Raw genomic sequence first — 127725 nt, forward strand, 5'->3', positions numbered from 1 at the left:
AACAAACACCCGACTCACTCAACACATTTTGGTCTGCATTTTCCGTCACTTTTCCGCTCGTAATCTCACTAATAGACTAAATATTACGAAAATATATATATATACAGGGTCATCCAAAAAGAATAATATATTTTTCTATATATATACAGTCACCAAAAATTATCTATACCAAATTGTGTTGAGAATATATGACACATTGGACGAAGGATTTTGACAACCTTAACGAGACAACGGGAGTCATAGTGTTCATTCTGAAATTCATCGATCACCCCAAGTAGAGATAGTTTAGTTGAGTGATTCACCATTGAAAAAGTAGTGTCTTATGATACCTGGTGATTGAAGGTGAGTACAGGTGTCTTAATTAGCTCATTGGTTACCTGTTGATATACAGTAAGGTCACTTATTAGAATATTTTTTATAGTTTGTGAGAAAATATAAATCACTAGAAATGCAAGTTAAAATATATTCCATTTGGGACATTTTAGGAGAGACAAATTTGCTGACGAACTTGTGTTGACTGAATATTGATATGCAAAGTTGACAGCATATGAAATGAACAGTGATTTATGTGAAATATTTCTCTTATAGTCAAATAAAACTTTTATAAATATATATTTTTTGTATTAGTCAACTATCATGATGACGCAGTATAAGTTGTGACCTTCACCTCATAATACCATCACAACTACAACCATCACACCTACAACCATCACACCTACAACCATCAAACACAACCATCACACTACAACCATCACACCTACAACCATCACACCACAACCACCAAAACCATCACTACAACCATCACAACTATAACCATCACACCTACAACCATCACAACTACAACCATCACAACTAAACCATCACACCTACAACCATCACAACTACAACCATCACAACTACAACCATCACAACTACAACCATCACAACTACAACCATCACAACTATAACCATCACACCTACAACCATCACAACAAACCATCACAATCACAACCATCCAATCACAACCATCACACTACAACCATCACACCTACAACCATCACACAACACAACCATCACACCCACAACCATCACACCTACAACCATACTATCAACACAACCATCACAACTACAACCATCACAACTACAACCATCACACCTACAACCATCACCACAACCATCACAACTACAACCATCACAACCACAACCATCACAACTACAAACCATCACAACAACCATCACACCTACAACCATCACAACTCACCATCACCTACAACCATCACACCTACAACCATCACAACTCACAACCATCACACCTACAACCATCACACCTACAACCATCACACCTACAACCATCCACCTACAACCATCACAACTACAACCATCACACCTACAACCATCACACCTACAACCATCACAACTACCAACCATCACACTACAACCATCCACAACTACAACCATCACAACTACAACCATCACACCTACAACCATCACAACTACAACCATCACCTACAACCATCACCTACAACCATCACAACTACAACCATCACACCTACAACCATCACCCTACAACCATCACAACTACAACCATCCACCTACAACCATCACAACTACACATCATCACAACTACAACCATCACAACTATAACCATCACACCTACAACCATCACCAGCTATAACCATCACACCTACAACCATCACAACCACAACCATCACAACTACAACCATCACACCACAACCATCACAACTACAACCATCACAACTACAACCATCACACCTACAACCATCCACAACTACACCATCACACCTACAACCATCACAACTACAACCATCACAACTACAACCATCACCTACAACCATCACAACCATCACACCACAACCATCACAACTACAACCATCACAACTACAACCATCACAACTACAACCATCACACCTACAACCATCACAACTACAACCATCACAACTACAGCCATCGCTTCTAGCCATCACAACTACAACCATCACAGCTTCACAACCATCACACCTACAACCATCTGGCTTCCAACCATCACAACTACAACCATCACCCAATCACAACTAAACATTATTATGTCCAAACTATATCTTATAAGTTAAAAATAATTTCAGTGTGTTAATTTTGGGGTTTCAATATCCAGTTATTGACAAAGGTAATAAACGTGTTGGTAGTGCCTCCAGAAGCTTATAATCCCGGGTTGTGATGAAGTGAGAGTGTCCATAACCGCAAATCATTAATTACGTCATTATTAACTCCACCAGGTGTCAACAGTGAAAGTTAAGCCGTCATTAAACGAATATTTCACTCGACAAATAATTCTCTCCGGTGACGTCATAATGCGTAGTCGATGTCAACACGACGGCAACCAATCATCGGACCTTCCTCCCTCCCTCCCCATCCCCCATCCCCCCCCCCCCATCCCCCACCCCCCATCCCTCCCCCATCCCCCCTCCCACCCACTCTACACCTGGTTGGCGGAGTTGTCGGTTAGGCATTATCTTAGTCAACAATAAACACTGAGGATGTTATGAAGACGAACAATTACCACTATACATTATACCCTATTCAATGACGTCATAATAAAAGTGATGTCATCTCTGCAACAGCTAATCACCGAACGCAGCTGGATCGACGCCCCGCCCCCTACCGCTGAGTTGCCGATTAGGTGTTATCTTTTGACTGTGGTGGGGGGAGGGAGTGTCCATGCCTTTATCACCTCGGCTTCCCCTTGTTATTTTAGGGTAATTTTGAGTTGCTTGTAATAACGAACAAAGCTCAAGCAATATGCATATGAATAGGGTTGTTATGCCCACACACACACGTTCTCTCTCTTCTCTCCCTCTCTCCCCCTTCTCTCATTAATCATTCTCCCTCTCACCTCCCCTCGCTCACGCCCACACCGCTACCCTGCTCCTCTCACACGCCTACATCACTCCCTCTCTCGTACCACTCCCTCGTCCCTCTCACACCCACTCAGAGTAGTCCCCAAGACCATTATAGGCCAGTATCCCCCGTTCATGGCTGGAGGGAAAGTTAAAACCTATCTTCATTAAGCTGAGTTAGAACCGTCATTTAATCGGTCTTTGTGGATTAACTCTCGATGTGGATTAATTTTGTCGATGTGGATTAATTTTATTGATGTGGATTATGCGGATTTTAATGCACCGATGTGGATTTGCAGTTCGTGTGTCATATCTCAACATCCTATCAGCGTGTTCGTGTGTCAGATATCAACATCCTATCAGCGTGTTCGTGTGTCAGATATCAACATCAGATTCCCGTGTCGAATCCGCTTCCAATGTTACTCTCTGAACCGGTCTACCGAGGCGTCACACAATACATCTAATCACGAGTCCATTAAGTCCATTTGTGGCTTCCTATTGCTTTCTACTCCTCAAGGAGTCCATTATTGAGTCCATGTAAGTCGCTCGAGTCCACTTAAAGACCACAACAGAGTCCAATCTCGATGACTCAATTTGTATACCATTTTTTTATGAGTCCAAGTTCACCATATCACCCAAGAGTCCAAGGCTGAGTAGCTTTAGAGTCCCTTCCTGCCTTCCTGCCTTCTTCGGACTCAACTGAGCGCGTTCTGGAGCTCAATTCAGGGCTCAAACTTGTGTAAATTGTATCTCGTTCCGCCACAGTGTCGCTAAAAGCTGTCTTAATGATGGTTTTACTTGTCTGGTGTGAGAGAGAGAGAGAGAGTGTAGGGTGTAGGGCTGTATGTTGAATGTGTTATTATAAATGTGGTGTGGAGTGTTGTTTCTATAGGCTGTCTCCCTCAAGTGTATGTGGTGGCTAGCAGTGTTGTATGTGTAGTGTATGTGTAGTGTATGTTGTATGTGTAGTGTATGTTGTGTGTGTAGTGTTGTGTAGTGTATGTTGTATGTGTAGTGTATGTTGTATGTTTGGGCCAGGTGTCTTTTTCATGGGATAGTTGCTTGCTGAATGTGTGAATGTTTGTGGGTTATTGAATATGTTGCGAGGTGAATATGTAGATTTTCTAGTTGAATGTGTAGGTTTAGGTGAATGTGTAGCTATTTGTAGTTGAATACCAGATATTTCTAGGTGAATATGTAGACGTTCTTAGGTGAATGTGTAGGTGGTGCTAGATGAATGTGTAGATATTTGTAGTTGAATGTACATAATTTCAGGGGATATTTAGGTATTTCTAGGTAAATGTTCAGTTTCTAAGTGAATGTGTAGATGTTGCTGGGTGAATATGTACCTCCTCCACATTCAACTCGTAGTGCATGAGGAGAGCGTCAGCTGTTGCAATCATTGACGCGGACTTGTTGCATCTCAATAAACCTGATGCAATGGGCTGCTTGTGACAAGATAGAGCTATGCAACATGTAATAGACCTTCCTCCACCGTGTCTTAATGTGAGGTCAGGGATGTACTCCAATGTACTCAGTGTACTCAAATATACTCACCATAATGTACTCTAGCAATGTGCTTATCTAATTCTGTACTAGTGGGTATTTGGGTGTACTATTCTTATATGTACTCTTGGTAAGTACTCTCATATACCACTATGTACTAAAATGTACTCATTATGTATTACCATGTACTAAAGTGTTCTTTGTCAGTACTACCACATAACACCACATACTATTTTTTGCTATGAGTACACCTACGTCGCACCAATGTCCTCCCATGTACTAAACCACGTCCTCCCATGTACTAAACCACGTCCTCCCATGTACTAAACCACGTCCTACCCATGTACTAAACCACGTCCTCCCATGTACTAAACCACGTCCTCCCATGTACTAAACCACGTCCTCCCATGTACTAAACCACGTCCTCCCATGTACTAAACCACGTCCTCCCATGTACTAAACCACGTCCTACCCATGTACTAAACCACGTCCTCCCCCACAGATGCACGCTGGGCTGGTGAGCGTGAGTGACGGCAAGTCTAAGCCTCAACCCATGAAGCTGATCCTCACCTCAGACTCACTCGTCCTCCAGCGGGAACAACTCGTCATCAGCACTAAGACTCTCGAGGCTAACGGTCCAGATGCCAGGGTGAGTACCAAGGTAATAAAGACTCTAATATGAGTCCAATATGGCTAAGTGATGGAGTCCAATTTGGAATGATAGTCTAGGGTGAATATCGAGTCTAATAAAGGTCTAATATGTTAAGGATATAGTCAATATATATTTGTTGATTGTTTAGTATGAATGATAGACTCAGGGTTAGTACCAATAAGAGTCCAATAGGGCCGAGTATTAGAGTCCAATATGGCTGAGTGATGGTCTAATATGGCCAAGTGAAAGAGTCCAGGGTGAATAACGAGTCCAATAGGAGTCCAATATGGCTGTTAGGATTGAGTCGTTGCTACCAGGGACCGGCCGGATATAATATACTGCACGTGGGCATATCCGGCTTTGGAGACCCGGCTGGACCAAGTCAACAGGCTGGACTGACAGTCTAGTTAATTGGTTCTATTCACCGCCTTCCTGAACATATACAGTCTATGCTTATTGCGGCTTCATGTTCACCCCCCTCCCTTCCCTCTCCTCCCTCTCTCCAATCTCTCTCACCTTTCTCTCTCTCTCTCCAGGCCCTCTCCTACCTCTCCCCCTCCTCCTCTCCACCACTCTCCACATCTCCCTCAGCCCCTCTCTATCAGGCCCTCTCCCTCTCTCTCTCTCTCCACCTCTTCCCTTCCTCTCTCTTCAGACCCTTTCCTACATCACTCACCCATCTTCACCTTTCCCTCTCTCCCTCTTCCAGTCTCCCTCTCCTCTCCACAATCTCCCCTCTCTCCCCCACTCTCCCTCCCCTCTCTCCCCCCACTCTCCCTCCCCTCTCCCCCACTCTCCCTCCCTCTCTCCCCACTCTCCCTCCCTTTCTCCCCCCACTTCAAATTGCGTGCAGTGCGGTGAATCGTTCGTTAGGCCAAAGGGTTAAAACTAATGTTGGTTTATATGTGGACGAAATAAACTTTGGTAACTTGGTTTAAATTCTCAAAGGTTTATTTTTTTGTTTTTATTGATTACATTTTCATATATTTTTCATTTTTACATTTTCAAATTATTTTTATACATATATTTGTATATATTTCTATTTTCCCTAGACACAGTGAAACGTCCATAATAAGGGAGGGTAGCCCGTTATATATGAAACCTTTTAACTGACAATAGGAGAGGGATTAACTGATTATATATACAGTATATATAGTTAAGTTAATCCGTTAAATCGAAATCCGGTATATGGAGATTTCACTATTTCTGAATGTTATAATAAGTATCAATTTTAACCCGGGACAAAATTGCTCATATGTGACACCTTACACCTCTCATACCTGTACAATAACTCAGGTATTAATTACAGGTAACATTAACTTTACTTCATTACACAACTCACATAAACCAGGTGTAATTTTTGATAGATTTATATTACCTGTTCTAAATTTGGTTACCTGTTAATTACTTCCAGCCAGCTCCAAATTGGGTTAAGAGTGTTGTGTGTGTGTGTGTGTGTGTGTGTGTGTGTGTGTGTGTGTGTGTGTGTGTGTGTGTGTGTGTGTGTGTGTGTGTGTGTGTGTGTGTGTGTGTGTGTGTGTGTGTGTGTGTGTGTGTGTTCCAGTATAAGAGCTTAAATAACTACCTTTTTTTGTTAGAGGAAAACTCTACGGAAATGAAAAAGATACAATTTTTTTTGGGTAATTTTGTGAGATCAAATAAATGAATTTAATCCGGCTCTTCCTCACAGCTTTTGTTAATCTTTGATACGAGGATTAAAGGTTTTTTAACATGGATAAACAAAGTCATTATGTTTATATATATGTGTGTGTGTGTATGTATGTTTGGGTACCTGAAGATCACACACACACACACCACACACACACACACACACACACACACACACACACACACACACACACACACACACACACACACACACACACACACACCCCCACACACACACACAGACCCTTGTAAACCAGTGCAGTGAATCTTCCATAGAATATTCCATTAGACACAAACAGGTAACAAGAGACAGTGTTCCTCAGGTAGGTTAAGAGTAGGTTGGGTCAGGTGGTTAGGTCAGGTCAGGTTAGGTCAGGGTCAGGTTAGGTCAGGTTAGGTCAGGTCAGGTGTGAGGAGGGAGGACAGGTGTGAGGAGGAAGGACAGGTGTGTGAGGGAGGAGGGAGGAACAGGTGTGATAGGGGAGGAGAACAGGTGTGATGGAGGGAGGGAGGAGGGACAGACAGGTGTGAGGGAGGAGGGACAGGTGTGAGGGAGGGGAGGACAGGTGAGGAGGGAAGGGACAGGTGTGAGAGGGAGGAACAGGTGTGAGAGAGGAGGAGGAACAGGTGTGATGGGGAGGAGGAGGACAGGTGTGAGGGAGGGAGGGACAGGTGTGAGGGAGGGAGGACGGGTGTGATGGGGAGGGAGGAACAGGTGTGATGGGGAAGGAGGGAGGAGCAGGTGTGATGAGGGAGGGAGGGGGGGACAGGTGTGTGAGGGAGGAGGGACAGGTGTGACGGAGGGAGGGACAGGTGGGAAGGACAGACACACGTATGGGGAGATTCATGTACGGATATACTCACGCACTGACATTTTTTCTCCTCCTCTTCCTTCCTCCTTCCCCTCCTCCCAGTAGTAATAGATTCTCCTCTTCCCTCCTCCTCCCCCCTCTCCCCTTCCCTCCTCCCCTTCCCTCCTCCCCTCCCTTCCCTTCCCCTTCCCTCCCCTCCCTCCCCCCATGACCCTTGGTGCTTGGCTATGACTGATGACCTCTCACTCTCTCTCACTCTTCGCCGGAGGAGGAAGAGGAAGGAGAAGAGGAAGAGTGTGGCGTAGTCTCTCTTTACCCTGACCTACGACACAATCCTCCCTCCCTCAGCCAGTCATTCCTTTGTTATGTAGAACAGCGTGTAGCAGGACTGTGTAATGGGCCCTCTCTCTTCTCTTTAGCGCTATCCTGAGTCAACACTTTTTGAAGACGCGCCCTCCCTCCTCTATCTGCCGCCCTACTCACGTCCCTCTACGACACGTCACGCTCACACGGTCAACCTCCCACACTGCCCCCCCACACGTCCCTCCACACGTCCCCCTCCCACACGTCCCCCACACGTCCCCCTCCCCCACGTCCCCCTCCCACACGTCCCCCCTCCCACGTCCCTCCCCCACGTCCCCCCCCACACGTCCCTCCCACACGACCCTCCCACACGACCCCCTTCCCACCCGCCCTTCCCACACTATCGCCTCGCCACTTCCTCTCACTGAAGACAAGAGCGGAAGGAGATCTGGCAGCTGATTATTCCACACGAAACAAACATCGTGGGATCTGGATTAACATTTTACAGAAGCACACGGGGACGTCTTTAATGGCGTCGGCCCTCTCCAGGTCTGTGATACGACAAAAGGCAGACAGAGAAAGCAAGGAGAGGCTGTTGTTGTTATTGTTGTTGCTGTTGTTGTTGTTGTTGTTGTTCCTTTTCAAGATATATGTAGAGGACACCTGCTGGGGGGAGGAATGAGAAGAGGTGTTCTGGTGTGTAGTGAAATGCTTCCTCCTGTTGTTGCTGTCAGGGAAAACGACGATCTATTTTGTTTTGGATGGTGAAGATTAATGTTATTTCTGTTGATATATGTCGTTGGGAGGATGAAGATGATGTTGCTTCCTGCTGCGGCGTCAAGACCTCACACAGTCACTACTTACCATGAGTAAATCTGCTACTCGTTGACAGCTTTCGTTGCTCCCACACACAGTCACAAGTCTCTCACTCTCGACAATAATATATTACATAACACGGATAAGTCAGTGTCTGGTTTATGGTCCTAACACAGTTTATGTTACAAGACCAGACCATTCCTTGTACCCCGGCCATGTACCGTGTCTTAGCTCGGTACATCACCCCAAACGTGTACCGTGTCTTAACTTGGTACATCACCCAGCTATTATATCTTAGCTTGGTGCAACACTAAGCTAACGGCTACCATAAAGCCAGACTGTCGTAGCTGTGACAGCTTTACAACAGCAGTATTATAGCTGTGAGAGGCTTTTAGCTTAAAATACTTATGTGTGAAGGTTGTGTGTGTCCTGCTTCACTATGGCTGTGTTGACAAGCATATTTCCCCAGTAGATACCTAACCTAACCTAGCCTGTGAGGGGCGGGCAGCCTCACCTGTCTCACCTGCCTAATAAATACTGGAGTTACGGTATAACCAGATAGGATGCCGCTGCCACCTCTTAATATGGGAGGAGGAGGATGATGAAGGGAGGAAGACAAGGTATGAGAGAGAGAAGGGTGGAGGGAAGGAGGAGAAAGACAAGAAATGAGGGATAGAGAATGAAGGAGGAGGACAAGGAATGAGAAGAAAGAGAGAGAGAGGTAATTTTCCTCGTCAGTAAACATCACAATACACCCTTAATGGTTCTCACAATATAAATACCAATTTTTCCCTCTTCCAGACCTCCTTAGAAAAGTGCATGAAGAGGTAGGTGGTAATTAAAACACTCCAACACTAGCCTACACCCGCCTACAACCGCCCACACCCACCCACACCCTGCAAACTTTTCCCCGTGATTTATGAAGCAATGAAAACACTCCATGAAAAATTAATATGAGAAGAAAACATCGAAAATAAGGCATAGAAAACATAGTTGCATGAAAGAGAAAACGTGAAAAATATAACCCAAAGAAAACGAGGAGATGAGGAGGGGAAACTTAATCATTTTACACCAAAGTTTAAGTAAGAAATGATTAGACTTTAGACAATTAAAAAAAGGTAAATTGACTGAGAAAAAGATTAACGGGAGGGAATTTAGTGCTTGGCCTGGGGAAAGAAAGAGGAGGAGATGAGAGTTCGTTATATAGAGGGTCCGTTAGATGAACCCCATCTAACGGATTATATATACAGAAGTCTGTTATATCGAGGGTCCATAGATCTGAAATGAAACCTGGATCTAACGGAGTACATATATATATATAGAGAGAGAGAAGTCCGTTATATAGAGGTTTCACAATAGCTCTTCAGTCCTCTTCTTTTCGTAATATTTCAGTAAGTGGAAACAGGACGCCCTAGGATGTTTTGTGTAGGATTGTCAACAGTGTATTGTTCCGTGATGCTGAGAGAGGAGGAGTGTAGGTAAGTGGAGGCAGGTACGCTAGAGGCGCTGTTGTGTGTGTGTGTGTGTGGAAGGTCTTATTATTGTAATGTATTCTGATATCTAGGTCAGGTTTTTAAGCTTCTAATTTTCTTCCTATATTGTATTGCGTGCGTGTGTGTGTGTGTGTGTGTGTCTCTCTCTTTCTAGTCTGTCTGTCTGTCTGTCTTTAAGCTTCACACCAATCATCATAAAACATTCTTGCGTCATATATAAAATCGAAAAATCAGACAAAATATTATTATAACTTTTCAACAAATACATAAATTCTCTAAATATCTCTGTTGAACCTTTTAACTCAACAGCTCTCCTCATAAACCTAAATTTACGGTCCTTAAATCACACAAATGTCCCATAATTTCCCTCCAAGTCCAATAACTATAAATGGTCTTGATTTGTAAGTCCGAGAATCTGTAGACATCGCACACCTTCGCGTCCAACACCTGGGAATAGTGTCAACAAAGACTCTGGGATTCTCTCTTAATCACTTTTGTTATGTATTATGTAAAGGTGTTGGAAGAAGGCTGGAGAGGGGGGTGCTGGGGAGAGGGAGGGGTGCTGGGGAGAGAGAGGAGTGCTGGGGAGGTGCTGGGGGAGAGAGAGGGGTGCTGGGAGAGATGGGGAGAGAGAGGTTGCTGGATGAGGGACAAGGGGAGAGAGAGAGAGAGGTGCTGGGGAGAGAGAGTTGCTTGGGGAGAGAGGGGTGCTGTGGGAGAGAGAGGTGCTGGGGAGAGAGAGGGGTTGCTGGGGAGAGAGGAGGGTGCTGGGGAGAAAGAGAGGCTAGGATGGAGAAGAGCATAGCCTACACAGTATATTGACTTTAACCTAACCTAATCTAACTTAACCCACCTTGCGTTCGTGACCACACAAGAAATCTTTTGTTTACGTTCAGTAAGTCCCGGTTATACACCTGGCAGCATCACTTAACGATAACTTGTTTGTTTTTAGATGACTCAGTGTTCCTCCGTTCGTGCTTGAAGTCGGATTATAGTCTTGTTGGCGTTTTTGTGAATCCGTTTTGTAAATCCGCCTCCAAGTTGCCGTTCTTAAGTAAATTCCAATACGTTTTTTTCGTGTTCCTTTACCAGATTTGCATTTGGTGGGTGAAAAGAAAAATTTGTTGAGAATATCCCAAAGTTAGCAGAGCATTCTTAAGCTTACGAGCCAAGAAGAAATCTCTACCAGTCTTATAAATGTTTATCAGTAAAATATGAGAACTTTGGTTACGCTCTGAGGCAGGATGCAACACACGCCGCTGAAATCTACAACATCTTCCACTTTTAAGAAATATCTCGTAAATTTCACAATATTCAAGAGGGAAAATAATATCCACTGATAGTAAATAATTATAGATCCATGAACCCTGAAACTATCACAGCTATCTATATTAATTTAACCATGAAAGAATATATACACATTATTTCTGGATTTTTGCAACGACGTTCTAGTTTGTGTTGGCGGAATATCTCCCCTCCCCCCCACAGAAACTGCCAACCTTTCCCTTTGATTCCTGATTATTATTCACACACTGAGCGCTGGATGAGACTACCTATGTTTTATAAGTAGGTGGGGGGGGATGGTAGGTGGGGATGGTAGGTGGCGGTAGTAGAGGGAGGGTAGGTGGAAAGATGATAGGTGGGGGGATGGGGTTAGGTATTTTTAGATCACGCTTGGCTGGTTGGTGAAGCTGCATCAATATACAGGTTAAGAGAGAGAGAGAGAGAGAGAGAGAGATAGATTAACCCATCATCACCTGTCTTACCTGCCATTAGCATATCATTATTACCTACACTCACGCACCTTTCCATTACTCACATTGTTAATACCTCATTTATTAATATATTACACTAGTAATATTACACAGCCTTTGACGTAGACCTTCCTTCACTGTCTGTCAGCCTTCTTAACACATGCTATACTTAGCCATTAATGCTGTTAAAAATATCTGTTCACCTTTTTATAATTTTCTGTTCTGATTCACGTATTTTCATGGACACACACACACACACACACACACACACACACACACACACACACACACACACCTATTAACCATACAGGTGATATATCCAATTAGATATTCCTTTAACCAATATACAATCTAGGAAAACTTATACTGAACATCCTGAACAAGACAATGGGGAAATTACTCAACTTATTCAGGAGGAAATTCACTGCCGCGGGAATGATGGAAATATAAAGTTTATTTATTTTTTCTCAAGACCTTCAGGGCATGAGGTTAAGGCCGTAACTATAATGATGTTTGTTATAGCGTACGTTGCCGGGAGCCATGTTTGTTATAGCGTACGTTACCGGGAGCCATGTTTGTTATAGCGTACGTTACCGGGAGCCATGTTTGTTATAGCGTACGTTACCGGGAGCCATGTTTGTTATAGCGTACGTTACCGGGAGCCATGTTTGTTATAGGTACGTTACCGGGAGCCATGTTTGTTATAGCGTAGTTACCGGGAGCCATGTTTGTTATAGCGTACGTTACCGGGAGCCATGTTTGTTATAGCGTACGTTACCGGGAGCCATGTTTGTTATAGCGTACGTTACCGGGAGCCATGTTTGTTATAGCGTACGTTACCGGGAGCCATGTTTGTTATAGCGTACGTTACCGGGAGCCAGGGTGACGAGAGGACAGGTTGTTGATGACAGAAGGGGAATCGATCTTAGAGTACTAGTTTCAGGGGAAGTTATAAGAGTTTGGTTGTGTTTCAGTTTTACTTTTGTTTAATGGTGAAGTTTGTTCAGGTTTGTGTCACAGGTGGTCGTCTTAACTCACTCACTCACTCATCATTCTTCCATCTTGTTATCCATCACTTCATTCTCTTTATTTTGTGTGTTACATCTGTTTCCCATCACCTGTGTCTCATTACCTGTCCACATCACCTGTGTCTCATTACCTGTCCATCAGTGTCTCATTACCTGTCTCCCATCACCTGTGTCTCATTACCTGTCCACATCTGTGTCTCATTACCTGTCTCCCATCACCTGTGTCTCATTACCTGTCCACATCACCTGTGTCTCATTACCTGTCCACATCAGTGTCTCATTACCTGTCTCCCATCACCTGTGTCTCATTACCTGTCCACATCACCTGTGTCTCATTACCTGTCTCCCATCACCTGTTCCCACACCTGTCTCCCATCAGTGTCTCATTACCTGTCTCCCCATCACCTGTGTCTCATTACCTGTCTCCCATCACCTGTGTCTCATTACCTGTCTCCCATCACCTGTGTCTCATTACCTGTCTCCCATCACCTGTGTCTCATTACCTGTCTCCCATCACCTGTGTCTCATTACCTGTCTCCCCCATCACCTGTGTCTCATTACCTGTCTCCCCATCACCTGTGTCTCATTACCTGTCTCCCCATCACCTGTGTCTCATTACCTGTCTCCCATCACCTGTGTCTCATTACCTGTCTCCATCACCTGTGTCTCATTACCTGTCTCCCCATCACCTGTGTCTCATTACCTGTCTCCCATCACCTGTGTCTCATTACCTGTCTCCCATCACCTGTGTCTCATTACCTGTCTCCACCTGTGTCTCATTACCTGTCTCCCATCAGTGTCTCATTACCTGTCTCCTATCAGTGTCTCATTACCTGTCTCCCATCAGTGTCTCATTACCTGTCTCCCATCACCTGTGTCTCATTAATCCACATCTGTGTCTCATTACCTGTCTCCCATCACCTGTGTCTCATTACCTGTCCACATCACCTGTGTCTCATTACCTGTCTCCCATCACCTGTGTCTCATTACCTGTCTCCCATCAGTGTCTCATTACCTGTCTCCCATCACCTGTGTCTCATTACCTGTCTCCCATCACCTGTGTCTCATTACCTGTCTCCCATCACCTGTGCTCTCATTACCCGTCCATCACCTGTGCCTCATTACCTGCTCCCATCACCTGTGTCTCATTACCTGTCTCCCATCAGTGTCTCATTACCTGTCTCCCATCAGTGTCTCATTACCTGTCTCCCATCAGTGTCTCATTACCTGTCTCCCATCACCTGTGTCTCATTACCTGTCCACATCTGTGTCTCATTACCTGTTCCCATCACCTGTGTCTCATTACCTGTCCACATCACCTGTCCCCTACCTGTCTCCCATCACCTGTGTCTCATTACCTGTCTCCCATCAGTGTCTCATTACCTGTCTCCCATCACCTGTGTCTCATTACCTGTCTCCTACCTGTGTCTCATTACCTGTCTCCCCATCACCTGTGTCTCATTACCTGTCTCCCATCACCTGTGTCTCATTACCTGTCTCCCATCACCTGTGTCTCATTACCTGTCTCCCATCACCTGTGTCTCATTACCTGTCTCCTACCTGTGTCTCATTACCTGTCTCCCATCACCTGTGTCTCATTACCTGCCACACCAACCCCCCACCCACCCCCACTCATTACCTGTCTCCATCACCTGTGTCCATTACCTGTCTCCCACCTGTGTCTCATACCTGTCTCCCATCACCTGTGTCTCATTACCTGTCTCCCATCAGTGTCTCATTACCTGTCTCCCATCAGTGTCTCATTACCTGCCCCCATCAGTGTCTCATTACCTGTCTCCCATCAGTGTCTCATTACCTGTCTCCCATCAGTGTCTCATTACCTGTCTCCCATCACCGTGTCTCATTACCTGTCTCCCATCACCTGTGTCATTACCTGTCTCCCATCACCTGTGTCTCATTACCTGTCTCCATCACCTGTGTCTCCTATATTGGCTTCGTCTCAGGTTTAAGGAGGAGAATTTTCTGATCATTACTCCCTCCTCCCCCTTCCTCCCTCCCCTCCTCCTCCCTCCCTCCCTCCCTCCTCCTCCCTCCCTCCCTCCCTCCCTCCCTCCTCCCTCCCTCCCTCCCTCCCTCCCTCCCCAACCACCCCTCAGGACAAGCTACTGCACCAGCCAGACAAAGGCGTGTGTAGTGGATCACCTAATTAGACTTTGAGCTAGTAACACACGCCCTTCCGTCTCCCCTCATTAGTCTGGCTCCTGCAGGTGGTCATTAGTGGCTCAGGGACGTCTTAATTGGTTGACTTTAGTATTGACGTCACTAGTTAAAATACTGTACATCTTGATTGGCTTACTTGAGTATTGACGTCATTAAAGTTATAATACGTCTTGATTGGCTGACTTCAGTATTGACGTCATTAGTTAAAATACGTATTCATTGGCTGACTTTAGTACTGGCGTCACTGAAGTTATACGTCTTGATTGGCTAAGTTCAGTATTGACGTCACTAAAGTTATAATACGTTCTGATTGGCAGACGACGACGAGTGGTTAGCTACCATTGGTCACTTCCTCCATCCTTCAGGTGTGATGGTCAGTGTCAGCAGGTGTGATGGTCAGTGTCAGCAGGTGTGATGGTCAGTGTCAGCAGGTGTGGTAGTCAGAGTAGATGTCAGCAGGTGGGATGGTCAGTGTCAGCAGGTGTGATGGTCAGTGTCAGCAGGTGTGATGGTCAGTGTCAGCAGGTGTGATGGTCAGTGTCAGCAGGTGTGATGGTCAGTGTCAGCAGGTGCTATGATCAGTGTCAGCAGGTGTGATGGTCAGTATCAGCAGGTGTGATGGCTGTATCAGCAGGTGGTAGTCAGGAGTAAATGTCAGCAGGTGGGATGGTCAGTGTCAGTGTGATGGCTGCAGCAGGTGTGATGGTCAGTGTCAGCAGGTGTTATGATCATTGTCAGCAGGTGTGATGGTCAGGCATCAGCAGGTGTGATTGTCAATGTCAGCAGGTGTGATGGTCAGTGTCAGCAGGTGTTAGTGATCATTGTCAGCAGGTGTGATGGTCAGTGTCAGCAGGTGATGGTCAGTATCAGCAGGTGTGATGGTCAGTGTCAGCAGGTGTGATGGTCTGGGCATCAGCAGGTGTGATGGTCAGTGTCAGCAGGTGATGGTCAGTGTCAGCAGGTGTTATGGATCATTGTCAGCAGGTGTGATGGTCAGTGTCAGCAGGTGTGATGGTCAGTGTCAGGTGTGATGGTCAGTGTCAGCAGGTGTGATGGACATTGTCAGCAGGTGTGATGGTCAGTGTCAGCAGGTGTAGTCAGGTCAGTGTCAGCAGGTGTGATGGTCAGTGTCAGCAGGTGTGATGGTCAGTGTCGCAGGTGTGGTAGTCAGGCGGTGTCAGCAGGTGTGATGGTCAGTGTCAGCAGGTGTGATAGTCAGGTGTCAGCAGGTGATGGTCAGTGTCAGCAGGTGTGATGGTCAGTGTCAGCAGGTGTCATGATCATTGTCAGCAGGTGTGTGATGTCAGTGTCAGCAGGTGTGGTAGTCAGGCAGGTGTCAGCAGGTGTGATGGTCATGTCAGCAGGTGTGATGGTCAGTGTCAGCAGGTGTGATGGTCAGGTCAGCAGGTGTTCGCAGCAGGTGTCAGGATCATTGTCAGCAGGTGATGGTCAGTGTCAGCAGGTGGTAGTCAGAGCAGGTGTCAGCAGGTGTGATGCTGTGGTAATTGGTCAGGTGATCACTGTCCATGGTGTATCGATCCTCGCCACCCTCTCTGTCTCGCCACCCGCCCTCCATCGCCACCCAACCTCCCTGCCACCCGCCCTCCTCGCCACCACCCTCCTCGCCACCCAACCCTCCTCGCCACCCAGCCCACCCTTGCCACCCGCCCTCCTCGCCACCCGCCCTCCTGCCACCCAACCCTCCTCACACCCACCTACCCTTGCCACCCGCCTGCCTGCCACCCATCCTTCCTCGCCACCCTCCCCCTCCCCTTGCCACCCACCTTCCCTTGCCTCCCGCTCTGCCTCGCCACCTGCTATGAGCCATACCCGCCCCTGATCACCAGTTAACGGTTCTCATATTGTGTGTCTGTCTGTCTGTCTGTCTGTCTGTCTGTCTGGCCCAATATAACCACACCCACACCGCCACACACCACACCACACCCCATCACCACACCACCATCACCACACACCACACCGCCACACCACACCACACCCCACCACCACACCACACCATCACCACACCACCACACACCCACCACACCACCACCCACCACACACCCACCACACCGCCACCCACCACACACCCACCACACCGCCACCCACCACACACCCACCACACCACCATCACCACACCACACACACACATAACTATCACAATAACAGCACAACAGCAGCAGTAGGTCACAGCACCACAACAGCTGCACACCACCACAGCAGCTGCACACCACAGCAACTGCACACCACCACAACAGCTGCACACCACCACAGCTGCACACCAACACAGCAGCGCACACCACAACCACCACACCCCACAGCAGCTGCACACCACCACAACAGCTGCACACCACAACAGCTGCACACCACCACAGCAGCTGCACACCACCACAGCAGCTGCACACCACCACAGCAGCTGCACACCACAGCAGCTGCACACCACCACAGCAGCTGCACACCACAGCAGCTGCACACCACCACAACAGCTGCACACCACAACAGCTGCACACCACCACAGCAGCTGCACACCACCACAGCAGCTGCACACCACAGCAGCGCACCACCACACAACCGCACACCACCACAGCAGCTGCACACCACCACAACAGCTGCACACCACAGCAACCGCACACCACCACAGCAGCTGCACCACCACAGCAGCTGCACACCACCACAGTAACCGCACACCACCACAGCAACTGCACACCACCACAGCAGCTGCACACCACCACAACAGCTGCACACCACAGCAACTGCACACCACCACAGCAGCTGCACACCACAGCAGCCACACACAACAGCCACCACAGCAACTGCACACCACAGCAGCTGCACACCACCAACAGCTGCCCATTACAGCAACTGCACACCCACAGCAGCTGCACACCACCACAGCAGCTGCACCACCACAACAGCTGCACCACCAACACCAAGGAGTTTTGCCTCATATTGTTGGTCTAAATGTGTTGTCGTTTTTCCCTTATCTTGATGAGAGATAATGGTGACACCAAGGGGGCAGAGAGGGGGTGGGGGGTGGGGGTGGGGGGTGTGGGGGTAGTGGAGGGGTGTGGGGAGGTGTGGGGGTGGGGGTAGTGGGTGGTGTGGGGGTAGTGGGGGTGTGGGGGTAGGGGGGGGTGTGGGGGGGGTGTGGGGTGTGGGGGGGTAGTGGGTGGTGTGGGGTGGTGGGGTGTGGGTGGTGGGGTGTGGGTGTGGGGGTGTGGGGGTGGTGGGGTGTGGGGTGGGGGTGGTGTGTGGGGTGTGGGGGGTGGTGTGGGGTGTGGGGGTGGTGGGGTGTGGGGTGGTGGGGTGGGGTGGTGTGGGGTGGTGGGTGGTGTGGGGAGGTGTGGGCGGTGATTGGGGTAGTTGTGGTAGGGGTGGTGTTGGGAGGGTGGTGGTGGTGGTGGAGTAATTGTGGGTAGTAGTGGTGGTGATGGTGGAGTGGTATTAGTATTGGGTAATGGTGGTGGATGGTAGTGGTGAGACGGATAGTAGTGATGAGGGGTAGTAGTGTTGGTGTAGTAGTGGTGAGAGGGGTAGTAGTGGTGAGTGGAGTAGTAGTGATGGAGTAGTAGTGTTGGTGTAGTAGTGGTGAGAGGGGTAGTAGTGGTGAGAGGGGTAGTAGTGTTGGTGTAGTAGTGGTGAGAGGGGTAGTAGTGTTGGTGTAGTAGTGGTGAGGGGTAGTATTGTTGGTGTAGTAGTGGTGAGGAGGGTAGTAGTGGTGGGTGGGGTAGTAGTGGGTGAGGAGGGTAGTAGGGAGAGGGATAATATTGGAGTGTGAATTGAGTCAATATTAGTTCCTTTAAATATTGTCGTCTCTTTTACTATAACAGTTGTTGTGGTTGAATGTGGGTGGGCCAGGTCCGTAGACTAGCTAGTGATAGTTCTCTTACCCGTATTGTACAGCCTAGTCGGTTTTGAGGTGAAGTTTACCGTGTTAATAGCTGTTCCTAGTTATTTCCAGTTTATTCCTAGTTATTCCCAGTGTATTCCCAATTATCACTAGTTATTTCTTTATTCAAGTTTATTCCATCTATTCCAAGTTTATTCCCAGTCTATTCCAAGTTTATTCCCAGTCTATTCCAAGTTTATTCCCAGTCTATTGCCAGTTATTCCTATTTATTATTCTTGCTCGCCTGGGATGTTAGCTACGCAGGGAAAAGTTCAATTCTCGGCCGGATAGCTGTGTGGGCAGTGAAGGCCGGATAGCTATGTGTGGCAGTGAAGGCCAGCTATTTTGGTTTGTATCTTCATAATTGAGGTGTTTGGTCATCAGCTGCCGGTAATGAAACAGGAAACATTTCAACATTTTGGGGGAATATTTACGAAGAAACATTTTTTTTGTGGTTATTGGAATTAAAAGTCACGAACATTTGAATTTTTTTGTCCATTTAAGGAAAATTAATGGAAGCAATGAAGCTTAGTTATGTTACAGTGAAGGCATTAGTTATGTTTGAAGGCATTAGTTATATTACAGTGAAGGCATTAGTTATGTTACAGTGAAGGCGTGGTTATGTTACAGAAGGCATTGTTATGTTACAGAGAAGGCTTAGTTATGTTACAGTGAAGGCTTAGTTATGTTACGAGTGAAGGCATTAGTTATGTTACAGAGAAGGCATTGGTTATCATTACAGTGAAGGCATAGTTATGTTACAGTGAGGCGTGGTTATGTTACAGAGAAGGCGTAAATTATGTTACAGTGAAGGCATTAGTTAGCATGTTGCAGTGAAGGCATTAGTTATGTTACAGTAGAAGGCGTGGTTATGTTACAGAGAAGGCATGAGTTATGTTACAGTAAGAGGCTTAGTTATGTTACAGTGAAGGCATTAGTTATGTTACAGTGAAAGCATTAGTTATGTTACGGTGACGATATGAATTTCGATACAGTGAAATAATATCTTTAATAAATGGTAAACACGGTGGGTACGGAAATAATACTGTTAACTCACCAAACCATTAATTACCGAGAGTCATTAAAGATTATGAGGCAATTAGCATGAATATCAACACTATTAACTTTGCGTCCACTCCTGGGGGGGGTAATGGTTACGTTAGGTTAAGTCAGGTCAGGTTAGGTTAGTTCCAGGTCAGGTTACGTCAGGTCAGGTTAAATCAAGGTCAGGTTAGGTTAGTTCAGGTCAGGTTACGTCAGGTCAGGTTTGGTCAGGTCAGGTCAGGTCAGGTCAGGTCAGGTTAGGTTTGGTTTCCAGGAGAGTAAATATTATTCTGTATTTCACTGCCAACATTTTATTCTCTCTGAAAAACTCTGGTGGAGCGATCAACCCCCACAAGCTTCCTACCTGTTCTCTCTCTCTCTCTCTCTCTCTCTCTCTCCTCTCTCTCTCTCTCTCTCTCTCTCTCACCAAATGGTAGACTCAGCTATTTCTCCTTGTTACGCCTCCTGCCTCCTACAGCTAACTCCTCTCAAGTTTACTGTCAGCTCACAAAGTCGTATTGATTCTATAACATTTTTGAGGAATATATTTTTCCCTCCCCTTCACCTCCCCCCCCCTTCCCTCCCCTTCCCTTCCTCCGCCCCTTCCCTCCCCTCCCCCCCTCCTTCCCTTCTCCTTCCCCCCCCTTCCTCCGCCCCTCCCCCCCCCCCTCCCCCGTCCCCTCCTCCCTCCCCTCCCCCCTTCTCCTCCCCTTCCCTCCCCCCTCCCCCCCTCCCCCTCCCCCCCTCCCCTTCCCTCCCCCCTCCTCCCCTCCACCCCAGGCCTTATACTAGTGATTATTGGAAGGAAATATTGTACTAATTTTATTCCTTAAATATAATTATTCTTAAAGATAAAAAATAAATAAAATAAATAGGAAATGAAATAAAATTACCAAATAAAACAAAATAAAAGCAAATAAAATGGAGTAAAATATTAAATAAAAAATATTAATAAAAATAAATAAACAAAAATCCTCGGGTAATTTTTCCTCTTACAACCAAAGTTCTTCTAATTTAATATATCAATTTTAGTAAGATATATAGAGACGCCCTCAACCCTGTATTTACCGAAGAGGCGCAGTAGCAGATCAATACATCCCTCCTCCCCTCCTCACTACCATCATCCCTTCTCCTCCTCCTTCACTACCATCATCCCTTCTCCTCCTCCTTCCTACCTCCTCCCTCCTCCTCCTCCTCTACCATCATCCCTCTCCTCCTCCTTCACTACCATCTCCTCCTCCTCCTCTTCTACCATCATCCTCCTCCTCCCCTCCTTCCACATCATCCCTCCTCCCCTCCTCCTTCTACCATCATCCTCCTCCTCCTCCTTCACTCCCTCCTCCCTCCTCCTCCTCCCTTCACTACCATCATCCCTCCCTCCTCCTCCTTCACTACCATCATCCCTCCTCCCCTCCTCCTTCACCTACCATCATCCCCTCATCCTCCCTCCTTCACCCTACCATCCCTCCCTCCCTCCTCTCTTCCTCCATCCCTCATCCTCCTCCTTCCACTACCATCATCCCCTCCTCCCTCCTCCTTCCTGCCACTCATCCCTCCTCCTCCTCCTTCCCTACCATCATCCCCTCCTCCTCGACTTCTCATCATCCCCTCCTCCTCTTCCTTCACTACCATCATCCCTTCTCCTTCACTGCCATCATCCCTCCTCCTCCTCCGCTACCATCATCCCTTCTCCTTCACTGCCATCATCCTCCTCCTCCTCCTTCACTACCATCATCCTCCTCACTACCATCACCCTCCTCCTCCTCCACTACCATCATCCCTCCTCCACTCATCATCACCTCCTCCTCCTCCTTCACTACCATCATCCTCCTCCTCCCTTCTCACTACCATCACCCTCCTCCTCCTCCTTCACTCACCATCATCTCCCTCCTCCTCCTCCTTCACTACCATCATCCCCTCCTCCTCCTCCTTCACTACCATCACCCTCCTCCTCCTCCTTCACTACCATCATCCCTCCTCCTCCTCCTTCACTACCATCATCCCTCCTCCTACATCTTCATCAATTACCTTCCATGTCTTCTGTCTCACACCTGACCTGATCTGACCTGACGTATCCTAACCTGACCTAACCCCTTTCTTCTTAACCCTTTCAACCTTCTCCATTTAAACTCTTCACCACCCCCGTACCTTCTTCCTCCTTTCCCTAGCCCCATCCCCTTCCTAACCCTTCCCCAACCCCTTCCCTCCTCCACAACCCCTTCCCTCACTCCTTGTCTCGACCGAGGTTTAGAAATACTCCCCAGGAACATCGTGACAGCATCCCAGTTCTACCAGACGGAAACTCCCATTTTAAAATGACAGATCTTGCCGGGTCTCTGTGTGTGTGTGTGTGTGTGTGTGTGTGTGAGAGTGGAGACTTTAATAGGTTTTTGTCTGATAAGGACGAGGAAGACTGGTTGAAGAGCTGGTCTGGTGATGGTTAAAGATGACAGTCACACAGTTAGACAGTTTGGTGGTCGTCGTTTATGATGGTGTGTTGACAGTCAGACAGAAAGGACTTACTACCTAGAGTGACACGGGAAGTTTAATAAAGCTTTCACTACAAGAAAGAAACATCAAATGAACTTATAAATCAATGTTTACAGTAGATTGCAGGGGCTGGTCTCTTGCTCTTCTGTGTGAGGTCACGTAGGCCAGGTGCACTCAGGTGTTGAACAGGTAACAGGTGGTGCAGTAACTCGTCCACAGGTATGAGGGAGCTTTAGTGGTCTGCGTGTGTATGTCCCATCAAATATAAATAAACCACACAGAGAAATACATTGATTGCCTCATAAAACTTCAAAACAACCAACAATAAAATTTTGCAATAACATTTTAGACGCCCACAACATCTCCCACTCACCCCAACCCCCACCCCACCCCACCCCACCCACACACAAAACTGGACCCAAAACATCAGGTAGTAACGCTGTGTTTTCCTTCGTCGTTTACTTAATTTACTCTCTGTTGTTACACTACCAACGAAACAACACCTGGAGAGAGAGAGAGAGAGGAGAGAGAGAGAGAGAGAGAGGTTGTGTGATGAAAAGAAGAGCAAAAGAGAGAAGGGGAAAGATAAGGAGGAGGAGAGACAGACACACAGAGACTGAAAGCAAGAACGACAGCCAGACAGAACATAACAGACACACACATGGCCTTCTGCACTAAACAGAACATTTACCAAACAAACTCCCTCAAAAAACATACATATAATATCTAAAATTTATATATATTTCACACGAGTCCCACACCAGTCCCACACCAGTCCCACACGAGTCCCACACCCTACCAGAGCCTAAGGAGTTTATATATATATACACAGAACACAGCGAATGTATATAGTTTGGCCCAAATCTAATTAATATATATTTTTAGAGTATGTGGGTAATACTATGGACTCTGGCCGCCGTGTCTTGTACCAGGACTGTGAGAACCTCGGTGATGTGTATAGTTGATGGTAAATAGAACACACACACACTCATACACACACACACACACACACACGCACACACACACACGCATACACATACAGATAAATCAATTATTATGTAGAGGAAAAAAATTTGTTTAAATCATCAGATGCAATAAGCTGGACTGTCTATAAGCTTCAGATGAGCCAAACAAAGCTTTTTTTATCTCCCATCATTGCCAGCTTAACCCCCCCCCCCCACACTCTGCCACTGACTAATAACAACGCTTAGACTAATCTCCGTTGGGGTGTAAACAGTGTTATGTTAGCAGTGGTGTACGTAAAGGTCATTGAATACTGTTTAAGACTACGATAACACGCCTTTATTGTCCTGCCAATACCACATAATTCTCTCTCTCTCTCTCTCTTCTTCCTTCCTTCTTTACCTCTCTCCTTGTTTCCTACTCCCCCTTCCCTCTCTCTTTCATTCCTCCCTCCCTCCCTCCCTCACACCAGACCCCTCGCGTCGACCCTTTCAACTTATATCTTTAAAAGGAGAAAAAACTTTATTTTCTAGTTTAAGTGCAGGGAGAGGGAGGAGGAGGGTGAGTAAGGAGGGAGGGTGGCAATGAGGGAGAGTAGGAAGGGAAGGAGAGAGGGAGAGGGACAGGAAGTAAGGAGAGATATCCTTCTAGCTTAAGGAGCAGCATCGAGGAGGAGGATCTAATTCTCCAGCTTGGAGGGCGATCCATTTACGTCGAGAGAGAGACCTTCAATGTGTGGCTCAAGAGACGATATTGTTTGAGATAAGGACAAGGTTGTGCTCGGGGCCTCAAGGACGAGGTGTTCCACTGGAGGATATAACAACACCACACAACCTGACCTACAACACCTAACCTAACTTAACCCACAACCGTCACCAGTCTTCCTCCTCCTCCCTCCCTTCCTCACCACCAGCCTCTTCCTCCTTCCTTCCCTCCTTCCCCCCACCACTCTTATAAATAATGTCCTCAGAAACAGCTAAATCCACCGCAAATTATCCTTACCTCTGCCTCATATAACACCGAGAGTCTGTTGTGGTACTGCTCTCTCTCTCTCTCTCTCTCTCTCTCTCTCTCTCTCTCTCTCTCTCTCTCTCTCTCTCTCTGACATATATACTGCTCTCTCTCTCTCTCTCTCTCTCTCTCTCTCTCTCTCTCTCTCTCTCTCTCTCTCTCTCTCTGACATATATACATATCCGGCAACTCACGTCCGGCATTTTCTTCCTTTATCCCCTACATCTGGCGACTGGGCCAGATGGGGAAGGCGAAGGAACCGTCTAGGTGTCTTGGTTGCCGGATCTTGGTGTCTCGGGCCGATCTCGAGTCTCGGGCCGGTTTACCTACGGATCAGACTTGTATCCGGCAGTTTATGGTCCCTTGGCTTTTTTTTTACATCCGGCAGTGGGTGTCTGACAGAGCCGGCGAGGGTGTCGTCTGAGTCCCGTTATTACTATTTACATCCGGCAACATGAAATCTGTCAGTTTTCTTCTTCCTCTCCCGTTATATAACTTCTCTGTCTGTCTGTCTGTCTGTCTGTCTGTCTGTCTGTCTGTCTGTCTCTTTCTTGTATAAACCCGGCAGAGAATGTCAATCATGTGTACTTACGTCATGTATGTATTATTTACGTCTATGTATACAAATATATCCTTTAATATGTATAGTTATTGGATCACCTGAATATTAGACACCCTAAGTTATTTCTCCAGATGATTAAATACTCTAACCTGACCTAACTTAACCTAACCAACTGAACCTGTAACCATAACCTAACCAGTTACTGATCCTCTCTCTCTCTCCGCTCACAGATCCGGCGAGTGAAGGTGATCCGTCAACGTAACTCTGGCCTGGGACTGAGCATTAAGGGCGGCTCTGAGCACAAGTTACCCATCCTCATTTCTCGCATCTTCAAGGACCAGGCGGCTGACCTAACTGGGAAGCTGTTTGTGGGTGATGCAATACTGAAAGGTGGGTGGGTGTGGGGTGGGGAGTAGTGGGTGTGGGGGTGGTAGTGTGGGGGGTGGGTGTTCGTCCTCTTTTGTGTGTGTGGGGGATGGTGGGTGAACTGGGTCCTTCTCTTGTGGGTGGGTGTGTGTGTGTGTGTGTGTGTGTGTGTGTGTGTGTGTGTGTGTGTGTGTGTGTGTGTGTGTGTGTGTGTGTGTGTGTGTGTGTGTGTAGCCGGGTCACACCAGCTGCCGGGTCACAGCATCGTCCCCGGGTCCTGTGGTAGTTATTTGTACAGTCTGTGTGTCAATGTCTGCCAAGTGGACACAACCAACCATTGAAAAGGAGGAAGAATTTCTCTATTTTTTCTTCCTCTTGCTGCTGCTCCTTCCTCTCTTCCTTCTCCTCCCCCCCTCCTCCCTCTTCCTCCTCCTCTTCCTCCTCCTCCTCCTCTAGTTGCTGTTGTAGATACAGAAATCTTATTGGCTTCAACTTAATGCTTTTATTTAACCATTTTGCTTAAGAAAAAAATCAAATCAGTTCCTCAGATTACCAAAAGTAACAATCACTTTGAGTTACTTGACAACGTAACATCATCAGTAACGGGAAGATAAAGGAATGTGGAGGACTCGAGGACCAACTTGAAGGACCACCTCAGATAAGACCCACTATCAAGGACGAGCCGAAGACTGGAATACCCTTTATCAAACGAGGAGGAGGAGTCAGATATCTTCTCCTCCTCCTCCCTCCCTCACCCCTCTTCCATGCCCTCCCCCAACACTGGTAGCTCCCCCTCACCCCCGTCACCCCCCCTTATCCTTTCCCCTCTCTCAATTCTTCCTCTCTCTCACCTGTCCCCCACATTCTCCTCACCCCCTCCCACCCCACCCCCACCCTCCCCCACCCCACCACCCCCACCCTCCCACCCCACACCACCCCCTCCCCACCCCACCACCCCACCCCTCCTCACCCCACCACCCCACCCCACCACCCCAACCTCACCACCCCCACCCCACCACCCCCACCTCACCACCCCCACCACCACCCCCACCTCACTCACCCCCACCTCACCACCTCCCACCTCACCACCCCCACCTCACCACCCCACCTCACCACCCCACCTCACCACCCCCCCACCCCACCACCCCCACCTCACCACCCCCCACCTCACCACCCCACCTCACCACCCCCACCTCACTAATTTTCCCACCTCACCCTCCCCACCACCACTCCACCACCACCTCACTCACCACACCCCTCCACTCACCACCCCCTACCCCTGCCATGAGAGATTTTCAGTGAGGCGGATAACAAGGTGAGACGGAGCGTGGAGGAGGAGACTGGAGGAGGCCGCTAGCGTCTCCCAGGATCCAGCTGGAGGACAGGGAGACTTGGCACTGACACAACACCCACTCGACGGCGAAGGGACTGTCTGGGGGAAGAGATTTGGACTCGTGGTAAAATGGAATTCAGTTGAATGTAAATGTCTTGGACTATAACTCACACAGCCGAGTAATTTACCTGAGAAACTAAATAAACAGCCAACTTATATTTTCTTTTAACCGGACTTAATTCTTGCAAGACCTGTCCGTTATTGGGAGGATTCCGTTATTGAGAATATCCGTTATTGAAAAGTCCGTTATTGAGAGGTGTTTACTGTAGCCATTACTTTATTGAGAAGTTCGGTATTGAGAGGGCTTACTGCAAATTCATATAAAGTAATTCTGCAAAAAAAAAAATCATTTAGCCGCAGTATTCAATTGTCGCAAACAAATTTTTCACAGACGTAACTTGTCGTAAAATCAATTATTTAAAATCAGCGAAACGTGACTAGTGAGTGAGACGACCACCTGTACCATCCCTAGTTACCTGGTCACACGCACACACACACACACACACACACATCTCGCACACACACACACACACACACACACACATCTCGCATTCATGTAGAGTTTGACTTTCCGCCAGACAGAACACTATGAGAGCTTATGTTTATAAATTTTACCTGTGTCGTGATGAGGACACCTCCAACCTGGGGAGAGGGAGGGAAGGGGGCAAGAGACGCCGTTCCCATTCCATGCTCCAAACTTTGATACAAAAAATTTACACCAGCGGACTTTTAGGGTAGAAACTTTTCAAGGGTTTATGGGTAAGACTGTGTACCACCCGACGCTATTATTATTATTATTATTATTATTATTATTATTATTATTATTATTATTATTATTATTATTATTATTATTATTATTATTATTATTATTATCATCGTTGTTGTTGTTGTTGTTGTTGTTGTTTGTTTGTGTTATTATTATTGTTTTGTTGTATTAATTATTACTACTACCACTACTACTTGTTTGTTTGTTTGTTTTTTTTGTTTTTTATTAAAATGGCCTCCATCCTCCCCTTACAGCCACACCTTCGCCACCATTTTATTACCTTAATATTAACTATCCTAATACATAAGTAGCTACCCTAGCTGTGTTGAGCCGCAGATCTATGCGGCATTCAGTGACTGTAGCCTCATAGTCAATATCTGCAACTGTTGTCGGCTTAGGGGCCGATGCTCTCGTTCCCCTGAGGCAGAGCAAAGCCGACCGAAGGAGAGAGAAGGACAGTCGACATCTCAACCAGGCTGTAACATAACTTCTGGGCTGCTGCTTCTGTTCGGAGATCACCTCCGCGAGTCTGGCGTAGAAACATCTTGCACTTGGTCCCATCCCACCAGAGGTTGTGAACACTAGAGGAGTGAAGCTGCCTTGGTCAACGTTCTGAATTCTCTCCCCGTATCCCCTTATCTTGTCGTTCTCGTTCCTCCTGTGTGCAGCATCGAGAACTAAGTTACGGTGACATACGGTCATGGGATAAAAAATTCTGATGTCGAAGAAAGCTCGCTGTCCCCGCGTCCAGAATCCTCGTGCACTGACGTCACCACGGGCTTCGTTGCATGTGTTTGAAGTCCTATGATGGAAGATCTCACCGTCCAATGGAAGGAGGGTCGGTTCTACCATGACATCACGGCAGATTTCCTTCAACATATTTGCTGTGAGGTCCCTTACTTCGTCATGTCTCATGCATATGAAGCCCCCTTTCTTGCACATCATGGCGTGATCGACGCCATTGGAAGAGCCACACACGCATTGGGAGGGCAAACCTTCTACTGGCCTACCGTACCTTAGAGCATTGGCATCTGTAAATTCTTGTTTATTGAGACTGAAACCATTTGCCCGCCCTTATCGGTGACGTAGTTAGCACACATACATTTTCTTTACTCACTTCCTCCGATATAACTCTTCAATAATGTCCCGCTTGCTACAACACTTTCACGCCAGTAGGTTCGTTCACTGTTTCTGTTTCAATTCACCACTGTCCAATTTCCCTCACAAAGACACAATTTTTACGTTCATTTGTCTGTTTGTTTGTTTGTTTGTTTGTCCACGGCAGATATATACATTGTGGATGAACCATTGTGTCACCAGCCTCGTGTGTATAAAATAAATTGAACAGTTTTTGGGTGAAGTCTAGATTATTTTGTGCAATGTTGAATCTTTTTAGCCTTATTAAGACATATCTAACCACATCAAGACATCGCTGGCCATATCTAGCCATATCTAGGTATACTCAGCCATAATCAGCCACAATCAACCAGAAAAAATCACACATAAAACTACCATCAACCACACCCAATCACAAACAACCTTAAGCAACCAAAATCAACCACATACACCCATCATCAACAAGAATCAACCAAACACAACCACAATCAACCACACACAACCAACCGCGCTCACTCTACACTAAAAAAATGAATTAATCAGTTGGAGAAAAGTGAAAAATGGTTACAATGCTTTATGGCGGCCATTAACACGGGGAAGTTTAAGAGAATTTATAGTGGTAAATATTGGCTTGTGTTCTGATTGGTTGAGGGTGTTCTGAGTGGTGAGTGTTCTGATTGGTTGAGGGTGTTCTGAGTGTTGAGTGTTCTGAGCGGTGAGTGTTCTGAGCGGTGGAGGGTATCTGATTGGTAGATGTATCTGATTGGTAGGTGTTCTGATTGGTAGATGTTCGGAGTAGTGGAGGGTGTTCTGATTGGGTCACCTCCCGAGCATCATTGCCAATCCCACGGTAGTTGAGGTGTGAAGGTAGGAGTTAGCAACACTGGAAGGGGGGGGGAGTCGTATTATCCCTACAACTATCCCATTATCCCTCTTCCTATCCCTCACCCTTTATCCTTACACCTATCCTTTCCCCTTTATCCCTACATCTATCCCATTATCCCTCTCCCTTTATTCTAGACAGATGTACAGGGCAGCCTTTCCCTCCCTAGCACAGAGTATAGTATTTTTCCCCAGGACGGTTGTATCGGGTTGGCGTCCTTCCTGGAATACTAATAATGGTCCCCCTCGTTCACATACGCCGTGGTGAACCGATACAGAAAATAGCCCAAGTTAAGTTCACGATTGGAAGGGTAGAGTGGTGGTGTTGTCAGGAGGTGTTGTCAGGTGGTGTTGTCAGGAGGTGTTGTCAGGAGGTGTTGTCAGGTGGTGTTGTCAGGAGGTGTTGTCAGGAGGTGTTGTCAGGTGGTGTTGTCAGGTGGTGTTGTCAGGAGGTGTTGTCAGGTGGTGTTGTTAGGAGGTGTTGTCAGGAGGTGTTGTCAGGTGGTGTTGTCAGGTGGTGTTGTTGGTAGGATTTAGTGGTGAACCTTCAGTGCATCAATCGGGTCTTGCTGCTGGGTTAATTGGTAGTTCATAAACGAGGTAATTAAGGTGATTTTAACGAGCAAGAGAGGAAGGTAATTTCAGTTGATAAAACAGTTATTGGAAAATTGGGATGATTTAATTCTAACTTCGAGATAATTGGTAATAATTCCAAGTTATAATAGGAATAATTGGTAAATAGGACACCTAACTTCCCCCACGAGAATAGGTAATAGGAAAACTGATTTTTTTAATATGTTTTACGCCTTTAATTAATGTGTATTGTGACACCAGATGAATGAATTAACTTTTTTATCATTAATAGAAAAATTATATATATTTCTATCTTCAGAAAATGAGAAACTGTATAAAATCTCACTCCAAACAAAACGGGTCAAATAAGTCGTCACATCAAAGAAAATTGAAGAGCATATACTCAAGAAATTTGAAAATATAATACAATTTAATCCCTGGGAAAATGGGGAAATGTGTATATATGAGAAAACGACAAACTTTATACATTCTCACGGCAGAAGACGGTGGAAATATCTCTTAATATTCTAACACAAGTGAAATGGAAAAGTAAGTCAGAGGAAAAAACCGCTGACGTAGCACCCGAAAAATGGGAAATATCTCTAAAATATAACCCGGAATAAATGAGAACGCTGCAGAACCCCAAAAGCTGTGACATCATAAACCGGATGCAAGTGGCAATCTCTGACTAACATAACGAGTGCCGTGATAGAAGTGAGAGTGCCAACTACAGCAGGGTAACAAACTGGCACTGGCACTTGGCGTGGTTGGGTAGTGTTGAGGTAAGGGTTCTGACACACTCCTCTCTCTGATAAACTCTAGCGGGGTGTTGGTGGTGGTGGTGGTGGTGGTGGTGACTGTGTGTGGGAACCCTTAGGAATAACTTGTCAGACGTTAAATGTAATCAAGCACACACACACTAATAGCTATTCTAAGTTTATATAGGTTAGGTTAGGTTAGGTTAGGTTAGTTTTGGTTAGGTTAGGTTAGGACTGCATCACTAGTGCTTGTTCATGTTCGTTATATCGAAGGACTGTTAGAAGTAAAACCTCCATCCAACGAACTATATAAGTGATGATAATCCGTCATATGTAACTATGTGCCCGCCTTTTTTGGTCAGTGAACCACCATTAAGGAAAGAATAATTACAATGATTATTTTTTTTTCTACCCTGGACAGTCAACAACCAGTCTCTGCTGCGCTGTACACACGACGAAGCGGTGGGCGAGCTGCGGCAGGCTGGAGACGAGGTACTACTGACGGTGCGCCACTACAAAGCTGCCACGCCCTTCCTTAACAAGACAGATGGTACGTAATCCAGACTCATAATTATCGGTTTCTACTGTTTTCTACGATTCAGTGCTGTTTTCTCTGTTTTTTTTCACTGCTTTTAGAACCCACAGCTGTTTTCTAAGATTACGTACTGATTTCTAGAACCCAGTGCTGTTTTCTCTGGGATTTTTTTACTGCTTTTTAGAACCTTTTGCTATTTTCTTGGGTTCTCTACTGATTTCTAGAACCCACTCCTGCTTTCTAGAACCTACTATACAGCTTTCTAGAACCCATTGCTATTTTCTAGGGTTCTCTACTGTTTTCTGGAACCCACTGCTGTTTTATAGGACCCATGGTTAGGGTTCTCTACTGTTTTCTAGAACCCACTGTTTTCTGTGGATCTCTACTGTTTTCTAAGATTTACTGCTGTTTTCTAGTGCTTCATAGTTTTCTCAAGAGATGGAGGTTTCTTTTATCTCCTTGTATATATTTTATCGGAGTTTTCAAATTTTAACCTCCTGGTCTTAAATGCGGGTTTCTAGTCCCTAATATTGTTTTCTAGTCTTTGTTTTTGAATCTTTCTTTCTTGTTTTATAGTATTGATTTTTTAGGGTTTCTAACACTGTTTAAAGGTTTCTAACACTGTTTAAAGGTTTCTAACACTGTTTAAAGGTTTCTAACACTGTTTAAAGGTTTCTAACATTGGTTAAATGTTTCTAACACTGGTTTAAGGTTTCTAACACTGTTTAAAGGTTTCTAACACCGTTTAAAGGTTCTAACACTGTTTAAAGGTTTCTAACACTGTTTAAGGGTTTCTAACATTGGTTAAATGTTTCTAACACTGGTTTAAGGTTTCTAACACTGTTTAAAGGTTTCTAACACTGTTTAAAGGTTTCTAACACTGTTTAAAGGTTTTAACACTGTTTAATGGTTTCTAACATTGGTTAAAGGTTTTTAACACTGGTTAAAGGTTTCTAACACTGTTTAAAGGTTTCTAACACTGTTTAAAGGTTTTAACACTGTTTAAAGGTTTCTAACACTGTTTAAAGGTTTTAACACTGTTTAAATGTTTCTAACATTGGTTAACGGCTTTTAATACTGTTTAAAGTTTTCTAACATTGGTTAAAGGTTTCTAACACTGTTTAAATGTTTCTAACACTGGTTAACGGCTTCTAACACTGTTTAAAGTTTTCTAACATTAGTTAAAGGTTTCTAACACTGTTTAAATGTTTCTAACACTGGTTAGAGGTTTCTAACACTGTTTAAAGTTTTCTAACATTAGTTAAAGGTTTCTAACACTGTTTAAATGTTTCTAACACATTTAAAGTTTCTAATATTCTTTAAAAATTTATAACTCCTTTAGGAGTTTTTTCTCAGCCTTAAAAGTTTTATTATTTTCATAAATTTTCTTATTGTAATTTTTTTTAGTTTCCAACACTTTTATAGAGTTGTCAGTACTTTTATAGTGCTGTCAGTACTTTTATAGAGTTGTCAGTACTTTTATAGAGTTGTCAGTACTTTTATAGAGTTGTCAGTACTTTTATAGAGCTGTCAGTACTTTATAGAGTTGTCAGTACTTTTATAGAGTTGTGAATACTTTTATAGAGTTGTCAGTACTTTTATAGAGTTGTCAGTACTTTTATAGTGCTGTCAGTACTTTTATAGAGTTGTCAGTACTTTTATAGAGTTGTCAGTACTTTTATAGAGCTGTCAGTACTTTATAGAGTTGTCAGTACTTTTATAGAGTTGTGAATACTTTTATAGAGTTGTCAGTACTTTTATAGAGTTGTCAGTACTTTTATAGTGCTGTCAGTACTTTTATAGAGTTGTCAGTACTTTTATAGAGTTGTCAGTACTTTTATAGAGCTGTCAGTACTTTATAGAGTTGTCAGTACTTTTATAGAGTTGTGAATACTTTTATAGAGTTGTCAGTACTTTTATAGAGTTGTCAGTACTTTTATAGAGTTGTCAGTACTTTTATAGAGTTGTCAGTACTTTTATAGAGCTGTCAGTTCTTTTATAGAGCTGTCAGTACTTTTATAGAGTTGTCAGTACTTTTATAGAGTTGTCAGTACTTTTATAAAGTTGTCAGTACTTTTATAGAGTTGTCAGTACTTTTATAGAGTTGTCAGTACTTTTATAGAGTTGTCAGTACTCTTATAGAGTTGTCAGTACTCTTATAGAGTTGTCAGTACTCTTATAGAGTTGTCAGTACTCTTATAGAGTTGTCAGTACTTTTATAGAGTTGTCAGTACTTTTATAGAGTTGTCAGTACTTTTATAGTGCTTTCAGTACTTTTATAGAATTGTAAGTACTTTTATAGAGTTGCCAGTACTTTTATATAATTGTCAGTACTTTTATAGAGTTGTCAGTACTTTTATAGTGTTGTCAGTACTTTTATAGAGTTGTCAGTACTTTTTATAGAGTTGTCTACTTTTATAGGTTGTCAGTGGTATTGTGAATACTTTTATAGAGTTGTCAGTACTTTTATAGAGTTGTCAGTACTTTTCTAGTGTTGTCAGTACTTTTCTAGAGTTGTCAGTACTTTTATAGGTTGTCAGTGCTTTTATAGAGTTGTGAATACTTTTATAGAGTTGTCAGTACTTTTATAGAGTTGTCAGTACTTTTATAGTGCTGTCAGTACTTTTATAGAGTTGTCAGTACTTTTCTAGTGTTGTCAGTACTTTTATAGAGTTGTCAGTACTTTTCTAGTGTTGTCAGTACTTTTCTAGTGTTGTCAGTACTTTTATAGAGTTGTCAGTACTTTTATAGAGTTGTCAGTACTTTTCTAGTGTTGTCAGTACTTTTATAGAGTTGTCAGTACTTTTATAGAGTTGTCAGTACTTTTCTAGTGTTGTCAGTACTTTTATAGAGTTGTCAGTACTTTTCTAGTGTTGTCAGTACTTTTCTAGTGTTGTCAGTACTTTTATAGAGTTGTCAGTACTTTTATAGAGTTGTCAGTACTTTTCTAGTGTTGTCAGTACTTTTATAGAGTTGTCAGTACTTTTATAGAGTTGTCAGTACTTTTCTAGTGTTGTCAGTACTTTTATAGAGTTGTCAGTACTTTTCTAGTGTTGTCAGTACTTTTCTAGTGTTGTCAGTACTTTTATAGAGTTGTCAGTAGAGTTTCCAACAGTTTTCCAAGACTGTCTGTTCTCTCCTCATACCATTGTTTTCCAGTTATTTACAGTCTCTGGTGTCACAGTTCTCTAGTTCTTAAAATTGTTTTCTAATCCTTAATATTTTTTGCTAGCTGACTAATAATGTTCTCTAAGCTATATTAGCTCTTCCTTACTATATCCTGACCTACCTATAGCTCTATAACCTGTGCTTATATCCTGACCTTCCTATAGCTCTATAACCTGTCCTTATATCCTGACCTATAGCTCTATATCACAAAAATACTTAATATCTCTTCTTTTGTATCATTTGCTGTTGTATTTTACTCACTGTAGTTAATTTTGTATCATTTTTTGCTGTATTTTACCCACTGTAGCTAAGACTCACTGTAGAGGGGCCTCGCTACAGGAGCAGGATATAGAGATTTTAATCCTCCTATGTGTTTTTTTTTAACTATTTTACAGAGGTCAAAGTTCACCCAGTGTGTTTGTTTGGAACTGAAAAGAGTAGATGTTTATTGGTGATGTGGTGTTGGTGATTGATGAGTGTTGGTGTTGGTGATTGTTCATTGAGGTGAGTGTTGTTGGTGTTGGTGATTGATGAGTGTTGGTGTTGGTGATTGTTCATTGAGGTGAGTGTTGGTGATTGATGAGTGTTGGTGATTGTTCATTGAGGTGAGTGTTGGTGGTGTTGGTGATTGATGAGTGTTGGTGTTGGTGATTGTTCATTGAGGTGAGTGTTGGTGATTGATGAGTGTTGGTGATTGTTCATTGAGGTGATTGTTGTTGGTGATTGATGAGTGTTGGTGATTGTTCATTGAGGTGAGTGCTGGTGGTGTTGATTGTTGGTGTTGGTGCTGGTGATTGTTGTTGGTATTCGTGTTGAGAGTTATTGATTTACTGGTGATGGCAATGTTGTCTGCCCGTGTAAGCGTTGTAGTGCCAGCGCGGGCGTAAAAGTTAGTCACCAACACGAGTTATGCGGGAACTAGATCACATCTCCTGTCGCTCCTCTCAAATAGTTTTAAAAGTCATAAACAAAAGTTGAAATTGGTTCTTCTTCGGTGTTAAATAAAAGTGGAAACAGAAATAATTACGGTAAAGTTTGTGTGATAAAATAATGAAAATAAACAGTTAATGGAATAATAATAATATTAACAACTACAATAACAACAACAATAATAATAATAGTATAACAACAACAACAACAACAACAACAACAACAACAATAATAATAATAATAATAATAATAAATATAGGTGATAATAACACTAATAACAGCCCCACCAGTAAATGTCAACACACACAAACAGCTGACCGTCAGACAATATATTACAAGTAGTTTATTTGGGTCTGAGTTACATTCACCCTCTTATTGTTGCTGGACCTGTGGTGTGATGATCAGCATGCTCGCCTCACAAGCGAGCAGACCCAGGTTCGATGCCCGGGCAGGGTAAAACTATGGACAAGTTTCTTTATGCCATTTGCCTCTGTCTATCCAGCAGTAATTGGGAACCTGGATGTTAATCGATTTGCTGATCGTGTTCCGGGATAATAGTTAGCCAGTGCAGTTGGCGAGTTATCCGGTCTTCGCGGACTATTCCTTGACACTGGGTCATGCAGCTTGCTAAATCAGGGTGTGGTTGTTGTGTTGACGACAGCTTCTACACCTTAAACAAATTCACGCCTAGGTGGCCCTTGGGCCGGCCATCCTCGTTACATGAGGGGTAACCATTATTTATATTATTGCTGGACCAGGCACCTCCCAGCACAGCACAGCCCAACACAACCCAGCACAGCCCAACACAGCCCAGCCCAACACAACCCAGCACAGCCCAACACAACCCAGCACAGCCCAACACCCCACAGTCCAACCCTCTACCTTACACACACACCAAATTTATATTATTCAAAGATAAATGTATATAGAATAAAAATAAAAGTATATAAACTATTCATAACACCATTATTGAAGTAGTTTAACCTCATGTGAAGTATTAACATGTGTGTGTGTGTGTGTGTGTGTGTGTGTGTGTGTGTGTGTGTGTGTGTGTGTGTCGTTTATCGTGTTTTTCTCTCGCATGGGAGTTACGAGAGGCTGAAATGGTGATAATTTACCATATTTTTATTTTAAGTTTAAGCAGCGTCCGTGTTAGCTCGTTAAGGACACACACACACACTAGTTTCTTCCCCTATGAACTCAATAAAACCGTAACCTAACAAACTATAAATAACAATTAAGCTCAATGACATCCAATCAAGTTTCCTATGAAAATACAAAATACGTCTCGTAAGCGCCAAAAAATACGCACTGTAAGCACCCCCAAAATACGTACTGTAAGCACCCCCAAAATACGCACTGTAAGCACCCCCAAAATACGTACTGTAAGTCCCCCAAAATAACGCATTGTAAGTCCCCCAAAATAAAACAAAATAGTTATTGTGAGCGGCCGAGTTGTTTTCATCCATGGTGTTGATAGGTGCGGGAGGAGGTGTTCGAGGAGACGACCATTACCTCGTCGTCGTGAGGGCTCTCGGCCGTGTCCACCAGCTCTGGGGGAGGTCTTAAAGCTCACGTGTTGAAAGTACTGCCCGTGGCTTCTATTTATACTGATCCTAAACTACACCTACACCTAATCTTAACCTTTACCTGACCTGACCTGACCTGACCTGACCTGACCTGACCTGACCTGACCTGACCTAATCTAACCTCCCTCACTCCTTTTTCCCACCCTTTCACTTTCTTTCCTCACCCCTATTTCCCCAACACCACACCCCTTCCTCACCTCCCTCACCCCCACCCCTTCCTCCACCCCCCACCCCTCCCTCCTACTTTGCCTCCCTCACCCCACCCCTCCCTCACCCCACCCCTCCCTCACCCCCACCCTCCCTCCCCACCCCCCACCATCCCCCTCACCCCCATGGTTATCTCATTCCCTCAGTTGATGCTAATTTGTGGTCGTCAACAATAAGCAGAAGTAATTAGAGACGCCACAGTTAGTTCACGACTGGTAATTAGTGGCGACTTAGAGATAGTGAGGGAAGGGGGAGGGAGGGGGAAAGGGAGGAAATAGGGAGGGGAGGGAGAGGGAGAAGAGTATCCCTAGGGTAATTCTTGCTTGTTAAGAGTATAGTGTTGTTGTTAGTGGTTGTGGTTGTTAGTGGTAGTGATTGTTAGTGGTTGTGGTTGTTTGTAGTTGTTAGTGGTGGTGGTTGTTAGTGGTTGTTAGTAGTAGTGGTTTGTTAGTGAGGAGGGTGGTGGTTGTTAGTGGTTGTTATTAGTAGTGATTTGGTAGTGGTGGTGGTTGTTAATTAATTAGTGGTTGTTAGTGGTGGTGGTTGTTAGTGGTTGTTAGTAGTAGTGGTTGTGGTTGTTAGTGGTAGTGATTGTTAGTGGTTGTGGTTGTTTGTGGTTGTTAGTGGTGGTGGTTGTTAGTGGTTGTTAGTAGTAGTGGTTGTTAGTGGTGGTGGTTGTTAGTGGTTGTTAGAGTAGGTGTGGAGTAAGTGAGTGGAGTGGGGTTGTAGGAATGTGGAGAGGGTATTGTGACGAGGTTGTGGAAAGTGTGTTATAGTGTTGTGGTATTGTGGGGGTCATAGTGTAGGGTTATGGTGCTAGAGAGAGAGAGAGAGAGAGAGAGAGAGAGAGAGAGAGAGAGAGAGAGAGAGCATTTATATTTAACCAAGAAGATAAAAGATAAATCTAACTTCCACCACTCGTGTCCTCTCCTCCCCCCACAGAGACGATGAGCAGCACGACAGAGAACTCCGCCTCACAACTCCGACCAGAGGATGGTTGGCGTTCACCTTCCAACCCTACCACACCTACCACACCTTCCTCCACCACCCCAGTCAAGATCAACAACCACAAAATCACCAACAGTGACCAGACAGAATCTATGGTCTCCAACAATAGCACCACCACCACTACGGATTCTTCCTCCACCAAAAGCACAACCACTAATAACCTCAATAAAGTTAACAACAGCCGGAATGAGGTGATCTCCAACGGTATCTCCACCACCACCACCACCACGGGCACCTCCAACACCACCCCCTCCACGCCCAATGGACCTAAGGTGGAGAAACAGTGGGTGGATATTGTCACGGGTGAGTCTGTCTGTCTGTCTGTCTGTCTGTCTGTCTGTCTGTTTGTCTGCCCCCTTTAATGTTATGACGTCACAGTGTTAGAACCTCAGTGTTATGACGTCACAGTGTTATGACGTCACAGTGTTATGAACTTACAGTGTTATGACATCAGTGTTATTATCTCAGTATTATGACGTCACAGTGTTATCTCAGTGTTATGACGTCACAGAGTTAAAACTTAAAATATACACCTTAGCTCGACCTGACCTGACTTGACCTGACCTGACCTGACCTCTCCGTCCCCCACAGTGCCGCTCATGATGGCCTACATAACCCGCTACATCTTCGGTACGGACAAACTACGGCCGCAAGCGTTTGAGGTCCGTGGCATCAACGGCATCAGTACGGGCGTGGTGCACTGTCAGGACGCGGCTATGTTGTCCCAGTGGATCAAACACATCACTAATAACATCATCGGCCTTACCAACCTACAGGTGAGTGACAGGTGTGTGTAGATGTGTCAGGTGTGTGTGTGTGTGGACATGTGTCGTGTGTCATGTGTGGGAGGACTGTGGCAGGTATGTAAGGACTGTGTCAGGTGTGAGAGGAATGTGTCAGAAGTGTCAAGGTGTGTGTGTGTGTGTGTGTGTGTGTGTGTGTGTGTCGTAGGAATAGAGGTGTGCACAGGTAATTAAGAGACTCACAGGTATTACTGCTGCAATTAAAGACAGAACAGGTAAGACTTACAACAGGTAAAATGGACTTAAATTGTGAAATGAATAAACTTATTACGAAAACTTTGTAATATTCTTATAACTAATAAAAAAGGTAAACTGGAATTATTGTTCAGGTTGTTTATTAGGTGAACGTGTTAAAGAAGAGTGTGTAGTAGCCCCGTTATTAAGTCCTCAATACACCATATCAACAGGAGTGGTCTGGGATATCGGGGGCCAACCAACGACAGGTAATAGTCCACCAGGTGATATCTTGCTCTTTATAGCGGCCGTTAGATGTTATCATGGTGACCAGTGTGTTATAACATAAGAACATAGGAAAATAAGGAGTCTGCAATAGGCCGGTTGGCCTGTGCATGGCAGCTCCTGTCGAGAGTTACTACCACTCTATCATTCATGAATCTATCTAGCCTCCTTTTGAAACTTTCCAGCGTTCCAGCACTTACTACAAAGTTGCTAAGCTTGTTCCACTCGTCCACCACCCTATTTGTGAACCAGTTTCTTCCTATCTCCCTCCTAAACCTAAACTTATCCAACTTAAATCCGTTGCTCCGACTCCTATCCTGCTCGGATATTATAAGAACTTTATCTATATCTCCTTTATTGATTCCTTTCACCCACTTAAATACTTCTATCATATCTCCCCGCACTCTTCGTCTTCGTCTTATCATAGTGACCAGTGTAGGTGTTGTCAAGGTTATCCTGACATACGGTGTTACATCATTCGTTTACACACACACACACACACACACACACACACACACACACACACACCCCTCTAATATACAACCATGGCGGTACTCACGCTCAAGTCGTATATAGTGTGAGAAGTCGTAAGCTCACTACGACCCCTGTGCACTAATGGTCGTAATGAGGGTAAAAAAAGATAACAAACTACAACAAACAAATAAAAGTTGTAGGTGAATATTAACCTTTTGTTTACATTTGTTTGCGCGCTTTTCGACTGTCAATTTGCATGTGAGATGTAGAGGAAATTGGTGACCTTTGACCTACAAATGTCAGAGGTCAAAGTGGAGGTCACTTGGTAACTCCATAGTAACGTCGGTAATTAAACGCAGATTACAGTGGACACAGATCAGGGCAAGGTGGTGTGTAGGGGGGTGGGTGAGGCAGTGTGTGGGATGAAGGTAGTGTGTGGGGGGTGTAGAGGCAGTGTGTGGGATGAAGGTAGTGTGTGGGGAGGGGGGTGGGGAGCGGTGTGTGGGATGAGGTAGTGTGTGAGGGGAGGGGTGAGGCAGTGTGTGGGATGGTGGTGTGTGGAGGTGGGGCAGTGTGTGGGATGGTGGTGTGTGAGGAGGTGACAGTGTGTGGGATGAAGGTGGTGTGTGGGAGGTAGAGGCAGTGTGTGGGATGGTAGTGTGTGAGGAGGGTGGTGTGGGATGAAGGTGGTGTGTGTGGGGGAGGGGGTAGGGCAGTGTGTGGGATGAAGTGGTGTGTGAGGTGGGAGCAGTGTGTGGGATGGAGGTAGTGTGTGAGGAGGGTAGAGGCAGTGTGGTGATGAAGGTAGTGTGTGTGAGGGGGTGAGGCAGTGTGTGGGATGAAGGTAGTGTGTGTGAGGAGGGTACTGTATGTGGGCGGCGGTGTTATTGTGCTGGTAAAAGTCACTGGCTCAGGTGAGAACAATGAACACACCTGGTGACAATATCCTCTCTCTGTGGCGGACTCAAATAGAACAGGTGTGTTATGACGTCAGCATAATGGTTATGTTTCTTCATTCACTTTTTATTCATTGACAACGTGAAAAAAATGTCTTTGTTGTGTCTTCTTTGATATCCTGTTTGTAGACCCAGCAGTTGCACGACACAACGGCTGCACGACACAACAGCTGCACGACACAACAGCTGCACACGCTCACAACCCCGACACAACAGCTGCACGACACAACAGCTGCGACACAATAACTGCCAACAACAGCTGCACAACACAATGGCGCAACACAGCTGCACAACACAACAGCTGCACGACACAACAGCTGCACAACACAACAGCTGCACGACACAACATCGTTCTAGGAAAATAATTCAATATTTAACAAAAACTCTCCAGGCGGAGGAGATCTGAGCGACTGGCTGACTAGTGAGGACAGGAGGAGTAGGGGAGAGGAGGAAGAAAGGAGGATGAAGATGGGGAGAAAGGTGGTTGAAAGGCTGTGGAGAAGAGGCAGGGAAAGGTCTTCGCTCTAGCTTCAGGATCTCCGTGTTAGCTGTCAGAATACCTCGTCACTCTGCATACATTATAATACTTTACTATGATGTAATTCTAAACAACAATTACACGTTCCTGACAAAAATTTACCCCCCAAAAATTTTGCAAACTTTTATTACGATTTTTAGTAAGAGTTTATAAATGTCGAAAATAAATATGAACTTTTTTACTCAGTTCTGTCGTTTACAAACCAATTATTTATTGTATTTTATATGTATGATCTTAAAAGCAAACGTAACACTTAAATAAAATGTTAAAAAAAAATGTTTACCAGAAATGTTGGCCTAAAAAATGTTGACCCCCAAAAAAGTTGATCTAAAAATGTTGATCCAAAATGTGATCCAAAAAATGTTGATCTAAAATGTTACCCACAAAAAAATGTTGCCCCCCCCAAAATGTTGGACCAGCAGCACCAGGCAAGGAACTCCCGTGACCTGATAGTGTTGTGTTGGCCGCTATATATAGTGTTGGTGACAGCAGCTTGGTACAGGGAGAGAAAACACTAGTAAATTCTGAGGCCGTGGGGAAACAGACAGACACAGACACGGTTCCCAAACAACCTTGATATACGACTTAAATAAAACACTATAAGCAATATTAAACCTGAGGAAAAACCTGTTTACATTGTATATAAACTTGTGCAAACATACAAACAATTTGAACCCGAAAATAAATACTACAAGGCAGGAAAAATTTCAGTGAGTCAAGGGAAAAATGCAACGAGGCAGGGAAAAAATACAGTAAGGCAGGGAAAAAACACACTGAAGCAGGGAAACAAATACAGACTCGTCCTCCAAACACACACATTGTCCTCCACACTCCAAAACCTCCGCCTCGAGCGCCAGTCTATTGTGAAGGTGATGCTCCACTTCAGGTAGGGGGGTGTCTGGAGGCCTACCTAACACCTGCCTCTCTCTCTCTCTCTCTCTCTTCTTTTGTTTGTCTCTTCTCTTAATTACAGGTGTGATGACCTTTTTATTCTTTATACAGGTGTGTGTGTGTGTGTGTTAGTTAATAGTCCTTAACAATTAGGGCCATTAACACACACACACTAGGTTTCTTCCCGGATCCCGGGCGTAAGTGGTTATGTTTATTTTCCAGAAATTTGGTTCCCGGGATTCTTATTGTTATTCCTGATCTCTAATTGCACCATGTAAAATGCAAAAACGCATGAAAGAAGGGGGGGCTAAACGGAGTCTGACAGAAGTGGCGTACCGTTCCTGTACACTTCTGGCCTTCACCACGTCTTTGCAGGTACTGCCTTAGCTGTGTTCATCTCCTTCAGAGTGCAGAGGTGTGTTGACTCACACACACATACCTCTTTAAAAAGCTAATAATTTTAACCTTCACAGCACCAAGCCAGACTAAACCTAACTAACTAGCTAACTAAAACCTAACTAACTCACTCACTCTTCCGTTTTGAATGAAGCCAAACAAACTAAACTAATCTTGTCTCCCCGTTACAGATGAAGCTCTACAACTCGAGCTTCCCGGCGTCAGAGCACGTGTTGTACATGGGGTGGGTGTGTGAAGGCGTGATTAACCACAACCTTCCATGGCAGAACTGGAAGCCTAAGTTTATCGCCCTTAAAGGCACTGATATCTACATGTTCGACACCCCGCCTGTGAGTAGTGAAGTGGCCCATTTGTTGTATTCTCCCTTATTTCTCCCTTTTCTATTTTCCTCTCCCTTCCTTCTTTCTGCCTTCCTCCCTGCCTTTCCTTTCTCCCTCCCTTCCCCTTCTCCTTTCCTTTTTCTCTTATTATTCTTGTTGTGGCTTATATTATCTCTCTCTCTCTCTCTCTCTCTCTCCCTCTCCTTTCTTTATTGTCCTTTTCCTTCCACTACTCCCGTTACCATCTCCTCCTCTTCACACACACTGCCTCTCATTTCTTCCATCTGTCCTTCACTCACTCTCTCCAAACTTCCTTCACTCTTCAACTTCCCTCATTTCCTCTCTCTCTCTCTCTCTCTCTCTCTCTCTCTCTCTCCTTCCTGCTGTCCGTTTTATAAGTAAGGACACAAATCATTACAATTTCATCTTGAAAGTTCAGAATTCTTTGGCAGTCCACCAACCACCACCACCTACCACCACCACCACCTACCACCAGCCATCCGCCACCTACCACCACCCATCCGCCACCACCACCTACCACCAACCATCCGCCACCCATCTGCCGCCACCACCAGCCACCCTCCACCACCAGCCACCCTCCACAGCCACCCATCTGCCACCTATTCGCCACCCAACACCGCCACCCACCCACCAGCCGCCCCAAACTTGTTCAAATTTCTCTAGTTTTAACCCTTTGAAGACGAGGGTTTACCTGGGTGATGTTTAACCCTTTGAGCAGTGTTGTTTTTACCCTTTTTACAATGATGATTTAACCCTTTGAGAACTATATTTTAACCCTTTGATAATCATGATTTAACCCTTTGAGGACAATAGTTTAACAGGGTGATGGTTTAACCCCTTTGAAATTATGGTTTATTCCTTATACAATAATGAATTAAACCATCAAGAACTATAGTTTAAACCTTTGAGAGCAATAAACTCTATAAAGATGATGGTTTAAACCCTCGTCTTCAAGGGGTTAAGTTAATAAAAGACCCTAACTAAGTTTTCACCAGGTAATATAAACAAGGTGGATTTTTAAAGTTTATTAGATAATTTCACAGACAAATTTATTATAGTGTTTTGTGTCTCATGAATATTGAGTGTATAAACTGACCAGCGGGGAATTGTTTTTGTGAATGACTGAATTTGTAGAAGATAAGTGTAGGTAGGAAGTTTACTTTCTATAATTGTACAGTAACTCAAAACAACTATCTCAGAAACAGAGACACACACAGACAGAGAAAAACAAACAGAAAGACAGAGAGAGAAAGAGAGAGATGGGGGGAGGTTCATAGAGTCCCCCAGCTGCTTCTCAAACCTTTCGTCTCTTTAAGTCGTTCCTCCTCCTCCTCCTCCAAGTGGTCCATGGAGGTAGACCTTGAGGGGTCGAAACATAATAGTCACTTGGAGAGGTCTAGATGGAGGTAGAGAGGCCAAGATGGGAGGTAGAGGAGGATTGAGGCCAAGATAGAGAGGCCAGCTATGACTCTGGGACGACTTTATAATTATCTTAACGCTGCCTTGACAGAATTATGTGGAAGGTTGAACATGATGGCTTGGACATAATTATTCTGTCCCTCTCAACCTTCCCTCTCATCCCTCTTCCCTCACCTTCTACTATCCCTCTCTCTTTCTCTACCCCTCTCTCCTTTTCCTTCCCCCTCTTCCACTATCCTGTCTCTCCTCTCTTTTGTACAGTTTACTCTCCTCTTTGTCTCTGCTTTCTTCTCGCTTTCCCTTGTATTACCTCTTTCGTTTATTGGCTAAGTAGGTATCGCCTCCTCCTCCTCCGCTTCTTCTTCCTTCTCCTCCCCACTATCTCCCATCTCCCGTTCTCTCTTATCAATTATCTCCATCGTCAACCCAGGAGATTCTCTAGTTCTCTCACAGGAGATGAGGAGGAGGAGAAGGTCGTGTCTCCTTTGTCTCCGGCTCTCTCGACTGACTCAAAACGTCATCTTCACCTCTCTTCTCCAGACGCTCCTACCCAGCCCTCACTACCAGCCCTCACCTCACCTGACCTCACCCCTCACTACCAGCCCTCACCTCACCTCACTATCAGTCTTCCACTTCCCCACTAAATTCCCGGCAGCAACTGGGGATGACTTCATTAAACCAGCCCTCTCCCCTCCCCAGGCCTCTCTCTCCCCAGTCCCTCCCCAGTCCTCTCTCTCCCCAGTCCCTCCCCAGTCCTCTCTCCCCAGTCCCTCCCAGGCCTCTCTCTCCCAGTCCCTCCCAGGCCTCTCTCTGATCCTCCCCAGGCCTCTCTCTAGCCCCCCAGCCCCCCCCCTCTCTCTACCCCTGACTCGCCTCTCCTTCCGTTGTTGACTGCAGCTCATGTCAGTGATGTCATCTTACTCAGGTTTAATCTTTTAACAACTTTTTCGCCTGAATCTTCTCATCTCCCAGCCTTTATAAACACGAGGCTCAACACCTTTCCTCTCTGTTGTCTCCCCCTCACCTCTTGTCTCCCCCACCTCTTGTCTCCCCACACCTGTTGAATCCCCATATCTCCCCCTTTCTTCCCCTCTCTCTCTCCTCACTAACACCCCCCCTCCTCTCTCCCTCCTCACTACCCCCTCCTCTCCTCCCTCACCTAACACCCCCTCTCTCCTCCTCACTAACACCCCCCTCTCTCTCCCCAACACCCCCTCTCTCCCCTAACCCCCCCCTCTCTCTCCTCCCTAACACCCCCTCTCTCCCTCCCTGCCCCCCCTCTCTCTCCCCTCACTGTTTTCCCCTCTCTCCTCACCTAACACCCCCCCTCTCTCTCCCTCACTAACACCCCCCTCTCTCTCTCCCCCTCACTAACATCCCCCTCTCTCTCTCTCCCCACAGCTCAACACTCACGACTGGGTAGAGAGGGCGTCAGTGTGGGCGGTTCATCAGACAATGTTCCGAGTTATCAAGGAGTCAGAATACGTGGACGAGCGGCAGCACTGTTTCCTCCTCCAGACGGCCATGCAGGAGTCCCGGTACCTCAGTGTAGAGACCCGTCAGGACCTTCTTAGGATCGAGAACGCTTGGCACCGCGCCGTCTACAATGCTGTGACCAGACTGGGGGTGAGTCCTACTGAGGGTACACCATGGGAGAGGTCCTTGGAGGGGGTACACGGAGTGGGTTAGGTCCTTGGAGGGGCTACACTACAGTACTACCACATCACTGTAACTGCACCACTCCTTCACTATCACCACCATTACAGTTCCCCCTCACCATTGACCTTGATATATACAGTACCTCCCCACACCCTCAACCAGCCCTCTGAAGCACCTCACACGTCCCTCCCAGAACATCTCTCTTAACACTTTTATCCTCACCATTATAATGTTTCACAGTTACAAAAGTTTCTTACCTCAGTTATTTCTCATTGTTGTAAAGATTCCTAAACCTCTCAATTGTGTTCAAGTTTTTCTCACTTTCAACTTTTATTCCCTTGTAGAACACACCTTGCAAACAGTGTATTAATGTACCATTACAAAATATGCCACTGGTAATGCCTCATATTGCATCCCTTTCAGAACAAGACGTTTGCCGTGACGCAGGCAGGGAGATCGTCGGGGCTGACGCTGGACTGGTCGGGAGGGTTCGCCCTGTATGACACAGAGACGAGGGAGTACCACTGGCGCTACAAGTTCTCACAGCTCAAGGGCTCCTCTGATGACAGCAAGACCAAGCTCAAACTCCACTTCCAGAATGAGAACAAGGAGATCGAGACTAAGGTGTGTGTGTGTGTGTGTGTGTTCCATCTTCTCATGCCCAGCCAGACCACAAGACACACATGCCCATCTCTTCTTATTAAAGTCAAAACAAATGGGCACTTCACATATTAATTACACCAACATCATTTCATCAAGAACCTCCCTCCCCTCACCCCCCACTTCTCACCCCCGTCCCTCACCCCCCTCCCTCACCCCTCACGTAGGTATCAGAGAGATGGAGACGTGAGAGAGGATGAATGAAGTCACTAGGTTAAGGCATCATCTTACTTCACGCCTCTTGAAGGTGTGGAAACTGTTAAGACGAGATGGAGTTTCTGTTACTCTTTAATGATTTACCTGAATATTAAACAACCCAGTTTATTTCACCTGTAGATTAAATTTCCTAATACTAACCTTAACTTAACCTAAACTAAATGTTTACCTTTTGTCAATGTTGAGTTAAAATGTTAGGACGTGTATAATGGGAATGTTGGATGGGTAATTAACCTTTCTCCCGCACCTTCAGGAGCTGGAGTGCGCTACCAACCTCCAGAACCTCCTCTTCTGCATGCACGCCTTCCTCACCGCCAAGGTCGCCGCCGTTGATCCCTCTTTTCTGCGAGCCCCGCCCAAAACGCCCACGTAGTCACACCCACCACCACGCCCACCAGGTAAGTCTCACTCCCACTCGGGTACAATTTAATAACGTTAGGGCTGAAATGTCGCTTAATGAACAGGTATTCTCACTTATGTCTATTTATTTTCGTCTACAGATGAAAAGCGTTGATGGTGCGAGGCAGCAGTGGAGAACCAGTCGTCGTGCTTTATCCAATAGTAGTCAACTTCTGTGCTAAGGAACCAGTCATGTCGGGCCACGTCAAAACTACGTCATTGCTGTTTTATCCAATACGAAAACAAACTCAAGCTCTCGAAGCCAACTACATCCCGCCACGTCAAAATTGTAACCCCCCCCCCCCTCCCAACTATTCAGCCAATAGCAAACGTACTTCCATCTTTACCTGTACCAATAGTCACTTGTGAACGCTAGTGGTAGATGTCTTTACATAGTGTAATGGCTATAATACAAGACTCGGCTCCGGTTATATCTGTCATCAGGTCTTTGTGTCTCATGTTTATTGTTTATGGAGAACTATGAGAGAGAAGTGATGTGTTGTAATCAAAACTGGAGCGTGTTTAAGGCTCGTTAATTACCTCTACTGGTAACTCATTAATGTTGTCACCTGACTTACCTCACCTTGCCACTAACACAGTGTTGTATCCCCCTGCCACTAACACAACTGTTGTAGCCCCCTGCCACTAACACAACTGTTGTAGCCCCCTGCCACTAACACAACTGTTATAGCCCCCACACTAACACAACTATGTAGCCCCTGCCACTAACACACAACTGTTGTAGCCCCTGCCACTAACAACACAACTGTTGTAGCCCCTGCCACTAACACAACTGTTGCAGCCCCTGCCACTCACAACTGTTGTAGCCCCCTGCCACACAACTGTTGTGCCCCTGCCACTAACACAACTGTTGTGCCCCTGCCACTAACACAACTGTTATAGCCCCCTGCCACTAACACAACTGTTAGCCCCGCCACTAACCACCCTGTTGTGGCCACTTGCCACTAACACAACTGCCAAGCCCCCCTGCCACCACAACACAACTGTTGTAGCCCCCTGCCACTAACACAACTGTTGAGCCTCTCCCACTAACACAACTGTTATAGCCCCATACATTAACACAACTGTTGTAGCCCCCTGCTGCTCAACACAACTGTTGTAGCCCCTGCCACTAACACAACTGCTGTAGCCCTGCCACTAACACAACTGTTGTAGCCCCCTGCCACAACACAACTGTTGTAGCCCCTGTCACTAACACAACTGCTTGTAGCCCCCTGCCACTAACACAACCATTGTAGCTCCCTGCCACTAACACAACTGTCAGCCCCCTGCCACTAACACACAACTGTTGTAGCCCCCTGTTACACACAACTGTTGTAGCCACTCTGCCACTAACACAACTGTTGTAGCCCTCACACTAACACAACTGTTGTAGCTCCCCGCCACTAACACAACTGTTGTAGCCCCTGTCACTACTAACTGTTGTAGCCCTCGCCACTTTCTAGCCACAATCCATTGTAGCCCTGCCACTAATACACAACTGTTGTAGCCCCTGCCACACACAACTGTTGTAGCCCCCTGCCACTAACACAACTGTTGTAGCTCCCTGCCACTAACACAACTGTTGTAGCCCCCTGCCACTAACACAACTGTTGTAGCCCCCTGCCACTAACACACACACACACACACACACCTGACCCACTATATAAGGAGTAACTATACAGCATATAATAATCTCTATTAATCATTAAACATATATTAGCAAGAACTAAACTTTAATTTTTTTAGTAATAAGAGAAAATTATTTTATTACGTACGTTGTATATAATGTCTTTGGTTAGTCTTGTATTTCAAATTATTTTTTATTTATCCTTGAGGCGAGTGAGTGTATGTGTGTGTGTGTCAAGTACCATCATGTCAAGTATTGAAAAGAAGCCGAGTCATGAATTATAAGCCACGTTATATTTGAAGAGTTAATTGTGACGTTTAAAAAAAAAACTTGTTGATAAAGCTTTAACAGTTGTAAATATTAAAAACAAAACTAAGGTGTTAATAATGATAGTACTCTTGCATGACTATAACAATATTTGTGAACAATGAACCTGCTAACTTATTGAATCCGTTATCTGTGTAGCTTTTAAGTCCCGCGCGGCCAACAGGGCAACGTTGGACTATAACAAACATACATATATAATAATACTAATAATACTAATATAACATCATCTATAATGAACCTGTATGAATGAGGTGTATTAAACATCCACAAGTAATCATTTTTAAGGTATTACTGTACATCTTTCTGTTAATAACGTCTTTTGTAAACATTAACCAACTTTCATCTGTTCATCAGTCATCCCCCCCTCCTCCCCCTAAGCTCTGATAATTTATAAATCACTTTACAAACTTTCTTACATATGTTCAAAATATTTTCTAAAACATGGTGTAACTTTTTGCCTAACATGTTTGGGTATACAGTAGGTTCCTCCTGGCGGGGGTCTGAAGTGTAAAAAAAAAAATTCATATAAACATTCATGTAAACATTCATGTAAACATCCCTCTAGTGTTTCCTCTTAGTCAATATTTAAACTTGTCATGATTCAAGGTTCAATAGTGTTTATTATTAGAGATTGTAAACAACTTTTTCGTTTTGGGTCCGAATGTAATACATCTTTTGCCGTGCGATCTTCCTAACACTAATGCGATTGGTTGAAAGATTAGAGAAACTAGACTTGCGATTGGTTGAACGATTCGATAAAGAGAAACCAGACTTACGATTGGTTGAAAGATTCATGATTGGTTGGAAAGTGTGGTAAGAAATCTCATCTGTGATTGGCTGGAGATTTGATATATAGAGACGAAACATTGGGTTGACTGGAGGAAATTTTTTTATATAGAACGACAGACTTTTTGATTGGGCGAGAGATTTTGATTAAAGAGAAAAGACACCTTTTGATTGGCCAGCAAGTAAGTTTAAGAGAGTCACCGAAGAGTCAGGAAGGAAAGTTTAGTCACTGGATGGTGATAATAAACGAGCGTCACTCACAATAGTCCTATATCCTGTTCTCTCGTGTAAGATCAGAAGCTATGTATTGACCTCACACTCATAGACGATATATATAATGTTAACCTTTTCTGGTGGATAGGTGACCCAACACAGTCCATTTTGGTGTTTTGTGTGAGGACAAGATTTAGTGTCAATTGTACTGTACATAATTCTTAACGATGATTTTTCGAAGACGAGGAGACGACGTGCATTAAAGTGAGTTAGTGTCGACGCGTGTTGTCAAAATGTATAAAAAAAAATTATATATTGCTTTCCTTGATAACTGGAGATTTAAATGAGGGCCAAAATGCCACTAAACAGCACTCGACCTTAACTACCATGAGTTCTCGTATGTAGAAGGGGGAAATATTTAACTTACATATGTCGGAGAATTCGGTACTTGGACCTCGTATTCTCAAATATACATTATGTTGTTAACGCTTCCTAAATACAGATGGTGCAGCTTATTTATTCATAGTCGAGTCTCATTGCAATCTTAACGTCATTTTGTGTGATACTATAATTGAACTAGATAGATACGTTCTTATCTAGTTAAAGGGGAAAATTATCGTTCGAACCTTAAAGAATCTAGATTGAGGGGGGAGTGACCAGCGACACACTCGGCCTTCACTAAGGCTGCCTAACTGTCATCTACTTACAGCTGTTTTATTTAAGTAAAAAAAAAGATAAGACCTTAAGTAACAGACATCGTCGTATATAAGTGGGTTTCTTTAAGTAGCTGTGCCCGCTTTGTTTACTCATAGACTAAAATATATCTCCAAACATTCCTGCTCTCTCCCTCAAGTCGCCGTTTTACCACACAAAAGGTCAGAAATATAATGATGTTCATTTTTTATCGTAAAAGAAAATACTTAAGCATAATGTATCGCGTCAAAAACATCAGGAAATATAATCAAAGATTGTAAGAAATTTGCATGATCTATACTTACATATTATCGAATAAGGGAGATACCGTGTTTCCTCTCCTCCACACTGATAACCACCTCACAGAAAATGTTTAAAGGTAACTCTATCCTTCCCAACAACTTCGTCTGTCAAAAACAAAATGTGAATTTCAACATTTTTCGTAGTTTGGTTTGTGTTAATTGTTTTATGTTGTTATGTAATCTTGGCAATACTTGACGTATTCGGTGACTCATGGTCGCTTTTTGCAATACTGTACTAGTGGACTGATGAAGAACTTCAACACAGAGTCGTTGATGAAAGAGATTGCTAACTCCCACAGCTCTATACTGTACTGTACTTTGGCTTGACTTGTATATAACTGTAATTATCGTAATCACCTAATTTATTATATTGGTTACTTAAATAAATATATTATCAGGGTGTGTCACTCAACTGTACATAATATTATATACATACATCTATATATTTTTACTCCTGTTTTCGCATATGGTTAAGTAATTTACTGCTTCTGTGTATTATCTCTAGTCTTGCTCAATATACCAAAAAAACATCCAAAGTCTACTGTTCCTAATTTACTTTAGTTGTTATAGATCATAGTTAAAAGTATAAGTAATTTGAGTTCCTGTGCGTGGGTGCGTCTTAGGTGTTCTGGCTCTCCTCCCCACCCCTATTCCCTGTCCCTCCCCCCGACACGACGACTACCAGAAAAACATGAGACGTAGAAAATAATACATTCACAATGGTAAAAACAGACAGCGCCAGTACGAGCAGCGAAAAACACCGACACGAGCAATCGGCAGCGCTCATGGAAGGTAGAGTGCCGTGTGCCAACAGTTAGCTGATGTTAGGTAGCAACACTGTATCTGCTCACGGACCGACTATTGTTTAAGTAATGGACGGGTGACCTCCATCTTCCCACGGCTGGCTCAGGTTGGTATTAACTGTTATAAATGTAAATGTTGATGTAGCTGTATACTGGAGGTGAATGTTAGCGTCTGTGTGCGTCAAAGGGTGCTGTGCGCCCTCACTGACATTTGAATAGCTTTGAATAGTTGTTGAGAAAACCTACTTTGTGGTAGATATAACAGGAGTTTTATTTTTATTTATAAAGTAGATTCACTAAACCTTTCCCTTAGAGACTATTACAGCTCCTCAGTGGAGTGCTTCATGATACTGACCGTGTGGCTACCGTGTTGTGACTGACGAAGGTGAGGACAGCTTAAGGTACACAAACTGTCCTGTGACTCGACTCAGACTTGCTAACAGTAAATGATGTGTCTTGGAGTCTTGAGAGTGAGATAAATGATAGTGTTTTAGGACGGCGTTAAGTGTGTGTAGCTACGGTAATACTGAAGCTTTTGTAAAGTGTAGGAACTCGTCGGTCGTGACATTAACTTTACTTGTATTTCAATGAATTGTTTTAGCATTGCGAAAACACAAAACTCATTTTGTTTGTTTGTAATTTTGTGTTAACTCATGATGCTGGAGAAGTTCCGAGCACATGGATATGATTTGTGTTCCAGGACACAAGCGGCAGAGTTGTGTACTAACAGACCAAGACATTGTACTTCCTAGAGTTAAAGTTTGTATAAAGTGGAGCAGAAGTTGCATTTACTGTACAATGGTTCCTCAGCGCCCACATATAGACGTGAGAGCCACACCCTCCAGTACTGAGTGTTGTTGACTTGAGTGTTGATCTTGTATCCCCAACACAGTCTGTGAGAGGTGTTGACCTTCACATCCGCTCTGCTACACCAAGAAGGGAGGGATGGTGTAGTGTTATGTATGAAGATTAATTTTTCACTTAAAGTAATGCCAGTTCATCATGGGAAAGTTAGCCTTTGTGGCTTCATAAACACATGGTAACTATGTGGTTATTTCTGTACTGAACTGGAACCACCTCCCAGTACATGGGTGATGGTCTATTATAAGTAGCAATTTAATGATGCAAGTGTGATGGATGATAAAACAGTCTCTCTACACCTTCCCTCCTCTGGCGCGTCTGTGAGCTGTCGAGTATCCCAACCTGTGTCAACCAGAGTCACACCAGTTACAATTTGTTTATTTATTTGATGTTAAGTGTTGGTGAGCAATCCTTCTCACTATGGTTACGTTGTGTTGTGTGGTGAAGGACCAGACCTACCGCTCCTCCAGCTCCCACCTGAGGCGCTGACATACATAGCATGTTGTTATTCTGACTATTTACTCCACCCTCATACCCCTGTAACTCTTATGCATGCTGTCTGTCTGTTTATCCTCATGTCTCTCACAGTTTGTTATATTCCCCAGTTCTCATCTTCCTTTCTCATCTTTCTCTTTATCCTTCGCCTCTCCTTCCTTCTATTTTCCCCTCTCGCCTTCTCCTTCCTCTCTATCCTTCCTCCCCCTCCTCTCCTCTTTCCTTCCTTCTCTCCTCCCAACCTCATAAATACGTTCATTCACATGACTTATTAACTAACCCCCTCGCTATATATTACATGTGTCAACCCTCTATACATAACACATTACACGAGGCCAAATATAATGCATTTAATTAGGAGAGTTGACCTGGGAGTCTCCTTCGTTCGCATCCTCTCAAGACACAAACATAAGCCCGGGTCAGCCTGGGGTTGTTGTCGACAGTGTCTAATTGTGAGTTGTGATTTTTAATGTAGGGTTTAGGTGGTAAGGTTTAGGTTGTGAAGGTGTATGACAGATACAGTTACCCTCCCTAATTGACAAGTAAAAGCTTTTTGAACGTTTAGTGAAATTTGTCACGTAAATAAAAAGATTCACTGTTTGATGTGGAGGTATATGTTTTGATCATGTACTTGGTGAAAATAACAAGTACTGCACTAGGAGAACGCAAACACCAACCCCCAGAACAAAATAATAATAAAAAAAATAATGTTACTGTTGAAATTTCAATAAAATATTAGAATTGTTGACAATAGCGCGTTTTATTCCCAACCCATTATTTTACTAGACATTATCTAGTTGTGAAGTAATGCACCAGGAAATATTACCTAATTTTGCGAAGTAGATTATCATAGAAAACGGGAAATTTGTATCATAGAAAATGGGAAATATCTACTTTCCGGGAAAGTTGGTTATCTACTTTCCCGAAAAGTAGAGTAGATTTTCTACTTTTCGGGAAAGTAGATTATCGACTTTTCGAGGAGGTAGATTATCGACTTTTGGAGAAATATTAACTAATTTTGCAAAGTAGATTATCATAGAAAACGGGAAATTTGTATCATAGAAAATGGGAAATATCTACTTTCCGGGAAAGTTGGTTATCTACTTTCCCGAAAAGTAGATTTTCTACTTTTCAGGAAAGTAGATTATCGACTTTTTGGGGAGGTAGATTATCGACTTTTGGGAAAATATTACCTAATTTTGCAAAGTAGATTATCATAGAAAACGGGAAATTTGTATCATAGAAAATGGGAAATATCTACTTTCCGGGAAAGTTGGTTATCTACTTTCCCGAAAAGTAGAGTAGATTTTCTACTTTTCGGGAAAGTAGATTATCGACTTTTCGGGGAGGTAGATTATCGACTTTTTGGGAAATATTACCTAATTTTGCAAGTAGATTATCATAGAAAACGGGAAATTTGTATCATAGAAAATGGGAAATATCTACTTTCCGGGAAAGTTGGTTATCTACTTTCCCGAAAAGTAGAGTAGATTTTCTACTTTTCAGGAAAGTAGATTATCGACTTTTTGGGGAGGTAGATTATCGACTTTTGGGGAAATATTACCTAATTTTGCAAAGTAGATTATCATAGAAAACGGGAAATTTGTATCATAGAAAATGGGAAATATCTACTTTCCGGGAAAGTTGGTTATCTACTTTCCCGAAAAGTAGAGTAGATTTTCTACTTTTCGGGAAAGTAGATTATCGACTTTTTGGGGAGGTAGATTATCGACTTTTGGGGAAATATTACCTAATTTTGCAAAGTAGATTTTCATAGAAAACGGGAAATTTGTATCATAGAAAATGGGAAATATGTACTTTCCGGGAAAGTTGGTTATCTACTTTCCCGAAAAGTAGAGTAGATTTTCTACTTTTCGGGAAAGTAGATTATCGACTTTTCGAGGAGGTAGATTATCGACTTTTGGAGAAATATTAACTAATTTTGCAAAGTAGATTATCATAGAAAACGGGAAATTTGTATCATAGAAAATGGGAAATATCTACTTTCCGGGAAAGTTGGTTATCTACTTTCCCGAAAAGTAGAGTAGATTTTCTACTTTTCAGGAAAGTAGATTATCGACTTTTTGGGAGGTAGATTATCGACTTTTGGGGAAATATTACCTAATTTTGCAAAGTAGATTATCATAGAAAACGGGAAATTTGTATCATAGAAAATGGGAAATATCTACTTTCCGGGAAAGTTGGTTATCTACTTTCCCGAAAAGTAGAGTAGATTTTCTACTTTTCGGGAAAGTAGATTATCGACTTTTGGGGAGGTAGATTATCGACTTTTGGGGAAATATTACCTAATTTTGCAAAATAGATTATCATAGAAAACGGGAAATTTGTATCATAGAAAATGGGAAATATCTACTTTCCGGGAAAGTTGGTTATCTACTTTCCCGAAAAGTAGAGTAGATTTTCTACTTTTCGGGAAAGTAGATTATCGACTTTTTGGGGAGGTAGATTATCGACTTTTGGGGAAATATTACCTAATTTGCAAAGTAGATTATCATAGAAAACGGGAAATTTGTATCATAGAAAATGGGAAATATCTACTTTCCGGGAAAGTTGGTTATCTACTTTCCCGAAAAGTAGAGTAGATTTTCTACTTTTCAGGAAAGTAGATTATCGACTTTTTGAGGAGGTAGATTATCGACTTTTGGGGAAATATTACCTAATTTTGCAAAGTAGATTTTCATAGAAAACGGGAAATTTGTATCATAGAAAATGGGAAATATCTACTTTCCGGGAAAGTTGGTTATCTACTTTCCCGAAAAGTAGAGTAGATTTTCTACTTTTCGGGAAAGTAGATTATCGACTTTTTGGGGAGGTAGATTATCGACTTTTGGGGAAATATTACCCAATTTTGCAAAGTAGATTATCATAGAAAACGGGAAATTTGTATCATAGAAAATGGGAAATATCTACTTTCCGGGAAAGTTGGTTATCTACTTTCCCGAAAAGTAGAGTAGATTTTCTACTTTTCGGGAAAGTAGATTATCGACTTTTCGAGGAGGTAGATTATCGACGTTTGGAGAAATATTAACTAATTTTGCAAAGTAGATTATCATAGAAAACGGGAAATTTGTATCATAGAAAATGGGAAATATCTACTTTCCGGGAAAGTTGGTTATCTACTTTCCCGAAAAGTAGAGTAGATTTTCTACTTTTCAGGAAAGTAGATTATCGACTTTTTGGGGAGGTAGATTATCGACTTTTGGGGAAATATTACCTAATTTTGCAAAGTAGATTATCATAGAAAACGGGAAATTTGTATCATATAAAATGGGAAATATTTGTATCATAGAAAATGGGAAATATCTACTTTCCGGGAAAGTTGGTTATCTACTTTCCCGAAAAGTAGAGTAGATTTTCTACTTTTCAGGAAAGTAGATTATCGACTTTTTGGGGAGGTAGATTATCGACTTTTGGGGAAATATTACCTAATTTTGCAAAGTAGATTATCATAGAAAACGGGAAATTTGTATCATATAAAATGGGAAATATCTACTTTCCGGGAAAGTTGGTTATCTACTTTCCCGAAAAGTAGAGTAGATTCTCTACTTTTCGGGAAAGTAGATTATCGACTTTTCGGGGAATTAGATTATCGACTTTTCGGGGAAGTAGATTGTAGTGGACGTCTCCCCTACAACTGCCTACAACTGCGTAGCCACAGCCACCACCTGCTACGCATTCCGACGTGCTGTCTCCTAGCAACCAAGCGAGAGCTGACGCCAGATGGTAGGGTTGCTTAGCAACGAAACTAGTCACCGGCAACTTTCTGGGTTTTCCCAACATGATTCATAGAGGACTGGCAGCTGCTGCTGGGTGTATAAGCTCTGTCTCTCCATTGAGATTCATTCTGCCCATCTTCCTGAACAAGCAACACCTCCTCCAGCAAGCTCCACGCTGTTAGCATTCATTCAATCAGGAGGCCAGCAACAGGCAACATCTTCTCTAACGAAGCTCCTGCACATCTACCTCCTTCAACACGCTACTCACCGAACGTCTTCTACTGAGCAGCTCCCCACCACACGGCATCTCCAGCACCAGACTGTCTATCATATAACTTATATTATATAAGAAAACCACATTAGAGTTTCCTTCCATCCTGAGTGCTAGACAACATTAATATCTCGATACCCCTACAAATTGTAGTGGACGTCTCCCCTACAACTTCCTACAACTGCGTAGCCACAGCCACCACCTGCTACCGCCTCCCTAGCAACCAACCAGATGTTACCGTATCTTAGCAACGGAACTAGTCACCGGCGACTTTCTGGGTTTTCCCAACATGATTCATAGAGGACTGGCGGCTGCTGCTGGGTATATAAGCTCTGTCTCTCCATTGAGATTCATTCTGACCATTCTTCTTGACCAAGCAACACCTCCTCTTCCGCCGCTGCCTGGCTGCCTTCGCTTCTCCTCGCCTGCCTGGCGGTCCTCGCTCCCGCCAGCGAGCAGGGCGACCCACCAGCTGTCCTTCTCTGAGCTTCCTCACCAACCAACTCTCATTCTGCCCATCTTCCTGAACAAGCAGCACCTCCAGCACCAGACTGTCTATCATATAACTTATATTATACAAGAAAACCACATTAGAGATTCCTTCCATCCTGAGTGCTAGACAACATTAATATCTCGATACCCCTACAAGATTATCGACTTTTGGGAAATATTACCTAATTTTGTTAAGTAGATTATCATAGAAAACGGGAAATTTGTATCATAAAAAATGGGAAATATCTACTTTCCGGAAAAATTGGTTATCTACTTCGCAAAACTACGTAATATTTCCCAAAAGGTCGATAATCTACCTCCTCGAAAAGTCGATAATCTACTTTCCCGAAAAGTAGAAAATCTACTCTACTTTTCGGGAAAGTAGATAACCAACTTTCCCGGAAAGTAGATATTTCCCATTTTCTGTAATACAAATTTCCCATTTTCTATGATAATCTACTTAGCAAAATTAGGTAATATTTCCCCAAAAGTCGATAATCTACGTACTCGAAAAATCGATAATCTACTTTCCCGAAAAGTAGAAAATCTACTCTACTTTTCGGGAAAGTAGATAACCAACTTTCCCGGAAAGTAGATATTTCCCATTTTCTATGATACAAATTTCCCGTTTTCTATGATAATCTACTTTGCAAAATTTGGAAATATTTCCCCAAAAGTCGATAATCTACCTCCCCAAAAAGTCGATAATCTACTTTCCCTAAAAGTAGAAAATCTACTCTACTTTTCGGGAAAGTAGATAACCAACTTTCCCGGAAAGTAGATATTTCCCATTTTCTATAATACAAATTTCCCATTTTCTATAATAATCTACTTAGCAAAATTAGGTAATATTTCCCCAAAAGTCGATAATCTACCTCCCCGAAAAGTCGATAATCTACTTTCCCGAAAAGTAGAAAATCTACTCTACTTTTCGGGAAAGTAGATAACCAACTTTCCCGGAAAGTAGATATTTCCCATTTTCTATGATACAAATTTCCCGTTTTCTATGATAATCTACTTTGCAAAATTAGGTAATATTTCCCCAAAAGTCGATAATCTACCCAAAAGTCGATAATCTACTTTCCCGAAAGTAGATAATCTACTTTTCGGGAAAGTAGATAACCAACTTTCCCGGAAAGTAGATATTTCCCATTTTCTGTGATACAAATTTCCCGTTTTCTATGATAATCTACTTCGCAAAATTAGGTAATATTTCCCAAAAATCGATAATCTACCTCCCCAAAAAGTCGATAATCTACTTTCCTGAAAAGTAGAAAATCTATCTACTTTTCGGGAAAGTAGATAACCAACTTTCCCGGAAAGTAGATATTTCCCATTTTCTATGATACAAATTTCCCGTTTTCTATGATAATCTACTTTGCAAAATTAGGTAATATTTCCCCCAAAAGTCGAAAATCTACTTCCCCGAAAAAGTCGATAATCTACTTTCCCGAAAAGTAGAAAATCTACTCTACTTTTCGGGAAAGTAGATAACCAACTTTCCCGGAAAGTAGATATTTCCCATTTTTTATGATACAAATTTCCCGTTTTCTACCAAAATTAGGTAATATTTCCCCAAAAGTCGATAATCTACTTTCCTGAAAAGTAGAAAATCTATCTACTTTTCGGGAAAGTAGATAACCAACTTTCCCGGAAAGTAGATATTTCCCATTTTCTATGATACAAATTTCCCGTTTTCTATGATAATCTACTTTGCAAAATTAGGTAATATTTCCCCAAAAGTCGATAATCTACCTCCCCAAAAAGTCGATAATCTACTTTCCTGAAAAGTAGAAAATCTACTCTACTTTTCGGGAAAGTAGATAACCAACTTTCCCGGAAAGTAGATATTTCCCATTTTCTATGATACAAATTTCCCGTTTTCTATGATAATCTACTTTGCAAAATTAGTTAATATTTCTCCAAAAGTCGATAATCTACCTCCTCGAAAAGTCGATAATCTACTTTCCCGAAAAGTAGAAAATCTACTCTACTTTTCGGGAAAGTAGATAACCAACTTTCCCGGAAAGTAGATATTTCCCATTTTCTATGATACAAATTTCCCGTTTTCTATGATAATCTACTTTGCAAAATTAGTTAATATTTCTCCAAAAGTCGATAATCTACCTCCTCGAAAAGTCGATAATCTACTTTCCCGAAAAGTAGAAAATCTACTCTACTTTTCGGGAAAGTAGATAACCAACTTTCCCGGAAAGTAGATATTTCCCATTTTCTATGATACAAATTTCCCGTTTTCTATGATAATCTACTTTGCAAAATTAGTTAATATTTCCCCAAAAGTCGATAATCTACCTCCCCAAAAAGTCGATAATCTACTTTCCCGAAAAGTAGAAAATCTACTCTACTTTTCGGGAAAGTAGATATTTCCCATTTTCTATGATACAAATTTCCCGTTTACTATGATAAATTTTCCGTTTTCTATGAAAATCTAATATTCGAAAAATTATGTAATATCCTTTACTGGAAAGTGGATATTTCCCATTTTCTATGATTAAACTTTCTATTTCCATTAAAAAATTTCCCATTTTCTATAGAAATTTTCCATTTCATTTAATTTAAATTTCCCCTTTCCTATGATCTACTTTTTGTGTATGTATATATATATATATATATATATATTTCTTGATAAAATCACACGGGAAAAGGGAAACAACGGAGTGTAGCGTACTGTATGTGGCCAGTTGTCAATTCTCTTTAGTTGTTTATTATCTCTTTGTATGGGCACACAAACGTACGTACATGTAGATATCTCCACTGAGGAATGAGGTTGGACAGAAACTCACAATGCGCTTTCTGTATATATATTGTTGTACAGCGCAGTGCTTAGGAGTGACTAGGTGAGGAGCTGTGAGAGATGTTGCTGGTCTAGTAGCCGAGTGTAGAATGTTCTCCCTGGGCAGGCGTGGCCGTATTTATACAATTTACGAGTATCAGGATTTGGGGTGCGCGTAGCGAGAGGACCAATCACAGTGGCTCAAGCGTAAGGTGTGAAACGCTCTGATCCTGAACTGGAGGTTGATGGTCGAGACTAGGTCAGCGATCGTACCCCTACGTCCTCTGCACAGACCTAGTCTCTCGGCGTAGCTGGCTGTACGCTGATTGGCTGGTCAGCGCGCGGCCGGAGCTCAGTTGGAAGTTGTAGGGGAGAAGAGCCACTACAGGAGCACCTTAGCTTTCGTCTTTATTCAAGACATCTTCAGAGATGTCTTGAATAAAGACGAAAGCTAAGGTGCTTCGTTGTTTCCCTTTTCCCGTGTGATTTTATCAAGATTTATCTTATCCACGTTTTCATTGTGGATCTACATGATATATATATATATATATATATATATATATATATATATATATATATATATATATATATATATATATATATATATATATATATATATATATATATATATATATATATATATATATATATATATATATATATATATATATATATACTATCTCAGGAATAGCCCATATGTATATATATATATATATATATATATATATATATATATATATATATATATATATATATATATATATATATATATATATATCTATCAACAGGAATACCCATGTGTATAGATCAGAAATACTATACACAAATAAAACAGGGTGATGGGCTTGCCATGTAAGTTCTGTTCTTTTAAGTCATTTTAATTTATAGCTTTGGCAGAGTATTAATAATAATTGCAAAAAAGCACAAAATCTTTATTTTTTAGTCACACCATCTTGCAAGTAATCTGAATCCCAAAAGATGTTGCACTGACAAGTGTACACAGAATTTTCTAATACAGTTTTGAAAATGCCTATATGTAAATTCATAATCTATATATTACAAATGCCAGTTGTGAGGTTGCTGTTCTTTAATCATATTCATATGATCTGCAAAAACAATCAAGTAGAACTTTAATGATACAATGAGATAACCATACCTAAGGCATTCCACAATACAGTACTTGTTCTTTCAAAATATGAAAATCACCGACAGGCATGACACTTTATATTTTATGAAGACCAACAGTAGTTCAGACTTTTTCAGCAGCCCATAACATAATTACTAAAGCAAAAATACCAAGGTTTTTAATTCCCCTTATGTAGATTCCTGCTACTCCTCCTGAAAAGTCAATGGCTTATATATATGTCTTGAATGGTCAAACATTAGTAACACACTATACAATTCCGTACTCCCACATTCCAATTCATTTTCCATTCCTTCTCACACAATCAGAAAGCAAGAACTTTGATAGTACTATTCATATATATACACAATTATATAAATTTTACAAGTACTGTAATGCCAATAGGATATAAAGCCAAGTGGAATCATGAGGATGGAATGATAGATCCCAGCTAATACTTTAACATACTGTACACCTGTATTTCTAAACCAGGAAATATTATACAATAGTTGGGTTTCTCATTAGATACTACCATGATTGAATAATGCCTCAACATCCGAGGCATAACAACCACCACAACCTGGCTCATGTGGTACACAAAATTTGGAAACAACTAGACTGAACACGTTCGTGAAATTAGGTTTTAAACATCAATTAATATAAAATAATTATATCTTCTGAGTATAAAAACATTATCATGTCAGTGATTTTCTTTTCAAACATATTTTGTTAGTTTTCAAATAATAAAATAAAAGAGTATTTCCATGTAAAAATCTTGCAAGCTTCAACTAGCAAACTTGTAATACAATAAAGTATGAAATAATACTTACATCAAAATGAAATCCAGTGTACTGTTCCAGTGAAGAAAAAAGTCTACACAATGTATGAAAGATTTACAGGCCAAAATTTTAAATATATAGAATTTGTGTCAAGTTACTCCTCATACAAACTTGTTAAAATACTAGTCTAAATGGAGCACAGCGACAAACCAAACTGTATCACAGATAAATCAACAGTGCCAGGAACAGCAATCAGATTTACAGTACAGTACATATTTATGGTTATAATTGACATTGCCAAAAAACTTTTTTCTTTAGATATTAATTTTGTAAACCAAAGCTAAACAAAAACTCATAAGGCCAAATAAAGTAAATTGTAAGTTTCCAGTTACACAGCCAAAGTGAAATAGTGGTAGGCAAACACAGCTTTGTGTTGGTTTTTATTATTTGAACACCTGGATTAGTTTGGCAAGACTGCTGCAACATTATACTTATGTTTTTCAATTCCACTATAATTTATGTATATGCTTATATTACATATAAAAAAAAATAAAAAAATAAAAAAAATAATAACTAAAATGAATAAATATTGAAGTGATAACACTGAGATGTTCTTATTACTACCATGCTATTGCACTATTCCAGATGTTACTAAATGTTACATAATACATCCTTGAGATAAATGTATAGTATATATCAGGTGCCTAAAAGAGAGCTCAGGTTCTCAACTGGCTCAGCCATGTTAATATTGTTATTATTATCCACTCTGTATCTGTGTTTTTCTGGCTAAATAAACTGTTTCAATTCAATTCAATTAAAAAAACAGGGTAGCTGAAGTAACCAAAAACCAAAATTTATTCTTTTTGGCACAAAGGTTTCTTCTTTATCGCACTGGAAAGACAAAATTACACACCACTGAAGGTACTTGATGAAAAAAGATAGCCTTCAAATTAAGTTTTCATCACCAAGGAGTCAAGTCGCATCCAAGCATCTGCTTCCCCACCCATGAAATTTAACTTAAACTTTTTGGGCAATCAAGTACATACTGTAAATCTTTTCATTAATTCAGTGTTGATTATACATGTATATTATGAACTTAGAGGAAATGATATTATCAAAAACTTGAAAAGGAAGGGAAATGCTGAACACTTTGATGCTTCTTTTGAAATTCAACCCCTTGTATATGGGGTCCCCTCTCAGCTGAATAAAATCGCCTGACGTTAACCAAGTAAAATATCAAAAGTAACATCCTCGTAGTGAAGGGGTTAACATTTTCATATCTTCGGATTATAATAAAAAATTTTGCCACATCTATCTCATACTATCATCATAAGGCATAAACAAATAACTGCATCCCTACATTAAATGCAAATCCAATTAATGAGTTTTCTCTTCAGAAGACATCATAGCACCTGATGCACTCCTAATAATCTTTTCATGATATCACTCCCATGGAAAGTTACATTGACATTTCCCAATGTCATCACTCAACCTCAAGCCACTACACTCAGGACTTGACTACTCACTGCTCAGTGGGTTAAAAAGAGTAAAATTTATTGTAAATTTTGAATGGCAAAAAATATTTTTAAAAATCTGGAAGTCATGCTTGTTCCTTTATCAGTTTTTGGTGTCAAATTGATAAAATTTGCTACATGACCTCTCTGTACTTATGAACAGTTAAATACTGGTAGATTGATTATATCAAACAAATAATTATTTAAAGTAATGAGTTTCAAATAAACCTGTACATTATATTATGGATTAAGTCAAAATTTCATAATCATTAAAACTTTATCACTGAATATTTTTTAAAGACATAATAAGCAGAGCTTTGACATTTCAAGTTCTGCAGAGTGGGGAGCCTCTAGGAAAATGACAGCCTGGGGAAGGTCACTAGCTATACACCACAGTGATCAACATAATGTTCGGCTGCTTACAATATAATGCCACTTGGAGATGATGTCATACATCACCCAATCAATTATGGCTACATATGCCTTTACTCAAATGTAAAGATAATGATTATGTATATATGTACACATGCTTAATTATTAAATTTATATACAAGGAGTGGGATACCTCACTGAGCTATTTACAGAAGGGATCAGTGGTGGTCTACGAACTGTGCGAGTCGCGGATGCAAGATTGTATCGTACGGAAGGCCGTGTCTACGGAGAGTGGCAGCAGCCAGGCACTGTAAGGAGGTATGCTGAAGAGGGTTTATCAGTTGGTGAAGTCGTTGCCCACGAGAGGCACGTAAAGAAGCAAAGCTCTGGCCAGTTCTGTTGAGAGTATCAAGATGGGCACCTGCTGCTAGGAGTGCAGTGAGCAGCTCTCGTCGGCACTGCTTGTTACTAGCTAGCGTGTGTAGAGGAGTATTGCCCTGCTGGTCTGTGGCACAGGGATCTGCACCAACTTCCAATAATAAAGCTACAACCTCCAGACTTGGGAAGGTACAGATAGGGAATCTTCCAACCGTTGCTGAAGAGTCCCGTGAACAAGCCAGATGCAAAGGAGTCACCCCTCCTGACCCACATGGGTCTAGTCGTACTAACTGATACACTGCTTTCCTCATAGCATGTCGCTGGAGGGGAGTTAAACCAGGTCCCAATTTAGTGAGTAAGCAAACCAAATGCATAGTTATGACAAGTGTGCGATGAAAGTACGTGGTATCTCGCTCCCCTCCATTAGCTAACATGCCATTACAGCCATTTACAATTTTGGTAAGCTGATACATGCCCACTTCAACCTCCCGCAAGCACTTTTCAAACACTCGCATCATATCACAGAAGTTGACCACTGGCACTCTCCTGCCACGATTTTTAGCTTCACTCATCATGAAAGAGAATAATTCTGCAAATGACACAAATGAACTCTGTGTCATTGGGCTTAGGGGCTCAAGGATCTTCTGTTGCATATCCAAGGCATACATCCAGAGTGTTATACATCGATCAAAATTACCAGTATCAGCATAAACCGCCCCTCGATATCGGATGTAGTAACTTGTGTCGGGATGAGCTGGTCCGAGAATTCTCTCTCTAACTAGTAGAGCTTGCATTCGCATTTCATCTGGATCAGAAATTATTTCTTCTAGTTGCTGTAAAGTCATCACTTCTATTGAATTCTCATAGGCAGCAATTGGAGATTGTTGTATTGGCTTGGGATATATCATCACTCCATTTTCATACCTGAAAACAGAATTGGAAATGAGAACAAAATATACTAGACATTGAAAATATTTATATATATACACTGAGGGGTACCACAGTTTAGCTAAAGGCACTTCACATTCAATCTCATGTCCAATCAAGGTTGTTCATGCATTATTAACTGTGAATCTGTAATGTGCGCTAAGCTAGCCTCTTCCCATGTCACTAGCCTCAACTAATCCTAGTAGCAAGGTGAATAAAAGTAAGGGCTGATGAGAAAGTTTGATGAATGAAGGAATTACAATACAGTACAGTATAGTATAGCACTTGTTTTTACTGAACAAACAATATATCAAACAAAACACACATTGTTTTTCCCCTTCAAGGTTCAGGTACAGGCACTCCCATTCATTATACACTGTACACACTTGTTCCACCACTCCTGCCACTGCTTGAAACATTTCTGATAGTCCTCTCTTGGACTCGCCCTCCAACGGTCAGTTGTATGGGACTCGATGTCTTCATATGTATCAAAGCTCTTCCCTTTCATTGTTTGTTTCAGTTTAGGGAACAGCCAGAAATCAAATGGTGACAAGTCAGGTGAATACAGTGGTTACAAGTGTTCCGTGTGTATCTGTAGCTGCCTTGCCAAGTTTGAAACAAAACTGCACATTTGGACGCTGCTCAAATTTTGACATCTTTGGTAAACACACCTTACTGTACAGACACTTGCTACTACAAACCAGTCTGTCAGCACACTGAAGTATGATAGCAGTTACTAATCGGCATGGATATGAAGAGGGGTTGTTGAAATAAGTCCCGCCCACTGATGTTCTCCCACCCCTATTTGTTCAGTAGTAGTGAGATCATTCACCAAATGTTTTGATCAGCCCTCACATACATAGTGACCTGTATTTTTTCCTTAACTGCAAAGCCACATTACAAGCTGCATCAATTGTAGGCCTTTATTATGAGTCAAATAAGAGTAGAAACAAAAAAAAGTTAGTACCACAGTGGAATAAACATGCATCTACTGTATGGCAGCGGGAAGCTTTCAAAACATGGCTGAGTACTAGCAACACTCTCATTGGATGAGGGCGCAGCTTTGTGAAAAGAGAAGAGCGTCACAGTTTGCATGGTTTTGCTAACAACTTTTGAACGTTTCTTTTAGTCTAATATACTGTATATACAGTACAGTACTGTATACCAGTAAATAACAATTTTCTAAATACCTGTATAAGAAAAATTTCCTTCAGGACCATAGAAATTACAGTTACAACTAAAAGCATTCTATTGTATTGTAAATCTAATCATGAAATTCACCAATATGTATGTGAGATTTGCCCTTTGTATTGCACCTCTTAGGTTACCAGCAATAAAAATATTAACTTGTAAAGAATCTACATAATCCTTATTTCAACCCAATGCTATGAAATTGTGGTAAATGAGCAAACAGCCCCCAAAAAAGGCCTGAAACTATTTCTGTGTAATTCACTGTATTTGCTGATCATAATGAGGTCAAAACATAACTGCATCATTGTTTGTTTACTACAATGCATTCAGGAGCAAAGGGGGGATCAATTTTGTAGAGGAGCATGTAACTTTGTTATATTGTAGTGTGAATGTTTGAGGGTTGATATTAATGTGCTCAATGACCGATGACAATGAAAATGATGACCTAAGAAGATGGCTTATATGTAGAGGGGTTTCAGCAAGGACATTGAGTCATAAGCTGAAAGCTGCAGTTCAGGAAGGTTTTGTTTTTGCTCTTCTGCTGGGACCAGATCTCTTTGAATAGCTAGAGTCAAAGCATGAATTTATTTTAAAAAACATCTGTGAGTTGGCAAGAATCAGCACCTAGGTATAGTACAGTACTAGAAAAACAATGTCAACTAAAGCATGGAAAGCAATGAATGCATCAACTTCGGTCATTACAGGACAGTACTTACATTATATAATATACTCCACTGATTAGATTGATTGCAAGTGTTTAGTTTCCACTATTCAATAAGCATTTTGAAGATGCTAAGAGGCATTAGCAAGTACTTTCTCAAGCATATATTGTACGACCGTGGTCAGTACAAATTTGTACTGACCACGGTCATGGATGGCTGCTTTAACAAAATGGAGGTAGCTGTATGATATGGACACAAAGTAGTACCTTCAGCTGTGTATTATTATATTACTCTTATATTACTCCATTAATTATGTATAGTAAAGTATTACAGAATGTATTAATTCTATGTAATATTCCATTTATTGTGCACCATGTTATGTATATAAATTATCATATTTACATTGTATGTATTCAGCTTGTGAATGCTGGCATCTGTACATCCCAGCGCGCAGTAATACATAGAGAGTGAAGACAGAGTCTTTGTGGTGTGGAAGCGAGCTCCTGGGTCCCTCTGTATATATCTCCCGTACGAGAATAGAACCTACTTTTAAGATAACAAGTGTTTGTGTATACCCTCAGTAGTATAGAACATTTTGTGGGGATTCAAGACAAACGTCAGAGTAGCTATTTGGGTTGTGAGGAAAGAATACACAAAACTACCTTTCAGACATAGCCATCTTCCAAAATCTGAGAGCTCCGAGCATATCCCTCTTCTTGTCAACATATGTAGCTCCGAGTAGTTCCAGGGCATCAATCTTATCCTTCCTGGAGATCAGGTCAGTTCGAGAAATAAGATATTCCACGATGTGAGTGTGGCCTGTGACACTCGCTGCTAAAAGAGGTGTCATTCCTAGAAAGACATAAAAATAACTGAGTGCTGTACAGTACAAGTACATCACATAATACAGTGATTAATTCTATGTACTGAACTTGACATCTAACTGTTTTTACAATATCAACAGCAATTCATCCTCTGTCCAAAAAACATATTCTACAAAAGAAAGGTGAGTGGAATGGCTAGCTGGATGGAGTAGAGTTAAATCTCTGCAGTTTTTACAGTATGTACTTGGTTTCTCTTAACAGTTGCTGACATATAATGGAACAAATTTAATTTAAATTTTGATTCTTCAATTGAACATAATTTTCTAAAAAATCAAAATTCACAAGCTGCCGCTACTACTGTGAGCAGCCACTACAAACAATTTCCTCTGCCGTCTCCAGTAATTGTTAAATTATATTTATTCAGTACAGTACAGCTTGCTCTGTATTATAATAAGAAATATGATATTATGCCAATAATAATAATAATAATAATAATAATAATAATAATAATAATACAATAGTAAATATTATATTACGGTAACAATAATAATAAAGGGCTCATGGCTGCATTTGCTAGCCTGGCACCTATTAATTGTTGTTTGCCAACACTCACTCAGCACAACACATCAATTATTGAGGGCATGCAGCACACACCTAACCTTCGGTCCTCAGCATTACAGCAAGAGTGTACATGTACACTCAGGCTGGGCAGATTACTTGGAACATAAACCTGTCCCGGGCAAGTGACTTTTGAAATTTCCTTGCCCAGATATCTTTTATACTTGCCCTGACAAATTTTAGAAGGAAATTTGCTTGCCCAGAATTTGTTATGGGAAAAGCTAAAAAGACATAAAACATTCAAATACTGTACGTACATTGTGGTTATTAACTCACAGATCACTTGTGTCTGTCTAAATGGTGTCAGTGGCAGTAACACTTGTCATGAGAGTTCATAACTCCTGTCACCTGACATCTACAGCCTCTGGCTTTATGGTTCCTTTGAAATGTTGACAATTTGACACCAACTGACTAGTTGGCAGCTAAATGTAAAGATAAATTCCCTCCACCTAACATACCAGTAGGTCACTCATCCAGGAACACTGCTGACAAGTGGCTCATTGATGGACCTCCCTAGTTTAACATGTGTGGTGAGGTGGGGTCACACATTTGTTAGTCTAAAAAAATACATCACAACTTATTGGAAATGAGAACAAAATATACTAGACATTGAAAATATTTATATATATATATACTGAGGGGTACCACAGTTTAGCTAAAGGCACTTCACATTCAATCTCATGTCCAATCAAGGTTGTTCATGCATTATTAACTGTGAATCTGTAATGTGCGCTAAGCTAGCCTCTTCCCATGTCACTAGCCTCAACTAATCCTAGTAGCAAGGTGAATAAAAAGAGTCAAACTAAATATTATTGAACGTACCATATGAATCAACATCCATTTTGGCACTGTGGTCTAAAAGAAGTTTCATGATGTCCAATGAACCTGATTCCGCACAGTCATGTAATGCTGTGTTGCCTTTAACACTTTTGCGATTAACATTTGCTGTGATTTCTATAAGATATTTGGCAATCTCAAAGTGGCCCTTGTAGCAAGCGATCATCAAACACGTGTGGCCATGGCGGTTAGCAACCTCAATGTCTGAAAAGAAGAATTACTATAATACACTGGCAGCCTTAAGTACCATTAACATGACTGGCCAAACAGACCACTACTAATGGGCCACAATCCTGGTATAATATGACTGGGGGCCATTTCATCCTCAGGCATCATTAAAGTATATTTGTTTTACAGTATTTGATTAACTTTCACACAGCATTCCTATTTCTAAACTCTCATTAATACAAACCTTTGTCTCAGTCACAATGTACATCAATGACAGGTATCATATACAGAACTGTATTGGTTAATGAATACAGTAAAGAATGAAAACACAAATACAGTAGTACAGTACTACTGTACTTTACAAAAAAATGTAAATTCCATGATAATTAAAGAGCTTTATAAGATATATGACAGCCTTCCAATCATTCACATAATACAGGAGTGTAATATTCTAGTGCTTTAAAACTTACTAACACACATCCAAGGAAAATTTGAGCAAAGTATGAAGGGTTAATTCTGACAAAATAATTCTAGTATGTCACTGCCCTTTGTATAAGTCAACCAGTAAATTGGTTTAAAAATGTACCGGAAAATGAAGAAAGTATAGAAAAAACACACTGTAGACAGTTAAGATTCAGTACTATGGACCATAACAATGTAAACTTTAGTAAGGCCACCATCAAGTAGCTACTGTATAGTACTGTAATGATATAAGAATTAAATAATTGTCTTATTTAGATTTGTCCATGAGAATACATACGGCAGTTTGAATGTAGTTTATACAAAAATATGACATTAAATAATGCATATTTCACTACTTCTTGTTGGGTTAACTTTGAAAATAAATAATAATGTTCATAAACTGAGTTTTTTCTTCATATACAGTACAGTACAGTACAGTGTAACAACTTTTACCAACAATAATTAATTCTGGCCTTCTATTGAACAAGTTTCTCAATACCTGTATAACTTCACTGGACTTCTCTCTCCATATAATCATTAGATGGAGGTTTTATATATAACCGATCCTTAATATAACAGACTTTCATCTCTATAAGTTCATTAGATGGAGGTTTTACAGCTAACGAACCATTGATATAACGGATTTATCTCTATAAATACCCTGTACAGTACAGTAGTCCGTTAAATAGAGGTTTCACTTTATATATACTGTTCTGTATACTAGTCCTCAGGATTTTTATAAAACTACAATTTTTCTTTACAAGTGTATACAAAAGCTAACAATTCTATAGTAACAAATACTAACCAGAATTATGTTCAACTAAATATTTTACTATTTCGAAGTGTCCATCAAAGCAAGCTGCTCTGAGAGGGGTGGAGTTGGTCTTGGTAGTTGCGTTGACATTAGCACCTTTCTCAAGGAGATATGACACGACATTTAAGTGACCAGCGGCTGCAGCGCACCATAGAGGAGGAGCTCCGTCTATGGTCTCACCATCAAACACAACTGTAATAGTCAGTTTGGATTAAGTTCTGTTCTGTATCATTACGGTACATTAATACAAAAAAAATTAATAAATTGTATATACAGTATAGCAAAGTACAGTACAGTATACTGTACAACAATGACTCACTTACTGTAATGTACAAAGTTCTTGAAAAATATAAAGTACAATACACTGTTGCAAATACTATAGATACTGATATTCTGATACTGATCTAAGATATCAATGCAAAGAAAAAATTAGGTCCCATTGCTTCAGTGTTTCCAATACTGCAGTACAGTATGGTAGTCATAAATCAACATTGTAGCTACTGACATCAACAACATTTTCTGTGAGGTCTTTACTCACCTGACCCAACTTGTTCTAGGTCAGCATTACAGCGCTCCACTAAGTACTCAACGCAAGAGAGATGTCCGTTCTTGGAGGCCATGACTAGCGGTGTTGCACCATTAGTCCGTGCACTAACCATACGGGTCATCTCACTGCGGCTACGATGGTCTAGGAGCATCTGAAACAATAATTTTATCATTAGTAATAAGTAATAAGGAAACACCTCCCACACATTTCTTTATTTATAACATTCACATTATAATGTATGTCGTACTGTATATGAATGATGGATCATACAGTACAGTACAGTACAGTGGGTCCCCGACTTACAAACTCCCACTGACATGAACGGGGTTAAACTTGAAATTTATAGTACAGGTATTTATTTATACAGTAGTATTTTATTTACCTGATGACTTATTTTTTACTTTCATTTACTGTATTTTGTGATTCTATTTCTTCTTTTGTCCTAAATTAAATGATTTTAGATGTAAATAAGGTCTTAAGCTACGATATAGTGGGATTTTACACGTCCTCGGGAATGGAACCCGTTCGTAACCCGGGACCCCCTGTACTTGTAATTAATATACACATCAAAATTTATTCAAGACAGTAAAATCATATTAAATTCATTATAATACTGTTCTGTATACAGCATAGGTATACAGTACAGAGTGTATTTCATAATTTGAACATACAGTACAATACAGTATTGTATTCATACTGCATCCTCCCCACTGAATTTTTGTTTTGTCGTTTTTGCTTCCCATGCTGCTCTCTGAAAGACAAGGACCCTGGAAGGATATTTGACTGTAAATTAACATTCGAAGACTGTAGGAATGGAAAAAGTTAATAGTGATAATTCACCAACTAGATAATATCTCCCCACAAGCTGGAAAGGCCTCTGTGCAATTGACAATGTTTAAAAGTGGGTAACAAAATTGATACCTGGGCTGAAAGTCTTGTGATACGGTAATTATCTGATAAAGATAAGGATCCCGTCAACAGAGTATCGCAGGGTATGTAGAGATACGACTTCAAGAGACATCCACACACCAGACAACTTTTCGCTTCACACTGTTGCCACGTGAAACAGCTCACAGGGACAAGTCAAGATGTCATGTTCAAGGGTAATCTGAATATACACTGTAGGGTCACTAGCTCATCCTCTTTGGTCATCAAGTAACATCAGAGGTAGATAAATAGCTGGCTAGATGTACACTATAGACAAAGCCTTCCTTCTGAATAAAACTAGTGCAGTGAGTCTGATCTAAATTTAGCCTGATTAACAAAATACCGCAAAATACCATAAAAACAAATATTTTTCAGGTGACAAGACCCAGGAATGAAAGGGTAAAGCAACTTTTTATTTATTTTTGTTCAAAGTTCTGTTTAGCTTAATGTTTCTAAATACATGTAATACATCCAATGGCACTCTTCTTCAAATCCATAAAAATGCAAATCTGGTGTGAAAGCAAAGGAAAATATTTGTGAAAACAACTAATGAAGCGTGTTAGTTTTATTAATTCATGAAATCTGCTCCAGTACTGACCTTCACACAAGGTACACTGAATTTGCAATATGTGCATTGTTTTAGTGGCACTTGTCGATATGCTGGAGTGCTGCTGTGTCACACCCTACTTCACACTTCTTATGTAAATTCTAAGTAGTTTTTCCTTGATCTACCACCTGATTGACATTCCATTAATCCACGCAACAGTTTCCGTGAAAATAACCCCGTTTTACTATCAAGATACAGTATATTAATATTCATCTCCTGGACTCCACCAGCTTGCTGTTACATAATGGGCAGCTGAAGGCAGAAAAACATTTACCTTTCGCAAGAGAAAATCATATACCAGTATATATAAAATGAAAATAAACAGAAAAGCAAACATATCAGAACTCCTGACTTGTATTAAGAACCCACTAGTTTTGTTCTCTGGGATTATACTAGACTGCCAATTAAATGAGATTTAGGCACGTCCAAACTGGTACTGGGTCTCACACCTCACTTACCAAGAAAGATTAGAATGACTTTAATTACATGTACCTAGTTTATACCATGGAAGGGTTGAGGGCGAATTAAGAGATGTTTATGAACACCCCTAAGAAATATTACTCAATCAAATGTACACACAGTACCCGGAGTTGGCAAATAACCGCACCGTGCACTCTCAGAGGTCACAGTCAAGTTAAAGCAGCTATCAGTCCTGAATGCAGTATTGTCAGAGCTAACTAATAACCCAAAGGAAAAAACCCCGAAGATTTCCGTGCGGTTATCAGTATACTACATGGATCACAAGCAGATTTAATTAATTCTCAAAATAAAGAGAAAGATGTTTGTCACTGACATACGCGTTAATTGGAAATACTGACGGCCAAAAAAATCGATTTTCTGTTGGACGCACATAACAGTTTGACCTTTACCAGTGAAGGTCAGATGAAACCTTTTTTTTTAAGACATATTCCATTACAGTTCTTTTGTTCCTGAACCTTCCACTTCATCTTTGCTCTGTGATTGAGCATGCGTGTCCTCCCAACCACAGAGCTTAATTTACCAAAATGAGTTAAGTAATGCCATGGAGCTGAACTTATCAAAGTGAGCATAAACTGTGTTAATCGCGAAACTCAATCTATCAAAATCTATTTCATCCTCTTGAATAAAGTTTATGTATACTAATATACATTATTTGATGTCAATATACTGTAGTACCTGAAAATGTATTAAGCCTGAAATTAGAAAGTGAGAAAAAATGAGGAGTATTGATTTAAAGTTTTAAACATTATAAACTATGAACCGAGATATAAATCTAGCACCTAGTGAGACCCATTGGAACTACGTAAAGATCAGACACAGAATAGAACAATGACCATCTCTTTACTACTGCTATTAACGGTGCAAGAGAAACAAATACAATAAGATATCCAGGGTCGGGTACCAGGTTCAGTGATGACTCAACCTTCCCAGATGGTGTTTTATCTCTTCATTTAATTATCCATTTATCTACCAGAACTAGGAGTAACTACAGAACACCACATGCAACCTAACCCTAATGTAACCTAACTGAACCGAATCTAATCTAACCTCGAACTAGACAGCATGACGGACGCAATTTCTCGGCTATTGGGAAAGGTTATGGCATAATGATGTAAATAAACGTCCCAACATTGCTTAATATTTACGCTGCTCTACCAAGGACGACAGCTCTGTCAAATCTAAATTCAAAATCTAGAATTATGAGTTTAAGTACAGTTTAAGTAGTGTTTTCCAGATAATTACAGTATTATAAGTATAAAAAAGCCTGTGAAGCGACACTCCTCAATGCTCTTACAATCTGTCTCACTTTAAAAAGCTGGTTTTCCGGCAACTTCGTGGTGTAGATTAATACAGTATAACCTTTTTTCTATATTTTCAATTTCTTTCCGTTCTTTTTTTTCGCCCCCCAGGCTCCGTTGTGGGTCGTTTGACCTTGCCCGGGTTGGCTAATTCCCGTAAAAAAAAATTCCTCAACGCGTGAATAAGTCTTGGTGGTGTTTGAGATAACGTAAATCAGGACACAGGATAGCCCAACTGATATGTGATACAGCTTGACACACAGCACCATTACCCGCTCACCACGTGGCAGGATAAACACCAGACTGGTGACCAAAGTTTTCTCACCAAGCATGATTCATGTCGCAAAAAAAAAAAAAATCTTAAATGTCATCTTGGTGAAGTGACAAATATATTATTTGATCCCCCCCCCCATGGGTGTCATAAGCCATTGTTACGTTGAAGCTTTAACTCAGGTACCACGAGTCAATAGGTAATAATAATAACAATAATAATAATAATAATACCACTAAAAATAATAATAATTGTTACCGTGGATATTCACCTCACTCCTAACTTGACCAACAATAGTAGCAGACGTTTGAAAGTGAAGGCAGCCTTGACACAATATAAGGTGATTCATCCCAGTTCTCTTCCTTCGACATTGTTCCCGAGTGTAAGGGCGCCCCTCGTTGGACTACTGGCTTGGCAGACGTGTAAAAACTGGTTGTAGCCTCATCAAGATGCTAGTCTGCCACTAACGCTGCCAATTGTTCACGGAAAACAATCATTTTCTCAAGGTTGACTGTGGTAGTTAAAGTGGATTACGTTGACTTTAGAAACTACTGTATTACTATTATGTATGGTGGTTGGGTTAGGTTTCGTTGGAGCCTATAAGGAATGGGTGTTACATGGAATTCATCTCAAAACCCTTCTGTGTGTGTTTATCATAATTCACATGTCAACGTAACGATAAAGATAACTAGCCTAACTGTTACTGAAAATCTTGGCCAGGTGTTAACACCCTCCCTCCCCACCGTTCCCCCTGGACACTCAGTAAGACAGGGGTGTCAAAGTCATGGCCCGCGGGCCAAATGTGGCCCTTGGGATGGTCAGGTGTGGCCCGCGGGATGACGGTAAAATTTATCATCCCGTGAAATCATGAAAGAAATAGATATAATCATGTTTATTTAGTAATATGAATTTTACATACTTAAGATCAGACAAACCCAAATGAGGTATTCCTGGTAAGCCAGGTAAGGCAATGTGTGAAGCTGTAAACTTCAATCCTGCAAATTATGTGATATAGCACTTATGTTGGCCCTGAAGAGGGTAACTAACATAAGAATTGGCCCTCGAAAGGTTTTGAGTTTGACACCACTGCAGTAAGCTGTCTCCTGGCCATGCCCATTGTGTCCACTCGGGGCTAGACCATAGTACAAACGTTGTCTGACACTGGCCACTGTGTCCCTGAGCCATAATAGGCCCCTACACCTCATCAACACCACAAATACTACATAACTTGTCTCTACACCTAAAACAACAACATAGCCTACTCCCGTCACCGGCCAAGTCTATGCGTTGTCCACCAGCATCTAGCCTTTGTTTACTACTATAACTGACTCTCGGAATTTGATGTGCCCATGTCCACCATAAACCTCGACCACCAACTCGAAAGGACATTCCGACGAAGCTAAAAACACAATGGCCACACCATATAGAGAACACTACAGCGGGGTGAAGGGCTGACAAGACGCAAAAAACATTACCCACGCCAGTAAATAACAGACAAGACAATATATATGACCCCCCCCCCCCACCCATACTTCATCTAACACAACTCACCCAACACACCTCAGCCACTGCTCTCGCCCATACACACTTAACTCTATAGCCATCCACGACACTGGGGAACCTGCGCGAATCTTGTGAGTAAATAGCAACATTTGGGTCACATGCACATTAGCCCCACCAACAGAGCTTATTTCGCCTGATGATTCAACACTAACGCCACCTGGAGGGGTTAAGTTAATTTAGGTTAGATTAGAATAAGTTAAGTAAAGCAGGATTACGTTCACCTGGGTTGGGTTAGGTTGGGTTTGGTTGGTAAGTGTGAGCGTGGACCGTAAAATTAGTCCGTTGTTTGAGGGGTTAATGTATCTCCCCTGAAACACCCGATTTATTAGTACCAATACACACACACACACACACACACACACACACACACACACACACATGAACGTTCTCTTTAATCTACATACACATACACACAGGTTCCGGGAAAAAAGAGCATCGTGATCATTTGTACCACAACAACTAAAGTGCGAACAATAATGATGATCTTGATGAGTAAGAGTGAAGAAATGTTTTGAATGATGACGTCAGCCACTACTTAAACCAGACGGTTATTGATATCTGTGAGGACCATCTGCGTGGCACTTGCAGCGAGACAAGAGGTCATGTTTCACACACACACACACACACAGAGGGTCAAAGGTCACTCGGTGTTTCAGTCACGCCGCGGTGGTGTGACTAATTTCATCCCACGTTTTAATATTCGTTTAAGAGGGATTAAAACTCGTTGATGCTGCTGCTGTGTGTGAGGCGACAGGTCACGGCCACTCACCAACACGAGGTAAATATATAATTAGGCCAAGTACAGTAAACACACAAGGAGTCGCTCTCACGGTGATAAGAGACGATATCCACACCTGTACTAACCCCTTGACAGATGGTGACCAAAATTCCTCAGAGCCCAGCGAAAGTAGCCACGAGATAAACTTTTAAAGCACACACTTGAACACTATATTATTGAATGTGACACTGTCAAAGACTTCAGGCCACCTGGCTTATTGTATCATGAACTTTGTAATTACTACATTGAATCGGGGGTGCTTGAGAACATTCTTGCTGTTAATCCCAAATTTGCGAGCCCACACTGATTAGTCTTCAATTAGAATATGACGTCCAATGTATATGAACCACTGTCTTGCATGGCAGCGAACAGTGACATCACCCACATGACTCTGACCTATATATACTGCTAATAAAGATGATGTATTTCTTTGTGTATGAACCTCTGTCCTGCGTGACAGAGAGAAGTGATACCACCCCCAGTGTCAAGACCTGACTGAATTACTCAGAATAGGCAAACTGTACTACAAGCTTTGTCCATAAGTTTGTTAAACTAAAAAAAAAAGGCTCATGTTTTGTGCACAGACAGAGATACAGACAGACTAACACAGGGAGCACCAGACGAGACATTGTAAACATTAAATAGTTCATGAGTCGCCGAGGACAAGGTAATTCCCAGGTGTTTATATTATTAATTACTTCTAACAGGTAACCTTAACCCCCATTGACCGCAGCCTAGACCTCCCCTCTCTCCCCAGATGACCCCTGACACCCCTCCCCCAGATGACCCCTGACACCCCTCCCCCAGATGACCCCTGACACCCCTCCCCCAGATGACCCCTGACACCTCCCCAGATGACCCTGACACCCCTCCCCAGATGACCCCTGACACCCCCTCCCCCCAGATGACCCCTGACACCCCTCCCCAGATGACCCTGACACCCCTCCCAGATGACCCTGACACTCCTCCCCCAGATGACCCCTGACACTCTCCCCCCAGATGACCCCCTGACACCCTCCCCAGATGACCCCTGACACTCCTCCCCCAGATGACCTGACACCTCCCCAGATGACCCCTGACACCCCTCCCCAGATGACCCCTGACACCCCCCCAGATGACCCCACACCCCTCCCACAGATGATCCCCTGACACCTCCCCCAGATGACCCCTGACACCCTCCCCCCAGATGACCCCGACACCTCCCCCCAGATGACCCCTGGACACTGATGACCCTGACACCCCCCACATCACTCTTGGTTCACCTTCAGTAACAACATTAGGCTGTTTTCCTCTGTCTTACCTCACCTGACAGGTACACACACGGGCTGTACGTTCATGACTATGCATTCAGCACACACACACACACACACACACACACACACACACACACACACACACACATGAATACACTTTCATGAAACGTACACATGTGTAGACCCTCGACACATTAGACTAAACTAATAAAAGTTTTGATTATAAAAAAGTAAAAACAATGTAGTTATAATATGCAGCCACGCTAGTCCCAGGACCCAAACCGCGGGATAAGTTAGGATAGGTTAGGTCAAGGGTTGTTTAGGTTAGGAAAAGTTACATTAAAATTGGCGTTGATTAGGTAAGGTCAGGTTAGGTTAGTTTTTATGCTCGCGGTTTATTAGCAAGTCCGTATTTTTAGTACAAAGAATAAATGCAGAAGTGGTTGAAATAACGAGTCTGTCAACACGTGTGGGTCGTGACTGTAACTAAAGTTGTTGTGTGTGTGTGTGTGTGTGTGTGTGTGTGTGTGTGTGTGTGTGTGTGTGTGTGTAGCCACCAGCACAGGAAGCGGCACCCACTACCACTCCTGGCTGCCTCCACCTGTAGTGCCTAGACCATCAACATGACCATTAACACAGCTACAGTACCCAAGCTCTCTCTCCGTCCTTCTTCCATCCTTGACCTCTCTCCCTACCTTCTTTGTCCTTCCCTCACTGGATGGAAGGAGAGGGAGGAGGGAGGAGGAGGAGACACCAACAATGTTATAGTCACCATCGCCATCATCACCACCATCACCTCTTCGTCATCCGTATCATAACTCCCCACCCACACACACACACACAATGATTCAGTGTTAAACAATCATAATACAATTTTTCCCCACGTCAAATGGCTCTCCTGAGGTGATATGGCACAGGAGGGGGGGTTAGACGATGCCACCTGATGAGTGACGCCCCCAACATAAGTCAGTAATATCGACTAAGACTTCCGATGTTCAAAAAGTTACACGAACAAGACTTCCAAACAATTATTCATATACAATCATTATTTTTTTACCACAAACAAACGTAAAGTGGTACCCAGGCGTCACCATTGTCTCATCTTCTCTCTCTCTCTCTGTTCTCCAAGTTAAGAAATCCGTCATTACGAACAGCTGCCCACTGCATTAAACTGTCTTTCCCAGCCAGCTTATTTCACTTCCTCTGTCACCAACAAGCTGTATGATCGTCTTCCTCATCAACACCATCATAAAGACCACATCAGCAGGGTCTCTCTCGAGTTCTTTGTCTCTTCCGGGATTGATATGAATAGTATAACGTCTCATGAAATTGTAATGTATATTTTTTCAAACCCACATTACATACATACATACATACATACATACATACTACATACATACACATACATACATACATACAACATCATACATCATACATACATACATACATACATACATACATACATACATACATGACGACTACTACTAACACCACACTACTCCAATCACGCCACACCATGATTCACCACCACACTGCTCCAATCACGCCACACCATGATTCACCACCACACTACTCCAATCACGCCACACCATGATTCACCACCACACTGCTCCAATCACGCCACACCATGATTCACCACCACACTGCTCCAATCACGCCACACCATGATTCACAGCATAACACCTTTCACAGATCTGCCACCACCCGAGACCTCCCAGTTTGAGCGAGACATGCCGTAGAGGTCTCCAACACTAGCACCACCACCACTTCTCCACCAACACCACCACTTCCTCCACCACCACCACCACCAACACTAGCACCACCACCACCACCACCACCTCGTCGTCTATTTTGCAATTTGCGTCGGGTTCCCAGAGAGCCTCACCCCCCTCCTCCCCACACACACTGCTCCTCACGTGCCGCACTTAAATATTTATAACTGAACAACAAACATTATCTCCTCCTGTTTTCCCCTCATTCTTATTTCAGTTATTATTTGTTGTTTTCTGAGTCCTGACAAACTTTATTTTATGTCTATATCTACCCACACTATGGCGTTCTTCCCTCTGGTGTGTTTAACGTGACCTCGGGTTTCATCCCCACCCTAGTTCTTACCTAACTACCATTACAATTAGTGGGAATAATCCAATTGTTCCTCTAATCTCAACGAGTCTAGTGAGTCCACATATCTAATGGTTAGATTAGGTTTTGGGGCCAGCAGGTGGGGAGTTGATGGTGGCCCAGCAGGAGGGGGAGGACGATGGTTGGGCCCAGCAGGAGTGTGGAGGACGATGGTTGGAGCCCAGGAGGTGGGGAGTGACGATGGTTGGGGCCCCAGGAGTGTGGGAGGACGATGTGAGTGAGGATGATGGTCCAATTAAAGTTTGTAACCTGTTTACAGTGTTTACGAGTGACCTTGGATTACCATTGTTTACACCTGACAACAAACAAGCAAGTGTCCCTCTCATACGACATCAACTTCTGGCACCCTCCCACAACCCCCCATCCATCTCCCTCATCGCCTCACCCTCCCCACCACACCCTTGACAACCTCTGACCTCACTCTCCCACAGCTCCAATCCATCCTAGAGCAGCTTTCCATCCCAACCTTACACCCATTCCACTCACCCCTTCCTCCGTCCCTCCCAACTCAAAACACCTTCCCTCTCACTCCTCTCTCATCCTCCCTCTCACTCACCCACCTGAACTCTCTCCACCCCTCTCTCTCCTTCCCTCTCACCCCCCATCCCAATACCCTCCCCCTCTCTCCTCATCACAGGTCACGGCCAATCACGGTAATGTTGTGTCAAGCCCCACCCACCCTCACCATCATTATTATTATTATTATCGCCGTTGTCCTGGTTACTGTTATCACTATTCATCACGTCATCATCACGTCATCATCATCACCACGTCGTCGTCATCATCATCACCTTTCTCATCACCATCATTAATAAATATGGAGTAGTCGCTGTGCTTGAGTGAGCAATATGCGTAATGACGAAAGGACTGCAGAGAATAGCACTACCCACGCCAACATATCCCCACTACACACGCCAACATACCTCACTACCCACGCCAAATGTCCCACCAACAATCCCACACACGCCACATACCCTCACACCCACGCCATATCCCCACCGCAATCCCTCACACCCACGCCAACACCACCAACAGCCTCACACCCACCAACAACCTCACACACGCCCACCACCCACGCCAACATATCCCCCACCCACGCCAACATACCCTCACACCCAGCCAACATATCCCCACTACACTAACATGCCCACTACCCACGCCAACATATCCCACTACCCACGCCAACATATCCCCACTACACACGCCAACATACCCTCACTACCCACGCCAACATATCCCCACACACACGCCAACATGCCCTCACTACCACGCCAACATATCCCCACCACACGCCAACATGCCCTCACTACCCACGCCAACATACCCCACACACACGCCAACATATCCCACCACCACGCCAACATATCCCCCACACTCCACGCCAACATACCCTCACTACCACGCCAACATATCCCCACTACCCACACCAACACCCATACCTTCTGTTCGGCACCACGTTATGAAAGTTAGCTTGGGAGAGGAGGGTGGGGGTGGGGTGATGTTTCTACCTACAGCCAGTGTGAACTTCTGCTCTTCCGAGATTCTGGGAACTGTCCGTCAGGCACATGTGTGTGTGTGTGTGTGTGTGTGTGTGTGTGTAGGAGGACAATAGAAGAGAAAGAGGAAAGGGAGGAGGAGGAGGAGGATGAAGATAAAATGAAATAAAGAGACACACACACACACACACCTGCTTTAGTCATAATTATCCTCCTCTCTCTCCCCCTCACCCAAAACCATTGCAATCTTCCTTGAGACACCCAGGTGACCTAGTTAGAGCTCCCCAGCCACCTGTGAACAAGGCCAGGGCGTTACTATGGCAACCAAACCACGCCCACCACCACCAAGCCGTCACTCATCCCCTCACACTTCATTCACACTTAATTTATCATCCTGTTATTACCTCATTCAGTCATTCAGTAAATTCTAACAAATTCTATTCAGGCGTTCATGATATTTATTACACTCATCACTTGTTTAATTCCCACTAATCCAATCAGTCCTCACGCACTGACTCTCTGTGGTCAGTACACACACACACACACACACGTACACACACACGTACACACACACACACACACGCACACACACGCACACAACACAACACACACACACACACACGTATAATAACAACCCTTTATAACTCTGTACTTAATGTCATCTTCATCATTAAACCACAAACCACAAACACTACACCGTGGGGTTTAGTTAATTAAAACAGTGGTGTGTGGTTACTGGCATAAACCAACACTTTCACCTCTGGTGGTTTAGTGATCTCTCTCTCTCGGGATTTTACTGATAATGACGAGCAGGTGAACAGGTAAATAGGTAGACAGGTGAACAGGTAGATAGGTAGACAGGTGAACAGATAGACAGGTGAACGGGCAGCCAGGTATGCAATTAGATAGGTGAACAGGCAGTCAGGTACACAGGTAAACAGATACAACTAGGTCCTGTGTACAAGCTGTTTACCAAAGTCATTATTTTGATGTGTGTGTTTACCGAATTCCGTGAGGCAGCTACACATCAGAAAACACTAAATATGTATCCCCACATTTTCTACACCTCAAAGTGTATAATATTTACCGCGTCTGCTGTAACTGTAACGAAAACTGTAACGACTGTAATCACTGCCGTCTGAGAGGTGTTTATTACAAGTCAGTGGTTATGGTGAGGAATACAGTACAGATACGTGTATTAAATAACAGACTATATAATGAGGTTAAGGACGTGTAAGTGTATTCATTCAGGAACTTTTACAAACATGAATGACTCATACAGACCTTTTCACCTCAACTGTGGGGAGTGGGTGATGGTGTTAAGTCCCACACAAAGACCTGAACACCCTTGCTTGCCTCCCCACACACAGTCCCTCCTCCTACAAAGACCTGAACACCCCACCCCAACAGCCCCTCCTCACAACCTGAACACCCCCTCCTCCTTTTATCTGAGGTTACAGGTAGGTAGTCCTAATGTGGTCTCAGTAAAGATAACACCTGGGGAACACACTACAATTTTAATCAACAGAGTCTTCAGGTATGCACAGGTGGCAGACGATACCCCCACCCTATTCCCCCTTGAGGCCAACACCACGCGCTACCAGATGGGGAGGAGGAGGAGAGTAGATTTTATCAGATGGTGGCCCAGACAGCAGTTGTGAGAAAGTCTTTGAGGTAGGTGGCTATGGACGTGTTTCTCTCTTCCCTTCCTTCCATCCCAACCTTCCTCCTCTCTCATGTTGGAATGGTAGAGGTGGAGGGAGGGAGGGAGGGAGGGAGGGAGGGAGGGAGGGAGAGTTGGATGAGGGTGGTAGCAGGTTGACTCCAGCGATGGTTGGTCACAGATCAATAGACAGACACACACACAAGGCAGGATAGTCACCACCCACACGCCCAACCACTCCCGCCCATAATCACTATCCCTAACTATCCTGCTTCACCATCTCACTACACTACTACCACGATCGTTTCATCATCCATCACCATACTCCATCATCTAACCACCATTTCTCATCCCTCACCATCTCGCTATCCTGCCATCACCATCATCCCTCCTCATGTACAATCCTTCACCATACTTCCCTATCCTTCACCATACCCTTCCCACCCACTTCACCATGCCTTTCCCCCCACCCCATGCCATACCCCTCCCCCACCCCTTCACCTTACACTCCCCCACCCCACTTCTGTACCCCTCCCCACCCACTTCTGCCTCCCCACCCACTTACCATACCCCTCCCCACACCCCACTTCACCATACCCCTCCCCACACCCCACTTGGAGATCTAACAACACGCAACAATATACATTCAAGATTTCCTCCTCCTCCACTAGTATCGACCACCTTCATCGCCTTCGTCGCCAGCGTGAGATTCTTTCTGAAGTTTGATCTGGTGGTGATTCTAAGGGCTCTTCCTCCTCCTGCTGCTGCTCTTCCTCCTGCTGCTGTTCTTCCTCCTGCTGCTGTTACTGCTCTTCCTCCTGCTACTGCTCTTCCTCCTCCTCCTCTTCTTACCTTTCCGGGTTGAGTACTTGATCACCCAGGCTGTTTCTGTCAACCTAACCATCACACACAACACGTCTTTTTGGAGTGCCTCATATACTTCACTCCATGTTCACTCTCTCAAGGAAGGCCTGGTCACGTTCTCCTGAGGATGACCTCCAATAGTCTCCCCAGCGCTGGTTCTCATACGTGCAGGTAACAAGGAGAAAATGCTAGGGTCCCCCCCCCCCCCAAGTTACCTGAACAAGTTTCGCGTTTTTTAGCATCTTGTTAACCTCTCCTCGACCTCCTACCACTCGGCGTTAACGAGGTGCTTAGAGAGAGAGAGAGAGAGAGAGAGAGAGAGAGAGAGAGAGAGAGAGAGAGCCTGGGTGGGTAGTGGGTCTCTGGAACACAAGTAATGGTGCCTCAGAAAGTCATAGGAACAACAGGACTGGTGAAGTAACCTGCAGAAGGCACTCGTTCTCCTGCTGGTGGTGGATGATGGTGGTAGTGGATGATGGTGGTAGTTGGTGGAGGATGATGTAAGTTGTATTGGTGGACGAGGATGGAAGTGGATGATGATGGTTGGTGGATGATGGTGAAAGGGTGGGCCAGTGTCGTCGCCCCCCCCAGACGTCATCCACCCTGGGAAGATCTCACCAGACTGTTCCTCCACCACCACCATGACACCACCTCATTATAATCCCCTTCCATCAGTTCACTCCCTAACCTAACCTGACTCATAATTCAGCCCTAATACCTAGTCTTGACACCATGCTCTGACACCTTGCCCTTACACCCAGCCCTGACGCCCTACCCTGAGAGGCACACACAGTGCCTCCCTGGCCCCGTGTGTCCCTGGCCCTCACCACCTTGGCACTCCCCATCAGCCCTCTCCATGACTCACCCTGGTGCCAGTGCCAAACACACACACACACACCCCCCCCCCTCTGCACCTGTAGTGACGTCATGACCCAACTACCACACATACTTAGGGAACAATGTTAGAAAGGGTGAGGGTTACCTACTTATTACCCCCAGGGTCACTATCGCCTTGACGGACGGACGAACGGACGGACGGACGGACAGAGAGAGAGAGAGAGAGAGAGATCAGGTTAGGTTAGGTCAACCACCACACCACAAGGTAGACGCGGTCCCTTAGTACTAATAGACCCTGACCTCACCTTACCATTAGATTGGGATCAGTCTTGACGGCCCTTAATTCTAATGGTAAGGTTTGGTTAGGGTGGTTTAGCACTGGGGCCCATTAAGACTGAGGTGGGGACACAACAGCTGTGTCCCTATAACAGTGAAAGTGTTATGGAGAAACAAGTTTAATGTGAGCTTGAGGTCAGGTGTGGTGGTGATGGTAGTGGTGTGGCTGATGGTGGTAGCGATAGTGGTAGTAGTGTTGATGTTGCTTATAGTGGTGGTTAGGTTAGGTTAGGTTAGGTTAGGTCAAAAGTGCCACCCTTAAACATACTTGACACATATTAAAGACTGAGAGGACCTTAAGTTAAAAACATCTGGTCATACACTAAAGCGGTACAGAAAGGTCAAAGGTCAGTGAACAAAACTAATCAGATAGAACAACATTACGTCATAACACACACACACACACACACACACACACACACACACACATATTCCAATACATCTTCTACACCGCATATAAAGGTCAACAGAGGTCAAAGGTCAATCTTAAAGTGTACCAGGTCAAATGAACCACAAAATACTATTATAAAAACACAGGTAAAAAAAAAAGTCAGGTGTGGAGTGACCTTGTGACCTTCATTAAAAATTGACCTTAACACGACCTAAAGAGACAGTAGGAAGAACCAGTATTGGACGTGATGATAACAAGATCTTTCTCACGCTTTAATATTCCATGTATTGTTACAGGCCAGGTCAGGGCAAAGGTCAGGGGTCAAGATTGTATTAAAGTGTATGTGTGAGGCCAATAACAACAACAAAAAAACAATCATACAACACTAACAACAGCAGGAATACAACAGGAATACAACAACAACAGGAATACAACAACAGGAATACAACAACAACAGGAATACAACAACAGGAATACAGCAACAACAGGAATACAACAACAGGAATACAACAACAGGAATACAACAACAACAGGAATACAACAACAACAGGAATACAACAACAGGAATACAACAACAACAACAGGAATACTACAACAAGACGACACCAACAACAAGAAGCCTACAACACAAACACACAACAACAACACTTCATATAAGAAAAAGTAAACAATAAAACAGTTCACAAACACGACCATCAAAAATAACTAAAACACTGTTGCTAAACCACAACATTTGGGTGAAGGGTCAATGATTAACCCTTTGAGTCTTGGGGGATAAGCCATCATCATCAAGGGATAAACCATCATCATCAAAGGGTTAAACCATCATCCTCAAAGGGCTAAGAACTCGTGGAAGGGTCAATATTTTACCCTGTGAGTCCTGAAGGGTTAAACCATCGTCCTCAAAGGGTTAAAGAGTTCATACTGTTCATCGTCACTGAGATAACCATAAACGACCCCAGCACAGATGACCCTGTGTGGACTAATGACTATTGTGTCTCTGAAACACGATGAGAAGTTTAAAGGTCAAATTTGAAGAGTATAGATTCGTTCCCTTTACAGGTTCGTACTTCAACATACATACATACAAACATACATACATACATACATACATACATACATACAGAACTCATTGATGAAAAAGCCAAAACAAAATCGAACCATCTGAAGATTAACCACCCTCACGCTACTTAGGGGGGATAAGGTTAGGTTTGGTTAGGTTAGGTTAGGATGGTTAATCTTCAGGTGAAATAATCTGGTACATTTACGAATTATAGTGTGATGGAAGTTATTATTGGTGAGCGAACATAATCGAACCTTATCAGTGTTTGTCAAATAAATAAATAAATAAATAAATAAATAAATAAGTAAATAAATAAATACTGTGCAGGTTAATAAATAAAATTATCCACAATAGCCTTAGAAAGAACAGGCCTAATAATAGTCTGCATTATGTACGGTGTTGGGAGTCACAGCTGATCAATGTTTACATCTGGTGGATCACAGCTGATCAATGTTTACATCTGGTGGATCACAGCTGATCAATGTTTACATCTGGTGGATCACAGCTGATCTAATGTGTTTATTTACAAACTCTTCTTCCTCGTGTCCTCAGAGATCAGGGACAGGTATTCCTCCACTCAAGGATGTGTGTGTGTGTGTGTGCGTGTGTGTGTACGTGTGTGTGTGTGTGTGTGTGTGTGTGTGTGTGTGTGTGTGTGTGTGTGTGTGTGTGTGTGTAAAGGTTTTATATGTTAAATATGGTCGTGTCTTTAACTGCCACGGTAACTATGTAGTTTGTCCACATCAAATACATTTTAGCTGATACATGATATATTCAATACGTGCATGTCTGTCTATTAAGTTTCCTTGCATGTACACCTAAACAACCATGAGGGTACACACACACACACACGAGCCACCATGTGCGTGTGTGGACAATGCGTGATGGTCCTAATCTGTCAACCTTCGGTCTGTTATTTGGACATTCCTCGCATATCAGCTGATCGATGAATCAAACTCAGCTGATAGAATGTAAACAAACCTGACGCCACGTGTGCTTTGTGCCACAGGGTTTCAGGTGATGTTCTGGACAGGTGTGTTGGCTGACGGAGGAAACGACGAAGAATACTTGAAGGTGATGAGCCAACGAGGGAGTGAACATGGCAGAAGATAGAACCAATGATTGAGAAGTAAACTTGGTGTATGATTCGTCTGCCCTACCTCACCTCCCCCTTCTCCCTCCCTCACCTCCCTCCCTCATCTTCCTCCCTCACCTCCCTCCCTCATCTTCCTCTCTCACCTCCCTCCCTCATCTTCCTCTCTCACCTCCCTCCCTCATCTTCCTCCCTCACCTCCCTCCCTCACTAATTACCTCCATAAATAATAACAAGGACGCGCATTGGCACCTCAGGGTCACCTCTCATTGACTGCTGGTGACCTAACCTCCACCCCCTCGCTGACTAACCACAAGACACGACTTATACGGGAGAGAGAGAGAGAGACGAGAGGTAATGCATCAAATCCTACGACAATAAAACACAATCAATCAATTAACTGATCCTGGCGCGATAAAGACCAACTGTTAGGAAGGTTTGCAGCCGCTCAGTGGACAAGGAAAGCTCAGTGAGGCAGATGACTATGTAAGATAAGAGGGACACACCTGCCGCCATCAAAACTATTATTATTTAAAAAACACAACAACAAACTCGTTTATATTATACCTAAAACAAACTGTAAACAATTTAACTTATTATGATAATCAGCTGTTAACATAAAGAGCCATTATGACAACTATGGCCGCCACACGTGTACATATTGTCTTCGTAAAAACAAACAAACACACACACACCTGCTTACTGTATTCTGGCGGAGGGTAAACCAGGATGTTTTGTGTGGTGATGGATAGACTATAGCATGGGGGGGGTGTTACTATCCAGGGACGGTGGAGACACAAGTGGGCCAGATGATGATGGACGGCCAAGGGTATGTCCTCCCCTCTCCATCTTACAAACACTGACAGCTACACACACAGAGGTGGTTACTGAGGTAGGTGGTGTAAACCCTGAAGTGTGGTGACCCAATAATAGGAATTATCCGGTAATCAAGGGCAAACTGGGGGAGGTTAGGGTGGTGGGGGTAGCTTAAACCAGAGCAAGGTGGGCCAGGAAGGTCACACACACACACACACACACACACACACACACACACACACACACACACACACCTGAGATAAGACAGCTATACACAATGTTTCACACTTAGGCCTAAAACATGACTTTTAAATATGACACGAAGGTCTTGGTGTTTAGGCCTGATACTTGACCTGACCTGACCTTCAAACGTGACTACCTAGTTTAAGATGACCTCCTTAGCTTAAACACCTGACTTGACCTGACTTTCAAACGTGACCACCTTTTGAATGACCTTTGCTTACACACCTGACTTGACCTTCACGCATGACTACCAGCTTGACCTAACAGCTTCGTTCTTGGAGTTGTTGTCATCGTTGGAGGCCAAGACAATTTTCTTTGAGCTATTTCAAGGGTCCATTATTTGTTTCCGTCTCTGGAGGTCAAGGCGCCATTACCTGTCTTCTCTATTTACCTGCGCTAGTCAACCTTTATGTTTTCACTCTCTGACTTGACTTAATCACTCGCTTACTCACTCCCTAACTGACTCACCCACTAACTCACTAAATCACTCCTTAACTGACTCACTCCCTCACTAACTGACTCGCTCAACCACTGACCGACTCACTCACTAACTGACTCACCCCCTCACTAACTGACTCATTCCCTCACTAACTGACTCACCCCCTCACTTACTGACTCACTCAACCACTGACCGACTCACTCAACCACTGACCGACTCCACTCAACCACTGACCGACTCACTCCAACCACTGACCGACTCACTCAACCACTGACCGACTCACTAACTGACTCACTCCCTCACTAACTGACTCACCCCCTCACTAACTGACTCACTCAACCACTGACTCACCCCCTCACTAACTGACTCACCCCCTCACTAACTGACTCACTGACCTACCCGAGAGAAAACATCCAGCACCTCTTAACATCCCCGCCACCAAACATCACCCTCCGTCATCAACAACAACTCATTAAAACACCTCTCCTCACCTCCAGTCATTAATACATCTTTAAAAACCAAAACCAACCTAGGTTAAGATAGGTTAGGTTAGGTTAGGTTAGGTTAGGTTAGGTTAAGATAGGTTAGGTTAGGTTAAGATAGGCTAGGTTAAGATAGTTTAGGTTAGGTTAGGTTAGTCATCTAGATGCACCTCACGTCTTAAGTGTTTAAAGAAAAAAAAAGAGATCCCACGAAGATTAACCTTACTAACTTATTTCACCTTGAGATTAAACGCCTCAACTACCTGATGGGGGTTGGGTCCAGTGTCGTTAATCGTAAAGTAAACTGGGAGAAGGGGGGGGGGGGCTTACCTTCAGGTTATCCCCCCCTCAAAAAAAATAAACAAATAAAACACCTTTGAGATTATGGGGGTCCTAACCTAACCTTCAGCATCCTACCCCAGACCCGGCCAGCACCAACACTTTGTACCCTGCTCACAGTAATTTACCTGGTGGGGGAGCTACGTGACCTCATATCCAATTATCTCACCAGGTAAATCGTGCTGGGCATTCCACCAATCTTATCTGGCCGGGATGTCAGGGTAGGCTTATTACACGCCAAGCTCTTTCTCTTACCTGACACGGTTTAACCTAACCTAACTAAGAGGTGTCAGAATTAATCGTATTAGTTTTAATTTTTCCTTATAAGTATTGGTAAGGTCCGGTAAGGTAAGCTTTCTTGTTCCCTTGTACTAGACATCAGAATACCTAATTAATCCCATGTGTGTGTGTGTGTGTGTGGTTATGTGTGTGTGTGTGTGTGTGTGTGTGTGTGTGTGTGTGTGTGAACTAGTGTCACATCCGACATATTTCGTCCCTGTACGTCTCTCCTGTCGCTGGGGATGAGAGACAACAACAGACTGTCTCTCATGGGCAATATGATACACAGACTGAGTCAGGCTTTTATGCCCTAACTTCACCCAGACTTAAGATATCTTTGAGAATCTGAATCCAGTTAAGGCTATAACAGAACAGACGTCTTCCTTCCCCGGGTCTCAGTTCACTGCAACACCCCTGAGCTAGACTCGTCCTCACCCATCAAGCCACACTTTACCAAACACACACACTGACATACACCATTAACATCACATGTATATCGAGGGGTGGCTGGGGTGGCTGGGGCAGGTGGCTGGGAAAGGTAGGGGGGGTGCTGGTGGCTGGGGGTGCTGGTGGCTGGGGCGTGCTGGCTGGGGGTGCTGGTGGCTGGGGGGTGCAGGAGTCTCTCTGTCATGGGCTAAAGGTCAGGTGTCACAGCCCTTGACAACCACCACCCCATTTTACAGTCACCCCTGCACCTGTACCCACGCCCGTGACCTAATACCAACACCTGTTTCAGGAAATCCACTACAAACATCATTAATCTACAGGTTATTGGCATTTCCACATATACACCTGTACAGGAGCCGCATTGACCTATCCAGCACACCTGTGTAGTAGCAGGTGTAGGCCAGAGTGAGCCACACACACACCTGCCGGACAGGTAAGAAGGCCGTCTCACCTGCGATGTATACCTGACTATAGTCGAGGATGTGGCCACCCCCCCCAGCCCTCTCATGTGTCACCCTTGTCCCTAACTCAGAAGGCCCTCACCTGCTGCTCTCCCCCCCCCAGGTGACCACGAATACGATGGAGGGGCGGGGGGGGGCACAGTACCCCTCCTCAGGCCAGGTGGTGGTGGATAACAGTGAAATCTGAGGAAGGTCACAACACACAGGCTCAATGATTACACCTCCTCCTCCCTCTCCTCATCTCACAGCTGTCAGTACCACCTCCCCCTCCTCCCAGCTGTCAGACACTACCCTCCCTCCCTGTCTCACAGCTCTCAGACACTACCCTCCCTCCCAGCTGTCAGACACTACCCCCCTCCTACAGCTGTCAGGCACTACCTCCTCCCTGTCTCACAGCTCTCAGACACTACCCCCCCCCACAGCTGTCAGGCACTACCTCCCTCCCTGTCTCACAGCTGTCAGACACTACCCCCTCCCCTATAGCTGTCAGCACTACCCCCCCCCACAGCTCAGACACCACCCTTCCCTCCCTCTCTACAGCTGTCAGACACCCTCCCCCTATAGCTGTCAGGCACTACCTCCCTACAGCTGTTGAGACTACCCTCCCCCTCACAGCTGTCAGACACTATCCCTCCCTATAGCTGTCGGGCACTACCCTCCCACAGCTGCCAGATAATAACCCTCCCTTCTCCCGTCCCACAGCTGTTTGCTACTTCCTCTACCAGCTGCCAGCCTACCAGTCTCACCCACAACTACCACCATCGCCTCCTCCTTCACCACCACCACACCAACACCATCCCCTCCCATCACCCACCACCCTCCATCACCACCTACCACCCTCCCATCACCACCACTACCACCCTCCCATCACCACCACTACCACCCTCCCATCACCACCACTACCACCCTCCCATCCCACCACACCACCCTCCATCACCATCACTACCACCCTCCCACCACACCACCTCCATCACCACCACTACCACCTCCCATCACCACTACCACCCTCCCATCACCACCACTACCACCCTCCCATCACCACCACTACCACCTCCCATCACCACCACTACCACCTCCCATCACCACCACTACCACCCTCCCATCACCACCACTACCACCCTCCCACACCACCACTACCACCCTCCCATCACCACCTACCACCCTCCCATCACCATCACTACCACCCCCATCACCCCCCACTCAACACCTCACGTCCACTTTCAACACTGCAGTGACTCGTAACCTGTGTTTTTTTCCGATTAAATCTTCTCATTTTTTTATTGGGAAGAGTTGAAAAAGGTGGTGGATGGTGCGGAGGTTTATAGAATACCTGGTGATTTTTGTTAAAGATGGCGTCTCTCAAACTCTCTTCAATTTCTCACACACCAACTACCTCTCTCTCACTCACTTACAGGTTGTCATCGTTTGACCTCGCTCACCAGCCGACGCAATAACCACCACCACCACCACAAAAACCAGCCACTGTAATGTTCATGTGGCCCTATAGTAATTATTCCCTATCTCTCCTCTCCCCTATCTTAGCACCCCAATTATCTCCTCTATCATCCTCCTCCTCCTAGTTCCTCCCCCTCTCTCTCCCCATCCATCCCCCCCTCCATCCTTGAGCATCGTCGGGGGAAAAAAAGAAATCAGGGAAAGAAATAAACACCGTCCTTGAAGACAGAGCAACAAGGCTTCAGGTTTTTTTCCCTAAATCCTCCCCCGCCCCCTCCCCCCGGTGCTGTGGTGGCTAGTTAATTGAGCACCCCATTGAGTTCTAAATGGTTAAATTATCGTCCTCAAAGGGTTAAATCATCGTCAAAGGGTTAAATCATCGTCAAAGGGTTAAATCATCGTCATCAAAGGGTTAAGTCATCGTCATCAAAGGGTTAAATCATCGTCATCAAAGGGTTAAATCATCGTCATCAAAGGGTTAAATCATCGTCATCAAAGGGTTAAATCATCGTCGTCAAAGGGTTAAATCATCGTCATCAAAGGGTTAAATCGTCGTCATCAAAGGGTTAAATCATCGTCATCAAAGGGTTAAATCGTCGTCATCAAAGGGTTAAATCATCTTTGTCATAAGTTATAACAAGAAACGATGAATCACCTGAAGAATCTCCACCCCAGCTTATTTCACCTGAAGTTTAACCACCCTAACACTATATGTAGACCTAACCTAATCCCCCTCCCTCTCTCTTCTTCCTTCACTCCTTCATTCCTCCTTCTATCCTTCCTTCTCCTATCCCTTCCTTCCTCCTCCCATCCATTCCTTCCTTCCTTCCTCCTCCTATCCCTTCCTTCCTTCCTCCTATACTTCCTTCCCTACGCTCACAGTTTACATAGATGACGTTACAACACACACTTAGTTAACCTTCAACACTTTCATTGTTTATTCACTGACCAACGCACAGAACACCTGGAGCATGTTAATGGTAAACCACAGTCTGGGAGTCTACCTGAGGTCTACCTGGAGCATGTTAATGGTAAACCACAGTCTGGGAGTCTACCTGAGGTCTACCTGGAGCATGTTAATGGTAAACCACAGTCTGGGAGTCTACCTGAGGTCTACCTGGAGCATGTTAATGGTAAACCACAGTCTGGAGTCTACCTGGAGATGTTAATGGTAACCACAGTCTGGGGAGTCTACCCAGGTCTACCTGAGCATGTTAATGGTAAACCAGCCTGGGGAGTCTACCTGAGGCTCACTGGGGCATGTTAATGGTAAAACCACAGTCTGGGGAGTCTACCTGGAGCATGTTAATGGTAAACCAGTCTGGGAGTCTACCTGAGTATGTTAATGGTAAACCACAGTCTGGGAGTCTACCTGAGGTCTACTCTGGAGTATATGTTAATGGTAAACCACAGTCTGGGAGTCTACCTGAGGTCTACCTGGGGTAATGTTAATGGTAAACCACAGTCTGGGAGTCTACCTGGAGCATGTTAATGGTAAACCACAGTCTGGGAGTCTACCTGGAGCATGTTAATGGTAAACCACAGTCTGGGAGTCTACCTGGAGCATGGTAATGGTAAACCACAGTCTGGGAGTCTACCTTAGGTCTACCTGGAGCATGTTAATGGTAAACCACAGTCTGGGAGTCTACCTGAGGTCTACCTGGAGCATGTTAATGGTAAACCACAGTCTGGGAGTCTACCTGAGGTCTACCTGGAGCATGTTAATGGTAAACCACAGTCTGGGAGTCTACCTGAGGTCTACCTGGAGCATGTTAATGGTAAACCACAGTCTGGGAGTCTACCTTAGGTCTACCTGGAGCCACTCAGGAGTAAACTCGTGCCTGGGTACACCTGCAGTTTACATACTACGAGAACTGCTTCAAGACTTAATCACTGTTTATCATCATCAGTAACTACCCTTATAAACCCTTAACTGCCAATTATTGTTAACTACTAACACCGCTGTGCCCTGAAACTACCAACATTACCATCAACCACAAATTAAGTTTTGCAACTAACAAACGATCACTAATTACCTAATTATCAGTGTTACAATAATAAAGGATTTAAACTACCCATCTTCTTAAATTACTATCATTATCTTTACTACCCCATAACTATACCATTTACGACCATTATAGAACCACAATTAACTAACACATTACTAATGACAAGCTTTCAAAAATACCCAATTACTAGTAATACCATAACTAACTTTCTAACTATCCATTTGTCACTAATTACTAGCATTATGGTGTTAAATGTCCAATTAATCCTAATTACTACCAATACAATCGTCCTTAACAACTTAATAACGAGACAGTTGTAAAGATGGATTGGGTTGTTGTTTTTCCAATAGGTAAATACCGCTGGTTATTTAACTATCACTACAGTCTTAACAACCCAATTAGGTACCACAAACGACTACCATTATTCACCTTCATAAACCAACTCCTTACAGAATGAGTAGTACGAGGCCATAACTTGTGTTGGTGATGAGGTGGTATGAGGTGTGTGAGGCAGCATGAGACAGTGTGAGGCAGCATGAGACAGTGTGAGACAGCATGAGGCAGTGTGAGACAGTATGAGGCAGTGTGAGACAGCATGAAATAGTGTGAGGAACTACAACTTGGAGGCCGGCAGTCCAAGGTCGCCGCGATCGTTTTCAAGTGAACACAAGAAAAATAAAAATCCTCCTTTGGCCCCGAAGAGGACTGAATGGTCCAGAGGTGTTGGCAGGGGGACTTGACAGGGTGTTGCTGGCAGGGGACTCTGACAGGGTGATGGCAGGGGGACTTGACAGGGTGATGGCTGGGGACTGACAGGGTGATGGCTGGGGGGACTGAGGGTGTTGGCTGGGGGGACTTGACAGGGTGTTGGCTGGGGGACTTGACAGGTGTTGGCTGGGGACTTGAGCAGGGTGTTGGCTGGGGACTTGACAGGGTGTTAGCAGGGGACTTGATATAGGGTGTTGGCAAGGACTAGGAGACAGAGGACTAGGAAGGGAGGGGTTACCAGGGTCATGACAGGGTGGCAGTACATTCTCCCTCCTGACATACCTCACACTCCCCTCTCCGGCACACTCACACACTACCCTTCCGACACACTCCACTCTCCGACACACTCACCCTCTCCGACACACTCCATTGGTTCGTCCTCCCTCACCTGTAAAAGAAGAAAATACAGTTAGCCTCAAATCCCATTCGACTTCATATACTGTACAGTCATACACCACCACAATACAAACTTCTACACACACACACACACACACACACACACACACACACACACACACACACACACACACACAGTAAATAAAACAAGTGAAAAGCCGTAAGAAAACGAAGGTCTGACTGGCGGGGTGACTTGAGTAACACAGGAAATGAGAGACTGGAGGGAAGAAGTGTTGACAAGGAGGGGGGAGGGGAGGAGAGGGGGAAGGATGATGAGAGGGAGGAAGATACACGAGTCAAAAAGAGAGGAGATGAGAGAATAAAAAAGCACTATTGTTGACAGGAGGGAGGGTAGAGGAGGGAGGGAGGGTAGTGGAGGGAGGGAGGGAGGGGGAAGAGTAGGAACAGGGAGGGGAGGGAAGGAGGAGGGTAGGGAGGGGAGGGAGGTAGTGGAGGGAGGGGAGGGAGGGTAGTGGAAGAGGGAGAAGAAGGGAGGGAGGGTAGTGGGAAGGAGGGAGGGAGGGTAGAAGAGGGGAGGGTAGGGAGGGGAGGGAGGAGGTGGAAGAGGGGAGGGTAGTGGGAAGGAGGGAGGTAGTGAAGGAGGGAGGGAGGGTAGGGAAGGAGGGGAGGAGGGGTAGTGGGAGGAGGGAGAGGGTAGGGGAAGAGGGGAGGGTAGTGGAGGGAGGGAGGGAGGGTAGTGGAGGGAGGGAGGGTAGTGGAGGGAGGGAGGGTAGTGGAGGGAGGGAGGGTAGTGGAGGGAGGGAGGGTAGTGGAGGGAAGGAGGGGTCGAGAACTACAAACACTGCAGTGGTGCATTGATCGCCTCCACCACGAAGGCAGGCAGGCAGTCAATCTGGCAGGCTGGCAGGGTGGCAGGCAGGCAGGGATGATGGAAACATGCAGGAAAGAAGGAAGAGTAAGGTTGAAGGGAAAGAAGGAAGAGGAGTGCAGGAAATAAAAGGAAGTAAATGAAGGAGGGATAGAAAGACAGGGTAAGGATTGAGAGGGTAGGGCATGGCAGGACAAGGAAGGATAGGTAAGGTAAGGGAAGGTAAGGAAGGCAGGACTGCAAAATGTGACTCGCTCCCATTGTCACTAACAGACAGACGAAGAGACACCAACACAGGTAACCATATAACGTCATCCACACCCAGTCATTGCTTCTACCTAGGCACCCTCTCCCTCCCTCCCTCTCACACACACACACACCACACTCACACGCACACCCCCCCACACAATTCAATTCAATTCACACACACACGGACGTCCCCCTCCCACGCCCACAGCTACGCCCACACTCGCATCCGTCAGTCCATTCCTGTTGCGCACTTGACCGTCTTAGGCAGTGGAAATTAAGAGGCGTTTTCATGGTGACATTAAAGTAAGGTGGTGGAGGTGGAGGAGGAGGAGGAGGAGGGTGATAGGAAGAGGAAGATAGAAAGAGGAGGAGGAAACTAAGGGAATACATTGAGGTGAAGGAGAGATTGTGGGGTAGACGAGGGAAAGAAGGGAGGAAAGGTGGAATAAGAAGAAAGGGAAAGTGAGGTAGGCAGAAAGCAAGGGAGAATGAAAAGAAGAGAGAAGAAAGGACAATAGGAATGAAGGATAAGGAGGGAGGGAAGGAGGGAGGGAAAGAGGGAGGCAGGGGGGGAGGGGGTGGGGTGGATGATGGACCTCCACTGCAACTCACTAGGTGTCACACACACACACACACACACACACCACTATGCTAGTTACGTACGTTACTTATCAATACTAATATAAGTGTCACAACGTAATCCAACTAACAAAAGTAATTAATAAGTATCAATTAAGTATTAACCGAGTATAATAATAATAATAATAATAATAATAATAATAATAATAATAATAATAATAATAATAATAAAAATACTAATAATAATAACAAATAATAATAATAATAATAATAATAATAATAATAATAATAATAATAATAATAATAATGCTCCTTAAGTAACATTTACACCCGGAACAGACACGGAGGTATGACACACTTGAGACCAGACGATATTAAATCTTTTCTCTTGAACACAACATAAACCTCTTGTACACGACCAGGTAATAAATATGAATTAGTTGCTGTACTATATATGGTAGGTGAGCTTCGTACCGTGATGAGTGGGGGGAGGGGGGACACGGAGAAGAATGAGAGGGATGGAAAGGAGAGATGGTAGAGAGGAAAGAAGGGAGGGGTGAAGGAAGGAAGGGAGGGAGGAAGTGAGGGAAGGAGGAAGGTAGGAGGGGGGGTGAGGAGTCTGTCGTAAATGGAGAGGAGATCAAGGTGAGGCGGGTCACAGTGGGTCAGGGGTCAGGGAGCTTCAAAGGTCAGGTGTCGGGCTAATGAGTCACAGGTCACGATGAATATGGGAATCTAGGGTCAAGTGTGAGTCAGCAGGGTCATAACAGGTGAAACACTATGGTAGGTCAAAGATCACAGGTCACGATAATATAATAATGGTTGCCCCTCGTGTACGAGATGGCCGGCCCAAGGGCCACCTAGGAGTGAATTTGTTTAAGGTGTAGAAGCTGTCGCCAACACAACAACCACACTCTGAGTTAACGAGTTGCATGACCCAATGTCAAGGAATAGTCCGAGAAGACCGGACTACTCGCCAACTGCACTGGCTAACCATTACCCCAGAATAAGATCCGCAAGTCGATTAACATCCAGGTCCCCAAGTACTGCTGGGTAGACAAAGGTAAATGGCGTAAAGAAACATGGAGGGTCGGGTCATATAAAGGTCACAGGTCAAAGTTCAGGGGTTGGATGTATAGTCTTGAGTTCTGATGGGTCAAAGATCAAGAATAGGTAAATAGAATAAAGTACTTAGGTCAGCACAGGTCATCAATTCATAATGGTTGGAGAGGTCAGGGGGACTAGGAGGGGAGAGGACAAGGCCGATTTTTTTTCACCTCCCCCACATCCTGTGTAAGGTGAAGCGCAGAAGCGTTTACAGCTCCCAACTGGGAAGCATGCTAAGTTCATGCTTGCCTTTATGTCTCATGAGTTACGGGTGTAGAAGCCTGAGGGGTCATAGGTTTTTTTTTTTGTCAAGGGCGTAGAAGCCTGAAGAGTCATAGGTTTTATGTCAAGTTATTGGAAGCTCCAGCAACTTTCCCTGAATACGAATTCGCAACTTTTCGATTTACAACAGGTACCTACATTACTGCTAGGTGAACAGGGACCAATGGGGGCTGGGAAGTTTATCCAAACAACTTTCCACCGGCTCGGGAATCGAACCCTTGACATCTCGCTTGCGAGGCAAGAACGGTACCGCTCTACCACCGGCGCCCCGACAAGGCAGATCAGGGAATCAGGAAGGGTCAGTGAAACGAGGTCAGGTTTCCTATATATTTAAAGATATGAGACTAGAAACAGTGTGTCGGGGGAGAGGAGGAAGGGGGAGGCGGCGACAGGAAGGGGGAATTGGAAGGGAGTGAGGGGTCGGGGATGGGGTAGAGCAACCCTCCACCCGTGGGAAAATCCACTAGCAGAGCCTCCAGATCCCTGTGAGATAACGAAACGCACACACACACACATACTTCCCCTAGGTGTGGTGTGGTGTGTGGCTGACTGTGACAAGTGAGGAGAGGAATGCGTGTTGTATGCATGACGTGTGGGTGTAGGGCAGGTGATGTGTGTGTCTGAGTGGTTATAGTGGTGACAGATTATGCAGGAGAGGATGGTGGTGGTGCTGGTAGGAGGACAGTATGCAGGAGTGGATGGTGGTGGTGGTAGTAGGAGGACAGTATGCAGGAGTGGATGGTGGTAGTGCTGGTAGGAGGACAGTATGCAGGAGTAGATGGTGGTAGTGCTGGTAGGAGGACAGTATGCAGGAGTGGATGGTGGTGGTGCTGGTAGGAGGACAGTATGCAGGCGTGGATGGTGGTGGTGGTAGTAGTAGTGGGGGTAGGTGCTCAGATTATGCAGGCATGGATGGTGGTAGGAGGACAGATTATGCAGGCATGGATGGTGGTAGTGGTGGTAAGAGGACATGATGTATCTCTAGGTAGGATGGTGGTTAAAGTGGTGGTAGGACAGATTATGCAGGGGTGAGTGGTGGTGATGGTGGTAGTGGTGTTGGGAAAGGGCCAAAGCAACTCACAGCAGTGCGGTGGTGGCGTCCAAGCATAGCACAGGCGACACCAGCAGAGGAGGAGCAGGAAGAGGAGGAGGAGTAGGAAGAGGAGGAGGAGTAGGAAGAGGAGGAGGAGTAGGAAAAGAAGGAGGAGGAGGAGGAGGAAGACTACAACAACATCACAAGACTTAATAATCCCCAATCTAACCTAATCATCTGAATTGGATTGGGATTCATTTAGCACACCTACTGGCCACACACAATGGTTAGGTTGGGACCCAGCAGCAGGTTCCTTTGATCAGCCACAAGACAATAGCTGCCCCGCTACCACCTCCTCACAGTCGTCGATCCTGTTCTAATGTGTGTCTGTTATATCGTCTGATGTTTGTCTCTTAAAAATGTATATACACTGAATTTCCACTTCCTGTGTTCGTCTCTCTCTCTCTCTCTCTCTCTCTCTCTCTCTCTCTCTCTCTCTCTCTCGTACAAGTCTTCTGCAGCTGTGTCGTGGCTACCTGAGGGGGGTTGATGATGCAGTTGCCGCCCTTGCATGACCACACCTGCTGTTGTCATCAAGGCTACAGAGCAAAACACTCTTTCTACCACGCCTACTGCTGCTACTAATACTGCTCCTGCCACGCCTTTAAATCATCTCTTAAAAATATCTATTGTCTAAGTATTAATATTTCTTGTAACACCTACTATATTTACAGTACCTGTTTGTATTGTACCATCAAAACCGTTTTATCGGAAATTATCATGTAAATAGATAAGTAATTACCATTGCAATAAACATATTTGCCAACTAATCATAATCCTGACAGCTCTGTCCTCTTGTTCAACCTTATTACTGTACACTCGCACCAAAAAGTATCGGTGCAGGGTGAGATCGACGAGTTCCGAAACGATACGTATACACTGTGATATGTCGGGAAGGTTGGTAAGTGTATCCTCCTAACCCCCTCCACTAATTGTTGCCATATGGCTGACAAACAGGGCTGCCAACATACGGCTGGAACAACTCGCCTTTCCCAATACCTATCGTCACTGGTCTCAAATTGTTCACACTACAGGATGCACCGACACTTTTTGTTGTGAGTGTACATTATTGTATTGCTCCCCCATTATACTTATGTATTTAAATTCCACTGTAATATATACAGTATATATACTTAAAATATACATAAAAAAATAAAAAATAAAATAATAAATAAATAAAATAAATAAATAAATATTGAAGTGATAACCATGGTCACATTATTATGAGATGCTCTTATTACCACCATGCTATTGCACTATTCCAGATGTTACTAAATGTTACATAATACTTCCTTGAGATAATGTATAGTATATATCAGGTGCCCAAAACAGAGCTCAGGTTCTCAACTGGCTCAGCCATGTTAATATTGTTATTATTATCCACTCTGTATCTGTGTTTTTCTGGCTAAATAAACTGTTTCAATACAATTCAATCCTTCTCCTACTTGTGCTGCTGTTGGTAATACTGTTTTTGCTGCTTGTGCTACGTTTGTGCTGTCGTTGGTAATACTGACCCAGGTGCTTCCTCTGCTAGATCTCCTACTTGTGCTGCCCCTGGTGCTTCCTCTGACACAAGGACACTGAAGCAACAGCTGATCGTCCCATTACACCCACATGCGACGGTGACCATTGTTGTTGTTCCTACCACCGCCGCCAGGACTCCTGAAGGCGCTGAGTGAAGGTAACCCCAGGATGAGGAAGACAAGGTAGTGGTGGTGAGGCAGACGAGAGTGATACCTTGAGTAGTAAGGCCTCCAAGCACCTCCTTCCTCCCTTGTTAACACAGCTGATATAATGTACCTCCCCAAGAGTGTTTCTCGTGTGTGTGTGTCCCTTCACCACTCCTGACCTCCCTGACTCATATGATGTTCAACTCTGTTTCCATTCTTTTTCCTCCTCCCGTTCCTTCTCCTCCAATTCTTCCTCCTTCTCTCCTTCATATTCCTTCTTCAGGGTCGTCGGATCACCTGTTCGAAACCTGGGGGGTGAGAGGTGGTGGAGGTGGAGGGGGGGGGAGGTTACATGAGGTCAAAGTCAGCTGATGGCCCTCTCCTCTCTCTCTCTCTCTCCCTACAGACAGACAGACACACACAAGGCCACCAACTCACTTTACCTCACCCTATCACCCTCCTCACCTCTCACCATTATCCCTCACCCCACACACACACACACACACACACACACACACACACACACACACACACACACACACACACACACACACACACACACACACACACACACACACACACACACCTGTTTCACATTTCCCAGTGTTTTCTAAATTACCTTTTGTTGCCTTATACGTCAAATACCTATTATTAAACTTTACGAAAAGAAGAGTGATGGGCCGATTAGTACAGGGACCTATTAAAACTATAGGGACCATCTAAACAATAACCTCGGGCCACTGAGGTTAGGTTAGGCTTGGTTAGGTTAGGCTAGGTTAGGGTAGGGTAGGCTAGTTAGGGTAGGGTAGGGGTAGGCTAGGCTAGGGTTAGGTTAGGTTAGGGTTAGGTTAGGTTAGGTTAGGTTAGGTGTAGAACAGACTGTCTAAAACAGCCTCTAATTAAACCCCATTAACACTTTCCACAACTATCAATTTAATTTACACTTGCCAGCGGGGGGGGCTGCCCTGTAAGAATAGGGTCACACTTACAACACACCAAAGGTTGAGTGTATTCTGTGTCCGTTATACAGTGTTGTTGTTATTATTTGTTATTCTTGTCCTCTTTAAATGTGACGTCATTCAGATCTAGTACACCCAGTCAGGATAGAAGAGGCAGAAGGAGAGAGAGAGAGAGAGAGAGAGAGAGAGAGAGAGAGAGAGAGAGAGAGAGAGAGAGAGAGAGGTGTGTGTGTGTGTGTGTCCTCCTCAGTTATGTCGAGGCTCTACAAATCACCTCTAACATCAATCAAAACAAACTGCTGTACGATAATATACCTAACCTTAACCTAATGCACCTAACCTTAACCTACACTAACCTAACCACACCTAACCTACATCAACCAACCTTTTCTTAATACACTTGGATAAACTTAAGCTGAGGAGAATTTATCCATCGTGTGACAGACAGACAGAGACAGACAGACAGACAGACAGACAGACAGACAGGTGACAACAACAATCTGATGGTCGTACACAACTCATAAACACAAGAATGATGTCAACAAATACTTTTATCAATATTAAGACACTTGATCAGAATTTACTATTAAAAGGTTATAAAATCTTTCTACTCAAATATACATACAGGTGCTTTCTCCAGGTGCTGCCAAGATTTGTACAGACCACGACACCACTGACACACACAGATACCCTGCCAAGCACACACAAATATACATGAGCAAAAACAAACACATACCATTACCCAACTGACAAACAGGTGAACAAACACATAATTATTGAGGCTATTATTTTATTGTTATTATTATTATTATTATTATTATTTCAATTATTATCATTATCATTACTATTACTTAAACTATTATTATCACCACAGGTATGTAAGTTATCAGTGGGAAAGGCACTTGAGGTATTACGTAACACCTCACCTTGTAACTATTGATAAAAGAAGAAAAACCTGCATCTTCAAGTGTTATATAACTCTCTTTAACTCTCCAGCTCTTTAACACACACACACACTCTCCATTACATTAAGATCATATCAGGCCCCCCCCCCCCCCCAACACAGTATCACCCCAGAGGACCGTAATCTTCAAAAGCACACGTAAGGCAATCTAGTCTCGGAGTGTTACTGGCGCCATTACATCCACAGCCGTCCCGTCGCAGCTCAGGTCAACCCAAACAACAACAACAACAACAACAACTAAAAGAAGAAAAAATTTAACCAATATAACTTTTGAGAATTAACCATTTATGGGAAACTTTAATGAGAGAGAGAGAGAGAGAGAGAGAGAGAGAGAGAGAGAGAGACTCACCACCACCACAACTCTTCCATAACCAACACCTCCTCAGTTACCATTGAGAGAAAACAACTAGACATTTCTTACAACAACTACCACTCAAACACCTCCCTGGTCTTGTGTGTAATGAACTGATTCACTAACCTTTTCTGCATGTAGTCAAGAGGACAGCTACTGGTAAATCAAACTAGGGATTCAAGCTCTTTTTTTTAATGCTGTTGTAGACTTGATATTCCATCGATAACTTATCACCTGTTTGTTCTCATGATATCACCTCCACCCCCTCACCTCCACCCCCCCCCCTCACCCCTCACCTCCACCCCCACATCCACCCCCTCACCTCCATCCCCTCACCTCCACCCCCTCACCTCCACCCCTCACCTCCACCCCTCATCTCTACTCCCCCCACCCCCTCACCTCCCTCCCCTCACCTCCACCCTCTCCTCACCCCCTCACCTCCACCCCCTCCCTCCACCCCTCACCTCCACCCCCTCGTCTCTCGCCCCATCCTCACCTCCACCCCCCACCCCCAACTAAAGGAGAGAGGTAGAGATATATTGACTTTTCTTGTATTAATTTTATTCTATTCTCGTAACACCAATTCATCGTCACTTCAGTATTCGACCCAGTGATATTAAACTCGGCCTTATGTGTACCTTCATTACGGTCGTTATTGGGTCAAATACCAAACATGGGGGACTGAAAAAAAACTATTTTATTCAACTTACTAACTGTTCTGGCGGTTATCTGTTCCTTGTTACGTCATTGTTCAGTGATAAGAGTACGTCGTTAGAGTACCAGGGGGGTGATGTTTTAGTAGGGTCACACTGGATAACTCAAACCCTCTTCTCAACCTGACACGGGCCGGGGACTGAACCCAGAACACAGTCATAAGAGACAATCACCACACCTAGAAGCCGACAACCACACATTGAAGTAACATAATTAGACGTGATCACAGGAACAACACAACACTTAAACGGACAAGAGGATTAATTCACTAACTCTGCCGTGGCCTTGATGTAAACAAACTCACCGCTGCTGCTGCTGTTCACACACACACACACACACACACACACACACACACACATACACACACACACACCCCCACCATTGTAAAAATTATCAATAACTTGTAATAAATCAGTGTATTCACTCCCAGTAAACACTGCTCCTTACACTGTCACTATGTTGAAATGAACTGTAGTTTGAGCTTTTCCCCATCTAGTTATTATATGTCTTATTTGTGTCACTTATGTTACTTGTATATTATTTGTAATTCGTAACCCATTCCCCAAATATGTAACTGTATATTTTCAGCCTTCTGGCTGCCAAGCTCTTTCAATAAACCGTTAATTATTATTATTATTATTATTATTATTATTACACACACACACACACACACACCATCTGAGCTTATCAACGGTAGTCAACATTCTCCCAATTTTTGCGTGACGTATAAACACTCAAACACTCTAGTTAATTACCCTGTGAACTCCCATTAAAAAAGGTAATATTCTAAACGCGGGAATAACTGTCGTGGCAAAGTTAACCTTCAAACAAGCAGATATATATAAACGAAGCGATAATGGAGGGAGGCATAAAAACACCGCGTCCTCTGGTGTGAGTTGCCAAGGGGCGCCACTTTCCCACTGGCCAGCACGACACACACACAAGGTCACCCATCCATTGTCTAGCAGGCGACATGACACTAAATTTCCACCTGATTTTACCTGCTCTATTGTTAACTAACTAACTAATTACCTGCCTCACTCTCCTTACCTGTCCAAACACCTTCAATTGTCTACATGTAAACAACCTAATCAAACGAGAATCTAATATCACTTCATACATAATTAACACAACAAACACAAAATTATTAACTTGGAACAAAAAAACACAAACACAAGATTAAAAACAAAAGGTTAAATTATGCATCAATGAGGTTAATTTAATTATCCCCTCAAAACTAAACCAAACACCTTAACACTACCCAGACTATCATAAAGACAACCTAACTTAACCTAACCTAACCTAACCTAACCTAACCTAACCTAACCTAACCTAACCTAACCTAACCCAACCTAACCTAACCTAGAACACCTTAACACTACCCAGACTATCATAAAGACAACCCTAACAACCTAACCTCCTAACCTAACCTAACCAATCTAACCTAACCTACCTAACCAAACACCTTAACACTCCAGACTATCATAAAGACAACCTAACTTAACCTACAACCTAACCTAACCAAACACCTTAACACTCCAGACTATCATAAAGACAACCTAACCTCAACCCAACCCACCCAACCCAACCTAACTAACCTAACCTAACCTAACCTAACCTAACCCAAACACCTTAACACTACCCAGACTATCATAGACAACCTAACCTAACCCAACCCAACCCACCCTAACCTACAACCCCTAACCTAACCTAACTAACCTAACCCACCAACCCTAACCCAACTAACCCAACCAAACACCTTAACACTACCCAGACTATCATAAAGACAACCTAACCTAACCCAGCACCAACCTAACCTACCAACCCAAACTAACCTAACCTAACCTAACCAAACACCTTAACACTCCAGACTATCATAGACAACCTAACCTAACCCAACCCACAACCTAACCTAACCCCCTAACCTAACCTACTAACCCAACCCAACCCAACCTAACCCAACCTAACCTAACCTAACCTAACCTAACCAAACACCTTAACACTACCCAGACTATCATAAAGACAACCTAACCTAACCCAACCCAACCCAACACAACCCAACCTAACCTAACCTAACTAACCTAACAACCTAACCTAACCCAACCCAACCCAACCTAACCTAACCTACCCTAACCTAACAACCTAACCAAACACCTTAACACTACCCAGACTATCATAAAAACAACCCAACCCTAACCACAACCTACCCAACCTAACCTACCAACCCAACCCAACCCAACACCAACCCAACCCAACCCAACAACCCAACCCAGCAACCCAACCCAGCCCAACCCTAACCTAACCCAACCTAACCTAACCCACCCCAAAAAAAAATCTAATGGTTAGGCTACTTCAGGATAGGTTAAAGCCAATTAAAACTGGGTGGACCCTATTTAACCTGCAGTCCACCTTTATGTGTGTAAATTAGTTAACAACGCACAGGTGAATTACAGGTAAAAACGCCATAATGTACCTGTACCTCCGCTAATATCTGTACCTAAAACTACTACTTAATAAACGATACTTAACAACCCTGACCTATTGAATCACCTAAAACTACTACTTAATAAACGATACTTAACAACCCTGACCTATTGAATCACCTAAAACTACTACTTAATGAACGGTACTTTAACAACCTTGTCAGCTTAAGTAGTACCTTGAGCAAACCACATCATCATTGACTCTCTCTCGAGCCTTGGACTCAGATACTGTAGATTCTCGACACAACAGTAGCGCTAACAACTGAACCAGCACAGAAGGTAAACGAGTGTAGCAGAAGACGTTAAATATACCAAAAGTTGCTACATCAGGTTTCCGCTACACACTACGGCTATGAGAGAGAGAGAGAGAGAGAGAGAGAGGGTAAAAACAGGAGTATATATAGAGATAGAAAAAAAGAGAGATGGGAAAATGAGGGAAAGAGAGAAGAGAGAAGGGAGGTAATACGGTGCAAGGGAAGAGGAGAGGAGGGAAGGGGAGAGGAGGCACGTGTGTGGGAAGGGGGGAGAAGAACAATCAATGTTAACCTTGTGTAATGGCGAGGGTGAGGGAGAGGGGGTGAGGGGGGAGGGAAGGGAGAAAGAGGAGTGAATGACAATTATTTTCCCACCTTCCTACCATCTATCCCCCTCCCCTGTACCTCCTCTTCTCTCTCCCCATCCTTCCTCTCCCCTGTTACCTCCCTCTTCCCTACTCCCCATCCCTCCCTCTCACCCCTTCCTCCATCTATCTCCCCCTCCCTGTTACCTCCCTCTTCCCTACTCCCCATCCCTTCCCTCTCCCGTTACCTCCCTCTTCCCTACTCCCCATCCCTCCCTCTCACCCCCTTCCCTACCATCTACCCCCTCCCCTGTTACCTCCCCTCCCCTGTTACCTCCTCTTCCCTACTCCCCATCCCTCCCTCTTCCCCTTCTCATTTTAACTCTCACATCACACACACTCCCTCCCCCAACACAGTACTCCAGCCCTTAATACAGTATTATACACATTGAGGCAAACAACATATTTCAAACAAAAGTAAATACAAAAAATTCACCTGGATAAAAATGTATAATAATTACTAGTTGATATGTGGCGGTGGTGAGAGGGGGGGAGAGGGGGAGAGGGAGGTGGGAGAGGGGTAGGAGGGGAGGGAGGTGGAGAGGGGTGAGGGAGGAGGGAGGAGGAGGGAGGGAGGAAGATAAAAAGAGGGTAAAGGAAAGAGGAGGGAAACGACGGAGAGGTAGAGGTCAGAAGGGAGGGGAAGAGAGTGGGGAAGAGAGTGGGGAAGAGAGTGGAGGAAGATGTCTCAGCCCCTTGAATAGGATAGGACTCAGAGCCCATCACACTGTCACACACACACACACACACACACACACAGGCAAAGTATTTAGGAAGAATTTGATCACGTGCAGAGACAGACAGACAGAACAAGTATGCAACACGATACATACTCCCTGACCTCCAACAGTGTGGCTTAACTCGGGTATCTGCCAAACAAGACTTTACACTGTGGTAAGTTTAACACGGACTGACTTACAGACGGACATTTGTGTACAGTTGTGGGGACATTATTCCCTGGACACTCCTGGGACATCCCTAACATGGGTTGGGTGTAGGTTAGGCTCCCAGACCGAGTTGGAAAAGTGAAAAGAAATAAAAAAAGAACAAGAACAAGAATAAACAAAAACCAAGATGAAATAACAACAACAATAAAATCTCAGATCAATCACCCCGTCAACCACATCATTAACCCACCATACCGCTAGTGGCTCATTAACCCACCATACCGCTAGTGGCTCATTAACCCACCATACCGCTAGTGGCTCATTAACCCACCATACCGCTAGTGGCTCATTAACCCACCATACCGCTAGTGGCTCATTAACCCACCATACCGCTAGTGGCTCATTAACCCACCCATACCCTAGTGGCTCATTAACCCACCATACCGCTAGTGGCGCATTAACCCACCATACCGCTAGTGGCTCTAACCCACCATACCATGTGGCTCAAACCCACCATACCGCTAGTGGCTCATTAACCCACATACCGCTAGTGGCTCATTAACCCACCATACCGCTAGTGGCTCATTAACCCACCATACCGCTAGTGGCTCATAACCCACCATACCTAGTTGCTCATTAACCCACCATACCGCTAGTGGCTCATTAACCCACCATACCGCTAGTGGCTCATTAACCCACCATACCGCTAGTGGCTCATTTCATTATACCGCTAGTGGCCATTACCACCATAGTGGCTCATTAACCCACCATACCGCTAGTGGCTCATTAACCCACCATACCGCTAGTGGCTCATTAACCCACCATACCGCTAGTGGCTCATTAACCCACCATTACCGCTAGTGGCTCATTAACCCACCATACCGCTAGTGGCTCATTAACCACCATACCGCTAGTGGCTCATTAACCACCATACCGCTAGTGGCTCATTAACCCACCATACCGCTAGTGGCTCATTAACCCACCATACCGCTAGTGGCTCATTAACCCACCATACCGCTAGTGGCTCATTAACCCACCATACCGCTAGTGGCTCATTAACCCACCATACCGCTAGTGGCTCATTAACCCACCATACCGCTAGTGGCTCATTAACCCACCATACCGCTAGTGGCTCATTGGCTAGTCATTAACCCACCATACCGCTAGTGGCTCATTAACCCACCATACCGCTAGTGGCATTAACCACCATACCGCTAGTGGCTCATTAACCCACCATACCGCTAGTGGCTCATTAACCCACCATACCGCCAGTGGCTCATTAACCCACCATACCGCTAGTGGCTCATTAACCACCATACCGCTAGTGGCTCATTAACCCACCATACCGCTAGTGGCTCATTAACCCACCATACCGCTAGTGGCTCATTAACCCACCATACCGCTAGTGGCTCATTAACCCACCATACCGCCATACCGCTAGTGGCTCATTAACCCACCATACCGCTAGTGGCGCCATACCGCTAGTAACCCATACCGCTAGTGGCTCATTAACCCACCGCTACCGCTAGTGGCTCATTAACCCACCATACCGCTAGTGGCTCATTAACCCACCATACCGCTAGTGGCTCATTAACCCACCATACCGCTAGTGGCTCATTAACCCACCATACCGCTAGTGGCGCATTAACCCACCATACCGCTAGTGGCTCATTAACCGCTAGTGGCTCATTAACCATACCGCTAGTGGCTCATTAACCCACCATACCGCTAGTGGCGCATTAACCCACCATACCGCTAGTGGCTCATTAACCCACCATACCGCTAGTGGCTCATTAACCCACCATACCGCTAGTGGCTCATTAACCCCACCATACCGCTAGTGGCTCATTAACCCACCATACCGCTAGTGGCGCATTATACCGCTACATTAACCCACCATACCGCTAGTGGCTCATTAACCCACCATACCGCTAGTGGCGCATTAACCCACCATACCGCTAGTGGCTCATTAACCCACCATAAGGCTAGCTCATTAACCCACCATACCGCTAGTGGCTCATTAACCCACCATACCGCTAGTGGCTCATTAACCCACCATACGCATACCGCCAGTGGCACATTAACCCACCATTACCGCTAGTGGCGTAGTAACCACCATACCGCTAGTGGCTCATTAACCCACCATACCGCTAGTGGCTCATTAACCCACCATACCGCTAGTGGCGCATTAACCCACCATACCGCTAGTGGCGCATTAACCCACCATACCGCTAGTGGCTCATTAACCCACCATACCGCTAGTGGCTCATTAACCCACCATACCGCTATGGCTCATTAACCCACCATACCGCTAGTGGGCCGCATCGCTAGTGGGCTCATTAACCCACCATACCGCTAGTGGCCATTAACCCACCATACCGCTAGTGGCTCATTAACCCACCATACCGCTAGTGGCTCATTAACCCACCATACCGCTAGTGGCATTAACCCACCATACCGCTAGTGGCATTAACCCACCATACCGCTAGTGGCTCATTAACCCACCATACCGCTAGTGGCTCATTAACCCACCATACCGCTAGTGGCGCATAATTACTAACAAATAAAAAACAAAAAAATAAAATAAATGGAACCTCGAAATCTAAAGAAAATAACCTGAACTTTACACACAATAATAATAATAATAATAATAATAATAATAATAATAATAATAATAATAATAATAATAATAATAATAATAATAAAACACCACAAAACAAACACACACCCCTTACGCCCCTGCAAAAAAAAACAAGAGGAAATAGTCTTGTTTTACTATAGAAGAAAAACACAAACAGATGAGATTGGTGTTTGTGAAGAGGTGGTGTTTTTTTAATTAAGAGTCTGGAAGAAACCCATGTTTTTTTCTCTCTTTAATAACAAGTTTTCAACATGTTTGTCAGATCAGGTGTGTGTGTGTGTGTGTGTGTGTGTGTGTGTGTTTCACCTGGTATATGAGAGAGAGAGAGAGAGTGTTTGTGACTAAGTGTGTGTGTTTGTGTGAGACTGTTCGTGTGTGTGTTTGTGTGACTGTTTGCGTGTACCCCCACCCACCACCCCCTAACAAGCGTGACGTCAGAAAGCCCAATCGACTTTACGGTCACCTATTTACATCATGAACTCGCCCTTAAGATACCTTTGGCAGATCTCCCCGAGAAAACAGGTCAGTGACTCAAAGTGTTGATTCAATATAGTCAGTTGCTAGGAAAATAGGTCAGGGCTCGAAATATAGGAAGATCTGATGAGTATAACACACAATAATAATAATAATAATAATAATAATAATAATAATAATAATATACTTCTAAGCAATGCGTATGTCGTCATTCTCTGTTTAAGCCCCACAACCTAACCTAACCAAACAAAGTCCAACCTAACCTAACCTAACCCCACCCCAAGGAGTGTTACTAGTTAATCTAATTCGTTGATAAAATTAAATATACGCATTTCTATGATCACTTAACCAAACAATTCATTACTAATAAGACTCCAGGGCATTATGAAAGAAGAAGGGTCAAACACAGGTTAATTACATACCACTGTGACCTTAATCACCATTATCTAATCACCATTATACTTGAACTGTTCTAGTGATGGTGACAGACAATCCTGGGTACCACTAAGTAGGTCACGGGGGTCAGGGGTCATAATATTAATGATAAAAATAACAAGTCTGTCTGTCTGTGTGTATCCATATGTATGTATGTATGTATGTATGTATGTATGTATGTATGTATGTATGTATGTATGTACTCGTATATACGCCCAATACTCTTTTCTCGAAGCCTGGAAAGAGTCTAAGACGTCAGCTAGAACAGTCCTACTAAAGGCTCTCTCTCTCCCTCACCCCCTCCCTCGGCGTGACGTCACAAGAGAGGGAGAAGAGAGAGGGGGAGGGAGGGAGGGAGAGAAGGTGGTGGTGGTGAATGAACGTGGCTGGTCATTGATCTTTTCTCTTCTCTCCCCCCAAGGCACCAATGACGTCAAACAGGTGACCTTTTGGGGAGGAAGGGATCACCAACTGACCTGCCCTGACACACGCTAATCCCCATCCTTCCTCCCACCTCCCCTAGGGATGGCTAATGACGGAGGGTGGGGGAAGAGACGAGGGGGAGGTGGGGAGATAAGGGAGGGTGAGAGAGGGGGAGAAAGGGAGATAAGGGAGATAAGGGAGAGAGAGGGGGAGAAAAGGAGATAAGGAAGATAAGGGAGAGAGAGGGGGAGAAAAGGAGATAAGGAAGATAAGGGAGAGAGAGGGAGAATAGGAGATGAAAGAAAGGGAGAGAGAGAGAGAATAGGAGATGAAAGAAAGGGAGAGAGAGAGAGGGAGAAAGGGAGGGAGATATTTCCAATCAATTCACTTCCTTCAAGCCCTGCAGGTCAAGAGGTCGAGGCCCAAGGACCCAAGGGCGGGGCGGGGGAAGGACTGCAGAATAAGGTGAAGGAGTCTCCCGTTATCCTGGCGTCGAGGCACCAGTCAGGGCCAGGTCCCTCATGTGTCTGTCAGTCTACCACCACGCCCATAAGCATCCCCACGCCAATGCCTTATGTGCCATCACGCCCCCACCTTATACAACCCCGCGTCATTTTTCATACACCACCACGCCCCCTCACGCCCATTTCATACACCACCACGCCCCCTCACGCCCATTTCAAACACCACCACGCCTAACCTCAGAATTATCATGAATTATCTTGGATCACCACCCCCATCCCCCGTTCCCACCTCCAGCACGGCACGCCCTCAGGCAGGTCACAGGGGGGGGCACCGAAGACTTCCGGATCAACTGTGTTAAAACCCTTACTATATAATTAATCTGCGCGGCGTTTACATGCACTTAAGGAATCACATAAAGCTTAATCCCCCTCCAGCTTAGTCCCCCTCCAGCTTAGACCCCCTCCAGCTTATTTCACCACCTGATGATTAAACACCCTAATGCAGTCTGGGAGAGGTGAGGTAAGGTTAGGTTAGGTCGCCTTTCCTGTACTGGCTCGGGCAGATCAGTAAGTCGTGTGCAGGTTGACAACACAAGACAATATCGAGAGGAATATCTACTGTTTACATTTTGTCGACTCTTGAATATTTTAAGTTATTCTCTTGGTCGTGAGATAAAGACCAACAAAGGCATCTGTTGTTGTTGTTTAAATAATAATAATATATATACTTAGGTGGTTCTTTTACTGGTGCTTGGTTGATGTAAACACTGATAGTCAACAAGTGTGTGTGTGTGGAACCATTAGCCAGGTTTTTAGTTTATTTAGCAGGACCAGGAGAAGTTTAGGCACCCACCCCACCATATATTTCTTATCTTCCCCTACCACCCCCTCCCCCCTCCCAATATCAATCACACCACCACGCATATCTGACCTACTTCAGGTGAGGCCAAGCCAAGGTCACCCTCATTACCCTCTTCCTCCCCTCTTTTATTACGTTTATTACCTGTATCCTTGTTATCCACGTCTCTCTCTCTCTCCCCCCCCTCTCTCTGTGTTACGAAGCTTCCAACATACCATATCACCCTCCTCTACACTCCACTAAGTTATAATGGCGTTAACAATCTGCACCTTTACGCCAACACTCAAATCACCTGGCCTTCTGAACACACTACCTTAAGCACCCATTAACACGCTGCGCCTTTAAGCCTTACCACCGGTTTTATGACGCCTCTACCATCCCGCACCTTTAAAAACGCCACTAGACGTTCCTAACTCCCAAAAAAGCTATTGAAATGCTCACTGTGCCTTTATACCCGGGGGATACCATTATGCACGCCTCTTTAATGCCATAAAACCCTCTAAATGGCCTATTTATTGGATGGACAGTAATTTATCTATCTTTGGCGTGACTTGGTGGGTGGGTAGTGGGTAGAGTGGATATGTGGGTGGGTATGTTGGATGGGTGGGTTGGTAGGTCCCTCCTGGTGGCAACATGACAGATCCTCACACATCACTAACCTATACTGAGATTCTCAACTAATTAAAAAAAAATACCCAATTAATTGTCTTTAATAATACCCCAACATTATGAAGGTTTGATAATTAAGGTAATTTATATGAGAGCATATAATAAACACACCAAGGACGGCATGAAAGACATTCCAGCATTATATCAAGGACAAGGACAACAGCTAAACGAACACACACACACACACTCACAAACAAATTCCTCGTCCTTATACAGTCACGACACGGCCACACAGCAGCAAGGACAATGTACGTACACACACACACACACCGTCCCTGGTATGACTGGAGCAAGGTGTCACGCGGGCCAATACGTGCATGACCTTCGAGGGCTCTGGCGTGACGAATTATAAATTGACACACACACACACACACACACACACATACACACACACACATGCACACACAGCACACACACACACCATTAAATTACAATCAGAACTTTTTCTCCTCAAAACCAAATTGGATTATCTCCACAAATCCAACCCTCCCGGACAACCATAGAGGAACCAGTGCTGTGTGGATTAATGAACTGGCTCTAAGGTCAAATGGGCCCTAGTCACTACAAGGCCCTAGTGTAACCTAACCTGACCTGACCTAACCTAAGGGAGGCTGAAAGTGGGTCCCATAGGCATGACTGCACACTGTATACTAAGCCTTCGGTACTGCACTCGACCGCCTTCACTTCCCCATTTACAGCCGGGTGAACTGGGAGTGCCCGGAGTCAAAGTCTGAACACAGTTATCTAAGACTTTATTCCACCCCCCACACCCCCTCAGGCCCCTCCCACACCCCCACAGTTCTCACATGGAGGTTGGTGATTGGACCAGCGGTGTGTGTGTGTGTGTGTGTGTGTGTGAAGGTCTCCGGATATGTCTGTGTCAAGCGAGTGTCCACCACCCCCGACACACTGTAGCTTCTGCCTCCTTCACCGCCTTCTGCCTCCTTCACCGCTTCCTGCCTCCTTCACCGCTTCCTGCCTCCTTCACCGCCTCCGTCTCCACCAGGGTCTCCTCTACCACCAGCACCACACCTTTAAAACTCGGAGCCACAACCACACAGTCTCCCTGCCACACCACCTCACCTCACCTCCCCACACACCTCACCACCCCACGTACCCGCCTAAAGAAAACTAACCTTAGCTATCTGACCTGACCTGAACTAACCTAACCTAACCTAACCTATCTGACCTGAACTAACCTATGACGCCAAGTACAATTTAATTAGGGAATGTGGAAAGGGAAGAGGAGAAAGGAAGGGGTAGAAAGAGTAAGTTGGATAGGAAGGGGAAGAGGAGAGGGGAAGGAGATAGGAGAAATAGGAAGGGAGAAGGAATGGGAGGAAGGGGTAAACCTCACCCCTCACCCCCTGCACATACACACACATTCTATCTCGGAAAAAAGGGGGAAGAAGAGGAGGGGGGAAAGGGGGTAGAGGGAGGACAAACGTGTATCCTAGTAGTCTCCCCAACACTCGGCTCCCCCAGGGTGGTGAGATCTCCAACACACATCATCTCGGGTTGTGGTCCATAACAGTCAACACTCAGGAGTTAAGAATGAAATATATATTGTAACTTACAAGGCTGACTGAACTAACTCTCTCTCTCTCTCTCTCTCTCTCTCGATGATAATAATAATAATAATAATAGGGTAAGAGGATAAGGAGGAGGAGGAGGTACACAAATTATGCACTGGAGGGGAGGGGTGAGGAAGAGAGGGAGGGGTGAGGGAGGGAGGGGGTAAGGAAGGAAGGAAGGAAGGGAAGGAGAGAAGGACAGAGCCGTCTCCACCACTTAACTGTACAGTATATAAAGCTACAAGTTTCCTTTAATGGTCCAGCCAGGCAGTTGTTCCTCCTCCACCTGCCCTATCCTACCTACCTGGTCTCCTCACCCGCTCAGAGACAGTCGATCACCAGCTGCCACTAAGCCATGTCCTTAAAACGGTACATTGTAAACGAATAAACAGATTAAACACGAGATATAAATATTCAATTAGTGTTTTCTCTCAAGGTAAATTAATGTAAATAACACAACTTTCACTACTAATAAATAACCACACCTTTAATTAACACACCTGCCACCATTAATTAACACACCTGCCACCATTAATTAAACAAACAACTAACAATAAAACGTGTATATTACCTGTGAAGGCCAGGGCGTTGACAAGGTGGTGATGGTGATCTATGATAGACCCTGAACACTCGTATACCTCACACAATGATATGTATATAGTGTAAACATTATACTACCTTATATGTAGGGTTTCATTAGATGTTTCTTGATCAAAGTGACATATGAAGTGTGATCTTATCTTGGCTGTCACTACGGTGCCCTCAAAACACACACACACACACACACACACACACACACACACACACACACACACACATACCTCTCTCTCTCTGCGTCGTGGTCATAACTCAATAAAGGTGGACATAGAGACAAAACCCTCGGCCAGGAACACGGAGATGAAGTGAGTGAAGCGACCAGTGAGGCTGAAGCAGGTGTGACCTTTGGCCAGCTGTGACATTTAATCACGTCACCTCGCTCACCCTCACACACCTGTCACTGTCACTAACTGTATAGCCTAGACTGGTGATCCTCCACAGTCAGTAATAATAATAATAATAATAATAATAATAATAATAATAATAATAATAATAATAATTACCCCCCATACACCAGTCATTAACTGTTATAATAGGTGATGTAACTGTAGAGGAAGCTTGTAAGTGCCTCAGCTTGTGTTATGGTAAAGCTTTAAGTGCCTCAGCTTAATGCGTTTCTGTATCTCACTGAATAAGGGCAATCGTACACCAGGGTCAGTCAGACAGTCACCAGGGCCAATCACCAGTCAGGGCCAGTTAGTCACCAGCAGGAACCACCACCAAGGCCAACATGTACTTCGCTCCCGTCTGTTTTTATATCTATCTGTCTTATTTATTCTGCCCGGCCACCTTTACTGCCACTGCTTAACGACCTCACAATACTGGTGCGTGTGTGTGTGTGTGTGCGTGTGTGTGTGTGTGTGTTGCTACCCCTCGAGACAACCTCCAGTCTCTTTATTTACTAACTGGCAACCTAAGGATCAGCATGTATCGTTCACCATTTGATAATTACGATGATGGTGGTGCTGGTGTTAACTTGTTAAAACATATAATTTATAATCTGGTTTAATGTTTGTTAATATTTAAGAGAGAGTGGGTATGGTGATGGGCAGGAGGTGGTATGGTGTGGGGGTAGTGTAGTGGCCACAATATCCCTTACAGGCAGTCAAGGGCGTGTGGTGTCGCTTTCAAACCTTAATAATTATTGACACATCTGACGTCATGATGCATTATTATTATTGTTTCTGTTGTAATGTTTACTATCCGTCAACCACCTACGAGTGTCTAATAACTGGTGATGATCTTCTCGTAGTGTCTGGTCAATTCCACCCCATGTTTGTTCACAACCTGTTACCCTTAGCATCAATATTTACAGCGGTGCTCGAGTCACTCCCTTTAACCCTTTGAGGACGATGGGTTAACCCTCCAGGACTCAAAGGGGTTAATGTGCGTCTTAAACAGGTATATATTAAATCAACACCAGCACGAGCCAACAGCAGCGTCTGGCGTACCTCTTCACTCCACAGTAAGTCGCCCTCGCTGGGAAGACCTACCTGACGAAGGAAGGATAGCAGCACCGTATACACACCTGTAGGGGAGAAACAAGTACATTAGTTATGACCTTCAGGTGTACACACGGGGTAAACTAGACTAAAGGTGACTTAATTATAACTACATCCACGGACACACTGGCTGCCCCTGCTGATGGCTGACGGACTAACGGTGATTTTACACTGTTGATATACAGCTGAAAGGTCAACAACAATGATGGTCTCTCTCTCTCTCTCTCTCTCTCTCTCTCTCCTGTAACCCTCACCATACAAGGGAGACTCACTCACCTCACGAGGCTGGTCCAACACGGCGCAGAGGCAATGGTCGAGGTATCCCCACTCAGGGCTAAGAGGATCTCCCCACCAGCGTCGCCACACACTCCCACACACCCCCATCACCGCCTCCTTCACTTCTTCATTAACCACTTCTACATGCACCTCTCAGCGCCTCCTCCACTTATTATCTCTACAGGAACCTCACCTGTTTATAAACCATTTTTACAGGCGCTAACACCACCCTCTCCTCCACCTCCAGATGATCCCGTAAACATGATTCACGCCGGGGACACCATAGCCACACAGCTCACGACCAACACACAACACTCCTGCTGGGGAAACCAAATCCACAAGAACTTCCCCCAAGGAGACCCGACAACGCACAAACTTTCCAGAAAGCGGCACGACCAACGCACTAGTCTCCTGATGGTGGTAAGAGTCGCTGAACAATTTCCCGTTGGAGACCCACTAGCGCACCACCTCCCAAACATACGCCGAAATTTTACTTGACAGCGTCGGAGGAGGACGACGAGGGGTCTGCCCCGCACGCCACCTGGGCGTATGAGATACTGGGGCAGGCAAGAGTAGAGGGAGCAGCCGGGCAGCACCAGGTGTGGGCGTGGGGGCGTGGGTGAACAGGTCTCGGGTTACACAGGTAAAGTGGCACCTCCCACTCACCACGTCCACCCGCCCAACTGTCAACATAACGTTTGGTTGTTGGTGACGCTACACCCACCACCACAACACACACTCACAACAATATTCCTTCTACGTATTACTGAAGCACTTGGGACGGAGATCACAGTGCCATTTGAGTCGGTATCAGAACACAAGTAAAAACCCCGATAATATTACCGCTTAACATTTGATAGTTAACTGGTGTTGAACTAAGCCCTAATGAGCGACCCTGACAGCTGCACTAACTGCACAAAAACAATAACAACAACCACCGCGTTACTGGGGCAAGTTTTTCTAACAATAAAAATCTCTGTAAACCCCGTGTAGGTAATGTTAGGATGAGTAACAATGATAACGTGAGATTTACATTGACGGAAAATAAGATGATGAGAGAAAAGGGAGAGACTGTGAGCAGCCGACAACTGACTCCTGGTACTGTACACGGGAGACACAATGATCACAACCTTATTGAAGCGACAACCAAAACAAGAAGTGTGTCAACCAAAAACTAGCTAGACGCCACCCGCAACAGCATGACCGATCACAAAAACCTACAACACTTGGGCCAGTGTGTGTGTGTGTGTGTGTGTGTGTGTGTGTGTGTGTGTGTGTGTGTGTGTGTGTGTGTGTGTGTGTGTATGTGTGTGGTATGGTATGTGTGTGTGTGTGTCTGTGTGGTATGTGCGTGTGTGTGTGTGTGTCTGTGTGGTATGTGCGTGTGTGTGTGTCTCTGTGTGTGTGTCTGTGTGGTATGTGCGTGTGTGTGTCTGTGTGGTATGTGTGTGTGTGTCTGTGTGGTATGTGTGTGTGTCTGTGTGGTATGTGTGTGTGTGTGATTTATGTCTGTGTGTAGACGCACCAGGAGTGGCTCAACAGGTATGCTGACAAGTACCTGCCGACACCTGCTTCACATATCTCACCTGGTCATTACCTGGACACTGAAACACGACTCTGAACCTAAGTCAACCCCACACCCCTTCCTCCCTCCCACTATCACCCCACCACCACACCCCATCCTCCCCTCCACTATCACCCCACCACACCCCATTCCCTCCCTATCCACCTATCCTTCCATAACGTCTATCTGGTGCTCTCCCATCACCTCGGGGTCCTGTAATTATACCCACGACCTGCGGACATACCCACGACCTGCGGACATACCCACGACCTGCGGACATACCCACGACCTGCGGACATACCCACGACCTACACCATATCCTCCGAACACTTCTTGGTACCCACGAGGACCATCCACCTATACTGTGGGTGCAGTGAAGTGTGGGCGGCAGGTGTGGCGTAAACACGGGCGTAATGACGAGCTAGGTGAGGGAGGCCGCCCGTATATGGGTGGGGAAGGTCAGGGTGAAGTGCGAGGGGCGGTCATTCACCTTTGTTGTGGTGGTGCAGGTAGTTATTGTGGTGGTAGTTACAGTGGTGTTGTGGTGATTCTCATACGATGGTGGTGGCATGATGATGGTGGCACGGTGAAGCATTTGTGGTAGGTAGCGACTGTTACTTTATCATGATTGTGGTAGCAGTCACCATGATCGTGATAGCGCCTGTAGTGGTAGTGTCATAATTGTGGTAGCGACTGTTAGTATATCATGATTGTGGTAGCAGTTCCAGCATCATGGTTATAGAATCACAATATAGTGCTGGCGACCAACAACCATTGAAATATTACCACAGACGAAGGCCTACTTTATTGTGCACCCCCATACGCATTCCGTGAGGTTACGCACACCCCCATACGCATCCTGAGAGGTTAGGCAAAGGGATGATTACAGCGTCGAGGCCACAAAGGGTGTTTATCAGTGGCCAGGATACTGTGACAAAGTGTTTAAAGAATGTTTCCTGTAGTGTTTGTTTACGATGAGTTAGCTGTTATGTCTTGAGGGTTTAGTATGGTGACTATTGTTTGAGAGAGAGAGAGAGAGAGAGAGAGAGAGAGAGAGAGAGAGAGAGAGAGAGAGAGAGAGAGAGAGAGAGAGAGAGAGAGAGAGAGAGAGAGAGAGAGAGCATGGACCCACACCTTATAACTGTACGAATTATTTGGGTATTGAAAGCTGGGGCGGAGAGAAAAGGACTTTCAAGTGGATGAGAAGGAAGGGAGAGGTGGGGTGGGGGAGGAACGGCGAGTCAAGTGTTTGTAACGATTAACAGGACGGAGTTTAGGTTCTGAGAAGGGGTGGAGGGGTAGAGGGAAGGGAGAAGGGAGGGGTAGGGGAAGAGGGAGAAGGGAGGGTAGGGAAGAGGGAGAAGGAGGTAGGGGGAAGGGGAAGAGGGAGAAGGGAGGGTAGGGGAAGGGGGAGAAGGAGGGGAGAGAGAGAGAGGAAGAGGGAGAGGAGAGGTAGGGGAAGGAAGAGGGAGAGGAGAGGTAGGGGAAGGAATGGGGTACGGGGGAGGGGCAGGGGGGGTGAGGGAGGAAGGGAGAGAGAGGGCCTACAAGCCAGTCTCTCAGGGGTCATGACCTACATAGTATACCTGTGTTGAGTAGAGGTTACCTGGCGTCTACCTGTGGGAAGTGTTGCAACTCTCTCTCTCTCTCTCTCTCTCTCTCTCTCTCTCTCTCCATTCACCAACGAAACCTCAACTCACAAAAACGTCTCGAGTACTAACAACACCACTACCCAAGACACTATACAGGAAGGAGAGAGAGAGAGAGAGAGAGAGAGAGAGAGAGAGAGAGAGAGAGAGAGAGAGAGAGACCCATGCCACCTCCAACACTACTATTATTTCTCTCCTTCACCCCCCCCCCTTTTCCCTAGGGTCAAGGGTGCCATAGGGGTGACCTCACGACCCCCAGGGGAGGCACAGCTATGTAGGTCATGGACGGTGGCACTATACAGTACACACCTGGCACCCCGGGGCACATAACTATGACTGACAACAGGCGACTGACAACTATGACTGACAACTATGACAACACCCAAGGCTGACAGTTGCGGCCTTCATACGCGGCTAAGAACGAAGGCTGACAATTATGATGAAAACAACAGATGGCAAGAATGGCTGACATCCATAGCTGATAAACCGTTTACAACCACGGATGACATCCACAGCTGACAACCAACCACCACATATGGAGTGATCCAGACTTTGAAGAGACACTCAAGTGAGAAATAAATACTTTTGACAAACCTATGAGCAGTGGTGTCCAAACCTTTCGAGGGCCAATTCTTATGTTAGTGACCCTCTTCAGGGCCAACACAAGTGCTGTATCACATATTGGCAGGATTTAAGTTTACAGCTTCACACATTGCCTTAATACTTGTCTCACCTTCAGTATGTCAAATTCACTTTACTAATAAACATGATTATATCTATTTCTTTTATAATTTCACGGGATGATAAATTTTACCGTCATCCCGCGGGCCACACCTGACCATCCCGAGGGCCACATTTGGCCCGCGGGCCATGCCTTTGACACCCCTGCCTATGAGTGAGACAGGAGACACTCAGGAGACACGAGGCACATAAAGAGATACTTACAGGTAGTGGACACACACACACACACACACACACACACACACACACACACACACACCTTTAACCTGAGTCACACTCCAGCAGTGACACTTTACCACCAGTCACACTCGAGCCAAGTCACACTCAAAACACAAGGGTGATGAAGCACTTGACTACAGGCAGCAGCCACTGTGAGGCATGTTGGTGCATGGCGGCGTCCGGAAGGAAGGAAGGAAGGAAGGAAGGAAGGAAGGAAGGGAGAGAGAGAAAGGGAATGAGGGATGAAAGAGAAAAATGTATACACCAAAAATTCCTTACACTCGGACACAATAGAACTCGGCGCTAATGTTGCATAAAAGACTTGATTAGTTTAACACACACACATACATACATACATACATACATACACACACACACACACACAAAAACACACACACACACTAACACACATACACACTAACAAATAACACAAACACACATATCCACATATATATATACACACATACACACGCACATACTGAAGTCTTTCCTAAGTACAAAATAACCCAAAAGACACAACTATTCGCCCTACTTAAGACATTCCTTACAAACACTTATAATCAATACTTACAATACATAAGTTCTCTCTTACGGGTTACTGTTACTTTACTTAGAATTACTTGTTACTTAAATGCAGTTCTTACTTATAGCAGTTGGTGTGAGACAGGTGGTGTGAGACAGGTGGTGTGAGACAGGTGGTGCAGGACAGGTGGTGTTAGTGGTAGTGCTGGTGTTAGCGATGGTGGTGGTGTCAGCAGTGTTGGCGTGCGGGGTCATCCAGGCATTCCACCAATAAACCCTGACCCGAAGCTGACCCATAAACCCGTCACGTCGAACCCGTGTACTCCTGCCCTCCAACACGACCGGTTCCTGCCACTACTCCATACGTGTCTGTGGTTCGTGAGAGGGGTTCGCGGTTCAGTGTGGTAGTTCGTGGGTGTTTAAGAGGTTCGTATGGGTAGTTCGTAGGTGTTCAGGGGTTCGTAAGGGTGGTTCGTGGTTGAGAGTAGTCGTTCGTAGAAGCAGGAACTCGTAAGGATGGTTTATTATTGTTCAAAGGACTCATAAGGGATGGTTCATGGGTACTCAGCGGTTCGATACCTGATGTTCGAAGCAGCAGTAATAGTCCGTCAACTGGAGTCAGGAACTACAGGACCGTGCCAACAGTTCAACCCTGTGACATATGTACCAAGTTCAGCAGCACAAGAACCTACAGCACAACCCAACAGAAACAGCTGACCTTCACACCATTATGACAACAACAATTACAATAACAATGACAATAACAATAACAACAACAATGGCAAAAACAACAACAATGGCAACAATGACAACAACAACAACAATGGCAACAATGACAATGACAACAATATCAACAACAACGAAAATATCAACGATGACAATAATAACAACAACAATGACAGGTAAAGCAGGTACAGATGTTCTCTCCCCCCCCCCTCCACACCCCTTCTACCTCCCCTCCACACCCCTTCTACCTCCCCTCCACACCCCTCTAACCCACCCATTTGTGCTTTCTACGAGGGAGGTGGACGAGACACACCCATGATGAAGACTTAAAGAGACTGCAGGAACTCGTTATACAGACACTACCACACACTGACCTAGTTCCTCACAGGGGTAAGTACTCTCACACTGACCTAGTTCCTCACAGGGGTAAGTACTCTCACACTGACCTAGTTCCTCATAGGGGTAAGTACTCTCACACTGACCTAGGGGTAAGTACTCTCACACTGACCTAGTTCCTCACAGGGGTAAGTACTCTCACACTGACCTAGTTCCTCACAGGGGTAAGTACTCTCACACTGACCTAGTTCCTCATAGGGGTAAGTACTCTCACACTGACCTAGTTCCTCACAGGGGTAAGTACTCTCATAATATACACGATTAGTGGTCCTAGTTTGGGTCACTGGTACGCTGGGTTATAAAACTTGTGTGAGACATGTGGAAGGTTTATACGGTTATTAACTACCACTAACGACTAGAACACGACTAGAACACGACCACTACGACTACAATGCAAAAATTCGTGCTGGTGAGTTATAAAAGTAGGGATTAATTCACAGTACATGTCGACTGAAATAAAACATACATACATACATACATACATACATACATACATACATACATACATACATACACACAGACACACACACACACATCCCCACCCACAGTCATGGCCACTCGAGTGAAATATTATACTTTCATATAGCCTCAGTGATCAGGAGTCTCTCTATAAAACTCCAGGTGGTATAGACTCTGGCGCTTAAGCTTTCAAATACTCCTCATGGCTCACGTTTACACACACAAGATACTCAAGCTGGGCATTATTTGTGACGCTACTACACCTACCATTACCTCGATATGCATACAATAATATTCACGATTCAGAAAGTGTGTGTGTGTGTGTGTGTGTGTGTGTCAGTGTCTGCGTGCGTGTGTGCGTGCGTGTGCGTGTGGCGTGTGTGCGTAATGTCTGTGCGTGTGCGTGTGTGTGTGTGTCTGTGCGTGTGTGTGTGTCGCAATGTGGTAATCCCAAGGACACACCACCAATTCAAACGGCTCAATGAAACACATCCTAAGAATTTGTAAACAACTCCCCCCCCTAAAAACGTACATGGAACGTTCTCCTTCCTACCCCAGGGACTTACCCATGACCACTCATAGTACACACACAGTACTTCCCAGTAACTCATGACCCAGTTAATGGGTCAGAGGATATGGCATGGCGGACGTATCTCTGGTGTAATAACCTAACTCTACAGGCCAGCCGAAGTGAGGAGGCGCGACTGGAGGGGGAGGAGGCGTGGCTATGGGGGAGGGGGCGTGGCTATGGAGGCGTGGCTATGAGGGAGGGGGCGTGGGTATGGGGAGGAGGCGCGAGTGGAGGGGGAGGAGGCGCAGCGAGGGGAAGGAGGCGTGGCTAGGGAGCGTCACGTAATGTCTAGGAACTTTTCACGCCTCCTTCCTTAACCTAACCTAACACTGGGGTCTGTCTCTTTCTTCATCATGGCTCTCTGCTTTACCCTGCTACTGCCTACCTAACCTAACCTAACCTACTGCTAACACCTGAACGGAATGTGACATATATGACGTCACACCACATGCCTCTCACTCTGCATACCAAACCTGACTGACTGACTGACTGACCTACTGACGCCTCTTTCGGTCACTGGAGTACACTAACACTGCTAATGAGCCTCGGTCGTCTCCTTCAAGAGTAAAAAAAAACATGTATACAACTTGTGACCTAAACGACCACCTCCCTCTCACCCACCCATCACTCTTCAGGCTTCTACGCCCTTAACTCATGAGGCATAAGGGCAAGCATGACCTTAGCATGCTTCCCTGTTGCACTGTAAACGCTTCCACCTCACATTAAGGATGTGGGGTTACCCAACAAATAAATAATAAAACCTCCCTCCCCCCTCCCCACCCACGGACTCTATGTT

At 44.2% G+C, this 127725-nt stretch overlaps 2 protein-coding genes across 2 annotated transcripts; one reads left to right on the plus strand and one right to left on the minus strand.

The window, feature by feature from the left end:
• Positions 1–4845: 4845 nt before the first annotated feature.
• On the plus strand, positions 4846–48269 carry LOC121860229 (gamma-2-syntrophin-like). Its single transcript, XM_042357320.1, has 10 exons — positions 4846–5028; positions 25273–25432; positions 31318–31446; positions 38268–38636; positions 38925–39109; positions 43042–43200; positions 46033–46257; positions 46714–46914; positions 47420–47564; positions 47667–48269. Exons 1-9 carry the CDS (start codon positions 4882–4884, stop codon positions 47537–47539), a joined length of 1695 nt encoding a protein of 564 aa, XP_042213254.1. The 5' UTR covers positions 4846–4881; the 3' UTR covers positions 47540–47564; positions 47667–48269.
• Positions 48270–61887: 13618 nt separating this feature from the next.
• Positions 61888–120610, minus strand: LOC121860240 (protein fem-1 homolog A-like). Its single transcript, XM_042357331.1, has 6 exons — positions 120083–120610; positions 72177–72336; positions 71630–71830; positions 70180–70398; positions 68578–68767; positions 61888–66059 (listed from the first exon to the last, which is right to left on the minus strand). The coding sequence occupies exons 1-6, from the start codon at positions 120188–120190 to the stop codon at positions 64976–64978; spliced, it is 1962 nt and encodes a 653-aa protein (XP_042213265.1). The 5' UTR covers positions 120191–120610; the 3' UTR covers positions 61888–64975.
• Between the last annotated feature and the right edge of the window lie 7115 nt (positions 120611–127725).

This window comes from Homarus americanus, unplaced genomic scaffold, assembly GCF_018991925.1.
Source record: "Homarus americanus isolate GMGI-L3 unplaced genomic scaffold, GMGI_Hamer_2.0 scaffold12094, whole genome shotgun sequence".
In the NCBI taxonomy this organism is placed as follows: Eukaryota; Metazoa; Arthropoda; class Malacostraca; order Decapoda; family Nephropidae; genus Homarus; species Homarus americanus.

Coding starts and splice junctions, on each gene's coding strand:
- LOC121860229 (XM_042357320.1), top strand. CDS start 4,882: ATGCACGCTGGGCTGGTGAGCGTGAGTGACGGCAAGTCTAAGCCTCAA. Junction 5,029..25,272: donor CTAACGGTCCAGATGCCAGG/GTGAGTACCAAG, acceptor CTCCGCTCACAG/ATCCGGCGAGTGAAGGTGAT. Junction 46,258..46,713: donor ATGCTGTGACCAGACTGGGG/GTGAGTCCTACT, acceptor CATCCCTTTCAG/AACAAGACGTTTGCCGTGAC.
- LOC121860240 (XM_042357331.1), bottom strand. CDS start 120,190: ATGGGGGTGTGTGGGAGTGTGTGGCGACGCTGGTGGGGAGATCCTCTT. Junction 68,768..70,179: donor AATGGATGTTGATTCATATG/GTACGTTCAATA, acceptor ATGTCTTTCTAG/GAATGACACCTCTTTTAGCA. Junction 66,060..68,577: donor AAGATGGCTATGTCTGAAAG/GTAGTTTTGTGT, acceptor TTCTGTTTTCAG/GTATGAAAATGGAGTGATGA.